Here is a 105054-nt window from a genome sequence, read left to right as displayed (position 1 = left end):
ATGAGTTTAGTTTAGGATAAAGAATGATTGAAAATCTGTGGTCAGTGACGCGGTACTTGTAGATGGCTCTTGTGTGAGTTATGGGCATTGGCTCTTGGCAAGGCAAGCTAGGCACTTGCCATGGGCAGATGACATGGAAAATCACTCTAGTTAAGCATAGATTGTTGTTCCTCTTATCTCCACTCACTAGGCAGAAGGCTGCCCGAGAATATCAAACAAATGAAACCCTCCTTTTGACTTTGGAGCCTTGTTCTCGATCTTGGATGTTAACCTTTTCAGACAATTTGGACCAGGTTCATCAGAAAGGCTCTTTGATAAAAGCCCAAAGGAGGCTCACATTCAGGCTGCACTTCCAGCTTCTCCTCAGAAATTAGAAAGGTCATTTAAAACCCTGAGCTAAAAAGCTCTATGTTGTAACTCATCTACCTTGCACAGACTTAAGCAGCAGGTTTACTCTTACACAGATGGTGGCTCCTTTGACCTCTGTGGGGACGTCTTGTTGATACTTTCATTTTACAGATTGCTGGGTCAGAGACCTCCACTTTCTTAAAAGGCCACAGACACTCATGCTCAGATGTAGTCTAGAAGCCCACCGGTCCCGGTGCCTGGGCTATGTTAATAGAAGAGCCATGATGGAGGGCGGAGGCTGGGAGTTTGTGAGCTGTAAAGGAGCTGGCTCAGCAGGCTGAGAGACCTTTGTTTGCAGATCTTGGTGGCAGTAGCCTTGAACGAGCACTCGGAGGTATGAATCTAATGATCAGCTAGTAGGACTGTCTATCTCGTGTTTTACCAAAGGAAACATGGTTCTTTCCGGTTTTCAAGAAATTAAATTACTTGCTTGACTTCAGGAAGAGGGAACTGAACGGAGCATGTGTTGCACGCAGCACACACAAAAATATCCAACTCCTTTGATCATGGTTCAACAATTTCCAATGACCTTCCTGCCCTGTGCACAGGCTGCTCCCTTCTGCCCTCTCACCTAGTCTGGCTCCATTTCGCACTGAAAATAGTAAGTTGGTCCTAGCCCATTATCGATTTGGGGGCTAAATATTGGCCCATACATCTCTGTACAACAATTAATGTTTTATTTAGGTTAACTAACAAAATAGATCAAGATCAAAAGCCTTCAGGATTTGTTTTTCTCTGGCTAACAGTAAGTATAATGAGTAATTCTTAACAGCTGTTTCTGCTATATTATGGTTCTCTGAGAATTACCCAAATATGTAACATGACGTAAGCTTGATTCCAAGTTTCATTTTCTGTTACGCTCTTAGAGGTCCTATACATTTTATTTCGTACATAATGAAACTGTGTGGTTTACTGTAATCCTCCTAAAAAGTTCGTACTTACTCTTCCAAGCTGTGAGGGTCTGGTGCATACAGTGGCATGCTAACTTTAAAACCAAATATTTTTTTTCATAAGCAAAAATGTTTCTCCCCATACACATGAACTTCCATCTGCAAACAGAGCCGTGCCTGGGCTCCACTCCCCCTTTCAATTATATCACAATAAAAGTTTTGCAGAGCACATGAGGGCCTCGGTAACCTTTCCTGTACCCTGCTGGTTGTTGTGCCTTTGGGGTATCTGTGCTGCTTGGTCTACGTGTGTTTACACAAATACAGACTGCTGATGAAAAACTTTGGTGAAGCACAAAAGTAAACAAGACGGCACTTTGTCTCCACATTGTAGATATTGCAGCAGTGCTGGGAATAAAAAGCAATACGAATAATTTCTGTTTCTAATGTGAGCTAGTAAAAGCCTCCGAACACACGGATTACATCCACTGACTAATGTACAGCTCTTATAAAGACATCTCTGAGCTGAATGATTGCTTCACATTGTAAGATGATGTATTTGACTTCATCAATAATAACTTGTCTTTTCTGTAACTCCTGAAAGCATTCCTCTAAGAATTAATTAATGCTGCCATAAGTCTCGGAAGATGCACATCTGACAACTCCCTCCCATTGCCTTTCTTGTGCCTAGGAAATCTCCCAATACGAGCTTCGTTAGTCCAGTCATTTGCATCCTAGCAATTAAGGACACTCTTCTTGTGTAGCAGACCCACGGTAAGCAGCCCTGCTACGACTTCCCAAAATGAGGCAAAACTGCTTGTTGTCTGTCTTACAGCCCCCAAAGGCTGTCAGGTGGGAGCTTAATGGAAAAGACAATCTCTCAGTTGTGTTAAACTTTCAGTTTCAATGGTCAAAACTCTCTGGAAAAGACTGCATAATGGATGCCTTCTGTAGTGGATTTTTCAATTGTTAAATAAAAAAAAAAACCAACTACTGGTGTATTCTGTGCTTTCATAGGTAATGGAAACAGATACTTGTATGTTAAAATTTTGATACCCAAGGATCTTCATTTCAACAGAATTGGGACACAATCATTTGAAACAGTTATGAGCGTGCACACTTTTGTTATTTCCTGCATTGGCAATCAGGCTCTTAACCTATCTAAAAATTTCAGCAGAAGTCCAGGTACAGAAATAATCCTGAGGAAAGGATGACTGACACAAAAATACTTTGATTAAAACACAGAGAATAAATTGGGTGGCTGCTGCTAATGCTGCCTGTGTCCAACATCAATCTGTCAACTGAACAAAAACATCAGTTCAGGTAATCACTGCTTCAATCTTAAAACACCTATTTATGGCTTAAGATACAGCTTCTGCAGAAGCTACATTCAAAATGTAAAATAGAAATCTATCATGAATGCTGCCCCCATATGATATTGTCAAACTTTCTACTCTACTACAATAGGGCACTTTTTAATTTTCATAATTTTTCCTCTCTGTTTTTACCATTATTTTTTTCTTCCCCAAATAAAAAAGTTATTTCTTCACGAATGCTAGGGTTTAGCCTACATAAATACCTTTCTCATTTTGAATATGGGACTGTTCTTGTTATTTAATTTTTTGCTAGAAATCTCTGCCTAAGCTCCTCCAAGGTAAAGGCAGGCAGAGGGGCTGAGGACGGAGGGGCTGATGGGGCTGTTCATCCTCCCTCTCGCCAAACCAGGAACCGCTGATCCCTTGCTGCAGCCGGGGCAGGGCTTTATCACTGGGCAACTCCCTTTTCAAAGCCATTCGCCTCCCAAAGGAGACCGCTTTGGCTAAGTTTTACATTTATTTGTGTGCACAACTGTTGGCTCCAAGCTTGTGGGAACGCCGTACCCGATAAGGCGCATAACCAATTCCCTTCTGAAAATGTTTTTGTGTTCACACAAAGATGGGTCTTTAGGTAGTTCTTTATCTCACATCCTACCTGACTTGAAGTAAGCGTGTGAAAATGAATCTTTCCTGTCCTCTATTCTAGCAGAAATTTTAGTAAATTGCCAGTGAGCCCTCGCGAGCCCTGTTGAGCAGCAGAGGCACTGGGAAGCCCACGCGGCTGAACGCTGAGCACTCCCAAGCCGTGAGAGCAAAAGGCGTCTGGAGCACTCAGAGCACTTGTGAAGAGAGCAAGGTAAAGGCTATGGTTGAAAGTCCAGGCTTAAAACCCAGTCTCTGTCATAGGTATGTTGATACTGGAACTAGCGTACCTCGTAAATTATATGTCCATCGCGCTGCTTGTCAGAGACTGCAGTGCCCGTTAGTACTTTCTGTGCTGCCCGAACACCAGCCCTTGCTGCAGACTGCTCAAATCCTTCTGTTGACTTTTTTTTCCTCCCTATTTAAAATAGAAACTTTCACTTCTGCTATTTGGCCAGTAGCTTGGGTTGCTTATGAAACTCTGGGACCTTTGTTTGAAAACATACAGCTATCCTGTTCATTTCCTCTAAATATATAGTTTATTCTCCTCAACTGCGCCTGCAGGTCTGCTGCTGCGCCTTCATCCAAACGCCTAGTAACTGTGGGGTTGGTGTGTTTGCTCCAGATTATTGCTGATTTAAAAACAAAAATCCTGCTGTGTGCTTTAAGAGAACCACCGCATACCCTCCACGCCAGGACCTTCATTCCTCCCTCTCGTACACATACTGGCCACTTATGTAGCAGGGGGGAAATCGTAGATCCATTTTTTAGCTGCAAACATTTCTAATATAGTCCAAGTACAAGCATGCATCATAAAATGAGAAACTTTGTGTGTTTGTGTTCGCTTTTAACTAAGCAGGTGGGAATAGCTATGATGCACCTCCAGCCTAGGAATTTCTTTGTGCTGAGAAATACTCAGCCTCTGATGCAAGAGAAGCTTTGTGTCCTGTAAGTTATCTAAACTTTGCATTCTAAGCAGTCAGAGGCTCGATACATTATGGAAGAGCATGCTAGGCAATTAACAGCAAGAACATTCCCTGCAATCATCACCACGGAATTTTATTTTAAACACTTGTTTCTAGAGCTCTCTTCTTTTATTATTTTTTTTAACTAGCTTTAATTTCCCCCCCGTTTTCATACAGGAAATTATTTATTATTATGAAAGGCTCTAGTTTCCACACCAGATGACAATTGTGAGTCCAAGCGGCAGTTTGCCCAGCCCCGCGGAAGCACATGGGTGAAAGGAGGGCTTCCCTGAAGCGGGGCATCGCTCGCTGACTGCGGCTGGATGAAGGCAGCGAGTGTGGGCACAGGGCTGCGTGCGCTGCCTCGGTTGCAGCAGCTCCTTTCAAAACCACCTTTGCTGGCTGCATCGGCCGCTGGGCAGCGTGAAGGTCAGCTCCGTGAGCTGGCCGGCGGCCGCCTGGCCGCCTTTCCCCCCTCCTGCCGCTCGCTTCCGCCGCGGCAGCCCCGACCCGCCGGCAGCCGCGCGGCTCCCCCTGAGGGCGGCAGCGCCCGGGCCGCGCGGCGAGGGGCGTGCCGCCAGGCGGCCGCTAGGTGGCGCTTCCGGCCGCTGCGCTCACTCCTGCGCTCCCCCGCCCCGCCGGGGCGCCCGCGCGACACCGCGAACCCGGGGCGGCGGCGGTCGGGAAGTGCCCCCGCCGCCCCGCCGCCCCGCCCGCTCGTACGCTGTGCTCCTAGGATTTGACTGCCAACGATTTCCATGGCTGTCAGTACGTGGCGGTGCGTAGTTCATCATTTTAGGAACGCTACACGCTGTTTCGCTGTTGGTACAGCGGCGTGTTCGCTCCAGACCCATACGGCCTGATCCTCCACGCAGTTGCACAACTCTTAAGCAAGTAAAATTCCAGTATTGCCATAAAAATGATGCAACAGAACAACACGTCTGACTCTACTCTGTTTCAGTTCAACCGAAAGCAGCGTGCTATTAGACCCAATCAAATAAAGTCTTCAACAAATAAACTTTAACTGCAACTGGAGAAGAAGGTCAGCATTAAAACAAAATACCTTTTTTTATTGAAAACATCAAGTGGAAGTAAGAGATAGTTATAAGAAAGCCACTCAGACGATGTTGCAGTCTTAAAACCAATAATTACTCAAATATTTAACAGAAGAAAGAAATTCCTTTGTATTTTGAATCAAAGAAATAGAAAACACAATCAGTCTGGCAATCTGTATGAGATTAAAATGAATTTAAATGAAATGCCAAATTGCTGAACATAATCTGGAAAAGGTATGAGGAGGAAGCAATGTCAGGGAAGAATCTGTAGGTTACAGAGGGAGAAGTATGAAAAAAAAAGTATAGGTACAGTAGCTTTATGCAGAAGAATTCAGGAAGAAGAGGGTATATTGATACTCTCCTGTGACAAAATGACAGAAAGGATTGAATGCTATAGGAGTGGTGAAATGAAGAAGAAATAAATGAACAAAAAACTATTGGATTTCTGCCAAAGGAGACAATACACTGCAATCAATACGTTTGTTGTAAAACTGTGTTTGTGTAAGTAATAAATAGTGGCTTGAAAAATGGTAGGAGATGATGTGATCACAAGTGGAAACTTAGGAAGTGGAGAGAGTTTACAGAGATTTGGGTCATATTCTGCAAATATTTCCAAAGCTTTTAATTTGTGATGCTAAAAATGGTTTTGTGGTTTATTTGTTTTGGGGGGCTGGTTTGTTTGTTTGGGTTTCTTTACTAATCAATTGCTTGCTGAATAAGCAACAGGTGCAGCAGATCACACATCAGGAACAGCTTATTTAATCAGTGCAGCTTGCTTTAACAGAGTTTTCCTGAGCAAAGCAGCATCTAGTAACTTGTGTGCAATTTCTTCCATTTTTTTGTTTTGGAGGAATCAGGCTGAATTGGAGTAGTGTTCCAGTGACTGAGCAGTAAGAGTACTGAGAACATGTAAGTAACAAGCTGCCCATGTCAAAATGAATGAATGGGTTTTCTTAGGTCAAGAAAGTGCTGTAACTGTTATGTCCTGTTCTTAACAATTTCATCACATACTGTTAGTCATGTGTTATGTGAAAATGTAAACAAATATTTTAAGTGTCTACATACAGTAGATACAGCTCTAACCATCATATGAGGGAAATGGGCAAGAGTTGATAATCATTTTCCAGATAAAGCCTTTGAAACCACCATGTTAAAATAGTAATTTCTTTATGTGACTTTTGCATATTTCTTCCCCCCCCCCCATCAGAATGGTTAACTTGTTAAGTCATCTTTGAGTACTTGTATTTGACTTCAGCAAACTTACCTTCTTGCTGAACCAGGTAACAGGTTGATACCTTAGCACCAATGATGGAATTTATATGTTTAGGAGGTCTCTGCGACATTGTTTTGTCTCCTCTGAAAGCAATTTCAGAAAAAAAATCTCATAGTCTTGAAATAATATGGGGCTATTCTGAATTTTTCTGAATTCAGTGCAATCTATTTTGAACTTTTTTCTTTACCTTTTGCTTTAGAGGTGAATTTCACCATGCACAAAAGACTGCTTACAAGAGCAGTCCATTTCAATAGACCTGAACATACATAATTATTGCTGAAGTTTTAGTTTGACTTTCTTCAAGCTGACTGTATTAGCTTCATGTATTTTCTTTTGGCAGATACAATATTTTGAAGACTATAATTGCACCTACAGCTCTGTGACATACTGGTTACATGTGCCTTGTCTCAGCCCCAGAACAAAGTGGAAGCGAGTGAGTACAGTACAGTAAACATGGACTTTGCAAAACCAGCTTGAACGTACTCATTGTCTTACAAAAGATACTGTACCAAAAATACTAATTAAGTTCTCGTAACCAACATAGATAATGAGGCGTACTGTGAAATTGTAGATAAGCAGATAAATAGCTTTCTTAAGAAGGAAGATGTTTTACTGAAGTGTTCCAAGGTAATGGAATGAATGTAAACATCCAGTGCATCCCTCATAATTTCTGTGTTAACAAGCTTCAAGCTTATGGGTAACAGCATCTGGCCAGGCATTCTCCCGGCCCCTGGGTTAGATTGCTCTCAGGGACACAGATGCTGGATTTTTCATGTTGTTTAAGCCTCAAAAGTTTGGGAAATTTTTTGATGGGACTGTTAAGCGCTTTCCCTTTGACACCCCCCTCCAGAGAAGAAATGCAGGGGCCTATTGCCTGCCTACAGATTAATTTTCCTCAGGTTTCCCTTGTTGCTTAACTGCCCCATCAAGCATAGATATATTGTAAGCTATAGTTTATTTTCCAGTCACCATGTGAGTCAGTGTAGGTGATCGGACACATCTAGATACAGATAAGCACTTCATGTTCTTTCTAAACATCCTACACACAACTGCAAGAGAACAGACATTAGAAAACAACAAACTTTCCAAATCCTGAACTACATTTTTAGATAACCAAAGTTAGATGTGCATTTTCAGATGGAGTCAGCTTTAACAGAGGTTGAGCACAGGTCCTGCCTTGCGCATTATATCGTCCATTTACCTGGTAAGCAATAAGCAGTATGAGAACAGCACTTCTTCCAATACTAGAGTTACAAGGCTATGCTGTCTGTAGGCATAATTCCAATTTTCATACAAAATCTGGCGTGTCGTCAATAACCAAGGAGCATTGAGTAAGTATTTTTCCTGTAATTGAATAGAAGGAGGTTACCTAAGAAGTCCTAGTCTCTCCACCCATTGTTCTAATTATTGTATTACTAAGATATTTGGATTTTTCCATGCTGTTGAAAACTAGGTGCACAGCTGTCTGGAAATCGCACTGAGATTATACCTGTAGATTTCCGGACAGATTTCATCCTGATGCATTTGCCAACATTCTTGCTGTCTGCTCGTCCTCTGTATTCTTATTTCTGTCTATTCTTGGAAAAGGGACTTTTTCGTAATATCCTACTGAGAGGTTATTTAGAGAGATGTTGGTGCTACACTTTCAATTGATAGTGCTGCTTTGAAGCTCACCTGACACTTCCTATTGTAAGGCAGTGTTGTCTTTCAGCTCTCACCGTACCCTAACCCTAATTTGGCTACAACTTCCATGCTAGCTCTCTGACTCTTTCTAGAAAAAAAACACAGTTACTTTTATTATTTTCAGAAACAAACTGGAGAAATGTGCTTGCTTACAGTAAATTCTTGAGGGCTTTTCTTCAGAATACTCCAGCGTTTCAGGCTTTGCAACAAGTGCTTGCGGTTTACCAGTAAAGTAGCCTTCACATGGAGTACAAAGATACATTTGTGATCCCCTGAAAATCTGTCCAAATTGGCTCAGTTGTATGCCTTTGGAAAAATATGCTTGCATGTAGTCACTGCTAGATCTTAAAAGCTAAATTATCTGAAGCCTGCTTTCATTGAGAGGGTTAAGCCTCTTGCAGCTCCGGTGTGGGGCCAGCCTGTAGACGTGCAATTGTAGTAGGTAAATGAGTATGATGAAAGCCACAGGTCAGCAGGGTGACTCAAGAAATGGTTGCTCCAGCTGCTTTTCACTGGCACGTGTAATGGTTTGACTACTTTGGTGGCACATAAATGGACGGAAACATCCAATTTGAGTGAAAACAGAACAAAAATCAAGGGGAAAGCAATTCATGATTATGTAATGGGTGCTATGGGAACGCTCGAGAGGATGAAATCAAGATTTTGGGGACAACTTTCAGTTTTGTGTGTATTTAGTAGCTATTGGAAAGCTTGGTTTTGCAATGCCAGTAATGGTGTTTTCTGTAATCTACAGTTAAACTGCAGAAGCTGAGTTCCCAGTGGTGGAGGGTAGCTGTGATCAAGAGCTGATGAACTGTGTAAATCTGTCCCCTCAGTAGTTTGTAGACAAAAATCTTGCCTCTCCTGTACATTACTCACATTATTGTGGTCATCGCTAGTCCAAATGTTGTGGTTTTTCTATTAATGCAGGGGGCTTTTTGATATTTCTGTGGGTTGGGTGAAACTCCATGAGAACTGATGTCCACGACTGTCACCCTTAGTTTACAAACATCTTAAAAGGAAAGTAAACTCTCTCATAAACCCACGGTGCTGGAACACAAAGAGGCTCCACCCAAAACAAGGGTACATTCAAGGCCAGAGAAGAACATGTGGCTCAAAGGAAAAGCCTACAGAGCTTTGATTAAGTATTGGGTGAGTGGAGGTGTCGAACAGTGAGAAGATACTGTCCTTTGCTGTTCTGGGAAGCAGGACTTTGTAGAGTCTTTGGGAATATGCAGGAGTATCCTGTGTATTCAGTACTGCATTAGAAAGAATTCTTGACTCCAACATTAACTTATCATTGCTAATTTTCCAGGTCAAAACATGCTAACAAACTGTGTTCCTAACAGTTCCAAACCAAGTGGAGAAGTGGTCCTGTAATCCAGTGTTTTAGTTACTCATGGTGCTGTTCTGGTGGAAAAGTCTGGTTAATAAAGATTTCATGTTTCTTAACAGGGTATGGGGTCAAACCCTGGTGCTCTTCTCTGTTCATCTCAGAAATGGCTGCATGTCAATGACAGATAGTTGTTAGGCTGCTTATAAAAAAAAATAAATCTTATAAAAAAAAAAATCTTCAGGAGGAAATATGCTATATTAAGTCCTAATTATTTATTTTCTTGCATATAATTTTCCCTTATTTTTTCTTAGTGCGCTGCTTTTGGCGGGGATAGGGTTAATTTTCTTCATAGTAGCTACTATGGGGCTATGTTTTGGATTTGTGCTGGAAACAGTGTTGATAACACAGGGATGTTTTCGTTACTGCTGAGCAGTGCTCACACAGAGTGAAGGCCTTGTCTGCTTCTCACCCCACCCCACCAGTGAGCAGGCTGGGGGTGCACAAGAAGTTGAGAGGGGACAGCTGACCCCAACTGACCAAAGGGATATTCCATACCATATGATGTCATGCTCAGCATATAAAGCTGGGGGAAGAAGAAGGAAGGGGTGATGACATTCACCGTTATGTGTGATGGAGCCCTGCTTTCCTGGAGATGGCTGAACACCTGCCTGGTGATGGGAAGTAGTGAATGAATTCCTTGTTTTGCTTTGCTTGTGCGCGCACGGCTTTTACTTTCCCTATTAAACTGTCTTTATCTCGAGTTTTCTCACTTTCACCCTTCCAATTCTCTCCCCATCCCACCGGGGGGGGTGAGCAAGCAGCTGTGTGGGGCTTAGTTGCTGGCTGGGGTTAAACCGTGACACTTAGACAGCAGCTATAATTCACACAACTTTCTTTAAATAATTAATCTAAATTCTAAATAGAATTTTATTGTATTTTTTCTATTTTTATCTCATTGTGTGCCTTTGGTACTACAATTTGGAAATACTTCTGAGTATTTCCATTCCTCGGTATTCCCCAAAAAGAAAACACAAGACCCAGGTCAAGTGCACTTTCCTGATCTAGGAATGTGTACATACTAGAGCTGAGATGGAAATACAGCCCTCTCATAATTGCTCATCCCTGGAAAATCATGCTGTTGGTTGGTTGGATATCAATAGCAATCAATGAGCAGCCTATCCAGCCACATGTATGCTCTTGTAAAATAATGCACTGAAGGATGATCTGTTTTAAAATACTTCATTAAATGATGAATCATGAGTGATCTTTTTAAGAGGAAGAAATGAATTCAAGAGAAGAGAAGGCATAAAATCTTATGAAGATTTCTTAGTACAGTCTGGTATGCCTCCCTTGCTATTCCCCAGAGCATGTCCCTCTAAGGCAGGTAACTTCTATAGGGAAGAGTGCAATGCAGAAAGCCAAAAAATCTGCAAGATCCCATTATCCTGTGCTTCCGAAATCTGATCCAAATCAGTTTCACAGCGGCCTTTGTCAGGTGCCAGAGAAATTGTACCATTGAATAAATTAACAAAAGAGTCTTCTTTATTAGTGTTTGCACCAAACAAAGTCCCACCCTAATGTCACAGCAGGCGAATGTTACCTAACAGGCTGTACCACCTTTCAACCATAAACGTACATTGCTTGGCATGGCTTTGGTACAAGCCCCCACTGATCTTTCGGTTGGGCTGTGCTGGCCCAGCGTAGAGACAGGATGGGGACAGGAACGAGAGGCAGAGAGGAGGCAGGCACGGACTTCTGCATCAGCATTGCTGCTACATGTCAGTTGGGGTCTGTATTAAGTGTATACATTTTTAATGCAGCAACACAAAAATTAAAATTTTTTGTACCTTTTGTAAAATTTTAAAGTACCTTAAAATTAAAATGAAAGCAGACATACAATATCAACAATACAGTACCGTCTAAAAGTTTCCAACAGTCATTTTTATCCCTACAAGCTTCTACCCCTGTCTGCATTCTTTATGGGATTTTCTTAACCCTTTCCTGGTGTCTTATTTAATTCCCTTAAGTGCTATTTTTGTTGTTACTATTGATATTGCTGCTCTTAATATACAGTATCTGATTTGTTTCTGGTAAGGTTCCTGTAAGTATTTTGACAGTAGACCTTGTAAACCGAACAGACTATTGGTGAATTTATTAGATCATATCTGAGACAGTGCTTCATAAATTGTCAATCACATACATTGGTTTTGGTTCAGATAGTTCTCCCTTCCCCTCTGTTTTGGTCTCCTGTGGACGTTACATGAAAGGGGAAGAGAAACGGTTCTTTTTTTGCTTGAAGTTCCCCCCTTGGAGGGGGAAACTACCGATCACGCAGACTCTGCATGGCATTACGTCTGCCGGGAAGGCTCAATTACTCCAGTTAAGACACCTATTACCGTATGTCTGCCACACTTAACAAGTAAGACAAGCTGGATTGGGTCAAATAAACTATGGAATAAAGTATACAATAGACAGAATTTCACACTTGCTCTCTTTGCAGCAGCAACATCTGGCTTAGTTCCTAGAAAATGGTCAGGTCGAACTGCTGTCTCCTCAAATGCATTAAAAACAGGAAGCCATGAGAAAGCTGGATCCTCTTTTTCAGCATGAAAATCTTTGGCTATTACCAGCTTTTAGTTTTTACTGGGGAAATCATTCACTGTCAGACTTGAACTGACCCCACGTGGAAAGCACGGCATTTTATTTCTGTTTTTGTTTCTAAGCACTCTAACTGCTAAAAAAGTTGAAATGAGTGTAGAAAGTTCAGGGATGCCCTCACGCGGGGCAGGGAGGCCGGGAGCCAGCCCTATCGGCCCATGCCGAGCTGAGGGCAGTAGCCCTGGCTCGGGCAGATAAACGCCGGTGAGCCCCGCACTGGCCTCTGCTGAAGCGTCTTGCCTCACATCTGTGAGCGGGGCTCTGCCCCGAGCCTCCTTACCCCCGCGGGGAGACAGCGCCGCGCCGCCGGGCCGGGCTTGGGCCCGGCTGAAGGCAAGTAGGAGCGGGCAGCTCGGTCTGCCCTGGCTAGAAGCCGGAGGCTGCAGGGGTTTGTTCCACTCCCGCCAGGGAGGGCGGCTTGCGGGGCGGGAGAAGCCCTCGGGGTAAAGGACGCGGCGGGGGCAGACAGCACCCGGGCCGCCCTCCCGCCCGCCGCCGTGGAGGGCTTCGCCCCGCGGCTGAGGGGCCTGGCCGCGCGCCGCCGCCATCTTGCGGCTGATCCCTCCCATCCGCCGGCCTCCGCCGCGCAGCCCTGCGCCCCCCGCCCGCCCGCGGGCCCTGCACGGCGGGGCAGGGCGCCGGCCCGGGCCTGGCCTCCGGCGCACGGGGCAAGCGGCGGCGGGGGGCGGTGCGCGGCGGAGGCCTCCGCCCCGGGGCCGGCCCCGCCGGGTGCTGAGCCGTCTGCGAGTGCCAGGCTGCCGCTGGAGGGGCGGGCCAGGCCGGGCAGCCCTCCCCTCCTGGGCCTCGGTACCGGCGGCCTCGGCCCTGGAGAGGTTCTCACCTTGGCAGAGTACAAATCCTCTATACGTACCCTTGTGCGGAGGCGCCTACCAAAAGCTAAGTAGGTAAGCTCTCCGCTCCTTCCCCCGACTTCTAGCTTCATTTTCTGATGAGGCAGCTGTCACATAGGACGGTACTGTTATTTTTTTATCTCTCGGGTGTTCCTGAGTGAAAATGCCGTGTGCTGGTAGCTGGGGTGACCATGGAAAGGAGAGCAGTGATGGGCGAGGAAGGGGCAGGCGAGAGGCATGGGTTTTGTTGTGGCTTTCTCACTGTAAGTCAAAGGATGTTTCATCCCTATTTGGGAAGTGGGGTGAGGCACTTCTCAGGGGGTGTCGACAATAGGATATAATCTGTATTTTGGAAAGCGTTTTGCCATTTGCTTCAAAAGTATGTATCTATCTGTTGAGAAGCCCTAAGATGAACCCAACAGAAAATTAAGGGAAGGTATGATTTCCATTCATTTTTCTGGTATTTTGAGCTGTTGGCAACTGTTGCTTCGTTTGGTCTTGTCTGAACACCCGCACTGACAAATTTTGATGTAGCTTTACGTGTTGCTGTTGTGAGCTCTGCCAGTCCTGTGCTCAGGGGAAGACTCCGCTTCGCTGGGCTTCCTGTGCACGCGGCTGCTCCGCTGCCCAGGTGCTTTCTTGTAATGACAGCATAGGAAAAAAACTGAAAAAGGAAGTGTGATCTTGAAGAACAGCTGCTCAGAGACATTTAAGGTCTGATATTTCTTGTTGCATTGTCTGGATTTCAAGCTAGTGGTGGCCCACTTCTGGGGTTAATTGCTGTTACAGTATTATCCTGTATCTGCTTTCTTAGCCCAGTAGAGAGAAAAGTAAAAATTGCAGTTAACTTGCAGGAATAGGAACTGCAGTAATCACTTCTTCTCAATTTTATCATTGTAACTGTCTAATGTTGCTTCCTCTTTGACTTACTGTACAAAATTTTACACGAACACGCATATAGTATGTTCTTATCGGAGCTGAGGATGAGGTGTTAGAGCTGCCATAAGTGGTAACTCTTCCTGCCCCGATTCCACTTTCAGCCTCTTGAATAAAATAATGTGTCATCCTTGGTATGTTTCTACATTGCATTGAAGTAGGAAATGAGGTCACGTTGTGGGATATAATTTATGAACAATGTGCACAGCCTTGCCAGTGTTACCAGAATTATCCTGAGAGTGAGTATCAGCTGAAAGCTTGAGAGTGAGAGACCAGAGAGAAGATGTACTTTGAGGTATCTCTTCTGTTCTCTCATACTGTCTTTGACTTTCGTTAAAAAAGAAGATGAAAGGGATTTTCCTGCTGGAAGAGGAGACGACTTCTCTATTTCGGTACTCAGAGAGGAACCTGATGTTGCTTAACTCACAGCTGTCAGAGAATTGAGTTTCTGGTCTGGTGAATTTTAACACTTTACAAATATTGACAACCTATGAGAGAAGTGGGTAAATATCAGTGCTCCAGTTTGTTTCAAGGGAATTGTAAACTGCACTTGTTCCTTGCGCTCTGTCTATCGTTGGTCTTCATACCAGGCTTTCTCTCATGCTGGCTGCACTGTCCTTTCTTACGAATGCAAGCTGACAGCCTGGCTGCAAGTAGCTACGCTTGACACAGTCGACAGCAGATAAGGCAGCGTTATTCTTAAAAGCTTTTGTCTTCATTGGCCTGCAGTTCCCAACAATGCAGCTGTGTCTGAGTTTTCAAGGATTCAAATCTCGATCCTCAATCCCTGAAGGGATAACCACAAATCATATGTCCCATGGAGTCAAAGCTAAGTGCTTTCCTTTGGGACTGTTACATTTCCTTATTTTAGTGTCATTTCACTAGCTAATTTGTTACATCTACTGTAAGAACAGATGAGTTTCTGTGTAGAATATATAGGGTTTGGGGTTTGCGTCAGATCAGTATCTTTGATTTCATTAAGAACTGTGAATTGAAGACATTTTCGCTCATGTGAGATGCTAGTTTGAGTTAAGCCCCAGGTGTGATAAGGCTGTATGTTAAATCTGCAATTAGTCATTACATAATCTGAACAGCTATGTAAATGCATGTATCTCATAGAGCAGAAGGGGCCAAGAGATGTATTCACTGTGTTAAGCAGCATGCTGTGCAAGAGCTTGCATTTCTGGAAAAGACCCACAGCTCTGCAATAGATAATCTGCGTTAAACGTGAATGCTTTGGGATCTGTGGATCATCTGAAGAGATGTTTCACACTCAAAGCCCTCTGAGCAGTGCCAGTGGCAGCTTTACTGTGATGCTGAAACTTATGTGGTTCACCAAAAATTGGACCTGACTGACTTTACAAGGCCCCTTGTAATGAAGTTCAAGGTGAAGACAGACTGAAGAAAGGCTGCAGAAATGTTTGTGACACTTCACAGAAGACGGTTGTAGGATGTGTGGGTGTATATCCATGTCAATTTTGATCTTGTGAGGAAGATACAGGATTTAGCATGTGCTTCTGACTGATAAAACTAGAGAGTCAGTCTGCTGCATATTTATTGAATTCCTGAATTATAAAATGGAGACAAGGGCACTTCTATATTTTGTAGTGATTTTATGAGGAAAAATAATTTTAATACAGAGGGAAGAGAGGTGTTTAATTGATTTAGGCACAATTTTGGTTTAAAAGTATGGGCTTGTGTAGCTGTATTGATAGACACGCCTGTGAAGGCTTAGTCTGTGCAAGCAAAAAGGCTGGATAGCTCAAACCACTTTTCAGGAGAGAAAGAGAGGACGGAGATGTTATAGTGGTAAAAGTCTATATAACTGTATGTAGACTGTGGCTTTTGTGAGTAAGAATATCAGAAAATAAAGTTTGTCGTTAGCATTGACACGGTGGTAAAAGATACAGCCTTGGATAGGAAGGCACGGGGGATGAGAAGGAATGGCAGAATTTAAGGATAGATACAGCCAAAGTACACGTCCACTACAGATCAAATGTTGCATTTGGTTAAAAAGCTTCACGTTTATCTTATTGCTGAAAAAATACCTCAACAGAGCAGGGAGTAGGTTGAACATGTTGCATTGCCAGGGGCCTTATCTCTATGCAGTGCTGCAACCTTGAAGAATTTGAGGTGGGGCTGCACCAAAAACTTGCTTTTCACCTTGCAGCTAGTGTAGAATGTGGCTGGCTTCTTTCAAAAATTTAGTGTTGGAAATCTGTCTCTGATCTTCTTTTGGACATTTTGCAAATCCCAACAACTTCCTTAAGTTTTGCTAGTAGAAGAAATGGTTTGTTGTCTGCTTTATTTATTGCAAGTTTTTCCATCATTCTGTGGTAGATAATGCTTTGGGCTCCTGGTCCAAATACATCTAGGCAAATGTATCGTCTATAACATAAGAAAAATACAACCTTTAAAGTAAGTCCTACTTGGAATGAGACTCATTTGCCTTGGGAGAAGAGATAGCCAATGCTACTGGACAGATTTGGATGATGCAGCTGCTCAGTCCAGATAAATTACAACAGCATTGTAGGACTGCTTACTAAAAGCCTCAGGCATAAATAAAAGTAATGAGTCAAAGAGTTTATGCTACATTGAATATGTGTATGCTGGATGCCAGGGTGTGAAATAGAGCATACAAGATCTCACCTTTGCTCTTGATTTAGTTGCTTATTTACCTGGCTGTTATGAGTTCTCTGTTCCCTGAGGATAGGATACAAAGAGGCTGGGAAGACTCTTAAACCAGTCATTAATTTGCACAGATCTAGCCATTGTGCTGTACAAAGCACTGGTTTGGGAATTGGGAATCTCAGCTTTGCCACTGATATGTTAAATGGCTTATGGCAAATCAGTCCGCCTTTGCATTAGTTCCTATCGCTACAAAATGGGGTAAATTATCTTGACTTCCTTTCCAGAGTACTTTAGGACTTAGTCACGTCAAAATTTTATATAGAGAGTTAGCTGATGGACTGCACATGTTTCGGAGCTGTATCACCAAAGCCATATCTGTTTCTGGCAAGACCTTATTATTGACCACTGAATATTTGTGTCTCTGATTTGCAGACTTTATGGGTCTACTTGCATATAGAACCTGCTGTGTTACAGTCAGCCCTTTCAAAGGGGATCGCTGGTAACAAGTGAAAATCAAGAGTCACAAGACGTAGCTGTTGTACATAAATACTTAATTTAATGCATACTTAAATGTCACTGTTACTGGCCTAAAGAATTGTATGTAGGAATATGGGTAAGCACTAAGGTGATGAGTTAGATCATTGGCCACTGTGTCATATGTGGATCCCTTGCTAACTGGAAAGTGTATCGTTAGCACATGATACTAAAACATTAGGAGAGGTAAAGTTGCACAAAGCAAGGTACAAGCTTGAAGGGTGATATGATGATTTGATCTCTCAATCTTTCTCAAAGGTAGTGAGGGCCTTGCCAAATGTTTTTGTGCCAGGGTGGAGAAGCTACAATTCTTGGTCAAATTATCTTCCTTGCCTGGCGCTCATGTTCTTGTAAGGGCTATTCCTCTTGTTATTCCGTGATAGATTAAGAGGGCATAAGCTTAAACTGTAAAAGAATACGAAAGCAAGGGATTTTTGATGTGTGGAGAATGAGTCTGTAGAAGGATGTACAAAAAAAGAACTGATAGACTATGAAGATTTTTCCTTGCAACAGAGTTATAGATGAATATGAGTTCAGTAAGTTTGCATTTCCCTCAAATTAGAGGATTTTGTAACCTTTGTCACTCACCTCTAGGAAAACAGATACACGGCACAGAGTAACTTCTTTTTGGGAGAATAGGAGAAGCTCATTGGACTTGAATTGACAGCAGGATATTCACAAAAGAGATCTTGGAGACAGGCTGAAAAGATAGTTTTAACAGAAGAAGATAGGTCTGGATTAGAAAGAGAGATCTATGACTCATCTATTTATAACTGAATAAGTGCTTGTGAAAATACACAGGCAGAAGATGTAGGGGACAAAAGAGGAACAAGGAAGGAGCCCTATAAGCACCCACAGAAATTTAGAGGGATCCTCCCATGTAAATGTTACAGGAACAAGTAGAGATGGGAGGAGAATTAGGAGGAGCTGTAATTACAAAAGATATGGGAAGGGCAAAATTTCCAGAAGATGATGATTATCATAAAAGTGTATGATGGTCACAAAGGATGAAAATGGAACACCAATTGTGAGAGTTTAAGAAGATTTTGGCCTCTCAGGATTTTGGTAAAAGCTGTTTCAGGGGCAGAACCTGGATTAAATAGAATCTAAAGATGGAGGTGAAGGAGGACTCCCGACCACGCGTAAAGCTGAACGTGTGGAAGCAGAGGTGAACAGCAGTAGTTAAAGAGAGGTAAAGGATGGGATTTTAATATTGGGAGTTTAAAGTGTATTTTTATTTTGAAGGAAAAAGAACGAAGTAGGACATGGTTTAAGGAGGACCTGAGATAAGATGTCCTGGGGCGAACAAAAGGAGTTATAAAAGAAAATTAACAATTTGATAGTTGAAAGCAAAGAGTATGTGAGAATTGTAGTTGGGAATTGACAGTGAGCTGAGGAGGTAAGAAAGGTTACAAGCTGCTAACGAGTATGTAAAGAGTCTCATGCTTTCCTGTTAGAGAGTTAACTAGGCTTGTAATGGTAGTCCAGGAAATCAAGGAGTGTAGACTGAGAATTTAGCAATTACTGTTTTCTGAAACAATGACTGGAAAGTGCCGAAGGGCTGTAATTTATTCTAAATTATGCTTAGATCCTAGAGTAATAACAAAAAAAATCCTTCGTATGTCTCCTTTCCTTCCAATAGATTTTTTGCTTTTTGAATGCCCAATCTACATTTAGTTTTAATATCTCAGTGTTACCCTCAAATTTCTTTGGGAAGTTTTAGCCTCTATCAATTGTATTGTTGAATTGTGTGGACTTGTGAGAAGAAGATGTGTGAAGATGATGTGTGTATGGAATGATTTTTCAGCATTCTTCTTTCTCGGAGTTGTTTCTCTGTAGCTACTTATTATTTGTCTCATTATTTATTTCTAATGCACAGGTAAGTGTAAACTCTTCTGTCAGCAAGCCTGATACCATAAATATTCACAAACACAGTTTTGGAAGTTGATAAATAAATGCTTTTTTTATTTTACAGATGAGATCATTTCAAGCTCTTTTTTTGGAAGAGGTGGTCAAAGGAAATGGATAACTATTCAGACTTCAATACAAAGAACCTCTCATCTTCAGCTAATATGTCTATTTCTTTGCCTGGACAAATTGAACTCAATACCACCGGCGGTACTCCTTCTATGTCAATAAGCAGGCTTTTCCCAGCCCTGTTAGAATGCTTTGGAATAATTCTTTGTGGCTACATAGCTGGAAGAGCCAACATTATCACAACAACTCAGGCCAAAGGACTGGGAAATTTTGTGTCCCGTTTTGCACTCCCTGCTCTACTGTTCAAAAACATGGTGGTACTTAACTTTTCTAATGTGAATTGGTCCTTCCTGTACAGTATTTTAGTTGCCAAAGCTGCTGTGTTTTCTTTAGTATGCATTTTAACATTGTTGGTAGCCAGTCCTGAGAACAGATTTAGCAAAGCAGGTTTGTTCCCTATTTTTGCTACACAAAGCAATGACTTTGCACTGGGATATCCAATAGGTAAGTAGTTCCTTATGCTTTCTTCTTTAAAACTATTTTTCAGTATTTTAGACATGTTTGCTTTTATTTTTCCATAATTGGAAATTGACTTCTGAACTGAAGCTATGAGCTATCTAAGCCATTTCTCAAGTCACATTTCTTGATGTCAGACCATGTAAGGGAAGAAAACTGTCAGCTGGTATGAATGAGACAGAATTTAAAACAATCCAACTACTGTTGACTATGTGATCTTGTCATGTTAAAGTAAATCAGATGGGGGGGGGGAGGATTTAAAATATAATTTCAAAATTGGTATAAATTACCTTACACTTACTGCATGTTAAGAATGCCCTTATGAGAAATTGCCAGTGTTTCCCCCAAGACCAAAATTTCTTGCTTTGCAAAGTATGAGCCTGAACCTGTGGCCTCAGAAATAGCTGTAGTGGGTTTTTTACTAATTTGGCATTACCTCTTGGTTTAGCTCAAAGAAAACATCTGTGCATAACGTTGGTGCCGACTGGTTGTGGAGTGTGTGTAAACTTTAAATCTGTTTAGAAGAAACTTCTAATTTTTGTGCTACTTAACATAATTTATGTAGCCAATCATGTTTTGTCCCTTAATCTTTATTCTGTTGTGGCCAGTAGACATGCTTTAGGATATAGTCGTGGAAGAAGTCTGTCTTTTAAAAGCAAGATTGCTGCGTGATTTGTGGTAACTTGCATTTGTGTATCTCAAATCGGAATTTTATGCGGCTGTGGTGCTGTTGTTGGGATGTGTAACTAACCACTAGTCCAGTGGAGCTAAAAAACAAACAAACAAAAATCAAAGAGGCACTCAGAGTATAACTTGTATAGCTGTGTACTCTTCTTCTTGTAAGCCTATATTTTCAATTCCAAGCAATATCAGTTATTAAACTTAATTTTATCCCAATCTGCAAGACTATTATTTTCTTTCTTTTTGCTAAGGAAGATTTTGTTTTTTTCCTTTTTATAGGTTTTCTTAAAAACCTATAAATGTTGTAGGTATGTTAACACGCTTTTAGCCATACATACTGTGATACTTAGGAAGTGATCTGGAGTTGTGGCAGGCTTCTCCCACCTGCTACTGTCTGAATTGCAGTGCTTTTTGCCTGCCTTGGGAGGCTCTTTTGCGCCAATGGAGGTTCCAGTGCTGCCTGTCCGTATGGCTGGTGTGGGAATGCACACTGCAGGTATCAGGATCTTCAAAGTACACCTCGAGTCGAAGGCATTTGGAGAGGATGCCTGGACTGTTTCATTTGTTTGCTGCTCCCTGAAGAGAAAGTACTCTGCCTCTCAAATTCTCTTGAGATCACTCTTATCATCCAACAAGGTTAAGAACAAAAAAAAGAAAGCAAGTTTGTTCTAGCAAAGCAAAAAGCAAGATATTTGATTACCGAATTGAAAATACAGTTACAAAAGAGAAGCTTAAACATGCAATTCCAGATTATACGTAACAACAAGTAGCTCCATATTTTAGATTACTTGAGGAGTTGGCAGTTTTATTCTCCCTATTCCAGGGCAGCATGCTCAAGAGAATCTTGAATCTTTCTTACTCTCTTCAAATTTGCTGGATATGTATAAAATATAGACAAATGCAGTTGCAAACTTTTTCTTCCCTAGATGAAAATACCTTGCTTCCCTCAGTTGTATCTCCTGAGATTTATTCCTCTTGAGAGAAATCAGAAGTGTATCATAAATAAGGCTGTGAGGTTTATGTCTTTGTTTCTTGGTACTGGCTTAAAATGCCAATTAGGGTTTCTCTTTTTTTCTATTTTGAAGTTGTCTGAACATATTTCCATTGTATCCTTCTAGTTAAAATATTCTTTCTACTTTGAATGACTTTCTTGTCAGATTGCACTTTTTTCCAAGTATTTCATGATTTATAAAATATGATTCATATTTCTTCTATGTACAATCCAGCCAAATTCACAAGATTTAGTTTATTAAGAGCTTTACTGGAATACTTCATGCAACAGTAACACTGTAGGTGCTTAAGGGTTGTTAATTTCTCAGAGCTGTTTATTTCCTTTCCTGTCCTTTCCCTTCTCCCATCCCCAAACTTTCACCAGTGTTTGGTTCATGCTGTTAGGTGTGCAAACTTTTTACTGGTAGTGGCTTCTGTGAAGTGTTTGCAGGACTAGGCACCAAAGAATGCCTTGCTTATTTCTTTTTATGTATGATGATAGGTAGTGTTTTGAGCAAAATCTGATCTTTTAATGGAAATATATTTTTAAAGGCCGCTCCAGTTGAAATTTGTAAAGGAAAAAAAATCAGTATTGACAAATCTGTGTATTATAATAACACTATTTAAAAAGGCAGTTTGAACTCTTAAATAGATAATTAATGTCCTGAGTTTTCATCATTCATGTAATTTTTTTTCTTTAATAACCACTGTGCTATTTTTTGCTGTTGAACAAATATTTGCACATAGGGAAATTAAAATATAGATTAAATTTTCAAAGATCACAACTCTGTTTTTCTCTAACCACTGTTATGACAGTTCTACACTACAAACTGATGTTGGTTTGGAGTGAAAAACAACTGGGATAGAGATTTGCTAGTAGACCTCCCGATATAGATAGAATTACTATCATAGAAGGCTTTGTCTGCTTGGTTTTTATTACTCGGTGAGATGATACAACTCTGACAGAACAGCTTCATCTACTCTCCGGTGCTGCATTGTTAAAGCATAGGTGTAGCAGAAGTGTTGTGTGGATGATGGCTCAGTTACCATGACTTCAGTGGTGCTAATTGTATTAAGCATGAACAACTAGTGTGTGATTTATATGTAATTTTGAGCAGCTGGGATGTGGAAAATTGATTTTTTTTAAAAAAGTATAAAAAGTATTTTAATTTTTTGTTATCATCGGCAAGCAGGCACCTTGATTTAAATAAAAAGAAAATTTTTCATCAGAGGTAGAAGTTGTGGATTATTTTCACTGTCTTAATAATTCCTTAAGAGTGATTTCTTATTTTTTCCCACTGACTCAGCAATCTACACTGGTTCCATTTTATGCTACCCAGGAAAATGCATTGTGACTTCATACATCAGTTAAATTACTTATAGGGCTGTATTAAGCATACAGTTTCACTTTGCCAAAAAATAATGATTTATTACATTTTTCATGACAGTAATTTTTATTACGTGTGACTTGAGTTGCATTTGATTGAAATGGGCATTCTGTATAAAAAACATCACTCTAAGGTTTGGGGTTTTAGAAAATTTTGACTTACATAAAAAGTGTCCAGCAAGTTTAAAGTTATTTTATTTATCAGAATATATTTAGTGTTTAAAACTGGCTTGCTAAATGCAGTAACTAACCACAAACTTGGAAGTTCTGTTCAGCAGTTTATTCAGAATTTTAGGACAGGTAGCTCTTGTACACGTACTTTAATCGTGGCTTGTAAGAGGAAAAGCACCTTTAGTGCTTTGTGTTATATATTGGAAACCAACTAACTGCAGATGTCAGTTTATTCAATCTAAAGAGGAGGCTGTTTATAGTAAATGCTGATTTAGCACTTAGTAGATCCTGTCATTCCAGATGCCTAACTAATATGAAAGTAAAAACCTTTTGGATTTTGAAAAACATAGTCACGAGGGAAAACTTTTTCAGAACAAGAAGAGGTTTAGTATACGGGGAAATGGAAATGCCTGCAACAGTTGGCTGCTTAGTGATCTTAAACTTTATTTAGTACTTTAAGAGTGCTAAGTTATCCCATAGAAAGGTCTACTAGGTGTATTTATGCAATAGTGCTTCCTTTTGTTTTTTATATTCTTTGTAGTACGAATAGAATTGCATCTGCATATTAAGATACTTCTGCCTGGGGAAGAATGTGTTTCTCTCTACCTTGGGTAGGAAAAACTAAAATGGAAAGCATCACTTTGCATATTTCTGAAAATTATGGGAAATAATAACATTATAAGGCAAGTAAAAGGTAAATGTTATCTTTCCAAAGAAGTCTGGAAAATTAACATGACATTCTTACACAGATGAACTCTGTATTGTTAACCAGATAAACAGCAGGTAAATTAATTTTGGTAGATTCAATTAATCATTTAATACATATATAGGAAATACAACAGTATAGACCTAGAAATTTTAAAATAAAGTAATTTCACTTGAACTCTTTGTTTATAAAACATATTTAAAATGCAAACATAAAGCAGTGATGAAAATTTAAACGTTATTTTACTGCTTGTGTGAGAAAGTGCTTCATATGCATCATTTCTCCTTTTCCGTTTTTCAATATGGAGTTATGATAGGGAAACCAAAAACATCTGCATTCTGCAGGATTCAAGACCTTGCAGCTTTACAAGTGACTTTCCCACCCTTAATATAGGGTATTATAATTAAAAGAAAACAAAATCCTACATTAAAAATAGTGTTTTGGGTTTTTTTAATTCACCCTAGGATAGAATCTTGTATATCTTTCCAGAGTCTTTTGATGATTTTTGAAGTGCTGTTAGCACAAACTTGAAGTAAGAAGCAGTTCTATCTTGACTCACAAGTGTGTAATAGCAATGAAAACAAATGCTCATGATTTAAAGTTCCTTGAGGGACCAGAAGTACAGAACTCTTGTCCTGAGTAGTCCCAGAAAATGAACTAATAATGAGCTAATAATTATGTGCTAATGTATTTTTTATTTGGTTGTTGCTTTGCTGTGTTTTATGGAATCGGTGTAGAAAGATTACACCTGATACACCCACTGAAAACTGGTTAAATTCCAGAGATGTGAGATTCCCTTAAGATGAGAAGCAACTTATGTCCTGCAAAGGACTCTCATGTTTCTGGGAAGGAAAAGCAATTCAGCGAAAAAACAATTTTTTTCAGCATTTGGGATGACTCAAAGGGCATGTGGGATTGTTATATTATTTTCTTTTTTCCTGAAAATGTTGAATATTCATAGAATCATTAAATAGAGTTGGATAGTTAATCTTTGATCTTTAACGTGTTCATTAGATGACTGTGGCTTAATGGTGATTGGGTGTACTTGTCTTACTACATCATCTTATATCGATTGTAAATGCAGTTACCTCTGAAGGATAATGAAATAATTTTTCTCTAGTTTTCAGACAACAAAACTTAATTTCAATATTAATGTATTTTTGTACTGAAATGTTATCACTCATCACTTTTCATTTCCTGTCTTCTAGTTGAAGCTTTGTATCAAACCACTTACCCAGAATATCTCCAGTACATATACCTAGTGGCTCCAATATCTCTTATGATGCTAAACCCTCTTGGGTTTATCTTCTGTGAAATCCAGAAGTGGAGGGATAATCGCACTGTGTCACACAGCAAAATCAAAATAGTGGGCCTAGCACTCCTTCGAGTTTTGCAGAACCCAATTGTATTCATGGTCTTCATAGGAATTGCCTCAAACTTTATTCTTGGCCAGAAAATTCCTGAGTACCTTGAAAACTTCCTTGACGGACTGGGCAGTTCATTTTCTGGCTCCGCACTTTTTTACCTTGGACTAACTATGGTGGGACAAACAAAAACACTGACAAAGGGTATGTTTGTTGCACTGATCCTTCTCATCACAGCTAAACTGTAAGTTCGATTTATGTACTTTTATAATTTTGTTCTCTAGATGTTTTAAGCTCTCAATATACCGGTCTGATGGCTTTTCTCTCAAAATCATTACAGTGATAGTATGTTTCACTTCCAGTATTTTGGGTGAGTGCTTCCCAAACTCTGATAGTATACAACTGTTAACTTTTAAAAGAAATTTTGCACACCACAAACCTGTTGTCAGGCTCTGCAGAGAACAGAATTCAGGGGTGCTGTGGCTCGTGGACTGCCTGCAGGCTGTCTGTCGTGAATTGGGTGTTTGGGGAATTACTAGCTTAAATTAAAATTTACTAGTTAAATAGTTCGACAAGAGTGAGTTTAAGTATTATTTGATTAGCATTTGTATTTTCTTTGGATTACACGATACATCTCTAAATCAGTTAATTTTCCTTGCTTTGTCTATAAATCTTTGAAACTGCTATATTGGAAGAGCTTAAAAATGGTTGCTTTACACTCTTAAACTGTCTGACTTTTAAGTGTGAATAAATGACAATTTGTATTTAGAACTTATGCCATCATTATCTTCCCTTGAATATATCTCAGTTACTGGTGAACTAAATATTTTATTTGCTACAGAGCTACAATTAACATAATAGAACGATTGTTTGGTGGTTAAGTTTATACTGTAAAATTTGAAGGTGCATTTGCATATCAGTACAACTAACTAGCAGACTTAAAGACCTAGTTTTTAAACCAGCTTAATGACAAATTGTGTAAGAACATGAGAAAAAATGTTTTTTAATGCTACCACTTTGCTTTACTGGTGAGTTTCTGTAATTAGCCTGTGTAAGGCTTACATAGTGAGTCTGTGTGAGATCTGGGGTATTGCTAAAGGCGAACAGAGTAGCATTGATGCAGGGTTTTTTTGCTGACCAAAACTTTCAGAATGGGATACTTAAGCTTGAGCCCTTGTTATATTTCAGACAGCTTGCAGAAAGGTGGTCTAAGTTTCAAAGCTGCTGACTGCTTATAGCTACTATTACTTTAACAGTTGAAAAATGAGGGTCTTTTTTATGTTTTACCTTTCTAAATGTGAGGATTATACAAAGAACATGTCTGCACAATCAGAGAATGTGCTTGTATGCCAGAGTTTGTTGTCATTTTTACCATTTTTTTTGTGTATGGGTTTTTTTGATTTAACTTGTGACACAAAATTTTTAAGCAGCTGGTAAATGTCATGGTAACTGTAAAGGCAATCATTCAAAGTGATGTCAGTATTTTGCTTTTCATAAATAGTATTCAAAGAAGCCTTAAATTTCCTTTTGGTTCATCTTCTGAGTAAAGAAGAGTCTGTGGCTATAGCTTGAGTAATATTTTTTAAAATTACTTTTTTCCCTCTCTTTTCAGACTTATGATGCCATTTCTCTGTAGAGAAATGGTGGAACTCTTGGACAAGAGTGACAGCGTAGTCAACCACACCAGTTTATCAAACTACGCATTTCTTTATGGAGTTTTTCCAGCAGCGCCTGGTGTCGCAATATTTGCAAGTCAATTTAATATGGAAGTAGGAATTGTATGTAGTTAGCTTTTCCCAAACATGTACTAACTTTGAGCTTCAACTTTGTTGATGAAATATTAAACAAATAAGTAGGCTTGATGAATTTGCTTTTCTGTAGTATAGACTCCTTAGATTTACTTGTACTCCCTAGATCTCAAATATAAATTATATTTCAGATTATTAATTAAGCAAAGTACTCTTTCCTGATGTGTCAAGTGTACGATAGTACATGTTCATAAATAAGTCCTCATACTTTTCTTATTCTTGACTCTAGTAGAAAGAACTAGGATAACTTTAAATATAAAGAACTTGTATCTTTGTAGTGGGTTTGTTGTTTTTTTGGTTAGGTTTTTTTTTTTCCAAAGACCTTGTCTTTGAGCTACTGTTTTTGTAGGAAAAAACAGAAATGATGTTACTGACTTCAGTAGGAAGTGTTAGCTTAATGCTGAAAACTTACAGAAGAGCTTATGCTTTAACTGATTCTGTTGTGTTGCCCTTCAGTTAAATCTTATGGTAGAAATGCATTTTACTTTTTTTTTATAGTAGGGGGTATCAATTATCTTTTCAACTTAAAATACAAATTTTTTAACTGTTTCCTTTCTTCCACTTGAAGTGACATTAAAACATTCCTGTTGACTTCCGTTGTTTTTAATGTTATCTTTTTTTGGTTTGTTTAGTTGGGTTTTTTTTAAAGAAAAGAAAGAAAAAAAGGACACTAAAAGTAAACCTTACAAGATAGGATTTTGTGCCCAACAAACTCAGGAAATCTCTTTAAAACAGAGATCTGTAGTATCTGTAGTATGAGTAACAGTTCACACATCCATCACTGTGCAAATTCTAGAAAGCAGAAAAACAATGAGAAACCAAAGTAGAAATCACTTAAATGTAAATATATATGGCTTCTTCTCATGAATTGGTGCATATTAGTATTTGCATAATTACATGTTTTCTTATTTATTTACAGTGTGAATCTTTGCATCCAAAAGTAAATTGTGACATTGTAAATCCACTCCTAGACTGTAGTCATTAGTATATTTGACACCCATGAAAAAGCTTATAAGGATTTGCAGTAGGGGACTCTCTATTCCTACTATTTCAGAAGCTTATTAAAATTTTCAGTTTAACTGTATGTGTAAAATGGGTACTTTCTGGCTCAAATTCTAAATAATTTGTTATAGAAATAACTCAATGATTTGTTAAAGGTCTGTGTATGTTTAATTCAAAGGTATAAGTTTGCCAGTGCTTGTATTTCTGAAAGCAGATTGTTTAGCTTGAGATCTGATTAACTCTGTTCTTGTTTCTGTTGACTCTTTTTGCAGATTACCTCAGGCATGGTGATAAGCACTTTTGTGTCTGCACCTATTATGTATGTTTCTGCATGGCTGTTGACCATTCCATCTATGGACCCCACCCCACTGGCATCTGCACTCCAAAATGTTAGCTTTGACATAAGTATTGTCAGCCTCATTTCTCTGGTAGGTGTTGATGAAGTTATATACAAAAGCACACTGTCATGTCAGGGTAATGTTAGTACATAAGCAGCAAATTGAGTCACGATAAGATGACTCACATTTCCTCGTCGTATCCTGTTGCAGAAGGATGAGGAAGGAGTTAAAAATCTTCTTGATTTAGCAGTGGGTGAGCTGGAAAGCAGCACTGTAGGGAAATATGGGTAAGTGAATTAGAGCACAAGTGCAGGGCTTGAGAGTTTGTTCTTTTCGTGGTGTGTTTGGTTTTGGGTTTGGTTTGTTTTGTTTTGTTTGTGTTTGTTTTTTTTTTTTTAAAAATAACGGTGTGGGGGAGTAACAGTACTAGCTTACACCACAGGGATTAATTACATCAAGCCATGTGACGTGCTTGGATATCACAGTAATGGAGGCTGTGTACAAACTTCAGCTCCGGAAACGTCAGTGAATATTTATTTAATGAAGTATTAATGAGTGTTAATGAAAATGTTTACCTTGTAGGTTTTAATGTAGCTTTATCAAATTCACTTCCTAGCAATTCTGGGTGCACAATTCTTAAAAAATGGGTTGATAATCCAGAAATCGAATGTGAATTGTGTTTTGGCTTTATAGGCACTACGGATGCTTCCTGGAAATATTTCTTGGTGCTTTCTGGAAATATTTCATCATCATGAGAACACAAAGGTGCATTGCTTTTTCTGGCCGTAGTTGCTGAGGCATACGGACTGGCAGCAGATGGTGTGGAGCTGACTACAGTAGTCATGTTGCTAAGAAACTTTTCAAGAAAATTTGTTGTATATTTAATTTCACCATAGTCTGCCAGAATACTCGTCATGTTCTTTTGGGTTTTGTTTTACTCTTAAATTCAATTTTTTCTTGTATGTTACAGATCTGGTCTCTTATTGTTGTTCTTCTGAGTAAGAAATACAAACAGCTTCCTCATATGATTACAACAAATCTACTTGTTGCTCAGGTCAGTAGTAAGAAGAATGGTATTGTGTGAGTGCTGGGGTTTTTTAAAGTCTTACTTTTAACATTTTTACAAGTTTGGTTTCTACAGTGATATCTTTGTAGCCATCTATGGAGGGCAGGGGAATCTAATGTGCGACTTGTCTAAATAATTTCTGTGCCTTAAAATAGACCCTTAAAGAAAATGATGGTTAGTGCTGGTAGTATGGTTTTCAAACAGAGCTATAAGCAATCAGAATGGAGAGTGGCTTCTGAAATATATTTTTAGCATCATAAATTACTGCCTAATACTGTTGAGTGCACTTCTGTATCAATTTGTGCCAATCTGAAGTCAGCAATGCCAGGATCAGCAGCAGTGTGTGTTTGACTCTATGGTGACCTGATTCAAGGAGCTAAATAGAAAAATAATCCCTTGCCGGTTTAGCTCCCTGAAGTGGCTTGCTGAGGGATCAAACAGGTGCCAGTGCTTATGCAAGGAAGGGGTATGGGAATGCATGGCTGGTGGCTAGGGAAGGGCAAAGCCAAATACCTCTGGATTAATTTTAATTGTTATTTAAACTGAGAGAAAACTATAGAGTACATGTTGCTTCTTCCCCTGAAGTCAACTGCACAACTGCTGTTAAATTCAGTGAGAGCAGCCTGTGCTTGTAATGTGTCTGTGTGGTAGTGTTTTCTGAAGTGTTCTGTAGTTTAAAAAAGAAAAAAATAGTAAACTCTCAGGTCTGATCACGGAGTCACATTTGAAAAAAGTCATGTATGAGAGTTGCAGGTGCTTCTTGTCTATAACAGCAAAGTTAGCTTTCATCTTAAAAAAATTTTGAACTACTGTATTACTGTTTCCATAATATTTCAGCCTATCTTTTCAGATTGCTTCAGTACTAAAACTATCATATATGCAGTATCACTGGGTGAAAACTTGTATAATTCTTGGCTGAACAAACATCTGTTGACCTCAGCTTCATGTCCAAATCATTTCAGATAAATGGTTTGTACTTAACAAAAGCTTTACATTTACTTATTATAAGATTATATATTTTTTCTGACTTGCCTTACTCCCAGTTTCTGAGCTATATAATTGCTGTCAAAAAAACCTATCCTGAAAATAGTGACATAACTGTAATACTGAATTTACTGCTGCACTGCCTTACTGCTATGAGAACTATCCAATTCATAAAATCACACTGCAGTGAATCTGGGAGTGGAGTTTTGAAGCTTACTGTAGCTGTATTACACTGTGTTCAGTTTTTCTTGTCATCCTGCTTTCCCAATTTAAATGGTGGCGTCTTACCTTTCTTTCCAGTTTATTGCTTGCATTGGAATGGTGGTATGGAATTTCATTGTTAAAGAGAAAGACATCACCATGCAGATCCTAGTATTTATATTCCTCTACAGCTCACTTTATAGCACCTACCTGTGGACAGGTATGATTTTTCTAGGCAGAACTAGGTACTGTAATAAAAGATTAATGTACTGTAATAATTTTATTATATTCTTCAGAGTAATTGTTCCTTTCACTTGTATGTAGTTCTACAAATACGCATACTTGTAAGCTGTGCCAGGCTGCAGCACTAGCAACACAGGGCTCAGCGTCAGGCACTGCTTCTGCTATTGGAAGCTTATACCTAGGCAGGTCTTGTTTGTCTTTGCTAGATACAGCAGCCTTGGTAGCTTGAAACAAAAGGCAAGAACCTGCTCTTAAGGCAGAAGCGATTACAAATAGAGTGAATGTGAAGGGTTGCCCTTCAGCTAGTCAAAATCTTATTGGTGATTTTTAATTAATTCAGAGTTTAAGATTTTAATTATTCAACATTAAGTAGATTTAAAAAATTTGTGCCTCAGAAAAGTAGGAAATACAGAATGAAGGGAAATACCAAAGTAGCTTTAACATTTCTTTCCCTGGCAAGTATAATTTCTAAAAACAATGTGTGCGTTCTGGAGGTGTAGATGGTTAATGAAGGGATTACTTGAAATAGGCAGATTTGAAAGATGCATCAAGAAGCTTGGAGAACCTTACTTGTATGATTAAAAAAAGAGACTTTGCGTATTCAGGAGACTTTTTATACCGTTCTTGAGTCCAGAAGTCTAAGGGTTTAATTCCTGTGGTGTTTTTGTGGAGTAAGTTGTATTTATGTTTAGCTGAAATAGGTAACTCATGATTAGTATAGCCTAACATAAATACTAGCTTTGCTTCAGCATAGGGAATGTTGCTGAGCTTCTGAGTTATGAATAGAATAGGCAGTTCCAGAAGATACTCCCATATATAGTTATATATGTAAAAATATGTAAAACTTTTTTGTTAAATTTAGCCTTGACCTTATAAAGGACTAGTCAGTTTTTAAAGAAATGTAACAGAATACAACATTATTTGTTGGTTACTTAAGCTTGTCAGTCCAGAACAACTGCTGTTGATACCTTAAGAAATTAGTTACTTGTGTCTTAAATGTTCTTATGACATTTCTTACACGCTTGTGAACCTTTCTAGGCATTTAGAAGTGGATGTTTAATATAAAATGTCCTGGAATTTCTTCAGTGTTTTATTATTAATGTGATTTTTTTAAGATAATACGTGTTTCTATTTTACTTTCTCAGAATACAACTAGAAAAACAATTTTGGACTATTTGAAGGTCTGAGAAGAATATCTTAGTTATTGAACAGGTCACATCATAGAGTTTCTAGACTCTATATTTATCAGTTCCCTTTTTTAATAATAAACAAGGCATTTCTTTTTGTTTCTTTTGGTAGGTTTTCTATCTTTCTCTTTGTTTCTGTTGAGGAAGAGAGAAACAGTAAAGATTCCCATTGGATTTGTTATCATAGCTGGATGGGGGTAAGTTAATTCAGATGTTTCCCTGTAAAATTAGTGGGAGCGTGCTGAATATGTTACTTTGTTTGTATTTTGCTCTTTCAGAGTCCCAACACTTCTGGTGGGAATCTTACTAATTGTTGGTGAACGTAACAACACTAGTATTGACTCTGCCTTTTTCTATGGAAAATATCAGGTATGAACATGTTCTGTCTTCATCACTTCAGGCTTCTGCCGTGTCCAATACATTATTGAGAAATTGCGTTCTCTGTTTGCTTCTTATTTAAGTAGCTTTCAGTCAAAGTACAGGCTACTATAATAACAGTATCATTATAGAATACTTACAGATTGATAAAAAAAATGTATTTCTGTAATGAACTATTAGGAAAACTTGTTTGAACAAGGACCTTTGTGTTTAGGCAGCTATGACTAAGAAAAAGAGGGAGTAGGCTTCCCAAAGGAAAGGCTTAGGAGTGGTAATGAATTGCAGAGCCCTTTTTCTGGTGACTAATTTGTAGTCTTGCTTGATAATTATCTAAAATTATTACCATTCAATAGCTAATTAATGGCTTTTGGTCTGTAATAGATAGGATCTACATTACAAGTGTAGCAGTAACTGCTTGCGCTATGGGAGACTTCTCTGCGCAATCATGGGTTGAAAGTCCCTGAGCCTGAACTACAGTTTTTACCAATAAATAGTTCCTCTTTTCAGAGGATGTAAAGTGCACTAGCATAGATATTTGTTGTGTTTTCCCTCTGTCTTTCTTATGGATAAGGAGGCTATGAGTCTCTCAGGGTTATTCATGTGGCACTTTCACAAGTACTTAAATAGCCTCACAGTGGACTCTGGATATCAGTGGCAGATGACTAGAAGGAAAGGTTAATTAATGGGATGCTCCCCATTGGAGAAAGCATGGAAATTAGAGCCAGAGGGTGACAAGAGCACATACCTCTTTGGAATTAAAAGGTGCCTGAACAGAATTTAAACTGGAGCACTAATGATCCTGAGGGGAAAGATGATGATGGTGAGGGGATGTTTTTGGCTTGCATGGGAAATAGGGGTCCTCACTTAAAAAAAAAAAAAAAAAAAAAAAAAAAAAAAAAATCTGAGTTACTCAGGCAAGGGGAATTAGTCTCGTGTACTGATTGCTCCTTCAATGCCACAAGATGCATTGTAAATGCAAATGTAAATATAGAAAACTCTGTCTTATTCAGATGCATTTGTTAGTATAGGAAAGTACAGAAGTTAGAAAGACAGATATATGCAACTATTTTCCTTTATTTTGTATTTAAGTGTATTTTCTTTGCTCTCTTAACAGATAATTACCACAGCAGTGATCCTGTTCATCAGTATATTGATGTCAGGTGTCTCACTTATGTGCATGAACAGAAATAGGCAAGAGTCAATCTATGAGGTATTGAACCCATATTCACCACGTAGCCAAGTGGAGGAGGTTGAAGTGGAAGGGAGTGAGGGGAGTCGAGTTTCAGCTACTGTGCCTCAGCCTTCTGCAGGATCTTCTGCACAGCCATCTGCAGAAAGAGGTAGGGAAAGTAGATTTGTAGAAGAATAAATGGCTCGGAATACAATAAAATAATGTTCCAAATTCAGTTCTGACCTGGGAAGGACAGTTGTTTACACCTTCAAGTGTTACAGTAGGAGAGAAGAAAATCTAGATATAACTGCCCAAGGATATAGGTTTATGTTTCTAAGGAAAGCTTGATGGTTATCACTGTAAGGGTGGGGGAAGTGGACAGGAAAAAACACATGTGTATGGTTTTTATGTAAGTAGTGGTATCTTGATAAGGATGTGATAAATGCAGTCCACTAGGCGTCTTAGATTGTTTACCCACTAAACGGTCTCTCTGAGAATGAATTATATGCCTGCAGCCTTGCTACTCAATGTGTTTCTAATTCTCCTTGTTTGTATGTTGCCTTTTTGATCACTTGCCGTGTGTTTTCCCTCTAGCTAAAAGTACTTATGTTGCTTCTATGGTGGTAGTACTATGTTAAATATTTCTATATATTAGTAGTGTAAGCCATTAACCCTCTCAGCAATTCGAAAAAATTAAGTCTGCTTTCTCCTTTTGGGTTATTTTTGAGCAAAATAGTTAAAGTTTTATAGAATATAGTATTATACTTGGAAAATAAATTATGGTAATGAAGAAAGCTAACTCTCCTGTTACTGTATGTGCTTAATAGGTTGCTGTTCTTGTCAAACAACAAATGGTGAATTATCCTGTGCTAGAGAGAGCAAAGCAGTGTCAAATGCTGTTGAAAGCAAGGTTCCTCCAATTGAGACAGGTAAAGCAGTAGTGTCTCCTTGTTTTAATACTACAAACTTTTCCACAACATTTATGTGTGTTGTTCTCACAAAGAAACTGTTTGGGCTGTTGTTCTCTCAACTTTCCTAGATAACTTGTATTTCCTATTAAATTCAAGCATTAGACAATATGTTAGGTGTTTGTTCTCTTCTGCCTGATAGTTATTAGTAATCTTTCAGTGCTCAAGGTGGACAATTGTTTTGGGTTGTGTTTTTTTACCACTAAGCTACTTTAACACATCCTTCTGAGCATTTAGACTTTACCTCTCCATCACTGCCTTGTTTGGACACTGAGAAGTTAAATGCATAACCCTACTTTGCCTCAAGTTTTCAACTTAAACACACTTTTCTACATTCTCATATTCACACCTTGCATCTTCTAAAAAGACCTTTGAAGCCTTTGTTGTAATCATGCACAGGTTTTGAAGGAGAAACTTTAGATCTAGAGGAGGAAGCACTTACTGCAGATTAGATCAAATGTCCATGCTGCTGTATTATCCATGTCTAGGGGAGAGAGATGGAGAAAATTGACTAAGGGGGCCTTAGGAGTCACTGAAATAGAAAAAATGGATCTAAGTACTGTTCAGCACCTGATGGAAAACTGCATGCTCAGCCCATTCTCATCATATATCTCTTCCAATAATCAAAGCTAGCTGCAGTGCAACCTTTCTTTTTTTCCTATTTTCTTTTTCTTGTTTTTTTTTGCATCCTTAACAAGGAAGTTCATATCCTTATGTTTGTTTGGACGCAGCATAACTTTCAACAAATCTAAGTGTTTCACACTGAAACATACTTAATTATGTCTCCTCTCACAAAATGCTAGCTTTCCACCTATTGCCAACTATTTTATCTATAAAGTAATTCAGACAAGCAGCATAAGAATGTCTTCCAATGATGGAGGAAGGCCAAGTTTAATTTTCTTACCCTAAAAGATAGAGTAGAAAATACCTTATGATTGAGTGGAAATTTTTTCGACCTACTGAGTGAACACTTCAAAACTATAAATCAGTAAAAGCAAATTGTAATGGATACACTTGTGTAACTTTGGCTGCAATAATTACTAATCCTTCTCCTATCCCATTGAACTGCTATGACAGGTATCTGGTGCAGATACTTAGGCATGTCCTTGCCAGGAAGTTTTTCACTGCCATCTAGAGGAAGATACTCAGAATTCCTTAGACCTCTGTAGCTGGAAGACAAGCAGCCATTCTCTGTGTGTTTGGCTCTTTTGATTGACAGAATTATGACAGTGTTCTGATATACCATGTTAAAAATACAGTCACAGAACTGAAATAAGTACAGTTGATTGTCTGATCTAGAGCTCAACAATGCTGAGATACAGAGTAAAAACATTAAAGCTGGTGGTATATTTGAAATATTTATTCCAGAAATTTATTCTAAGTTTAAAAACTGTTCTGAGAAAATGCTATTTTTTCTTTTTTTCTAGTAGTGTTTTCTAAATGTTAACCACAACTTAAGCTTGCATTAAACCTTTGAAAGAAGAGTTCTGTTGCAAAAAGTTTCCTCATTTCAGGAGCACATGTAAACTACTGTTTCATTTGAGAATAGGTGTCTGAACAGATTATTGTCAAAGCTAATATTAAATATTGCGTGTGTGACTTCAGTACAGATACTTACAAGGTAATTTAACTCAGCAAGTTATATTAACAAGTTTGCTCATGGAGTTCATAACTTAGAAGCCTAATGAAAAATTCTGGTTTGTTTTTCAGCTGATCAGTGTGTGAGTCATTGCAGTGCTCAAACCTGCGTATTGGCTCAGGAAGAACAGCTTCTACAGACCGGAGACAAACAGCTGGCCAGACATGTGCTGCTGTGCTTACTTCTTATTGTTGGCCTGTTTGCTGTAAATATTTTTTCTCCCCATGTTGTTTAACTCATTGAGGTGGAATGATTTTTAGGAAAGCTATGTAGGCAGTCCAGTAAAAATCTTTCAATTCCTCATGTAACAATTCATTAAATAAATTAGAGGCTTTATTTTGTTCCCTTACTGGAAGAGGGTTGTCATAAAATTAATTATTATGACACATCATAAGTTAAAGGCAAGTTAAGATTGATGATGTTAGTGAGCAAGCCACACTGGAGAACCCTAAAGGTAAAAAGAAAATGGAATTACATCATTTGGTAATTAATTCATCACTACTGCCCCTCTTCCCATTTTTGTCAAGAGCTAGTCTTATTCCTGAGACAATAATCAATTAAAAATATAAAGTGAATTCTACTTCTGAAGGAGACTGTACAAAAATTGTTTTCATCTGATCATGCTTATATTTGGTACTTGGATTTCTTTGAGGTGCTTTAGTAATTAAGAATAATGTAAGACTTTTTTTGAAATGGGAAAATGCAGGTTTGTTGCTTTTAGTGGTAGCTTGGAGGCAGTGTATCTAAGTTGGTATTGCCAAGCATCATTACTGACTAGGTCCCACCTGTGAAGGTGGCTGCTCCTGTGTAAAAGTGTGAAATACCGGAATGTAATGCATTAGGGATATAATGTGAATTTTTAACTGTGACGAAGATGAGAAACAACTCTCTCTGAATTAATGCTCAAAGTTGAGCTTCTTGTGGATGACAATTAGGGGGGAAGTATCTTTATTTGAAATGGAAAATACTATGGCACAAATATGTAATATTGCAAAGCAGAACAGTGTGGCACAGCTATCTAGTGTAATAGTTACTACTGTTGCTTTTCAGGTCCTGTTAAATTACAAAATGGAAGTTTTCTTCTCTCAAATTTCCTGTATCAAATACTCCATGCTAATATATTTTTCATATCTTCTATATTTAAGTGGTGTCCCAAATTAGCCTCTATTTTAGTTGTATCTGAATGATTACATAGATAGTATGAAATGAGACCAGTTACATTAAAGAATTAAACTTTACATCCAAAGGGGTTAACTTTGGAGGTTTTTTCCTTCTGTCAGGCACCTAAAATAGCTGAAGTGGTATGGGCTTCAGCTTGCAATCTTAACTATGCAGAAAATATGTAGAAAGCACTGGTCTCAGCTAAACAGGCCTAAAGACAAATACTGCAAATCTGTCTGGGCTAATATTGTCTGTGTTAGATTGAATACTTAAGTATGCTTAAGGCAAGTTCCTTATATAAACATGTAAAGGGGCAGGACCTCTACACTGGTATGTTTTGCATTATTTTGTTTAAAAACAAACAAGCTCTTCCCCTGCTCCCCCCCTCCCCCCCCCCAGCTATTAAGCCTAACTAAAGTGATGTTTTAAGGTGTTTATTCCCTCTTATTTGTCTTTATTTGAACAATTTGTTAAATAAAGACAGTGAAAATTGTGCAAGAATCTGTTAGCATGTGAAGGGTAAGAAAGTGCTTTTGATTTTTAACAGTCAGTTTAGGTTTGTGGTTTTTGTTGTTGTTTTTTTTTCCTTTCTTAACAGAATCTTTCCAGTTGTTTGTGGTGGCTGTTCAACGAAGAGCCTGGAAGGCTATATGTAGAATTGCAGTTCTTCTGTGCTGTGTTTAATTTTGGTCAGGTACTTATCAATGTTTGTTCCGAAAATGACTTTGTTAGTGGGTGTTGCAGCACATGCTGTTACAAGCACTGTAAGTTGAAGTCCTCAAACAATGCTGAAGTCACCAGCTCCTTATGTTGTTTTGCCTTTTTTTCTCAAGCGTTTTCTTTTGCTTTGATAGCTTTCTTATCATAATGCGTGTCTTTTATGTGCATAAGCATGTTTTATGTGCATGAACGCTTTCAAAAGTACAAATGACAACTGAGTGCCAAATGCCTATGGAAACTGAGTAGGATTTTAGCCTTATTTGTACCAGAAAGTTTCACCGGTGTCGCTTCTGTGGAATTACACCAGTGTAACTAAATAGGTGCGAGATGGCTACGTAGATACTATAAGGCTTTTAAGATATTACGTCTTCAATTTCAGTTACAGCACCATTAACTAATAGCTGACAATTACATGTATAATTGTTCCAGCCTATTTCAGTGCAAAATGACACCAGATAGCTTTGTTATTTATGAAGGTGAAAGGAAGGCGGTGTTAATACACATACTAGAGGAATGTTTTACAGATCCATGGTCAGGTGTGCCTACAAGATGCACTGCAGTATCAAGTAATGATACTAGTTTTGATACAAAAGCGGCACAAAAAATGAATTAACTAGAAAGCATTCTAGCATTCAAATTACAAGAAGTCAATTATTTTCTTGACATTAACAAAGACAGATTTAAATAACTGGCTATGTAAGGATACTGATGTTTTAAGTGTCAGATGACACGTCACAGCATCAGGTTTACTGAACAGTTTCTTGAAGAGTTTCTTTGATGGACTGTTATTAATCTGTCTTTTTAAGGCCCAAATGAGAAATCAAAGCAGAAACAAAATGCATTTTGAACAATATCTAGAGAAGAGGGATACTTCTCACCTGTGTTTTGGCAATGAGTTTTTAACGTTTTATTTCTGTTCTTTAGAAACCAAAGTTTTTACTTAATGTTGCTTTTTCTGTATCTTTTCCTGCAGGGCTTCATTTCCTTTGGTATTTTTGGCTTAGATAAGCATTTAATCATTCTACCATTCAAGCGAAGGTAAATAGAATCTTTACACTTACACCTATAAACTTAGTTATTAAAGGTGGTAATTTTTAAAGGGTATTGAGTGTTCAGTGCCATTGCATTCCATTTCCTGTTTTTCTATCTTCCAAATTTCTTTTCTCTCCCAGTTGTGGAGAGTTAATTGCAGTTCATGGTGCATGAGTTTTTGCTGCTGTCCTAATGACACTCCCAAAGACAAAAATCCCACAGGCTCCCTGTAGACAAAATCTTTGGCAAAAGATGGCAAAGTATGTGATTGGATCAGTGAGATGATGGATCTTTAGAAATAATTTCAGCTGATAAATTAAAATTTAGATGCGAATGCTGAACCAGATTCTATCATCACTTTTTAAAATTCCTGTATTCATAACCTCATGCAAGTGCTTTGTGTGGATGGACACTTTGATTGGTACCTCACTGTGGAGGCGTGAGTAACAGAGCCATCTTTAACTTAGAGCTAGCTGGCTGCGGTGTGAATCCAGCAGCTAAAGCTGGCTCCTAACTACTCTCTGTCTTTCCTTCTGCCTGAGCCTAGAATAAAACCTCTCAGTGTTCAAAGGCCATACAAGTTTATTAGGAAGATTGTATATAAAGTATTGGGCACAAAAACAGTAAAACAGTTGTCATAAGCTTCCTATGAGTTCTGTTCTGTTATTTGCAGTTTCCTTAAAAATGCCTCTGGTTGATTTGCTGGTTTTAATTTATTTTCTTTTGCCTTTTTTCTTTTTCTTTTTTTTTTTTTTAAAGACTTGAATTTCTCTGGGGAGGAAGAGAAGCAGCAGGTCATACAGATCCCTCTGTACCTGAGGAAATTAGGATGACCTGTCAACAGTTTGTTCGTTATCATAGAGATCACTGTGTCAAAAACATCGTCAGAGGCAGAAGGTAAGGTTCCTCCTTATATACAAGTTTATTTGCACGGGTCTAAAATAACTTCCCTCTTATATATAAGGTTCCTCACATATAACTTGTTACAAAGGTCATAGCTCACCTTTTGGAAACAATGAAATGCAGTTTAATCTGTCCATGGGCGATTCCTGTTGTGGCATATGTATTCAAACCTCAAGGTGAGGATTAAGAATTTAGCAGTAACAGAGGAATGTTTCTAGTCTCAAACTGAAACATTGAGGTGCAAGTTGTCACATTATCCCATCTTTGTTTTATATAAATTATAAGAAGTTTTATGTCATTAAGGCATGGCCCAGTTTCTGCATTTAGCTGGAGTTCAGGAGAGAAAATCTTTCTGAGGAAATGTATATGGTAATGCCTGTAATAGAGTGTGTGTGTCTATGAGTTTTGTCAAACTTGAGACCCTTCATTTGTTTTGTTTTGAGATTAAGAAGGTGTCAGTATTTATGTGACTGAATGTTTACCAATACATAGCTTTTACAGGAGGTGAAACTATTGCAACTGGTGTCAGTGTATACTCAGAGGCCACTCAATATGTGAGATTATAGTGTTTTTAGGACCTTTACACCTTCTGAGTTCGTACAATTTCTTTTGCTCGTTCCTCATGTGAGGCCTAATCCTCAATTTGTGAGATCAGCAAAGCTTTCAGTTGCAAATTATGATACCCAAATCAAGGATTATGTATTCAGGTATGTGTAAGTGGATGAGAAGAGAAATGCAGACAGAAGTAGCAGGAACAAGAAAAAGATTCTGCCTTTATTTAAATATTTACTGTATGAAATGGAGACATGATGAATTGTTCTAACAGGACGCTTCTACTTTTCTTGTTATGTGAGCTTTTAAGTAGGGACTAGTTTGGTGGGATAGGGTGGTCTTTTAAGGGTCAGATAGCCCGAAACCACTTTCCAAAACTGTTTTTTGACAGCATCATGATTTCATTCAGTCCCCTCAGAAATCAGTAACGTTCCATAAGAAATAAAGTAATGAAGTTACCCATTTAGGAAAAATGAACTATGGCAGCTCAAGGACTTGCTTCTTTCATGCCAGACAGAAAAGATGTATCAGAAAATGTTTGTTTTGAAATAGGACAGGCTTTACAGCTGTGTTTCCTGTGCCTCTGCTGCTATTGTGGTTTCTTGGGCTTTGGGCTGTTCATTTGGTTGGGTTTTGTGGGTTTTTTTAATTGTATATCACCTGAGAATACATCAAAATCTGACACTTATTGCTTCATTGTTTTAATATTATGTTTGTGCGGAACTAGTTTCATGTCTTATTTCTCCTTGTGAGTTAAAAGAAAGCATTTGTCTTCTCATTTTAAATATTCATCTAACTTGATCCTATCCTCTTTGATTTAAACATACTGTAACGGAGATCTTGTGATCATGAATTTTTATTTATATTAATTTTTGCTTCTCTGCTAATAGATATTAACACTTGCTCTGTGTTACTGCTGCTTTAACTTAAAAAAAAAAAAAGAAGTTTTGGTTTTTGCTGTATAGCTGTTAATCATCTTCAGAAACCCTGCACTTGGGTTCCACAGAGCAGATTTTAGATAACCACAAACATTATTGGTGCAGGTGAATTTCTGAAGGGTATTTTTACTGCAACTAGGTAGATGTTGGTGGCATTGCCTCGTAAATATGTAAAAGCAAATTAGTTTAGGCTTGTTGTAAAGGTTTTGTTTATTCTTAGTACTGCCTGTACTGGTAAATATTTAACCGGATATGCAAGTTAAATGGTTTTTGTTTACAATATATGTAAGCAGTTAGTGTCTGTTTAAAGCTGTAGAAAAATTATAAAACGGAATTAAAGTGCAGATTGAGTTCCTGTTGCTGCAGGCATGCTGCACTCAAAGCAGATATTTTGTTGCAGAAATGGTCATGCTAATGATACATGGGAAGTAAATATCCAAGAAACAGAATTACATTGTGTGTGTTTTTAGCAAAATTGCTACTTATGTTCACTGAAGTTTGTTTGCACAAGCCTAAAATAACTTTGTATGTACATTTTGGTTCTCATTGAAGTGCCTGTAGGAAAGGTATTGAACATTGGCATGTCCCTAATATACAAAACTTGCAAATTCTCTTCTAACATGCTCTTAACGATCATGATGTCTTTCCTTGTTTCCTGCTATTTTTCCTTGCCTTTCCCCATCGTGCAGTGGTGATACCAGATTTACAGAACATGTGGGTGAATCATTCCTTTGACATACAGGTGTGGTGCAAAGATCTCCACTGGCATCTTCTTTGGCTGTGACCTGGTGAACTGGCTCATGCAAGTTGGCCTTGCCTCTGACCGTGGTGAAGCTGTGATGTATGGAGACAGACTGATGAAAGGAGGCGTCGTCCAGCATATTACGAATGAATTTGAATTTCGGGATGAATATTTGTACTACCGCTTTATTCCTAAGAGATCAGTTGCAGTTGAGAGCCATTGACCTGAGCTTGTAGGCAGAGGACTGGCAGTTAGGGGTGAATGTGACCATATCCTCTGCCTTCACCACTGAAATTGGAAGTATTTCCGTCTCAGGGCTCTCACAGAATTGTGTTATTCTCTCTTGCAAAGTTAAGAGATGTGGTTCTACTTGTGTCTGTTCTGAAGGAAATGGTAGCAAGTGATATTTAGTGAGCGTTCCAACCAGAATGTAACTAGAACAAAACAAGATGCTCTGGATTTAGAGCATTTTTTCCATTTTGAGCAAAACAAAGAGTAAATTTATATGTGTCACTGTCATATTATAGAGACATTATAACAGCAGCTTTATTGACTGGTGCCACAATGAAAAAAAAAACATGGATGAGAGATATTTTTCATGTTGCTGTATGTTTTCCATATTTTAGTGTGATGAAATATTGATTCCTGTTTATGGTCAGGCTTCCCCCCTAGAAGTAGGATTTCTTCTATCATACCCCAGTTTTTACTACTCTACTCTTGTCTAACACCAGGAACTTTTTCTAGCTGTTCACACCTCAGATCAGGTGGTTTGTTTCTCCCTTAAAGATAAAATCCTCCATTTGTAAAAGTAGAATTGTTGTGGACATGATTCCGATATCAGAGGATTAAAGCCGAGGAAATATTGAGTGGAATAAATAATGGATTTTACAAATTTATCAAATCTTAAAAACATATTAAAATACCCACCGCTCCCCCAAATTAGGAAATAATATAATGGAGTTTCATATAAACAATTGGTTTTGAAGTTTTGCCTTACACTGGTAGTAACAGCTTTGTCAAGAGTAGATTTTTACCTTCTGAAATTAGCCTTTCCAGTTTAATTCAAAAGTACCAGCCTCAAATAAAGATGTTATGGAAGCCTTGGATACCTGTGCAAGTCAAGACGAAAAATTTTATCAAATCATAAAACCTTTTACATGAAATACAATGACTTTTAGATCTATTATATAAAGAATCCTAACTGAATGTCCAAGTTAGGGTTTAGAGTAGGTAAAGATCCTAAAATTTTAGTATTGGTTGCCTAACACAGGTTTCTAATAAGCCTCAGGTATCTCCCTTTGATGTTTAAGTAGTCACTCTAGTGTCATTCAGATTCTTGTGCACTGAAGGCAGAATCTGAGAATCTGTATGTTGAAAAGTATTTTGAAAAGGTTAAAGACAAACTGTAGTATCTGATAGCCATTATGCTGCCCTTTTAAAACTGCAAGAACAGCATTTGTATGTCTGTATAAAAATTTTACATAGTGAGGGAAAGGAACCCAAGTATTTTAAAAAAAAAATAATTATTTGCTCAAACATATGAATAACCCTTTTCATCCTTTTTTTTAAAAAGTCTTTCCCTTCTTTTTTCTCTTTTTTTTTTTTTTTGGTACACAGATGATTATTATAGCTACTTAGGCATCTACTTTGTGTTAAGAATTAAAAGTGATTTTAGCAGCATAAACTACTGTTCAAGAAACAGTTGTTTTATAGTAGCTATAACTCCATGCAAGACTTATACTGGAAAAATAATTCCTTTTGTTGTCAGTCTTATTGCATATCTGCAGTGTGCACAGAAACGTAACTGCATCCTACTGCATATCTATGCTATACAGACTGACATGTTTTAGTGTTTTCCAGCAACAAAATAATTGACATTTGTATTAGGCTGTGGCCACAAAGGAAAACAATAGCATATTTCCATTACAACTGCTGAAGACGGCTACGTCAAATATTTTTAAATAATTAGATAATGTGACTTAAGAGCAGAAGCCGTGAGTATGTCTGGCTTCTAAATGCTGTAACTTGTCAATAAATTGGTTACTTGATTTCAGAGTTCTGAGCTTTGATGTGATGTGGGGTGTGGGAGGGTTATGTGTGCCTGTCGAGATTTACAAATGTGCTTTTCTAAGAGATTTGTTAAAGTAGCTCTTGGGTTTCAAATTTGGTATTTCTTAAATGCACCCTTGATGCTTTTTAAGTAGGCAGAGAACTTGTTAATGGGTGTTCACACAAAGATACCGGTTTTCGTCTAACAGCCTAAACAGATCATAAAATCATAAAATAGTTTGGGTTGGAAGGGACCTTTAAAGGTCATCTAGTCCAACCCCCCTGCCAAGGGCAGGGACATCTTCAACTAGATCAGGTTGCTCAGAGCCCCGTCCAACCTGACCTTGAAGGTTTCCAGGGATGGGGCATCTGCCACCTCTCTGGGCAACCTGTGCCAGTGTTTCACCACCCTCATTGTAAAAAATTTCTTCCTTATATCTAGTCCAAATCTACCCTCTTTTAGTTTAAATCCATTCCCCCTTGTCCTGTTGCAACAGGCCCTGCTAAAAAGTCTGTCCCCATCTTTCTTATAAGCCTCCTTTAAGTACTGAAAGGCTGCAATAAGGTCTTTCCAAAGGCTTCTCTTCTTCAGGCTGAACAACCCCAACTCCCTCAGCCTTTCTTCACAGGAGAGGCGTTCCATCCCCCTGATCATTTTCGTGGCCCTCCTCTGGACCTGCTCCAACAGGTCCATGTCTGTCCTGTGCTGAGGGCTCCAGAGCGGGACGCAGTACTGCAGGTGGGGTCTCACCAGAGCAGAGTAGAGGGGCAGAATCGCCTCCCTCGACCTGCTGGCCATGCTGCTTTTGATGCAGCCCAGGACATGGTTGGCCTTCTGGGCTGCGAGCGCACATTGCTGGCTCATGTCCAGCTTTTCATCCACCAGTACCCTCAAGTGCTTCTCGGCAGGGCTGCTCTCAATCCCTTCAAACCCCAGCCTGTATCGATACTGGGGGTTGCCCCGACCCAGGTGCAGGACCCTGCTCTTGGCCTTGTTGAACCTTATGAAGTTCAACAAGATCTTTAGGAATGTTTCCCATTATCATCTACTTAGCAAATACAGTATTTTTTTTTTTTAAAATCCTTCAAACGTTCAAGAAGTTGATCAGTCAGTTTTACATTCCTATGCGTAGTCATTATTCTTGCACTTGTCTTTCTCATTTTCATCATAAAATCATAAAATCCCTTTTTATAATGGCTCTGCTATTCCCTAGATTTGAACACAACGTATCTATTCTAATTAAGAAATTGCTCAAAATTTCTGCTTAGAGAAGGCTCCCTGTTACAAATTAATGAAGAGAACACCTTTAACTGACAACTGACACCAAATTCCGTTAGATTGACTGTTACAACATTGTGACTGCTGATTCATACCCATTAATTTGATGAGAGTCTATGATGGTTAATAAATAGACTAAAGAAACTATGAATGAAATACAGGGTATGATAATCTATTTTTGAATCACTGGGTACTTCTGGAAGCTAAGAATAGACTTTGAATAGCTTTAGAAAGTTAAATAACTCTTTTATCTGATAAAATATTTGCGTCCACCAAGGAGCACTGGCAAGTTTTAAAATAGTTGACCATTTGATGTATGTCAATAGTTTATCTACTGATGTGTGAATTTTTTGTGGTTAGAAATAGCTTTGCTTTAAAGATGTGGTCAGTGGTGCAGTGAGTTCTTTTATTTTGAAGGTGGATTAGTTTGGAATAAATCTGTTAACTTGGAAGTTACAGTTCCATGAAAACATCCACTGAACAAGTAAGTCCAGGGGAGTCTCTAGTGAAACACTGGATCTTTTTTCTAGCACTAATCTCAAAATAATTGTGCTAATGGACAGGGTGGATATCAAACTTTTAGTTTTCTAGGTAGCAATTTTAGTACTTTTTTTTTTTTAATAATGATTCTCCATAAAGCTCTAGACCTTTTAAAATATGCCTTAAGATGTATTCCTAGGTGAAATACATGCAAAGATTGCCCTCTAGAGGACATTCTGATTTTTTTTTTTTTTTTTTAAATGTATGGTTGTGGGAGGGAGGGTTATTTATTCCTCCTGACCTCATCTTCATTTTCTGTTCTAGGAGGATGAAATCTCAGGGAAGAAAGGTACCAAAATATCCTGTACTCTGTTGCTCATCACTTAATCTATCTCCACACATCACATTGTTTTTACTTTGTATCCTGTAGCACAGAAACTAGAGGAACAGTTGGACTGTATCTGCCTATATTACAACCAGATCAATATGCTTAACCTGGTTAATTGCCACCCCATGATTAAGTGGCCAAGAAGTTCACTTAAAGGGCTGCTCCACCACCTTCACTACTTTCATTCCTGTGTAACTTCACAATGTTTGCATTGTAGCATAAAATTGTTTCTCTTGTTTTGCTATGCTACCTGTAAACTTGACTCATACCTTGGTTTCCAGCACAGTTTTACCTGGCATTTATTGCTGCTTCGAAGTTATCAAAGAGCTAGTGTGGAACAACTGATGATCCAAAACAGGAAATACACACAATTGTCAGATATAGACATCCATGAGGAAAACAGGTAAATACAGCAAAATTCTATTAAATATACCTTCCAGTTCATGACCATCCACTGTACTATTGAACTTCCAAGAAATTTTGTTGGCAACACAGGGACAAAACGTTCACAGTCAACTCAAGCTTACTTTCAGTCTCGCCTGCTACTTAATCTTACTTGCTACTGCCACTTGGTACACATAGGATCACTAGAACTAGAAAGTTCAAGAACCTTTCCTGACCCATTAGTTTCTTGCTATGGATCTGAACATAGTATCCCAAATTAATGTCTACTTTCATTGTAGGGTCAGGAAGAGCAAATTCTGCCAAGCTCTTAATTTTCTTACTCTTTCTGCAAACTTCATTGCAGTATGTATACGCATTTCTTTTGTTTGCCTATACTTACTTTTTTTACCATCTTTAGCATCTGAGATAATTCTAGAAACTGACTAAATATAGAAAAATCATCAAAGAATGGTCTTTCTGTGGTCTGCTCTGTCTTTCTGTGGCGATGCTGTGTCAAGTCACATACCTACTGCACCTCTAATGCCCTATTTCATGTTACATGTTCTCTTCTGAAGGTTTGCAGAAGTGCTGGGTGTTTTTTTTTTTTTCCTTCCAGTCATACTTTTTATCCTGCTTGATCATGTAGTAAAGTCAGAATCTTCTTTCTTCGTTGTTTGCCCGGTTTGTCCCTTACCACAGATAATAAAAGTAGTGTCACATATTGCTCATTACTTTTAAACAGGATCAGGGAGGAAGAGTTTCTGGCAGGGCAAAAAGCTTGATTAAACCAACTCCATAGTCTAGTAATTTTGGCAAGACAAGTCATGGTTAAAAGGCTTTATATGAAGTGAAAAAATTTTGAAAGTCCTTTTAAGTGTCCTGCTGAGTACATGTATATACTTGTGTATCCCAACCTTTTCCTTTCTAGTTGCCTGATTTCAAAAAGTAACAATTCAAGAACATTAAAAAACTCCCACATGATGTTATAAAGTGTATTGCAGAATTAATTTGACAATAATCATATTGTATGTAAACAAGTTAGTTTATTTTTCGGTATCAGGGTAGGGAAAATAGACAGGGAAGTGAAAATTGTGTGGTAACTTGCAGGATGCTTGCACTGTTAAATTCCACATAATCAGATTTCGCAACCAATCATGTAATTTGATTTCAATATACCTTGAACTCTTAGCCTCATTTTAATTGAAGGAGTAGAAGGTTCACATATGAAACATATCTTAGAATGGTTTTATCAAACAACTGAATATCAATCTTACCTGACTTGCGTATCACTTTCCTTTTTGTTCAGTGCAAGTAATAGCTTCTACATTTTAGAAGGTCCTTCAGCATGGCCGTTTTAATTCAGGCAATGTGAAATTCTGCTACGATTATCTTGACTATAAAAGTTACATGTGTGTACACTAGAAGTGAGTTCTCCAAATCTGAGTTCGTGTTCTTCATTCAGAGATGGGGTTGTTGCGCAATTTAGTCAAGTTATTACATTCTAATTGCATCTGTTTGTTGACAAAATCAATCTCTGCTGACAGCTTTATGCCACATACAGACAAAGCCACTGCCTAGCTCTTAAGAGCCTTTTCAGCGTTGTTTCATACAACCAAAAGCTGTTTGGCCTCAATATGAATCCGCGTCTTTAAACCTGTCCATGCTAACTGGTGTACTGAAAATAAGATGTAATCTATATAGCCACTTCATTAGGAAAGTTAATCATAAAACTGAATTTTACCACATTCAAATAGTAGTTTTAGCTATATATTTTGAGTTCTTCTTCTACACACTGTGAAAAAAGGTTAACCACTTGGTTAATGTCAAGACATCCGTTTTGCAGGATTGCTTCCATTTCACTTATCTTCTGTTTCTCCAACTCCTGTATCTCTTTCAGCATCTCCTTACCTTTGCCCTGCAAAGAGAAACGTCTGTATTTCACTAAAAACTATACAGAGTACGCAGTGTTCACCCTAACAAAATTCTGTTCTACTGTCCTTATTTTAACCTCTTAATAGTTTCTAGGGTACAAGTTTGTGTCGGTAGAAGTTAGCACCATGACAGGTTTTCTTAGGTATCTTTCCTAATATCTAGCACTCACTTCATCTCCCTGCATCCTTGTCTGATGGATTGTAAATAAACAAAATTAAAGCTGCTCTAGGTATTTATGCTACCAAAACTTAAATGGGCATATGTCTTATTTTTTAGAAGATGTATCTGTAAATAGGAGAGATGCTACTGTTAAAAGTGAGCAACTACCTCCCTGCTTCACCTTTGTGTCCAGCTATCTTTGTGATCATTTCCTCTCCTGTCCATACCAAGCAATGATAAAAGGCATGCCCTCCGTACTGCCTGAGACCAGGGTCCTGAAGAGTTTTAGTACTCTTATCAGGAGCTGTGTATTTGCCTGCGGCTGCCAGGCATTTCCCCATTATCTGACTAGTGCAGGAGTATGTGTGGCCTGCTGCTCTGCAAGACGAGCAGTACAGATAGATACTTGTCTGGGGCTAGGCCTGGGGGTACAGCAAAGTGCTAGTTGCGATTTTTAGTGTTTGAAACATATGCCTGCCAGATGCCAAGACAATGGGCTTCTGGTGCACCACAATGTTCTTTACAATCCATCAAAGGGCATTAAATGGTATCACATTAACAAAATGTGAGCAAGGAGCTTATATAAACCACCTGCTTGCATTGAAATCTAATTTAATCAACATACCTTGATAGTTTCCATAACTACAGCAGCACTTTCATGTTTTTTATAGAGCTCATGTCTTCGATCTGGCTTATTCTGAAAACGTGGTTGCTTCTTAACTGGATCATTATGACCAAATGTAGGGGAGCTAGTTTTCAATAACTGAGTAATATTGGGCACAAAAATGAAAGGCTTGAATACAGACCTAGAAAGAGAAAATAGAACAGAGATCCTTTACTGATACAGTTTTGTAAAAATTGTTGCTGTATTTTTTCCCCATTCTTCTAATTCCTTTTTAAGAAAGAAGTCTTAAAAAAAAAACAACTCTTAACTGATGTTTACGTCAGTGTCATAACAGTATTTCACTAAGTAGGTTGGTAGATAGCATTAATGTACATAATGTACATTATGTTCCTCCTATTTCTTGATTGTGCTTTTGCAGGGGAAGAAAAAAAAAAGGCAAAGCAAAAAGGAATATAATTAAACAAATTGCAACATTTGTCATTTAGATATTTGCAAATTTTTGTGCTAATTACTTGTTGCTACATCACCTCGCAGGATCTGGAGTTCCGGTAAAGAAGTGAATACACGGCAGATTAGCCTGCTGAGGCAATACAGACACCATGCTTCCAGTTGTCATAAATCCACCTTCCATATTAATGCCACTCTCTTTGTCACGAAGAATTTCCATCATTATTTCAGAAGTGATAGATCCTATTTAAGATACAATACAATTATTTACACACAGTGCTACTTATAATACCAACTAAATGGCATGTTCTCTACAACTGGCTGCTTTTTCCTTTAATAGGCAATGCCAATTTTAGTTTGTCCGTGTTGGCAGGAAAAAAAAATCATCCTAACAGCATATCTTAATATGTAATGCACTTAAAAATATTATTGTTTTCCCCAAAGTATTTATTTCAAAGAGTAGGTGATAATGAGCTATAACATTTATGACTTAGAAAAGGGGGAGGACGACAACACACAATGGTTCCCAGAAACTTAAAATACATATGGCTAGCAAATGGTCGTTCACACAGTAACTTTTCAGATGAAAATTGGTAGCTTGGATTAAAGGCTGAACTTTCTGAGCACTGTGTGGAAGTTAAGATAAATCACTGTAATAGTTATTGGTATTTGTACACAGTTAATACCACAAGGTTGCTTTGCAAATGTAAAAATTGTAACAACTGTGCATGGATTTTGTGTGAAACTTTGAAAATGAAACGCCAAGACTGTCACTTCTTTTTTTTTTTTTTTTTTTTTGTAATTTATTTTAATCATCTGACCTTCCAAAGAACTTAGGCTTCAAGTTGACAATTGAAAGGATGCACTGGAGTAACAACATGTTCTATACTCAGAATCAACAGAAACTACAACAGTACATCCTCAACTACCTATGTGAGGTATAGTGCCAAATGTCTCTAGGAAAATAATTCTTTCTTCTCAGTTAGGTGAAAAAAAGCCCTTTACACATATGCCTTTGCATCTAGTGGTCAAATGATATTGCTGTTCATGTAGCGTACACTGAAGCTTAAATACTGGCATGGTACCACTAGGCAATCCAATACTCTAACAGGGAGCACTTGCAGTAGTTTTCTTTTCAAATTTGGTGTACCAGTTGAGCGTATGCTCATGGCAGAAAAACATCAGTTCATTCACTGTTTTTTTTTTCTACTTGAAGGTATCATGTACCATTTAATCTTTTAGTGTTTCCCTCAGTGAAGCTCTAGCTGCATAAATATTCTTTTTTTTAAACTGCCCTGCTGTTTCCTCTCAAAATAATCACTCTGCTGCCAATTCAGATGTCTCCAATATTATTTTTTTTATACATGATTCAAATTGCCTGTAAGCAGGCACGCAGCACTACATTTTAGCAAGGAACCACTCTTAAGTATTCCCACAGTTGCCTGGGAAACTCAGAGAATTCAAGAAATCAGCGAACTAGATGAATCAAAGAAATTAAAAGAAGCAACAGTCAGTTTGTCAACTGCAAGTTGGCAACTTGTCCAGCAGGAAAGAAGGTATTGCGTATTTTCCACTAGACTTTTTTATTATTTTGTATTCCTGAAATACATTCCCTGTTTTTTGAAATATAAATAATGTTTATTTAGAAATGACCTTCACGTGGTAAGCAGCCTGGAAAAAAACCGTAATGCCAGTGAGTGAAAAAGCTGGGAAGGGTAGATTAAGAAACCAGTGATTTTACTGATGCTGTAAACCAAATAGCTTTTAGTTAGGGCACCTATTTAAAATAAACCTAAACAAACTGAAACCATATGAGGCTGATAACCTGAACACCTAGTGTGATTTTTAAAATGGTTTAGGTAAATGCCTGAAAATGGGGATTTAGAATGAAAACACTGATAGAATCTCAGCATTGTCACCATACAAGTAAATACAGGTATTATGAAAATGCTTTCAGTATTCAGAACCTGCAATTCCCAAAATGAATGCAGGATTTACATGATCACTAGTGCAAGATAGCAAAAGGTGATTCATTCTGACGCATTAACTAAATGCTAAACCTGGTCTGGCAGAGCTCAGCCAAATAAATAAATAAACACAGGGGTGCAATGTAATTTTGGTTCAGATTAATTACTTCAAATGAGCAAGTGAATACAGATGCAGCAAAAACCTGCCAGGTGGGTGCAGTTAAAAGAGAAGTAATAGCTTCTTTCTATAGAGGTCTGAAAAATAAGTGAATAAGTTAGTGATTAGGAGCACCTGCTTAGAATACAGAAAATTACTTTATTCTGCTCTCTGTGTTTTATTAGACTACACAAGGTTAGAGTAGCAGTTGTAGTGAAACTACAAAGATTGAAAAACCAATCTCAAAAAGTAAATGCAAAATATGTTACTGAATGGTGTGCTGTTGTCTTAGGCCTATATGAATGGTACCAGACTGAAGTTGTTCATAAGGTTCTGTTTGTGGCTGTAAACCACTGGGAGTCTAAAACAGTTTAAAAAAACAGCCTCTGTTTTTTTTGTTAGAGGTACAGTAATAATATATGGCCTATCAAAATGTTTCAGAGCTAGGTCTTATGGAGTATTTAGCAATATGGTCATAATGTCACATCTCAGTGTTGTTACTGTAGCTGTGTGTGTTTGATATTTGACCCTTGTTTTAATTTTTCCTCATGAACAAATTGTCAAAAATGAATAGAAGACTTCAAGTTCAGCATTTCTCCTTTAGGCAAAATGTTATTCTAGTAAGTTCCAGTTCACCAAATCATGGAAATGATTGCCCACATCATGTCTAATCATTTATGATTTAATGTAGCTCACTAAATGCTTTGCATATCTTAAAAAAAAAAATTCTCAAAAATGATACCTTTGTGTTTGTTCAGAAGTTTATAGCCTTCACAATATCGGCCTCTGGATGTGGTCATTCTGGCAGTATTTACGTAAGAATATGTGGCAGCGAAATCAAATTCCTTTTCCCCATCCCACCAGCCCTTGCTTTTGGCATATTCCTTCAATTCTGGGTGTTCTCTGTCAATCTTGGTTGTGATAGAGAGCTGGTTGGAAATATTCCGTACACCTCCTGTTTGTAAGGTGAGGAAAGAGTCACTTTAATACATCAAATGCTTTTTCTTGGTATTTTGTTTACAATTAGCTTACAAAAGCAAATTATGCACTGGAGTTTCCTACAAGATCTGTGAGTCCTGTGGTTTAGTTTTGGCCCTCCCTCCCTGGCTGTATGTATCCTTCTGATTGAAATTCCACTGCCACTCCGTTCTGACTTATTTACTTCTATTGCCAACATTGTATTTCAGGTTCTGTCCTGATTATTCCCATCTTTACATTCTTCCTCTTAGGCCTCCAAAGACATAGCTTGTCCTTCTAAGTCCACTGGAGGAATCAGCCACTTCAGGGTGCACTGCACCAATCCTGTCAGTATTACCCTGTCACCAAATGAAATTGTCATCGATTGCCACCATCCTTAAGACCATACATACTGCTGTCATTCTCATGATGACATTCTTGCTGTCCTCTGTTTTCCAAGTGCAGAAGTGGTCGTCTCTGACTCTGAAAAGGCCCCTTGTGACTCAGCTCCTCTGTGAAACTGCTAGCCTCTCCACACTGATGCCCTAGGAAGCAACTCCTGTTGTTTACAGGCACATGTACATACCTGGAGGCTAGTTTGATGCCTTAATGAAATGGTAAATGAAAAGTGGAGACTGCTAATTGTCGTTGCATTTGAAATGTTTAAAGCAAAGAGCATCATCCATACCTTCTACTTTTTCTGCTGCCCAGTATTTTCCTGATGTCTCCAGCACCCATGCTTCCTTTCTGTCAGCTATCAGAAAACTGTTATGGTATGTAAATACCATGTGGCTCTCCATACAGTTTCCTCCCTGTCCATATTTTTCTAGCAAATCAACTATGACGGTAAGAGCCTTTTCAGCTGTGTCCGCTCTCTCGAGTCCAAGCCTAAAACAAAAGGAAGATGTTATTTCTGCAACTGTAAACTTTACTTAAAACTATCCCGTCTGAGGATTCAAATTGAATTGGAATGCTATTTCTGTATGTACCTGATGCTTGTGTGATCTGGTAAGAGAAAGGAGCAAGTCCTTTAAAGGGCTTGTTTGAAGTAGGTCCTGTGTGTCCTCGACATGGGGAAAAACAACCAAATGGAAATACAGAAAAGCAGGTAGAGGGCTCCTAGGAAACGCCTCCAAGTCCCGTGTGGGTATTGGACTGGGGGGGAACAGTACCAGGAAGAATTGACTGATTGCTGTAGGTTAATGAGTGTTACACTGGCACCCAGTAAGGCAGGCAAAAGAAGCTGTCATTATTTACGTGGAGATGCGTGGCTAGGACTGAAACTTAAAAATATGCGTGTAGAAGATGGGGGAAATGGGAAATGAGAACAGACTCTAGAAAAAGGCCCAAACACTAGTTCCTGAAATCCAGCTACGGTCTAGTTAAGAGTCTTGTTTCAGTTTAGTATACACTTTGTAGAGAGAAAACATTTGATGATTTCGTTGACAGATTCTGTTCTAGCACCTGATACCTCTGACGGGCTCCCAGCACCTGGCAGAGATCTAACGCCTGTGCCAAGAAATACTTATTTTTAACCATGGCTAAAACAGCAGAAGAGACAGACGTGTCTTCTGAAAGTGAAAGCACGTATTTCCCCATATAACTCAAAAAGAGTGTTTTTAAATTAAATTCTGAACTCAGTACCATTTACCAAAATAGCCTGTGCAGACCTTACGAGGTCCATGCCGAGAAGAGCTTCATCGCCGCAGATCTCCTCTCTCCCCCACACCGCTTCGTTCCCGATGCACACGCCGTGTTCGTTGGCCCCCATCTCTGCCCCCCAGAGCCAGGAGGGGCGGCTCAGGACCACGGCGTGGGTCTTTTCGACTTGCTCGATTTTGATGTAGGTGCACTGCGAGAGGTCAGAGCACGCAACAAATTATCTTTCACGCCATCGCCTTGGCGAGCATCTCCCCTTGATTAATCGGCCCAATCGCGGGCTAAAAATGCACAGAAAATAGGATGGAAGGGGTTTTTTTGCCGCCTCCCGAAGGGCTCGTCGTGCCCCGCGGCGGGGCCGCCCCCGCGCCCTCACCTCCAGCGCGGCGCCGGGCGGGTGCGCGGCGGCCGGGAAGTGCACGATCTCCTGCACCTCGTCCGCCGGCCGGTCCGAGTTCTTCCCGAAGACGACGCGACCCCCCGCCGCGGCGGGCGGCAGCGCCACGAAGGTGTCGCAGGAGCGGGGCGGCGGCCGGGGGGACATGCTGGCGGTGCGGGGGGCCGCAGCCGCTCCTCGGGGCTCGGCGGCGGCGGGGCGGGGCGGGGCGGGACTGAGTGGCGGCGGCGCAGCGCCCCGCAGGAAGGCCCGCCCGCTGACCCGGAAGGCCCGGCGGAGGCAGCCGGCTGAGGGCCCGAGCCGGGAGCCGGTGGCTCCCTCCCCGCTGCCGCCATGGGGAAGTCGTTCGCCAACTTCATGTGCAAGAAGGATTTTCACCCCGCCTCCAAGTCCAACATCAAAAAGGTGAGGGGGGCGGGGGAGACGGCGGCGGCGGTGGCCCTTGCCGGGCGGCTGGTCTGGGCTGAGGCGCCGCGGCCTCTCAGCCGGCCGGTCGGTCAGGCCGCGTCCGCCGCGCAGTGGGGGAGCCCGGCGGGCGGGGCCGGGGCCGGGGCCGGGGCCGGGCGGTGTCCTGAGCGGGTGATGGACTCCCGGCACCGCAGCGGCGTGAGCAGGGCGGGTCGGCCTTCCTCTGGTGGGACCGGGGTTGGGGCACGGGGGGAGGAAGGGGCAGGAAGAAAAGTTAGGAAATACTTGAAGCTTCAGGTTTACTTGCTCACGGGTGTGTATAACTATCGCCCTTTCCTGGCTCCAGCTTTTCAACACCTGGTTCTCTGGAGAAGTAGTGTCTATTTGACAGTGTACACCGCCCCGGAAAACCCCCATCTGTCACGGTGTGTTCCCAGTATTGCACACCTGCCTTGACCTGCTCCCAGTCTGTCTTTCCCAGAACCGTACCGTTCCAGGCTCCCGAGAGAGCCTGGCTTGGGGCTCTGGTGAGGCGTAGGTGAGGAAGTCGCTGCGGGGAAGACAGCGGCACGCCCGGGGTGGTCCCTGAGCCTGCTTTTTCCTTTGCATTGCTAAATTTTCCCGTTGCTTTTTAGTTCTTAAATGTTGTTTGGAGTTGTAGCCTATCAAAAATGCTGTTTGTGTGAAGTTCATTTGTTGAAATGCTGGATGAAAATAATTTATTTGATGTGATTAGAATGGGAATTTTCCCTTGTTAAATATTTTCAATAGACTAAGCCAGTTAAGTATTTATACATTAATGCGTTTTGTGGTAGGTTTTGTATTTTTTTAAAGTAGAAACTTACTTGTTTTAACTAGGTATGGATGGCAGAACAGAAAATATCATATGATAAGAAGAAACAAGAAGAATTAATGCAACAGTATCTTAAAGAACAGGAATCCTACGATAATAGGTGAGAATTGGCATAAGATCACATACTTCTTCCTGCTGTCTCTTGTTTTCATGGCAGTGAAGGACATCTCATTGTGAGTTATTTGAAATACTGTCTCCCACTGACCGTAGTAGTAGGAGAGGACAGCGACTCATAAATTGGTGTCTAATTAAGCAGCGGTCACAACAACTTCTTTAAAATGGCTTGTGTGTGTCATGTAATTAATTTCAAAATATGTTACGTTGCACAGAACAGCAGGTAACCTTGTATAGCAACATATTTGGATCACACAGAAGTCTGTCCTCCATAATTCTGTGGACACAGAGTTATGTTTCAGTTGTGACTGACACGTATGATTTTTGGTACACAATGGAGCACGCAAAAGTATTGATTGGTCTCTCAGGTTTTTTGATATTCAACTTATGGTACTCAAATTAACAAATGAAAAAAATGCCAGTTATTATCACAATTTCCTGCTGCACTTTTTTTTTTAATACGTAATACCAAAGTGAATATTTTGCGTGTAACACCCCAAACTCTGTCCTTTTTATTTAGATTGCTTATGGGTGATGAGCGTGTGAAGAATGGTCTTAATTTCATGTATGAGGCCCCACCTGGAGCAAAGAAAGGTATTTTGGTTTCCTGATCGTGAGCAGACAGTACTGCAAAGCTAAAAACCCTCTGAAGAAATAAGCATAGTGTCTTTTATTTTAAAATAATGTGTTCATAGTGAGGTAATGCTAGAAGGTACGATTTTTAGTTCTTCCTGTGCAAATATGCAGAGATATATACTATGTAATAATTTTGATCTCATGATATTTTAATTTCTTTCAAACTGAGAATGGTTGGGTTTGGTTTTTTTTAAGCAACAGTACAATGTGAAGGGAAAAACAGATAAAATATCTTTCCTGGCAACAGCAGAAATTCTGTCCTTGACCAAAGGTGTTTCTTTAGCCAATTATGAAGCCATGGGATGAGGAGGACTAGACCTTACCAAGGCAATGACTCGGACAACGCAAACCTGTATTTTGGCCTACTCTCCTTATTAGAAATAGCAAGGTCACTTTTGCTTAAAAGTTCTGGCCAAAATTCAACTTGATGCATGTCAAGTATAGGAAATACCAAAGCAAGAAGTTAATTAGTGGAAGTTTTATAAATAATATATACTGAGAATCTGTAGTCAAAAATGCTGGCTGACCTGACTCTGGTGGGTCTGACTATGGCTGTATTTAGTAGATTCATAAGCGGAAGTTACTAAGTACCTGGTGGATACTCATATCAGTCACTTAATTTTAGCAAAATCTGAATGTAAGTGCAGAACTAAGAAAACATACTCCCTTTAAAAGAAAACACGTTCCCTTTAAAATGCATCTTTCCCATTTGCACAAAAACCCTTGGAAATGCTTGGATGGGCTCATTCTTGTACAGCAAATTTTGCAGTTATTTAACTTTAAAAGCTCTTAAAGTAATCCCTTAAGCTTAGAGAAAATACAATTTAAACTAGTGATTTTTGCTAAAAGAATTTTTTTTTTAAGATTTTAAAATTAAATATTGTTGCTACTTTTGCAAAAAAAGTTTCAAGTTTTTTGTATTTGCATATCAGATCAATATAGTTTTAAAAGATGATTCTGGTTTTACAGTGTTTGTAACCATATACTAGAGGCTGATTATTTATAAGTGTGCTCTATTTAAATAAAGTTACTTTCTGAGTATTTGCACTATTGTATTAGTATAAACCATAAAGTGTTTTGTCTCCAGCTTAGACATCAGCTGCATTTTACATGTATAATTAATGTATCATTTCTTTTCTTTCTATGATTTCTGAAAATTCAAAGAGGAAACTAAAGAGGTATTTCATTACATCATTTCTTTATGTTTTCCTCCTACTTACTTAAAATGTACTTAGAAAAAATTCAAACTTACCGTGTTTTCTGTTTTATAGCAAGAAGGAGAGACTGAGTACAAATTTGAATGGCAAAAAGTCGCCCCTCGAGAAAAGTAAGATGTCTGGATTTAATCCAAGTAATTTTTTTTTCTTTTACTTACCTTTTATAGGCTTTTCTTTTTTTTTCCTTCCCCCTCCCCCCACCCCATTTTATTTTTGAGCAGGTCACTTGTGTAATCCTGTCATGTCCTGGCAGTTAATTAGTAAAACCTGTAAACCTGGAACTATTTCCTTGATCAGCTTAGTTTTTGTTTGAACTTTACATCCATATTTGAAAACACATTAAAACTAATGTTTACCGGAAGTATATCCCTGAAATGGATACACACTTAACAATAAAAGGTAGTTTTGTATATGATGGTTTTTTTAAAAAAAAAAAAAAAATAGTGAATTGAGTATTTGTTTTCTTTTGTGTTTGTGTAACAGATATGCTAAGGATGATATGAATATCAGAGATCAGCCATTTGGTATCCAGGCAAGTTACATAAATTTCACTCTGTGGATGTCTTGGGTATATTTCAAATATTATCTAACTGCAGAACATTCACATGGACTCTCTTAATTTTATCATCTGTTTCTCAGTGAGTTTGAAAGCTTCTCTTATGCCTAATAACATAGAAATTTCTGTAAGTGTTAAGCTGTGTTGTTAACTAAATTATGTCAATTTTTTTTTCCTTTCAGGTGCGGAATGTGAGATGTATTAAATGCCACAAGTGGGGTCATGTAAACACTGATCGCGAATGTCCCTTATTTGGCCTTTCTGGAATTAACGCGAGTTCAGTCTCCAGTGATGGTTCAGGTAGGCAGTGAATGTCTTTAAAGGTGCTGGTTAGAAATTTTGGGGGAACTCATCACATTTAATTTTAAAAGGTTTAAGTTTATCATATTTCAAAGAGTTGATGAAATGGGGAAAATACTTCTTTATTCAAAATGTCAGATCCACAATTTCAAGTTAATTATTTCAAGTGACAGGGACCTAATTTTCTAATTAGTAACACATTTTAAAAAAGATTCCGTAATGACTGTGGCTTTGATTCTGTCTGTGGCAAAAATTCAGAAGCTGCAATGAGATTGTTTATATCGGAATGGCAATATCTGTGTCGCTAAAAAAAATATTAATGGATTATCAAAGACTGTCCCAGTTCAGATTCAGGCAAACTGCTTGGAAAAGCTGGAATATATCAGTATATCTTTGTTAATCACTTGGAAACAAGGAGAGGTTTGGTTTTTTTATATTTTTTTTTTTGTTGTTGCTTCCTGAACTACAATTTTTTTCGTCTGTTAGCTTTCCTATTACTTGAAGTCACGCAGCATTTAGTGTTAGATGAGGTTTAAAGAAGTGGATATAATCATTCAAATTGAATAATTTTTTGCCTACAATATACTTTGTTTTCTGTAAGTTGACTCAAGTTTGTAACCCTTTTAAGATTCTTAAAATTGTGGCATGTTAAAGAAACACCTGGTAACATGGGTGAGTTTCAGACTTGCTGTACTGTGCTTTAAGATCATGTGCCGTGTTGTGTATTCAGTTTTGCAGGGATACCATTACAATTGCACACTTGATAACCTGAGGAAAGACAGAAGAAAACCAGATGTTATCTATTTTATATAGTAGCTCTTAGTTTTATTACATATTTAGCCTACCCACAATCTTGCTTTTCAGAATTAGATCACCTAGATATGTCGTTTCTTTGAGATGAGGCCTGGAAGACTCAAGTTAAAGGAAATAGTGCCTCTTACACTCCTCTGCTTTTAGGCACTGTCTGATGATTATACCATTGTATTAGCCATCCTGTAGTTAATATTCTCAGCCTTTCTATTCGGTAGGTTATAACATTAAATCATTTTCTTGCCTCATTGTTACCTTAGAAGAAATTGTGCTTGGAGCGTTTGGTGGTAGTAGAATTATATTGTGCAGCTCTTACATGTCAGACATGCTTTTGTGCTGCAGAACTCACTTTTCCCCCTCACCAGTTCAAATTATGTGGGTAAATTTTAGGAGTGTTTGGCTGGGAAAGCACACAGTATTTGTACATGCTTGCACAAACTTGAAAATGGACTCCTTGTTATTCATAACGGTGTAATACGGACACTTTGCAGTGTCAGTATAGGACTAACTGCTTGTTCCAAACCTAACAGAACTAACTATCTAGGTGTAGGCAACATTTGACTGCTGTGGGTGTTTCCTAGTCAGAGAGATGTTCTCCGGGTAGCTTTCCAAACTGTCTTTCTAAGACTAAAGAGAGGGATTTAGCACATATGGTGAATTTTGCGTGAAGGAAAGTGCTGTAAAACTACTTAGATGTTCTCAGACTGCGTCAATGCCCTCTCATTTTCAACTCTGGAACTTAGAAGACAGTGTGCTATGCTGAGCGTAGACATTTTTACAGGCTGAGGAAGGATTTCAGGGAGTAGGGGTGGGCGACAGATCAGGGTTTGTATATATAATTTGTAAGACACTGTTCTTGGATTTGAATAGTCAGCTGTAATGATAGTGCTACTTTCTCTTTCTTTCAGGGAAACTAATGTAAAAACACTGTAGGTAATGTTTAAAACAATTTTAAGTTCTTGATTTAATAGCAGATACAAGGCTTATAGGAAGTGGTAATATTGTTAATTAGACCATCAGATAAGGTTGTCTGCTTTTCCTTAATGTCAGGTATACAATCCTTTCATCAACTTTTCTAAAACGTCATCTGATGTAACAACAAGCTAAATTATGCTCCTTTGACGACTTCCAGAAATTCCATGTATGTAAATGAAGCACTACAGTTAACTGAGAAGACAAGTTATTGAATTTACCTATTCTCTTTAGACTCATAATTCATCCACGTGGCGTGTTAAAGCTTACGTCACACATTAAAAAAAAAACAACTTGATTTGTTTTAACTAAACCCTGACACCAGTCTGTGTTGCCTGTAATGTTGTGTCTGTCTGGGAGTAAATAATTATCTTTGCATTGCTGAGAGTTCTACCCAGTGTTGTTACAGTGCTGCAGATCTGCAGTTAGCTCTGTAAAATTAACCTACAGTCAGAGTAAAACAGTGTTTTTACATTTCCTAACAAGACACTGCGACATTAAAAAGACAAATTCTATCATGTTCTGATCAACACTCCCCAACAATATAATCTTGTCTTGACCATTTCTCTTTATTGCTCTTTGTTTCCTCTCATTACTTCTACTTAATGCTTTGTTACTGGCCCTAATGCTGAATCAGTATCCATCTCTAAAAACCTTCTTCTGTTCCTCTGTACAACACATCTCCTCAAGCTCTGCTTCTTCCTGCTTCTCTTTATTAGTAATTGCATGCACTCCTAAGCTGCTTTTATGTCTCTAGACTAATTATTTTCTGATTATTTTATAGTACTGCAAAAATGTCTGTTGCCACACTGTTCTTACTTAGATTGGCTAGAACTGCAGAAAATACTGCTTTGTAAGGGACAGAGACTTTTTATGGTATCATCTTTTTATGAAACTTTTCTGTGTTTCATGAACTGATGATTAGGTTTAAAAAAAACCCCAAAAGCACTTGAATTGCTTCCCAATGTCTCTGAAGAGAACAATGAATAGGGATTTCAAGGATAAGGAGTGATTATTTGTAGTATACAGCAAGTCTGGAATGTGTATTTAATTTATTTGACTGGTTTTTTTTAATAACTAGATGTGTTAAAAAAAAAAAATGTTTGCAACCAGCTCTAAAGAAAGAGTTGAAAAATGTTGGGCTGAATTAGTAAAGCAAATAATACTTTTAAAGGTCAGGAAGTAATTCCATATGTAGAAAGTCATCTTTGAAAGCTTGTTTATAGCTTGTGTGTCAGGAAATTGAAATATAAATATTGTGTCATAAATGAAAGGGTACATCTGAGAAGTACAGATATAATAAGGAATAAAGGTGAAACCAGAATAAAATTTTAGTACAATAGTGAATATACCAGGACTCCAATTAGTTTATGAAATTGATTGTATTAGAAGGACCAAATTTAGGCTATAAATCATTGAAACTTTTTCTTTTAAAAAGAGCAAATCTTTGGAATTTTTTTATAAAGTCTTTGAAAAGAGCTGTCTTACTTTGAAGTGATTTACTTGGTAGCACTTTATTTCCTCTGATTTGTAGTCTTTTCATCCTAATAAAAGATGATCTTGCATCCTTTTCTTGCAAACTGAACTGAGTGATTTTTTTCTAGGCAGTGTGTGGTAGTTACACTACCTAAATTTAGGTTAGGATTCTTTAAACTTTGAAAATAATCTCCCTTGTTAGAGCACACCATGCATCAGCACAGTGTTGGAAGATGCTAGTCCGTGTACTGCAAACCACCCCAGTGAATCTCTAAGCAACCAGTGCTTGGGAACCCTTTGCCTCATGGTTCTAAATCTGATACTCTAAGGATGTTGGCATCACTAATTTCTGCAGAATTAGCTTTTAAGAAATGGTCTGGCTTCCCTGTAGGAGACCTCTAACAGGCCTTGTTCTTCTGAACCTTGTTGTTCTTTTGCTTTAGAGAAGCACACTTAACACACAGGAAAATAGATGACTTTGTTTTGTTCACTGCTGTCTTCATGCATTTATCCAAATTCGTTTCTATCCACAGATCAGTAATGGTAGAAACTTCAGATGCTCTGCTGTAAAGGAGGACTGAAACATATCATGCGTACAAGTTTAGGAACCACAGGAGAAGTTTATTATATAATTAGACTCATGACTGAGTTCCATCATGTAATAACTTCGAAGTCTTTAAAAATCTCTAGTGTAGAAGGGTAACTGCTCTCAGGAACATAACTGAACAGAGTTCATTAACCTGGAAAGGAAACAGGGTGGTTTAGCCCAGGTAGGCAGCTCAGCCCCACCCAGCCGCTCACTCACTCCCCCACAGCAGGGTGGGGGAGAGAATCGGAAGGGTGAAAGTGAGAAAACTCGTGGGTTGAGACAAAGACAGTTTAATAGGTAAAGCAAAAGCAGCGCATGCAAGCAAAGCAAAACAAGAATTCATTCGCTACTTCCCATCGGCAGGCAGGTGTTCAGCCATCTCCAGGAAAGCAGGGTTCCATCACACGTAACGGTTTCTTGGAAAGACAAACTCCAAACGTTCCCCCTTCCTTCTTCTTCCCCCAGCTTTATATGCTGAGCGTGATGTCATATGGTATGGAATATCCCTTTGGTCAGTTGGGGTCAGCTGTCCCAGCTGTGTCCCCTCCCAACTTCTTGTGCACCCCCAGCCTGGGTGGGGTGAGAAGCAGACAAGGCCTTGACTCTGTGTGAGCACTGCTCAGCAGTAACGAAAACATCCCTGTGTTATCAACACTGTTGGTCACAAACCCAAAACATAGCCCCATATAAGCTACTATGAAGAAAACTAACTCTATCCCAGCCAAAACCAGTACAAACAGTCGTAGCTGCAGTATTGCTAACAAATCTTTGTGCATGTATAAAGGATTGGCACTTACCTATGGAGGGACATTTTCATCAGCAAAAGCTTTTGACAGAAAAGGAGGGTAAAAAAATTGTTTTATTAGTATAACCAAATTATTGAGTTAAAAACAGGAAGAGCAGCCTTTCCCCATCCTTCCCTTTCTTCCTCCAGAAGCTGGGCCTTCAAAGGTCTTAGTTGAATGGTGACTTCAATTTAATAAAAGCCCAGGGGGTAATGTATATTTTTTTTAAATGCCCAAATTGGTGAGTTTCAGTAGGATGTAGACTATTTGAACGAAAAAAAGTTTAAGTAATGCATAAGCTGAATTCAAGAGTACTTGATACAACACAAGTTTGTGTTTTGTTCTAATTTTTTCCTGCTTCAGAAAGGGAGCAAAAGAAAATGTCTTATTTCGACTCAGACTATTTTTTCAGCCTCAGAGGAAATGTTTCAGTTAAAATGAATGAAAATGAAACTCCTATGTCTGATTTAGTTGCATTATCTAAAGTTCCTGTTCTGTTTCTCTGTGAGGAAAAAGAAGAGTTATTGATCGCCTACGTACATTTTTTTTCACATCATAAAATAACCACCAATACAGAGTTTTTCTTCCCATAAATTCTATAAGCTCTGATTCTCTTATTTCAGCAGAAGGATACTTGTCTTTGAATCTTATGTGAAGACTGCATTGTAATCTTCCTCTTTGCACATAAACTGATTGGCAATTGCTGTTTTGGATTCAGTGTTGAGCATCTTGTATGCAAAGACTAGTCATGGACTTCAGTTTATTCCGGTGGAACCGCTGCAGGGCAAAAGCATGTCTGTGGCACAGAACTGTGTTCTGTGAGAAAAGACTGCTGTCCTTCAAGATCTGACATACACTGCAGCGCTCCAGCAAACAAAACTGATTACAATTGGTACCTTAGCTTAGGCATGGCGGCTTGGTTATTTTGCTTCTGGGACCATTTTAGTCATCTAGCTGGTAATTCATACCAAAAAAAATAATAATCTTACCATTAAAAAAAGCGCCTATTGAATAATATCTCACCAGTGAATAGAGATTATTTTTGCAATAAGGCAATTTCAGTGGATGTGGTTATCATGGGATAATCACACCCCTGGGGTACAGCCTTGTCTGTAATCTCCCAGCAGTGTAATTATTTCATGATAACTGCACCCCCCGGTGTTGCATTATTTCCATTATGAAATTCTTAGTTTTAGATATAAAGTAACTTACTTTGATCACCAGAAACTGCAAAGTAGTGTTAGAATGTTCCAGCTGTGAGGCTTACAGAGACCAACTTATAAGATTTACTTCTCCTTTACAAAGCTAAATTAAGCAATCAAAATGCTTCTTTGGGCTAAACTGATTTACAGGGTTTTTTACTGATAAAATCCTAACTTTCAAAGTTCAGACAAGATGAAAATATGTGGTTCTGACTTTATGTGCCACTGTCTATATACGCATGTATAAAATACGTAATATATACCAGCAAAAAAACCCAGGTCACTAGCATCTAAAAGTTTGCCTGTTTTTACAATCCTTTTTTATCATTAACCAGCAGCATCTGATGATTTTTTTATGCTTTTCAGTGCTTTTTTTGTGAAGCCTGAAAAGCCTTTGACTTTACTAGAACAGAGACTGGTAGGTTTTCTGCGCAAAATGTTTTGAAGTAATACTGTTATTTCACTTCAAAATTGCCTGCAACTTTCTTGGTCAGGTAAAGTTAGGACAAACTAAATACCTCTTTTTTCTCCACCCCCCTTCCCCCCCCGCCCCCCCCCCCCCCCCCCGCAAGCAATCTGTCTTTTTCAATGAGGGTTGGGGGGTGATTGCTAAAAAACTATGAAAGCTTAAATGCTTACAAGTTTTATCATATGTTTTTAGAACAAATAACCCGCTAGGAATCTATTACTGTCTTATGAAGAAAGGTATTACTATCTTAAGAAATAAGGCTAGTGTCTCAAATGGGAAGGTAATTTTATGAATGGTGTAGTTAGAAGAAGTGGGTTGCCAAGATTAAAAAAAGTTCTTACGCTCTTGACCTATGAAACCTAAGCCTGGAGGGTGCTGGGCATCCTTCTCTGTTATGGACTACTTTGAATGTTTTACAGCCGACTGGCTCCGTATGTGATCTGTCTGGTGAAATTACTGAGAAGAAAGAGAGGACTGTAAAGTGATTAGCGTGTTGTGGAAAATTCAGGCAAATAATGGTAACAATGTAATGGAGCAACATGCATATGTATCCAGTGTCTTAAGGTCTTCGAAGAAGACTCTAGGTATGTCTATGCAAATACAGCCTTCTAAAGACTCATTATCAGCTCCCAGAGTTTGTGCCCTCTCTTTTCATTGCCTGAATGCCCGAAAACTAATTGTGGTTGTGGTTTCCATCAGTCTATCACTTAGTGTGTTCAACCGATCTTTAGCTTTTGGGTGAAATTCCTTTTCATAGTAATCATTGAAATTATCAGTCACATGGAGACAGCAAAAAAGGAAATCTATGTCTATGTTATACTATGTCTATACCTCACTGCATTTTTTCAGTGACAAATACGGTACTTCCCAACAGATAAAAATCTGCATTGTATCAGGAATGCAGGACTTGATTTAAGTGTTTTCTTGAATCTATAATAGCAAAGAAAAGGTATTTCAATATGTTAACTGTGAATATTTGTATAAATGGTCATCTGTAGAAACATACAGAAACCTTCCTTTATGATCTGCAGCTGAGACCTTTGACTGTGAACAGTAGGAGCCTTAACTAAATCTTCACAGTTTAACTGTGACAGTTTAAGAACTGTCACATTTTTGAATAATCCTCCATTTATGTTTTAGAAGCCTCTGTATTTGGTGTGAATGCATAAAATAGAGATTTCTATTAGAAGTCTTGTGCTTGGCATTTAAGCAATAAATATGGATTCCTATAGCAGCTTGATAATGTTAAATGGTTTTTACTACTCAAAAAAAGTAAAACAGGAAACTCGGGATTCTCTGAAACACCCTATGACAAAAGCATGGCAAATTATACTGAAATTTTGGCTAAAGTGTTAAATTCAGTTAAACTGCAGACCCTCTGAAGAAGAGCTAATTAAAAGCCAGAGGTTTTTTATTCATTGCTTTCTCTCAATGCCAACTGCAGCAGTTCCTTTGAAGTGTAAATATGGTCTGAATGCAGTCATCTCTGAAATAGATTAAAAAATTATTAGTAAAAAATGATCAATTCTGAATTAGTGGAGGCAGCATAGATTTGCTACGTTCTTCATGACCAGGATCCTGATCACATAATTTTGATAATAGCTCTTTGTCTTTTAGATAAATAAGTGTCTACTCTTATCTCTGTCACAACTACAATAAAAGTTCACAGACGATACAGTGTGATTAGGCTCAGTCTGTATTTTTTTTCCATTTTTGTTCAATTTCCTTTTAAGCCATATGAAAAAAAAACATATGAAACTCTGTGGAGAGCACAGAAAAAGTATATGGATGTACTGACAAAACTGTCTATGCTAATTTTAAAGTTAGTTTCTCTTTTAAAGCAAAACCTAAAAAGCTTTGTATCATATATCACGCTTTTGCTACCACTCAGAGAAGGCAGCATTTTAAATTCAGAGTGTATTGATCCTTCATGTGATTGTGTGCTAAACTAAAACCCACCAGCAGAATGGTTTTCTAAAACCTAGTTAATGTGAAAGAGCTGTTTGCATATTCCCTGGAGTATTTATTCATTTCTTTTTCAACAGCAGAGCATCGCTTTAGTATCGCTGTTATGTAGAAAGCCAGATTTCAATTTGGAAGAGTTACGGCCTCATGTTGTCCAAGATGCATATAAGAAAGAACGAAGACAACATGCTTTAGGCCTACTTTGTTAACAAAAATTATGGAGTAATAAAGGATAAGCCGTGAAAGTATCTTGTCCTTGATTCATAAATTAATTTTTAAACATGGTAGAGTGAAGTATACTGAGTGTGACGTATACTGACGAATTGATAGCAGATATGCCAGGGTGCTTTGTTTACATTTACGTTCATGCAAATTATCTCTCTATTACCAAGTCAGGAGAATTCTGGTGGTATGATGATGGTGGTATTTTTAGATCAAAATGATTACATCTGTAAACTAAAAGATGTCCCACACCAGAACACATTCTCAGGAAGGGCTTTTACTGTAATTTCCCCTGCCACAGGTAGGAATAGTGGTTATACTATTACTGCTTCTTATCTCTTTGCTTTCTGTATGTATTCCACAATAAAAATCCATTTAAAACTTAATTGATTGCAAAGAATAATTCAGTTTGCTCATCTGCACTGGTGACAGCAGTGAAAGCTTTTATCAAGAACTATGCATCATGAGTAGATAGAAGTAAAACTGCTATTTTTGGTGATACTGGCAATCATAACATTATGGTCTGTCCTTACTGCCACTGAAACTGTTGCAGAAAAAGTGGCATTTAATCACAGTCGTTATGAAAAGAGGTTTTAGCGTACTGTTCTCTAATATTGGATAATTTGAAAAATGTGCTTTAGACTTTTTAATGGAGGCCTGCTAGATGGTGTGTTACAGCTAACATTGTTCTCCTAAGAAGAGTCCTGTGCCCATGCCTCTTGGAGGGAACGTTCTGGCAACAACAGAGTGTAATGTATAATCTGCATTTGTAGCTTCAAGAGAAGTACAGACAGAATCGAAAATTAATTGCAGCTATAGGTTTCTCTTGTTTCTGGGATGGGAGTGGGGGTAGTAATGCAGGGTGAGAGAGCTTGCTGTAAGCTAGGCTTTTAAGTAATTGAAATCCAGAATTATATTTCCCCCCCGGTTGTTTAATAGAAGCAGAACTGATTCTATTAAATTGATCTCAGTTAAGTGTGATAAGAAATTGGAGTGCTCTTTGTTACAAAAAAGCAAATTTACAATATGTTGTTCAAATCCTAGTATGATATCCTTCTGCAATCCAGTATAATTGATGCTCATATAGGCTTCAGAAAAAATCACAACTCTTCTGTTTATTTAATTGTACGCATATTACAGAGATGCACCAACAGCTGTCAAGCAAAGGTTGCACTCATGTTGTACTTTGTGAAGACTAAAATCATTCTTTTCACACTTCAGTGAATGGTTTGAGTTTCCAGATTTTGTGCCCCAACTCTTCGAGTCAACTGAGCTATCTGGATTTTTTCCTTAAACAGTATCTTAAACAGAAGATAACAGAGAGAATTAATGCAGCAAGAACTTCTGTGGGAAGTAAGAAGCAGGAAGAAACTGCAGCCTATTTGCTTGACAACACTATTTCTTGAGAATTATAAACGCCATGAAAAAATATTTTAAAAATCCTTTGGTGGGTCTTTAACTATGGAGCTTCTTTTGTGCAAGCCCTTAATATAATTTTAAGTACCTGTAACTGTAGAAAACTTAACAAGTTGTCAGTTGTCTTAATGCATAAAAATAAGTATGATATCAGCATGCAATTAATTCCACTATATGGTAAAAAGCTTTTCCAAGACTATGAATTAATTTTAAAGCAGATAAATGTTTTAGTTTTAAACAAGTGTCATCTGGAAAAGTTTTAAAGGGTTTTTTCTTTTCTTTTTTTCCCTATCAAAATGTAAATTCCAGAAAATAAGTTTGACAGTCATATTCAAAAATAGCAAGGTACTGTATTTGACTTGTTTCAGAAAGAATAAGAAACAGATGATGAAACATTGTAACTTTGAACTTATTTTTAGTTTGCTGATGGAAGAATGTTGAGAGACTAGTTGTCAGAAGTCGTAGCAATCAGCTATTTTTACAGGATTCCTATATCTAATGTTCTGTCAACTCGTGGCATAGTGTCATCTCTAGATGTTTTCACCTGCTTGAGATCACGCAGGTAGCTTCTTCACAGACTGTCTCACAAGTCCATAAGGAATGTATATATGAGGACATCAGTTTTCATAGTACACAAAGTATTTTTCTATGCCTGATGTGGGAGTGATTTTTTGCAAGTTGATGGGTGCTGTTCAAGAATACTTAGCTAACATCGGTCCCCAAGATTTCAGCCAACTGAAAGCCTCTCAACTCAATCTTACAGTCTGTTTTACAGTTTCTGACTTAATTGGAACTTCACCAGATGAACATACATGGCTATCAGGTATACATAGTATTGTTTTGTCTGAAGATCTTGGAGGGTGATGATATAAGTGTAGTCATAAGCCAAAGACGGGCTGAAAAGATTTCCCTCTTTGGCTTACCAGGCAAACCAAGTTTGATCACGCTGGGCATAGTCATGTCTCCAACAAGCAGGACTCCACAATCAATTCACACCAAACAAAGGCAGAGGCCCTCTACCAGCTGGTATACTGGTGGCTCCAAGATTTAAGCTTTAGCTCCTAAATAAGGAAGCCAAGGACACTTCTGAGAAGTTGAGTTTTTCAAATCTCTGTTAAATGAGGTTCAGTGTTTGGGGTTTCTTTTACAGTTTTTGTCTCCCTTGTTTGTATTAACCAGGAGAAATCCCCTACTTAATTTCGTAGTGTGGAAATGGGAATGCGATTGTTTGCTCATACATTTCGGCGTCTACGTCTTTTAAGACTGTGTGAAGAAGCAGCCCAGAAAGAAGTGTGTTACAAGCCTCAATACTGTCACATAAAATAGCTGTGCCCAGGAATCCTGGAAGACCTCAAACTGTCACTGATATTTCAAAGAAAAGCGTATCTGCTTATCAAAATCATTAAAGTATAAATCAAAAGCAGTCTGTTGAGGCATGGGTGGGAAAAGAAAGTTACCAAGCATTTGATTCCTTTGACTCCAAGCAAAGGAGTTTAATTGTGAGAATAAAAATTTGCTTGATTCTTGCAGAAAGTAGGTAGTAATAGAGGTTTGCTATTAAGCTATGCAGCCATTGTCAAACACAGTGTCTTAATTGAACTTCTCGGCCTGGACTTGTAACTGGATAGAAAACAGTCTCTTTAGACTTGCCAGATCAGATATTGTTTTCTCCCTACTGTGGCCTAGCATTGCTACCTGCACAGAGGTAGCAATGTGGTCTTGCTGTCACTGGGCAGCAGCAGTTTGGTGGCGCCAGCGGTTCAGAAAAAAAGCATGAGCAGGTTCGCCTGTGTCATCCTCTCAAAAATGTTAATGTTTTTTAAACTGCAAAGATCACATGCTGCGAGAGAGTCCTCCGTAATCGACCATAGTGGACAGTGTGCTTGTGTTATGCCTGGCTGGGGTCTGCACACAGAAGGGTTGTGAAATAGGACTGTGTTTTGAGTCTACTTTCATTTATGGGGTTGGTATATTTTCTGAATTTTATTTCCTAATGTTTTCTAAAACCTTTAATTACAGTAAAAATAATATATGTAATAAAGCTTTGTGAAGATTCTTGCATCTCCTCACAAGCTAGGCTGAACCTAAGTTACTGTTTCCCTCACCACAATTAAAGGGAGACCAAACCAGGAATAATTTATTTCATAAACCACTCTCAAGGTTCTGTTGGTGCATTTGATGTTACTTGTATACATCCACAAAACAGGAATAACAGCGATTTGTTAACCGTCCTTGTCATGGTAATACCACATTGCAACTAAAATATTGTAGATGGAGCTATGAATGTCTCCTTGATGTCATTAATAAACAAGGAAACAGAGGTCAAATAAATTTTTTTTAGCCTGTCTTGCTTTCCTTCTAAGCTTACCTGTGTTTTTATTTTTTAAACCTAATGCTAATTTCACCTCTAAAAAGCATATGGAAGCTAACTCAAAAGTTTGCATGCGGCTGTGTGTGGGATCCCAGCTTGAGCAGCCACTCTGACAGGCCTCTTGTTCACTTGTATTGATCTGTGCGTTACAGCACAGCTGACATCCATTGGGCACAAATGCACAAAAATCAATAGCGTTGTGCATTCATTATAAGCTTTTTATGTAAAAGAGGAAATTATTTTGCTTACCTCTTTCCAGCGTTATGCATAAAGAATGCCTGAAAGGTTTGTTTCTAGAAAATAATTTTGAACTGTGCTTTTGAAGGCTGATATGCCTTCATGCCTCTCTGGTCTCATTCTGCCCATAGTCCTCGTATGGAGCCACAAAGTTAGGGCTTCTGTCTTAGTTGTTTTGCAAATCTCCCGTATAGATTTGGACAAGTTGTAGTCTTCTATTTATCTAATCACGCTAATGAGAATAATTAGGTATCGAATACATATCAAAATGTGTGCAATGCTGAGACACTGAAGGGGGAATAGCTAGTTAGGTTACTTCGTTAGGCAGTAGTTCTTACTGCCTTTGAATAACGGGGATTCCAGGCTTCAATCCGGTCACATGTTTTGGTTTCTTTGGTATGGTGAAATCTTCTTTCATGACTCTACACTTTGTCTCCATTCAGCTTCCTCATAAGGAATGAGGTGTACAGGTATATATAATGCATACAAATACAGGGTGTACAAATACCTCATACAGGATATTTGACTGAATTGTATAGCTGGTTTTTGTGGCCTTGTCAAATCAAGATATCAGCTGGTACCAAATTCTGTTGTTAGGTTTCTGTCTAATGTCAGTTTCTGTTCCAGCCAGAGTAGATTTGGGCAAGCGGAGCAAGGTTTTATATTTGAAATAAGCAAAAACGTAGACACTGGAGCCTATATACATTCGTTAACTATCAGTGAGCTTACATTTACGCTGTAACACGTAAAAAGAAAAAACACTTTTGGTAAAATATGGGGGGGCTGGAAATAACCCCCTACTTAAAAAACATGTGAACTCAAGGAAAGACTAAAAGGTATCTCATTAGAAAATTCTTTTGCCCGGCAAAATAAGGAACTCGTGAAAAGAAAGTCAGTAATGCAAGGGCTCCTTAAACCATTTTCAGAGTTTTATCTTCTTCCTTCCAGGTTTACACATAGGCCTGTTTATTTCTGTAAGCAGTGTATTATACAGGAAAACTAAGAAAAAGTTGAAGTTGACTTTTTTTTTTGAGAAAGTGCTATTTTACTTTCCATATATTTTCCGTAGTAAAAATCTCCCTTTCCGTACTTTTCTGTGTTAAAAATTTATGAGTTTTGTCCATCTCCACAACTAAGAAACTCTTTAAAGCCACAAAGCAGGATCAGTATGTTTCGTAAGACTAGTTAATCTTACCATTTACAGTTCAGTTAGTTTACTGAAGTAATAGTAATTGTGTGCTCCATGCTCTATTTTATATTTCTTCTGATTTAGATTTACCTTAGACAGTAGTGCTAATTCATTGACAGTAAGGTTAGTGAATGAACGGGTAGGGAAGTCTGCTGAAAGTGACCTGACAAAACAGTGTATGTTTAAGGTGAAGAAAAAGTACCTAATCAGTCAAGTACATGAGGTTTTGATGATCGCAGGAATTCAATTAAAACAAAAGAGTGAGTTACAGGGTTTATAAATTATGCAGTCAAGTCTGAATGATCCCAAATACATCCCGTATTTTACTGCTTGTTAGATGTTTGCAAAGAAAGATAACGTGCCTAATCCCAAACACCTACTCTAATGCAATATACAGCATATTTTTTAAGCGGATAAAACAGAAATCTCTGAGGAGATAACAGCCTAGAGACCTGGCAGATCTGGGAGTCCCTAGAATAAGTAAAGGCATAGCACATTTTTTCATGTATTTATTTATTTTCTCTATGTATAGTGAGTTTCTAATAATGGCTACTGTTTACATTTAAGTTCAAAAATTTGTGTCATTATGAAAAATGCCTTATTAGTGACATATTAGAAATGCATTTTCCCATTGTTGTAAGGGAGAGGAGGCACCTAAAAGTCTTACTTAATGTGCTTTCTTTAGGTTTCCTGTGCTTTTTTACTGTAATAAAAATATATTACTAGACTTACCTAAATATATTGTTTTCAACATGACAAAGTTACATAAGAGAATCCCCTTGTACTTAAAGAAAAATGCAATTATTTTCTATTCTGAATCTCCAGACTGCTGTTTTAGAAAATCATATCTGATTATTTGCTCAGCAGAAGATTATTGAGTTGATTTAGGTGTGATTTTACTTAACAAAGCTTCAACTGAATTCCTACTGTGGAGTCCAAAAAAGGTAGAGAGATATAAATGATACATTCAAACTGTGATTTTTGTGAACAGGGCCATCAATGCACCCCTCGGAGCTAATAGCGGAGATGAGGAACAGTGGGTTTGCACTGAAACAAAATGTACTGGGGAGAAACTTGACCGCAAATGATCCATCACAGGTAATGATCTTTTTACCAGTAAGCTGAAAATGTCTATAAATCTAAATGTGATTGCTTGTGAATTGCTACTTAATGTTTTCAAATATGCATATCCATAGGAAAGCTGAATAGCTATACCAGTAGAAAAACGTCCAAAAACTTACTGTTTTCCAGCTTTGATTCAGTCAGAATCATAAATTACTTCTTTTAAAACCACATATAATAAATTAGACTAGAAATTGAATTTTTCATAAAGGGCACGGTTAGGGGTTTTGCCACATACTTCTGATGCAATGCTAGCCTTTGGATGAAGTTTGAGGAAGTATACACAAGTAATTACTGCCAGAAATGCTATATCTGAAGATTTTTTTACTTGATTGACTATTGTTACATCTATTATTTCTGGGAGTGAAAATGTTCAATTGTCTTTACTTAGGCTGCACAAGGTACATTTCTAATTGAGGTGCTTTAATAAAAATGTAAAATGAAAAATTCATATACACTCCTAGAGTGAGCCACCATGAAATAACCTTTGTTCATATGGCAGGATAGTCAAACCACTAGTAAAGAGGGGACGACAGCCTTCAGCTGGTCTTGAAATCTTGAGTAAATCAACAATTCATTGTGTCTCTCCACAGATGGATGTACCTTTGCATTTAAAAAAGCTATGTACCCCAGAAAAATGTAGCATATGGGCACTGTTAAATGAATCGCAGAGATATCAGTATGTTTGGTTTATGTTAGGTATGGTGGGGTTTTTTTGGAAGAGCTTTTTAATCTTTATTTCTTCTTCCCCCTCCCGAGTGTGGCTAAAATTAAAAACATCACGGTGGAGAACTGTAGTGTACCAGATGCACATAATTTGAAGAATTCAGGGTCTTCAAAGTACCTATGCTTTGCTGATTGCGTTACTGTATGTAGATTATATGATTACAGTGTTTTGCATTGCTAGAACACTTTATGAACATTTAAAGACTAATAACACAACAGTGAGGTAGATGTGTTAATACCCATTTTCCTAATGACTAAACCGAGACAGAAAAGTAATTTGCTTAAATTACTCTGGGTTCGAGCAGGACTAGCATCTTACCTATTCATCCAAGCATGATAACAATGGAGTGACTTATCCTGAGGAATCATGTGGGCTCCAAAATTGGCTCATTTTTATTAACTATTTCAGAAATGTTTCTTTCCCTAGCAGTGATTTTTTCATATGTTACTAATAACTCCTGTTGTATAACCCCCACATTATAACACCTACTCAGCTTTGAGACAGAACGTGGGGGTTTTTTTCGCTTTGTAGCAGGTTTGCTGCTCTTTCCAAAGAGTCTTAAGCTGACTTAGTAATACAAATATATTTTGCTTGTGCAAAAATAAGGTACATAGAGGCATCACTTTTAATACAGAAATCTGAATGAAGATATTATTTTTATATATAAGAACTTAACATCTTACCACATTTTCCTAGGAATTTGTTGCAAGTGAAGGAGATGATGATCCAGAAGTTGAATTTTTAAAATCACTGTCAACCAAACAAAAACAGAAACTTCTAAGGTAAGTGTGGTACTTAGTGGAGGGGATCTGTATCACCGGTAGTTCTGACTCCATGATTGTCCCTGTAACTCTTCTATGCCATTGAAGAATTTAGCACCGTCAGTACAGAAGAAAATCAGCTTAGTTTAACATACACTTGACCACAAATGGCATTATGCAGCATGGTTTTTCAATCCGGTTGTTTCGTTTTGATCTGGCTGTTCTAATCTAGTTGTGACGCCTTTGCACTGGGGCTCGTTTCCAATTTAACTGGGATACTGAAATAATGATAATTGGCTCACTGAAGATGCTGTCAGTTGCTATTTTAAAATATTATTTTGCACTCCATTGTCTACAGTATCTTCTTTCAGGATTAAAAATTCTATGTTCTTGTTTACTGGTCTACAACTTGGCAAAGTTTGTTACCTTCTCCTGTGCGGCTAAACTGAACCTGATGTTGCACCCCAGGGCCAAGGTTAGCCTAGCTCCACTCTGCTCTCGGATCAGGGGTTATAGTTTGCTGCTGCAGCAGAGGGAGATTCCCATGGTTTTGTAGTTCTAATAAAAAGTTAATGAGGTTTTCATTCTTTTCTTCTGTCCTACTGATTTCATATGTCAGGTGACTTACATTTTTTTTTCTCTGTTAATTTGGAACATTATCTTGAAATTACCTGAAAATGTTTAAAATGAAAAATATTAACTATTGCCTGGTAGATCCCATACAGGTATCACTAGTTAAAACGGCCTTTTAGGTTAAAAGACGTTCTATATATGTGGAGTGGGAGGAGGGGAGAAAGATGAATGGCTAAGCAGGTACATGAGTAGGTAGGTACATATGGTATTCGCATATATAATGAATCATTCTCTGAAAATAGTTGGCATATTTTATGTTCCTTTTAAGTAAGGAATGTGTATGTAGTTCGAGTAATTTAAAACGGTATTTTGTTTGAAATTCTGCAGGCCCAACACAATGAAATTATAATACTTTATATTTTGAAAGTTGAAGTTCAGTAAATATTTGGGTCTTTTAGATTTTACTAGTCTGAAGGGATTTTTTTAATATACTGAAAGTAGCTTCACTATTCAGTCACTAATTTTTTGAGAAGAATAAAGCAAAATAAAAAAAAATAGGTGAAAGCAATCAAATAGCAGTGAATGCACGAGCATGATGGAATATTGTACTTAGGGCTAGAAAATGTAAATTTCTAGTTGTGACAGAAGAGGTTATTGAAAAGATTGGTATTACTTGCCTGGAGAACTCGGAGACATAGGCGTTAGAGTCTCAGTTTCCATCATTAACAGAAAGTGAATGCTAATTGCTTTTTTTCATTTTCAAAATGTCTTCTCAAAATGCACAACCAAAAGCAGCAATGATTTTCCAAAGTCTCCAGAGCAGGCTGACAAGGAAAAACAGCACTACTGAATGTATTTATTCCTCGTTACAAGGCCAAAATTGACATATCTTACTTATCTTTTTTAAAATTAAAGAATTAAAAAAATCATATTCCTCCTGTTCTGGGGGAGCAGCTGTGGATTACAGGAGGATTCTTACTATGGTTAATATCAGGTTAGAAGTTTAAAAATAACACTTTGCTGAAAGAAGAGAGGAATTCAACCTGTTTTTAGGGAAAACTGTTTACTGTATAGGTCATCAGAAGTAGTGAACTTTAAAAGACAATGACTCTGTGATTTACAATATCTTAACACGTCTGATTGCGCTACTCTTCTATTTTGAAAATAAAAGGAAGTTGGATCGTCTGGAGAAGAAAAAGAAAAAGAAAGACAGAAAGAAGAAAAAGCAGCAAAAGAAAAAAAGCAAAAGTAAACACAAGAAACATAAGATGAGATCCTCTTCCTCATCCTCCAGTGAGACTTCAGTAAGCAGCAGTGATAGCGAGACTGACAGCAGAGATAAAGCAGCACAAAAGAAGATGTATTCTAAGAAAAGAAAAAAAGACAAGTTTTCAGAGGCTAGCAGCAGCAGCGATTCAGAAGGAAAGGCAAAGACGAGGAAGGAAAAACTTTATGAAGATCTCTCCAGTAGTCACGGTAACAAGGACAAAGATAGGGAGAAGTACGGGCTTTTAAAGCAAAACAGTTCTGCGGAGAACAACAAACGGAGCTCCTATGAGGGGGAAAGAAAGTCCAAAAGCAGATACCATAGCACCAACAAGAGAGAGACTGAAAGAAAGGAGAGGGATAGTAGAAGCCAAAGCATGGATGAGGGGAGCAGGAGAAGCCCTTGCAGAAGTCACAGCAGTTCCAGGCAAAGGCAAATACGAAAAAGTCCGAGTCAAAGCCCTGGTGAAGAGTGGCACAGGAAAAATGAAACCAGAAGCCCCAGCATAGATGTGCACAGAGAGAAGCAGAAATGTAGAGAGAGGTATGGGGACAAGTGCAGTAAAGTGGAACACAGAGAAAGGAGCAGACGCAGTAGAAGCAGAAGCAGAGAGAGGAAAAAAAACAGATAGTGTAGGGGACAGGTGCAAACAAGAATGTCTCAATTTTTTGAAGAATACCTTTAACAAGGGCTCAGTTATGTATTGGTGTTCATTTTCCAACCTCTGTAAGTAGCATTTCCTACGTAAAGCCAACAGCATCATTTCTATAATGTTGGAATATTTGTACATTAGGTATAAATGTTATGGTATTTTTCTTACTGTATAAATACACTTGTTGGCAAATACCTCTTGTATACATGCAGTAATTCATAGACCTGATTTTAGGGTTTTAAAATCTTTCAGAGCAGTATGTGATATTCTTGGTTTTGTCAATGATGATTTCTGTTTAGATGCAACTGTGAGGGGAAGCAGAGAGTAATTTGGGAAGAGTCCTGGGATATGTTAAATGATAACAAACGTTTGAGATAGTTCTGGATAAAATTACTGCTTCAGATATCAAAACATTGTATTGTAGAGAGTGGGGTTTTTTTTCATACCGAAGCATTTTTTCCTAACATTCCCTGTAAGAGATCAATTTCATGAGTTAAAAAACAGAGAGACATAGTTCACATAAGTGTGTAGCCAACATTTTTTGACCTCCTGGAGTGTACAGCTTGGTCAGGGCTATCTAAACATCTTGAACCCCTGTTGGTATGTGTCAGTACAATGTCAAGTTATTGTTCAATAATCTCTCAAGACATGAAAAGAATATTTACTGCCTCAACTGTTTCAGGTTTTTCATTGTTTGTGGTAGGAAGTTAATGTAAATAGTCATCCTCTTGTTTTCATGGAACAAACTTTTTTTTTTAATGATTGTCAGTCATTTTCTGCACACATCGTTATGAAGATGAACTTCCATAATAAAATACCTTATTCTTTAAAAATAGTAAGAATTGCCTTCTTCTCTAGAGTTCTGAATCCGTGCAAATGCACAAGGCAACGCTTCACAAGGTTTTTATTGCGAAGGGAATGCTTCTCTGCCATTTCAGGGTGGCAGATGGAAGTACATTAGTGGACAGGTGAAAAGGCGTCACCGTGCTCAGTATTCTGGCAAGCAACTTTCTTCCTCTCCTTCTCACAGGACAAATGGGACTTTCTTTTATTACCAGTCCACTTCTACTTCTTAAAACCGTCACTCAAGTTTTTCAATATCACATGGAGTATAATATATGGTGGAAGTGACCTGGCTTATCTTTTAAGCGCATGTGAATGAGTTTGAAAGGGTGAGCCATCAAGGGATGTCACCACCTTCTTTGAAATGCGGTTGCATTAGGTTGCTCCCAGCCTTCCTGCTGAAGTAGCTGGGAGTTAAAGGGCACGCACAATTCGGTACAGTCAGGCCCTATATTAATGCGCATGTGGAAGCTCTGATTTAGAAAGAACAAGAGGAGACTGCCAAAACACCTGTATGAACAATCTAAACAAAAGCTCTTGTGAAGAATTTATTATCCCTCTGTGTAAGAGAGGACAGAGTAATGTGATAGGGGAAAAGGCTTATTCTGGTAGAACATTTTCTTTCATGTTAAGTGCAGCATGTAAGGTACGAGGAATAACCAGTAAGTAAGTACTGGAAGGTGCCTCTACTCCAAAGAAAGGTCTCTTGCTTACGGGTCTGCCTGATTGTTGTGTGTGTGGCACAGGAATCTGCCCACCAGTGTCTTGCCAACTGCAATGCAACTGACTTCTGCCTGAAAAAGGAAGGACAGCTCGACACCTACAGTTCTAGGCATTTTTGTGGGCTCTGCATTTTATTTGTTTGCATGTAGTTGAACTGTATGCTATGTACATCTTGCCTTTTTGCATAAGAGAAGATTGGCAAATGGCATGGGTTTATTGTGACGGATGGCCATTGTGAATGAAAATTAAACTGGAAGAATTGTGACATTTTGGATGTATCTGTCTCAAAGACTACCTGTTGAAGAGCTTTGAAACAGAACACTCATCCTTGCGGCACCTTTCCTGCTTTCGGTGCAGCCCTGACAGCCCCGGGGCAGGCCGGTGCAGCCTGGGAGGAGGAGGGTCACTGCTCCTCGTACTTTCCTCGGGCCGGTTTGTTCCACCTTGCCGGTACGAGGAGCGGCTCTCAGCGTCGGGCAAGGCGGCTGTGGAAGGGAACCCTCGAGCCTGACAGCGTCGCGCCGGGGAGCGGCGGTGGGTTCAAAGCCCGATGAGGAGGAGACGGGCGGGGGTCGCTGGGCGGTGTCCCGCGGCTCGCCCCGCAGGCGCGGCGGGACCGGGGCGGGAGGCCCCGCCCCGCCCTCTGCCCGGCGGGCAGCCCGCCCTGGGACGCCGCCGCCCCGGGCCCTCAGCGCGGCTGCTCGGCAGAGCGCGCCGGGGCCCTGTAGGAGGTGCTGTCGGTTCACGGATGACGGTAAGTGCATCTCTCTCTCTCTCTTTCTTTCCTTAACAGACGCGGAACGGGGTTAACCCTCTGCCGCACGGCGGGGCTGCGCGGCCGGGGACCGGCGCGCCGTCGGGCGGCTCCCTCAGCCTGGCGGGGGGGACGGGGCCCGGCGGCGCAGCGCTCCGCCGGGGCCGGGAGCTGGGGCTCCCCGGGGCCGGAGCCGGAGAAGTTAGGGCCGAGGGAGGGCCGGCGGCTCCCCGCGGGCGGGCGGCTCTAACAACGGCCGCTCTCCCGCCGCGCGGCCCCGGCGGGCCGGGGCAGGGGCTCGGCCGGCGCTGAGGGCGGCGGCGGAGCAGGGCAGGGCAAGGCAGGGCGGGCTCCCGCCCCCTCCGGCTCCGTGGAGCGGCCGTCGGGGCGGCCGGGGGTTCGCCTGGAGGTGGGCGGCGGAGAGCCTCCGTCCGCGGGCGAGGGCGTTCATGGGCCGCCCTTTAGCTCTGCCGCCCCGCGGAACCGGTGGTTTAAAATTAACGCTGAACCGTGCGTTATTACTGTTCCGAAAGTAAATAAACAGGTGACTTCCAGATCAGGTCCCTGCTTGGATCGTTACAATAAATATCCCTGAAGGAAGCTCTCTATTTATGTTGTCATTGATTAATTCTCGCTACCTCATTTGATTTCGATTTAGAACGATTTGATTCTAATTTAATTAGCATGTAATTTGGATGTACATAATTACTGTAATTATGACATTCAGGTAAGGCAGCTTTAGGCTGAAAGGCAATTTCAAATTTTCTAGCAACCTACTTTGTACTAGGAAACGGACAAGGACTTCGCGCCCTGCCATCCAGGTAGCAATTAGCACATCTCGGAAATAGGCACTGCCGCGGGTTTGTGTTAAAACAGCGGCGCGGAGGCGGCGGCGGTGCCTCGCCCGGTGCCCGCTGGCGGGTGCCCCCCGGACGGTCGCAGGCGCGGGGCGGGCCGGCGGAGCCCGGCGGGGAGCGGTGGCCCACCCCGGCGGGGTGCCGGCACCAGTGGTCGAGGGTCCGCCCGCCCTGGCGGGTGACGGCCCCGGCGGAGCTGCAGAGCCGAGCCGGCCACCCCGCCGCGCCGCCGCCTCCCCTCGGCTGGGTGCGCGCTGCCGCCGCGGGCCCGCCCCGCCCCTGCCGTCTCCCGCAGGAGTTGACCCCGGCCGGCCCGCCCGCCCGCTCCCGGGGCCCCCGCCCCCCTCCCGCCGCCGCGGCCTCCCCGCGCTCCCGCCGCCGGCTGCTCGCCGCGGCCCGGCCCGCGCAGCGCCGCCGCCCCCGCGGCGGGCTCCGGCCTCGCCCCCGAGCCTGCGGCGGGCCGCGGGGCGGGCCTCTAGATGGCGCCCGGGAGCCGGCGTGCGGCCCGGCGGGGCAGCGCGGGCACCGCCGCCAGCCCGGGCCTGGGCTTCTCTTCTGTTCAGATGTGTTAAGAATGTTATTCCTTGAGGAAATCTGTAGCTAAATTATTCTCACTTAAAATAAACACTTAGCGCACCAATTACCCGAGGGGCGGGCCGTCTGTGAGGTTCCCTGCATCCGCCTTTCGGAAGGGTGGGAGAGGATCTCGGCGGACAGAGAATGGCTGCGAATAAATTACAGCTCCCGCAGATAAAGTTTCCGTTTGAATTGAAAGACGCAATTAAGAAACTGTCCGGGCACGGGATCGGGTGTTTATATATTATCTCATTAGAACAAAAACATTAATGTTACCTTTTAAGTGTAAACCGAGCCGTTAGGGCTGTAATTGGCCGCGGGGGGCAGGGGACACGCTTCCTGCGGACCGGGGACTCGGCGATCGAATGACATTTACTCGATAATTTCTCCTGGCATTTTACCTTTTCCCGTCCGTTGGTGGTTGCCGTCGCCGGCTGGTCTTTAGCCGCATTTTCACGGGCTCGAGGAGCCGGCGTGACGCTGCTGCCCGCCAGGTGTGGGAATGGGAATGGGAAGCAATTGTTCCAGGGAGCTGTAAACGGGAGCTGGGCTCCGCTCGCGGGCAAGCCCGGGGCGAGCGGGGCCAAGGCGGCGGGGAGCCCGGCTCTCCCTCCTCGCCGGAGCCCGGGAGGGCATCTCGCTCTCTCCCGGTGCTTTCCTGCTCCCGGGTTAGCGTCTTCCCCTTAAAGAGGTGCTGCTGAACTACGGATTCAGAAAGTGCAATCAGATTTATTTTTCGGTTCTCACACCGTCTGTTCTTTAGTTTTTCTTTGTGTAAAAGTTCCCCAGACCATATAATTATCGCCAACATGTACGAAAGAATGGTGTCATTTATTTTTAAAAAGGTGACATGCTTTCTATTTTCCTGGTTAAACGAACCGGCTCTGCGGCCCAGAGCTGCTCCCTTCTTCATTTCTGGGGAGTCTGTAAGTGATGGACGTTTTCTGACCCGAAGGGGCAAAGGCAATGCAAAGAGGTCCTTGATCATTGAGCTGAGAATTGTAACCCCGGCCTGGCAGAAACTGGACCTGGACGGTTTCCTTTGATGTGTTTTATTATAAATCGAAAACAAAGCTGACTTCTGCTCAGCACCCCGCGCGGGTGCATTCCTCCGCAACCCCAACACCACCCGGCAGGGAGGGCAGCCGCGTCCCGCCGCCCGGCGAGCCAGCCCGCTGTTTATTTTACCTCTGCCCGAGCACGTCCCCCTCGCCCGCTCCCCTCCCCTCCCCACCCCTCCTCTCCCCTGCCCGCCGGGAAACCTGCCGGCACCCAGCCGCCGGCGGGGCGGGGGTGGGAGAAAAGGGAACTTGCAGGGATGCTTTCGGCCAGAAAAATTGCGGAGCGGCTCTCGGGGAGGGTGCTGCCGGCAGCCAGATGCGCGGTGCATCTCCCGGAGGCTTCGTCGCCCCTGCCCGCCGAACGGCCCGCCGGGCTCCCGCCGCCGCCCCGGGGCAGAGGCGGTGTCGGCGCTGCCCGGTCGCTTTTGTGCAACAGTGGCGCGGAGGAGGTGGGACGCCGTTATTAGTATTCACGGCAGATGTATTTTTTTTTAACGCAACATCTTTATTCCGGTTGGTGGCCGACAGCAGAATCCGTTTCCCGATGTTATTTGCATTCCCTGTTTTATGGAGGATTAAAATATTTGTATTCCTCCAATCTGCACCGGGCAGACTAAATTAACTTTTTTTTCCTTCCCCCCCCCCCCTTCTTTTTTTAATAACACAATTATCTCATTTAACAATTTGCCTTTAAAAAAATACTGTGGCTGTTAGGTTGGTGGTCAGGAGACAAAGGGAGTGAAAATAATTTTCATTTCAATAATTGCCTTCTGGTCAATTTAACTGTGCCTTATTTTGAAAGAGCCTGTCTAAATGAGATTCCTGTCCCAAATGTGTTCCCAGGCCTTAGCCCAGCCTTTAATTATTCCTGAGTTTTTTTTCTTCAGAATAAGACGCTGCACTGAGTAATCACAAAGAAGTCAGAGAGCATCCTTGAACCTTTTCAATAGCAGAGCCACTGATATTCAAATAACATGCAAGGACCATTTGACTGCATGGGGACATAAGCATTTCCAATTCACTATTTGCATAGATCAACTGTCTTTGAAAAGGAAAGGAGCAGTTGTCTTCCATAACATTAAAAAGCCTAGTTATCAAATCAAGTGCTTAGTTTGGGGCTTTTAAAACGTTTACATTTTATCTCAGGTTGCCCTTTACCGTTTGACATGCAAATTTGGTGCAGTTAATTTGGACAATTAAAAGGATCTTCAAGGGAGCTTTGTCACCGAGAATATTCGGAGTTTTCCCCGTGGACCAGCTGAGATAAAGTTGGCCAGAACAAATGATGTCTAGGAGATTAATTAGATATTTGATAAGACATGAATCCCTAATAAGGGAATACAAGGCACAGGGGGCTGCTGTGTGCTCTAAGTCAAAATTAATAACATTTAACAAGATTTTCATTTAGGCATGAAATGTCTTTTCCGGAGTATTGACTCTAGCGATTTATTCCCCCGAGATCACCTCCCAACCTAGGCAGCCTTGTGGCGCTCAAGGCTTTTTAAGTCAAATAAATCGTTCCTCGGCACAGTTCGGTTTCACTCGATTTTGGGGCCGGTTTCACCAAAGGCGCTTAGGGCCTGGCATGGGTCCTGGCTGCTGTAGCCGGTCTCGGTTTAAATTTGGTTTTAAAATAATAAACCAGAACTAGGGCGGTTTGAAAAGAGCAGCCAGAGCGCTTCAGCGCGCCTGGCTCGGGGGCCGGCTCCTTCCCCTCCCGGCTATCGATGCCTGCCGGATTTTTAATCACGGTCACTGTAAGGAGGACAGGGGAGGGGTGCGAGGGCTCCTAAAAACCTGACCCCTGCGAGGGCTGCGCGGGGAGAAGGAGGGGGCACGAAGAAGAACAAACCCGCGAGTATATTGTTCAGAGTCCTTTAATAATACCAAAATGAAAATATGTCAAGATTTTTTCCATACAGATAAACGCATTTAATTTCTTTAAGAGACCTTAACTTACGTGTGTTTGAGTGAAATGTTAACTCAACATTTTAAATATCTTTTACATATATACTGACTTCCACAAAGTGCATCAGAAATTTAAAATAAGGAAAAAAAAAAAAAAAAGGAACCAAAACCCCCAAAACCTCCCTGAATTTCAGGAATTCACCAATTAAAAAAAAAAAAAAAAAAAAAAGGAAATCCCCTATCAGATCAACATTTACAAGAAAAATAAGCGAACACGATCTGGTTTTCTTTTTTTTCCTTTTTTCTTTTTTGAACCCTATTTATACAGATGTGTATGAGATACAGAGGAACCGCCTCGGACTCGCCGTTTGATTTCTCACCTTACGCCTCTCTTAGGGTGCTTTCCTTCCGACAGAAGGAGAAGAGGGAGAGGAAGCGGAAGAAAGTGTCACTTCGTACCTACGGGGCGGGGGCCGCGCCTCTCCGGCCCCGCCGTCCGTCCGCCCGCCCGCCACCGCTGCGGCCCCGGGCGCCGCCCGCGGCGGGGCGGCTGGCGTCCCTCCGGCCGGCGCGGAGCAGAGTGCGGGCGGCTCCCGGGGAGCCCGCCGGGGCGCGGGGCCGGGCCGGGCGGCGCTGCCCCTAGGAGTCGCCGGGCCCCGCGGTAGGTTCCTTGCCCGGTCCGCGGGCGGCGGCGCCCACCCCCTCGTGCAGGATGAGGTCGGGGGACTCGGAGCGCGGCGTCTCCAGGTTGCTGGCGTCCGTGTCGCTGTCGCTGCCCTTTTTGCCCCCGCCGCCCCCGTTGTGCGTTTTGATGTGTTTGCTCAGGTGGTCGCTGCGCATGAAGCGCTTGTTGCAGACGGGGCAGGCGAAGCGCTTCTCGCCCGTGTGAGTCCGCAGGTGCCGCTGCAGCTCGTCGGAGCGCGTGAAGCGCTTGCCGCAGAAGAGCCAGTTGCAGACGAAGGGCCGCTCGCCCGTGTGCCAGCGCAGGTGCGCCTTCAGGTGCGAGGTCTTGCCGTACACCTTGCCGCAGCCGGGGATGTGGCAGCTGTGCAGCCCCTTGCGCCGCAGGCTGGCCCCCGCCGGCCCCAGCCGCTCGGCCTCCTGGCAGTTGGGGCAGTCGCAGGTGGCGCGGCCCGAGTAGCGGCGGGCGGAGCGGGCCGAGCCGCCCCCGGCGGCGGCGGCGGCGGCGCCCGAGATCATGGCGCTGGCCGCCGCCACCGCCGCGCTGGAGTCCGTGTAGGAGGGCAGCACGGGCTTGAAGCCCTCCTGGGTGAGCAGGTGCTGGCTGGTGGAGAGCAGGTGCGAGGCGGCCGTGGAGCCCAGGCCGGTGGAGCTGAAGGCGGAGTGGGTGAGGGAGCTGAAGTCGGGGTTGTAGGTGCCCAGCTGGGAGTGCAGCGAGGCCTGGGGGGCGCCCGAGTGCAGCGAGCTCTGCAGCCCCCCCGCCGGGTTCTGCACCTCCAGCCAGGAGCCCGGGTTGGTGTGCACGTCCCACCAGGAGGAGGCCGCCCCGTTGGCCACCTCGCCCGCCGAGAGCGTGGAGTGGAAGCCCGACTTGTACCAGGACTCGTAGGGGTGCGCCATGCCCACCCGCGGGTAGAGGCTCTCGGCCGCCGAGCTGTGCACTTTGGAGATGAAGGCCGACTGCCCGCCGGGCTCCTGCGGGGACACGCCCGCCGCCGCCGCCGAGTTGGAGAAGAGGCCGCCGTAGTCGCTGCTGAAGGCCGACGAGGTGGGCGAGGTGGAGGCCAGGCAGAAGGCGCTGTTGGCGGTGCCCGTGCCGCTGGCCAGTCCGCTGGAGCCCCTGCTCGTGGCCACCGTGAAGCCCGACAGGCTGGAGCCCAGGTTGCAGCTGGAGGTGGAGCGTTTCCAGGGGTGGAAGCCCCCTTTGGCGAAGGCGCTGGACTCGGGCAGGGTGGTCAGCGGGCTGGTGTTGCCGATCTTGTTGCAGGTGGCGGCCAGCATGGCCAGGGGAGTCGTTCCAAATCTCGGCTCTTCCTGCGGGAGAGACAAAGCCGGCCCCCGTCAGCCTCACCCCTGCCGCCTCGCCAGGCTCCCGCGGGTACGCGGCGGCGCTGGGGGGAACCGCGGCGCGACGAGCGGCACGGCGGAAAAGTTTTCTCTTGTTTTGGAGGAAGGCTCCAGCTCTGCCCGGCTCGGCTCGACTCGTTTTCCGCCGGGGACCGGCCTCGGCGCCCGAAGGATTTACATCGGAAGCGGATCCCGGCGGAGACGAGGGGCACGCGTGTTCCGCGAGGGCGGCTCGGGACGCCCCGCGCAGCGCCGGGCTGCTCGAGCCTGCCGCCGTTAAACCAGAAATCCCGTGGGAACGAAACGCGGCGTCTCCTCGAGCCGCCGTACAGGAGCGGCGGAAAAACGAGATGGCAGAAAGGCAAGCGGGGCGCGGAGCCTTCCGACCGGCGCCACGCGCAGAGCCGAGCTAGCAGGGATCTTTGGAAATTTACCGCAGCACTTCGAGTTTGAAAGAAAAAAAAAATTAGAAAACAAAACAAAGCACAGGCAGCCCGCCTTCTCTCCGGCCCAGCGAGTTTCCAGACTAACCTCTCTGCGAGCGACCCGGTGGGAGACCCGCAGCGAGATCCCCCGAGGCGGGGGTCGGGATCGCCTCTCGCCCGCGGGTCAGCGCGACTTGCGCGGGGGGCAGCCGCAACGCAGCGGCGGCGCTGGCAGAGGGCAGCGAAGCCGCGGCCGAGCGGCCGCGGGGAAGCGCGCGGCGCCGACTTACCCCGAGGATAGACGTAGCCATAGCACGTCCCTGGGCGGGCGGTGGGGCGGAGGGGACGGCGCTGGCGGTGCGCCCCGCGCTGCCCGGCGGCGCTGAGGACACTCCGGCTCGGCGGGGCTAAACTCTGCCTAAGTGCGGGCAGCGCCCGCTTTGAAGTACCGCTGGCGGCGGCGCTCGCCCAATGAGGGCGCGGGCGGAGCGGGCCGGAGCGGCCCGGCAGCCAATCAGGCTGCGCGGAGGTGCCGGCGCCGGGGCTCGGGGCGCGTGCCAGTCAGCGCGCGGGGAAAAAACTCCCCGCTCCGGACTGCGGCGATTGCACCGCAATTAACTACAAACCCCGGCTGCCCGCCGGGGTGCGACTCCCGCCGACAGAAGCCGGGAGACGTGCGGCCGGGGCGACGCTGCCCCGGCAGCGGCCGGCCGCGGGAGGAGCGGGGAGAGCCGCAGAGGGCAGGGGTCGAGCGCGGGGGTCAGCGCGGGCGGAGGGCTGGTGTCAGGCCGGACGCCGCTCCGCCGCCGCCTGTAAACTGTGCAGGAGGTGTTAGATCCCCCGCTGCTTATCCAGTCACCTGCGGTCCTCGCGTCCAGTAAACCGTACCTGCGCCGCTTTTGTTCAACAGGCCCTTGGCTTCCTTGACAGGCCGTCGGGCAGCTGTCCGTACTGGATACAAATAACCCAACAGCGCCTAATGGCGTTTTATGAAAACACGTTCGTTTTTTGGTTTTGCTTTGCTAAATACTAGCAGTGATTCCGGGCACAACGTATTTCTTACGTTCTTTGCAAAAGGAACCGAGGGGGCTTTTTAGTTATATAAAGCGCCAAAAAATCCAAAGGCAGGGAACCGACAGGCATCCCTCTGCTCTCGTACCGGGGCGGGAGGGGGGACGAGGGGCATATGACATCCTGTCGCTTAAGAGAGAGGATTTTATTTTACAGAGTAATCCCCGGCAAAATACTTTGAAAGTCAAATTCGCAGCCTGCAGCACGTTTTTCAAGCCTCATATACCCCCGTGGAAACAGTGCTGCTAATGGCAGAAGGCTTGCTGGAATAAGCCTCCCCAGCACTTGCCTGTGGCCTCTGCACTGTGCACACTCCACGCGCCCAGTGAGCGACAGAGACTTTACCTGCTCTCTGCATGTGCGAAATGTAAGTCCAGACCTCGGCTCCTCAATGTCTTGCAAGCTAGTCCCTTTGATTTGTAATTATTGGAGGCTGCTTAAGTAATTGGCTAGAACTTGCCCGTACTGTGTCCGCGGAAGATCAATAGGCGTGCAACTTTTCGTCATTGCGATCGTCTCTGTGAGGCTGGGAAGAGGAGGTTTTCCCTCAGCTGCTGCCGTCCCCAGCGCAGCTGGGTACAGTTCTGAACCAGAAATACGAGTGCGTTCAAGCAACGCCGGGTGCTTGCTCTGCATTTGAGTCAATATTTCCTTCTCCTCGGCGCCGCCTCAGCCATCCAGTGTAAAACCTTCCTAGCAGATGCAAAATAGGCATCGCTGAGGAGCAAGATGGAGAAACCGCGAATTTGAGAGGATTTCGCTTTTCTTTACTTGTTTTGACATATTTTTTTCGTGCTTAAATAAGGCGGGCATAGCGTTTTGTGGTACATCGCGTTATGCGATCTGCAGGACGCCTGCCACGCCAGGGCAGGACGTCCCTGGGGATTGTCTTTTATTTAAACGTCTAAGGCTATTTTCAAAGGGCGCTCGCCTTTTTGTCGCCGCGTACTGAACGGAGTCGGGGCGGTAGGAGGAAATACGGCCCTGCGCTTAATTCTTTCCACATTGCCTCGCAGCCAGCGCTGGGGTCCGGGCAGTGCACTGCGAACCCTTCCTCCGAAAGGTCTGCCTGGAGCAGGGCGTACGCGGCGGCTTCACCCGGGGGGGCTGTGGCGCTCGGCGGGTGGAGGCGATTGAAAGGCGGTGGCGGGGGGAGCGACGTAACCCCCGCGGGCGAGGAGAGGAGTCCGACAGGGGCACCCGGGAGCAATCGCCCAACAGGTGACTCCTTCCCTCCTTCCTTCCTCCGGGGGGAACCCGCTCCTTCCCAGGAGCCTGCCGAGGCGGTCGCCAAGTGGCAGCGAGGCGCTTCGGGCCAACCCCGAGGCGGCGGGGGGAGAGGGTCTTTCCCCTCTCCTCGGGGAAAGTCGTAAATAAAACAGGCTGGAAGGCAGATCGAGAGCGTGACGTTCAAAATGTTGCCTCTACATCAGCGAGTAAAGGCATCCGCTGCCCGCCTGCGCTCCCCCGGCAAAGTGGGGTCTCTGTTGTGCCTGGAGGCAGACGGATGGCTCTGCCTGCCTGACATCCCTCTCCTCGCCCCCTTTGTAATGGGAAAAGTAACCAAAACCCGCAGGAAGGAGGCAGGCGGTGGAAAGGCTGAGCGAATGGCGGCGAAAGGGGGAACGCTGCTCAAATCTTTAGGGGGTCAAGTATTTTCTGACAGATTTTTTCATACTCCAAAAATCGAGTTTTTAAACAAAGATCAATGTGTTACGCTAAAGTGTTGAGCTGACTGTTAAAACATTTGGGGGGATAATGACAACGTAACAAAGGCCTGGTTTGGAGTGAATCATCACCCTTTTAAAAGTTAAAGCAATTTTCAGGAGAATAGCTTTCAGCAAATGCTTTACATTATTCAAAACGGCCAAATAATGCTCTATTATAGCGCCTGAATGCTGCCAGTCAGCCCATAAGTGCAATTTGTGCAAAGGCTCGGTGCCTTATCTCCACTTCTTTATAAAGAGGTGAATATAAAACAATTTCTTCCAAACCCAGACAGAGAGCACGAAAATTGCTTCCCTTTCTGCAATCAGGGCAATTTAACTGGAGTGCAATTAGCACTATTAAATGTCGATTCTGCATAAACAAATCTGACTAAGAAGAGAAAGTGGGGTGAGAACCTCATATAAACTGAAACTGATTTTTTAAAATTATGTATCCGGGTCCTTTACAATTGATCCGTGACGTTTTCATCTCGGAATATATTTACATCATAAATACATTACGGTTAAATCAACATAAATCTTTAAAAAAAAAATCTCAATATGAATACTAATAAAGAAGAATAGCCTAATTAAATGCAACAGTTCACTTCCTTTGAACAATATTGTTTCCCATCTTCCCTTTACGCGTGTCTTTTCATCTGTGCAACTACTAAAGTTGCTGTCTTTAGGAGGTAAAGCTGGGAAACAATTCGTTCATTAAAGCTGATTGGGAGGCTCCTGGGTTCATATTCAAGAGCGTCAGATGAAATGGCTCTTCTGTTCCAACAGAGCTCTGGGAAAGAGCTGCCAAATATTTTCCAAATAAATCGATTTAACAGCAGTTAAATGTAAGGTTGCTGTACAATTTCCCCTGAATCCTAGGAGGGGCACGGAGTTTTACACATGGATGTTACGGGTGAGAAAGGGGCAAACCCTTCCAAGTTCCAGAGGAGCAGCCTCATTTTCTGCCAAACAGAAGGGATGTGGGCAGCAAACAGGCAAACTGCTCATCGCTGAGATGATAAATAATTGCGTCCTGCCAGATTTTTTTCTGTTTTTTTTTTTTCTTTTAGCAACAGGACTTCCGTGCGATACGCGCCCCCCCCCCCCCCCCCCCAATTACACTTTTCATTTATGTGATCTAGAAACCACCATCGATTATCAGGGCAACGCAGAGGGGGACCTGGTGATAAATTAGTAACTTCAGTGAAGAAAAGGCTTTCCCACTATTCTGCCCAAGAGTAGCTATTAAAAGGGGGAAGGATATGTAGAGATGGTGTTAAAATACAGACCTTAGTGCCTGTTGAGTCCACTGAATTCTTTCTGCTGTAGAGTTTTTCATTTGTGGGTAAAGATGAAGTGCAGCTTTTGATTAGAAGGAAATCTTTTATAGTTAATAAAAAGGGAATGAGCCCTGGGATCACGTAGATCATGGAAATTGAATGAAAATTATGGCACTCTCCAAGAATTTCTGCTTGAGCTTTCGTGCGATGTTAGCTACCTACTGCACTCCCCGCTCCTCCTGCCCCCCTGCACAGAGCCCCGAGGTGGGGCACCAGGCTGGGCTTTCACCTTTTCCTCGATCTTTAAGGTGACGCTATTTAGGAGTAACGGGGAGACCCATATTACCCCCCGCTTAAAAAATCTGCACGATAGTTTTAGAAATCCTCTCGTCTACTGAGCGCAGTCAAAAACGTGTCTGTGGAACTAGTTCTCTTCCGCTAAATTCATTTGGACCATGTATTTTAAACCTCCCTTGTTCTGTTTATCTCAGCCGAAGACACGTTAACAATTCAAGGGAAGACTAGTGTCAAAGGAAGGAAGGTGGCTGCAGACTGTATGATGATTTTAATTACTACAATTATTGGAAGATTATTCAACAGCATCGTAGATTTGTTTTCTGCCTTGGTAGGAAAGTCTGAGGAACATTGTATGAGGAACATTGCACGAGGATTTTCTCTCTTGGTTCCCATGCTTTCCGGTGCTGTTACGATATATAGGTTAGAGATGACAAGCTCAGGCTGCAGCAAGTTTGAAATTCAGCCAGTGCTAGCGTTCATAAAGCTTTCTTAAAATGAAGGTGTTTCTAAACAGAAGGAGTTTAATTAGTAAACGGTTGGACCCACGCCTATAGAGCGTAAAACCACCTTTTCACGTAAGTCTATTAAAGAAGCTCTGATGACTTGGTAATGAGGTCTGTATTTAAGCAGAGGAGCGGCGGCCACAGCCAGCTCGGCACTGCTCCGCACCAGTCCCGCCCCGGCGGGTCCCTCGCTGCCTGCCCGGCTCCGCGGCCGCCGCGGCTTCTCCCCGCGGGGCCGGCCAGGGCGGAGGTAAGCACCAGCGGCAGCACCGGCGGCAGCACCGGCGGCAGCGGCAGCACCGGCGGCAGCGGCAGCAGCAGCAGCAGCAGCTCGGTGCCGGGGACAGGCGAGCAGGCGTGTGCCTCGCCAGAGCATCCTCACAAGAGAAGAGTCCTGTCCCCGCATTTCTCCTAGTACCCCGCTTCGATACCGTCCCAGCTTTTTATATCACGCTTTTAGCCAGGCGTGACTCAGAATGTTGGTTGTGATTAAGCAAGCTGTCTATCTGCAGATAGAGAGATGTGGGAGCGTAATAGGCAGGATGATTGACATTACAAAGTTCTCTTCGGTCCACAATGACCAATAAATCCCCCTGCAGGTTTTGCCCGTTAATGAATTGCTGGTTTGGAAGAGGAAAATACGCCGGACCCCGCATTCGTATGTTCCCCTCTCCCCCCTCCCCCTGTCCTGGGATTAGGGCGAGGAAAGACTGGGAACCCTTCATTGTGCTCCTTCTGTGTTCTGTAATTACTGGAGCTCAGGCTTAAGGTGAATTTCAGCTCAGATCATGAACCATTTCACGTTCAAATGCAAGCTTGCAGTACTTTCCTAGTGGCAATTAGGAGCCTATTACAAGCCATTAGATTGATCAATGTACCTTAAACAATGTGAATGATTTATATGGCAAAGAAAAAAACCTTCTTACATCCATTGTACTGTTCCAGCGACCAACCTGGCCCTGTGTCTCCATTCATCACAGCTTTAAACAACAAAAGCGATTTATTTAGAAAACTTACATGCAAAGAAACAGGCTCAATTCCTTCGTCTGGAAGGGTATCCGAGCTTTATCTGTCTTTATTGTCAAGAGATGTAGGCTGGAAGAATTCAGGCATATGCGGGGAGGAGGGGAGGGGTGGATTTGCTGGTTTCCAAACAGATTAATTCACCTTGTACCTGAAAGAAGGAAACAAAGAGATTCCTGACTGCTTCCTAAACAAGCCCCTAATCTGCTGTGCATATGCAACGCAAGGAGGAAAGCAGTGGCTTACACGTGTACTTACAAAGTGTTTGGGTAGCTTTTTGTAGTCTTTTAATGACATCGGGGACAAAGAACCAGGAGCCCTGGAAGTTCCAAGGCAGCTATGGAGTGGAGAGCGGGCTGGGACGTGCTAGGTGATGGAGGAAGGGGGTACGCGCAGCCTCCTTCGCCACGGATAATTATTCTAACCATTCCACAACGAAGATATTACAAAGTATCAGCTGCTATCAAAGCCAGAGCAGCCACCCTGTAGGCCTTGGGTCTGTCTGTATTCGTCTCCTTTCAGAAGGCCCAGGGAACCTCTCACACTGGGGAAATTCCTCCCAGTTCCTGGCAGCCCCGCAGTGAGGGGCTGGGAGAGGCTGGTGGCTTGGCGCTTGCCAACGATTTGTTAGGGGTATAGAGATTCAGGTCGGAAGGAATAGGGCCATGCTTCGCCACTCGTTCAATGGACGGCCTCTCTTTCTTGCATTTTCCTTACCTTTTTGCTAACCTTACTCACCTTGCTACTTCGCACTGCAAAATTACTGTCTTCTCTATAGCTGCAAAGTGACTGAATGAATCTTTGGCTTGGTGTTAAACAGTTCTGACATGTTCTGAATTAAAACTACTGAGAAAAAAACCCACATGTTAACTAAGATATTCTTTAAAATGGGACTTTGATGGGACCAGTGTAACTGGTGACAGTGTTTGTTAGAAAAAAAGCCAAAACATTTGTAAGTCTTAGTTCAGCTGGAAATTTATTTTGAGATATCACACGAGGGAGAATGTTATTAATTTAAGATCCCAATTATCATTTGTGTTTCAGTAACAATCTGGTCTACTATTTTCTACATTTGGCCTCTGGAAATCGCTGCAATGCTTGTCAAAAGTCACCATTTTATCATGTCATTTTCTGCGAGGAGGTAAGCACACAGCGCGTCAATATAGGTACAAAGAAAAGAAACGAGGGATGGGTGTCAAGTCCTATCAAGAGATACGACCCTTTTGTTACAAAGTGCGGATACAGCCACTTCAGAATCTGATTTTCCAAGTTGTCCATATGGGATTGAGACTATTCTTTCACTTCTCCAGTTACCAGCTGCTTGCTTTCTTGATAAAAAGGGATTAGTAAAACGCAATGTCTACCATGTAAACCAGATAGATGCAACAGAAATAAGAGCTGTACTCCCTCTTCCCTATAGGAGATCCCGTAACGAGAGGAGGAGTGTTTCTATTGAGTGTGTCACATACTAAACCCGGTTCTTCCCTTTCTTATAGACCCTACGCCATCAAGAGCTTAACCTGTAGAATCAGCAGTGTGTCCTACTTGCCTTAAACTTGTTCTTTCTCATAGAGGAGACGTGAAAGAAGAATAAAAGATGTGGAGGCCTCTTTCAAAGGTTTTGTAGAGATTGTCCGTTTACTCACATTGTGCTTTAAAGTCTTTTTCCTTCTCCAGAGCTTTGTATTTGTCACTTTGGCCAGGAGAATTGGTAGACCAACCTTCTCAGGACAGGTTCTGGCCTTCCTCTACTTTAAGTATCTCGACAGAAACTGTCTACTTGAAAGGTTTTCTGCAAGCCTTAACCCACACACGTATACCCTCGTGTACAAAACCTGCCTATGCTTCCTAACATGCTGCTTCAGGCACTTACATTCCATCTGGGTTGCATTGCCCTTTGATTATCAGTCATCTTATTGTGATCAAGTGAACTTTTACTAATCTCCACATTTATTGTTAAGGTAAATAGATGCTGCTTTTAATCAATATGGAGGGCCACACCAATGTGGTGCAAAGTAACTTAAGTCAACTGTAAAGAGTTCAAGTGTGTATAATTACAGAGGACGTCAACTATTCACTCCAGTTTAATTCAGTATCTCTTTAGAGAGGGACCTCTTCCTTTTCCCCCTTTTCCCTCTCACCTCCTTTGCTCCCCCCCAGCCCCGCAGAGCGGGCAAGAGGAATACAGCGGAGGGCAAGCAAGCAGCAGCCCTGCTGAACTTCAGGCTGCTTAGCGGATTGAAACTGCTCGGTGAATATAAGCATACAAGTACAATATAACACCTTCTTCCAACAAAAAAGATTGATTGCATCTTGGCCTTGGTATTAAATGCGCTATTATTAGAAGAAGCTGAAATAATGCATACAGTCACTTTAAAAGAAAGCAGGTTTCCTTTGCGAACGTACCTATTATTTCAATAGTACTTTAGAACTATTTCAATAGTGGCCAGGTTGTTGCTTACTAAAATACATCTGAATTGAATACGTATATATCAAAGTTTTTTCTTAATTTTAGTTTGAATTATTCCTGAAGTTCTCATTAAATTTACCATTTGTAAAGGACAGATTAAATGAAAATGGCTTTTAGAAAAATAGAGCTGGAAATTATTTTGGCCTTTCTGACCTGGAAGAGGTCATAATTTGCAGCAGCACTAGATACTGGACATGTCTGACATTTTAGGTATTCCCTCACAGTTTCAGACCTTTGTACAGATGAACTCCGTCTGGGACAACCCAGCAGCCAACTTTTTGTTGGCTTAATGTAAATGAGAAGACTACAGCTGTCTTAAGCAATCTAGGCGGACACCACCAATGGAAAATGAAACTCGGGCAAGGGCAATGCTAAGAAAAGAATGTCTATTATCCACAATAATGCTCCTAACATTTTCTAAACAGCTATTACCTGTGTCTGTCCATAATTGTCCTTGTTACAGTAACGGTGCAATCTTTCTTTCAGAACACTTACAGAAATCTCTCTCCACTGACTTTTCCAAATGTAAACAACCTATACAGCATTTTCTAATGTAAAACAAATGTGGTAAGTAGGTCCCACATTAAAGAATCATTTTGACTGGAATGTCTGAAATGCTCAAGGGATTTTTGGGTGGGTTAGAAAATACCACCATTTGCATTCAGTCTCCAAACGCAGTCCCATATATACATGTGAGCATCAGTAGGACCTATGTAGCACATTATTGCTGAATTTGGATGGTCGCAGAGGACAGATAGCTCACTTTCTCTTTTGCAAAGTGATGCAAAATAAGCTGTTGTGGATTTTTGCTATCTAATATTTCTTGTGGCTTTTATTGCACACGAACATAATTTTCAGTGTTGACACTAACAAACATTTGTCTATTTAGGAAACAACATGGCTACAAAAGTCCCAGTTACAGCAAAACAACTAGAAGCCAACATCTACATCTCCCTGCCCCCGTTCGTAATCCTGTTAGATAAACCATGTTAGTTACTCTCATTAGAATGGGACTCTCTATAAACACAGACCGTTAAACACCACAGAGGGATTGAAAGCAGTAAAACAAAATGCAGGTTTCACATTTCTAAAATCTCATCTCTGTATCAAGAAATAGGTTGTTCACAATTCCTATGCAGTACTTATGCAGTGTAACTTGATCCTCCATTATGCAGTTTGGAGGAAATTTAGCAAAGCTCCTAGGTTTGTTCAGCCTGAGACAAGTACCACAAAAATGTGTGCTGTTCGACTGTTTTTTTGTAAACGTGATGGCTGAAAGCACAGGTCCAAAAGGAAGAGGTGGCGGCGTCCTCCAGCTCTTTCATGTTATCACTGTACCTACATCAGTATGTAAAACCAAGTAGCCAGACCTTTCAGCCATTACCCAAGTCGTTATGCACTAGCTTCAACAGAAGCTTTACCTGGGTGAGGACTACATGCTCCTATTGCAAGCAAGATGTTGAAGTTAGTGCACGTAGAAACTTGTGCTCCTTCAGAGAAAATTTTCTGAAAAAGCGTAAAGTGCAAAATACAATTGCAGGCTTTGGAAAGGTATATGGCTGCATTCTGCTCTAACTCCTGAGACTGTTGTGGAATCCTGTTTTCCCAGCAGTTGGGAAGGTGCTGATTCCCAGACCGCAGAGACGCGATACTGTGCTTTTCCGGGGAGTGGCTGTGGTACCCGCAAAGAGACTAGCCACAAGAGTGCAGGAACAAGAAGCAACAAGAGTGCAGGAACACCTCTTTGTGCCAAGGGTGCAGACTGGAAATGCTACAAAATGTGGTTTTATTGCCATGTGAGAGAGGGGCTCAGCCCATATAACGCTGGATGTTCTAGTGATGTGTAAAAATCTGCGGTATCTGGAGTTTCGCCGCTCCAAGACTGAAATTCTACAAACACAAACTATTTGCAGATGTCTTACCTGAGCACGCACACTCACACTTGTGGCTGCGTAAGGAAGAGGGAGGGGATCTCTGTAAATAAACTGCTTAAAAAGAAAACTAAATAGGCAAACTAGCAGCTTGGTAGTTTGATATTCGATTGCCTTTTGTTACAGTATTTTTCAAATAGCTGTTACCATAACGACATAACGTATTTTTCTTTTAATTTTTTCTAGCTGTTTGGAAAAAAAAATATTCTTGCCAGAATTCTTCCATAATAGCTTCCATTAACTGCAGTGACTTCTATTGGGGAGGCCAGTGCTGATGTCTCCTGCTGTCACAAGTCACTCACAAATCTAGCAGATGTTTTGTTTGATAAGGCCAATTTGAGCTTTATAAAACATGTTGTGTCTTTTTTTTCCATCCCCAAAGAGAAATATCATTTAGGATGGGATTCAGAACTGATCATTTGCCAGGAGACAAGGCACTTGATACCTGGCAGCAGAAGGTGTCCCACGCTTGAAAAACTAGACCAGCCCAAACTGTAAAGATTCTCCTTTAACGTAGCGATAGCGTACCAAACACCAAGAGATAGACCTTAGAGACATATATATAACAACAACAAAAAAAAAAAAAAAGGAGAAGGAGGAAGAAAGGAGGTACAAATCCTTTAGGAGGCCAGTATTTTTTTCCCTATTCTATAGTTCATATTTTACTAAACTCCTAAGATGAGAGTGGTTTATCACAATTAAATGAAAGTTACTATAAAAACAATTGGAAAAAGGGAAAGAAAAGGAATCTACTTTAAACATTGAAGCTGCCCCAGAAACACTGGCAATTTTATTTTGAATTCAAGTAATTTGCATGACTAAGAAATAATCACTTTTGCAGGCCCTCCACACACTTGAAAATGGCAAATGTGTCCAGATTATTATATTTAATAATTTGTCTGCTAATACCATCTTGTTTCTGGAATCAGGGACAAAACTATTTATTTTTGCAAGACTTATTTTATAATCAGCTTTTTATAATTTTATAATCAGCTAGAACCATGTTTTAGTGTAAGTTGTTTGATTTTTTTAAGCATTTAACACAGAATAAGAAAAGGTTCCATTAATTACTTCAATGTTGTTATCTGAAATTTCTCAGAGGAGAAGAAAATTTAACTATATGTTATTTCTGTGTTGATTACCTGGATCAAAATGATTAGCAGCTAGCCAGCCAATACTGGCATGCTACTTTTCCAGGGGAGGTGTGCAAGTGTGTACAGCCATATGTATGCATGTGTGCCCATGTTTTCTTTGTCCTAGCTAAAAAGAATATTTTTAAATCTTAAAAAAGCTAAACAATGTGCTTTAATTTCCATACTCTTTTCTGTAAATCTGCATTCACAAGAGTAGTTTAAATTAATTCCAGAGAGGATATTCCAGATTTGCACAAGTGTAAATGGCATTGTAAAACGAAGTGGTTATCTGGTCATAAGGCTTCGGTGAGACTACTGCCATAAGATCGAATCTTCTGTTTAGTTTGTGGAGGTATCAAACATTTCAGTGAACCTGAAAACAGCAGTGTTGAAAAGAGCATCACAAATCCTGTCGCTCTATTTAAAATTCAGAATAGATAGCAATTTTTTCCTGTGTAGTTCAGATTTTTTTTTCTAACGTGTAGCTGAAAATATTTCTGTAAGTAAATTAATTTCCCCCACATTTCAGTGTATTTAAAAGCGTACATGCTTTGATGTATTTCCGCTTTTAAGAATGCTAATTCCACTTTTAAGAATGCAGCAGGTCCAGCATTAAACTGTCTGCTGGAGCATCTCTTTCTGGTTTAGCCACAGAGCTATCTTGGGGTTGATCTAACACTCCTTGATCACACATCACTTGATATAAAAAGGTGAAAGTGGTACTACAGATGCCTGCAATTTGATTGATAATGTTAAGAATGTTCATCTGCACAACTGTCCACTAGATTTTATTTGCTGCAGTGAGGTTACTCGGTCTGAGATCATTTCATACAGGCAACAAATCTGCAGTTTTGAAATCAAGTGACAAGTACTACGTGCTCCTCTTTTATGCTCCATATTGGTTGTATGTGCATGTAAAAATGTTAATGAGATGTATTAAATCTATTAACAAGTAAAATCTCTTGCATTCACACCACTCTGAGAAGAGAAGCTTTAAACAAAAAGAGCTTTCATACCTTGCTCCTGTGTGACCAGTCACTGTAGGTTGCTCTAGGACTCATAACCGAGAGGACTTTTGAAATGGGTCCTATCTGAACTTCAGAGCATGGTCTATAATCTTGCTTAATAATTACATCAACTGTGACAGTTTAATTCAGTGTAGGTATCCAAAACTATTTCTGAAATTAATAATAGGCATGCTTTATAGCTTATGTATGTCAGAAGTTATAAGACAAGTCTCATCACAGAACTTAACTATTTTAACATGACTTTTTAAATAGTCCAACAATTTAAAACAATTACATAACATTTCTTCTTTCTAACTTTTGAAACAAAAAATGTTTCATTGCATTTATAGGGTTGAATATAGTTAAGTGACCTTTACAAAAGGCTTCCTCTTTGAAGTGTTCTCTGAAGAGAGCTTCAAGGCAGCTGAGTGTCTCAGATTGTGATTTTGTAAGGTTTTGATGCTAGAAAATTGTTTAACAAACAGCTCCAAAATATTTAGATTTTGATTAATAACACACAGTGCCGTGGTATTTAAATAATATAAAGTATGAAATCTAACATGTGGCAGAAGAGTATGTGTTCCACATGGTTAGGAGAATAGGAATGGGGGCATACCAATATCTGAGCAGGAGGGAAATAGTTATACAAAGCCAATTAAACTATTCTTTAGGAATATATTAAACTGTTGTCTCTACTTGCGCCAGAACTTCTCCTCTAACTTTGTGGTTGGAAAGGATGCTCCTTCAGCAGCGTAGGGAGTTCTGGTTACCATTGCTTTCTTCAAATGTCCACATTGTGTATGAGTCTGCGGAACCCTGGATCTGGTTAACATTGACTTCCCAGCAGAGAACAGTTTGGGGATATTAGCCAAATTTCTTCGTACAGTAATATATGAATAATACTAAGTAAACTCAGGGAAACTAGTTGTGTATAACCATCTCAAGCAGCAATGCTCACGCTGAAATCAGTCATAGGGCCTCAGAACTTTAGACTGTAGTTCAATTCCTATATAGTTTCACAATCTTCTCAAATATTGAAACTTTACTGATAAAAGACGCTTTACTCTGCCAAAAGAAGTTTTACTCAGTCTAAGGAAGTAAAATACTACTGTATTTGGAGTCTTTCCAATGAAAGGACTTGAACTGACGTGAGGAGATACTGCACTGGCCTACACTCAAAGGTTCATTTAAAAATCCCTCCTCATTTATACCTAATTACTGCTAGATTAGGATCACATCTAATCTCGTAGTAATTATATATTAGCTGTATATATTAGCTCTAGGATGAGATCTGGTGTTTGCATACAAGTATATTTGTTTTATTAAATGAAAAGGAGAAAAGACCTACCCAACTCTGGCGTCATAGGTCTATACTTCGTTTGCATATATACCTTTTAAATTCCAAACCAGAAAAAACTTGTAACTTTAATTTCTCTTTTGGGACAAGTCAAAGGGAAAAAAAAGCCAAAAGCATTGATTTGTTAAAAATCAATTTTTCTATGATGGAAGCAAAATGCAAACTAATTAGCTATTTGCTGTGAATACATTAACATTGTGAATATGCAAGTTGCCATTTAACATGCCAATGCAATGCTGCAAATGTCCAGAGGTAACGCTGTCAGAAGATGAGGTGTACCTGTAATTCTTATTGATTTCAACATTCTTTTTCGTTTATAGTGGCTGGAAGTAGGATGTAGCCACAGAGATACGTACAACGGAAAAGATTCATAACCTGTGTTTGTGAGCAGTTTCACATTTGATCTATCAGTTTGAAGAAAATCCTTCCAAACGCAGTTCTCTATTAGTGATGGGTAGTGGTTACAATATGAATATGCTTTCAGCAGTGCACTACTATCTGAAATGGACATTGACACTAAAGTGATTTTGTCTTCAGATTAACATAGCCGCGACTGTTAAAAATGCAAAGAAAAGAGCTCATTCAGCAAGCCATACTAATTATATCTAGCCTACATTTGCAAATTGTTTAATTGTAAGCATTCCTGGATTGGTATTACTAAATCTCAAGGATTATTTTGCAGTTGTTGGTATCAAAATTAAAAATAGTCGCCATTTAATCTCTTTCTGAAGAGTTGAAGCTAGATGTTGTGAAAACAAAATGTAAATAATAAATAAAAGCCTTACAATTAAATGTCTTGATACCTTATTATCTAATGACTAGAATCTAACTTCAGAATCAATTTCAGAACTTCTTTTTTTAGCGTTCATTCACCCCATCACAGCAATATTATAATAAAGATTTTAATAGAACATTTTTATAAGTAGGAATGTGACAAATTTTTGTGATTCGGGGTTTTGAGACTTTAGATTACCATCTTTAATCTCAGCTAAAAGAAAGAGAGTCTCTCAAGCTTCTTAAGCACAAACACATTTTAGTGAGTATCCCCAAGAAACAGTATTTAGGGCTTTTTAAATTGGGAGATTTTTTTTTTCCAGGTGCTTTCCCTGGGTGAATTCCCGGTCTGTAGATGCACATACCTACCGCAGCTCACAATCTATTGCAATTTCACATTTCAAAATTAAGTAGGCTGGTATTTCTCCAGTCAATAATGCTGAAAGCTACATACTGAAAAAGACCTTAAAGCCTTAAGATATCAAGTATTTTGAAAATGCTTAACTCTTGCAGTCTCCAGGAATTACAGGAATATAAACCTGCAGTACTGAAGTTGCTCACAGAATGCTTTTTACTGGGCTCTTTGTCAGCTACAGGAAGACTCATCAAAGCTTGAGGCGGCCTCGTTGTTGTTATAATTTCTTCTTTCAAGAAGGCTGGTCTCTGAGATACTGGAGCATCAGTTTTTCACCTGATGGGTTGTTGACTTAACGGAGGAAGCTTCACAAGCAAATCCTTCTTACGGTGTGTGATTTACAGAGCTGGCTCTAGGCAAGTTCAAGTTAAGCTATTTGTATACATGTCGCTTTGGACATGTCTTGTTTTGTGAGCAATTAAAAAAATAGGTCATGTTTTGTACTCTGGAGATACTGCTGTTTGTGGTTCTCCCAAAATTTAAACGTTTTGCCTCAGACCACTTCAGGAAGCTTGCAGGGTAAATGGAGTCCCCTGCTGAGCAGCTAATAGGGGAACAGCGCACTTTCAGGAAAAGTGTGACTAATAGCAGGGGATTACTACAAATCTCCTGGTCTGATGTACACCCTGGTTTAAATGTTACGGGAGTGGCTTCAGTATCCTGCAGCTTCTGCATCCCACTTGTAGCTGCATATTTATAAATTTATTGAAGGCTGAAATTTTTAAAGAGGAGTTATCAGCTCGCCTTAGAGATAGAAAAATCGAAAATTAAATAATTGGTTTACCTTACTTCCCTCCTTCAAAATGCTACATGTTCTTATGATTTTCAAGTCAAAGGCACAACTTTGGGGCATTTTTGAGTTCTGTGATGGTTGAACATTGAGTGCATACATATTTATTCGACCTTAAGTAGAGAAAAGAAGTAAAACTACTTTTGAAACTATTTTATAAACAATCTCAGTGCATGGCATATAATATTATGTTGTGTACTAGATAATATTGATATGAAATTGACCTCTGAAATAAGAAAAAAAAAACAGAAAATATTTATTTTGTAAATTTAATGATTACATTTGTTCATGGCATACTCTTAGACATAGCATCTCCCAGACAGTGTTTGTGATTCACAGGCTGCTGGGGACCTTTGGGTTGTTTCTAAAGGAATCTGTGAAAAATGGCTGAGAAACCAAATTCATCCACAGAACATCACCTGTAATTGTGCAATTAATGGCTTTAACTCATCTTGCAGTTTCCTGAAACACTAGAGAAGCTTTCTAGATTTTCTTTTCTAAGCCTGAGGGTGCCAAAGAGTCCTCCAGCTTTGGCTGTTTCCCAAAAGCCCTTGCTTGGGTGTTTCTAAAACAGCTTGATGTTTCTCAGCTGGGCAGAAGGCATTCAAGCAAGTGCTAAGTGTAATGAGGCTAGATAAGAGGCCAGTTCAGGTTTTTAATTGCCTTATTCCTCTCCTAGCTTTGAGAAGTGGACACTGCATCATGACTGCTCTGTCATTCTTACTTCCAGGTACAGACTGGGCAGATGGCTGAGATTTGTATATGATCTGTACAATGTGGTGTTTTGTTTTTTTTTTTTACCGAGAGCTTTACCAAATCTGGTTATTAAAGATATTTTTGTGGCTAGCACAGCTGATGATCTGACAGCAGATATAACTTCAGCTTCAATGCTGCGGAGGTCATCTGGTTCCTCATGTTATCACAGCAGCGAGATGAATACTGGCACTAGTGACCATCATCTCTTTCCTGACTGAATGCTGTTCTTAGGCATTTTGTGCTTGACAGTACACCTCTTCAGAGAAGTGGGAATCTTAAGCTCAAAAGAATCCTGGTATTTCAGTCCCATCTAATTCCAGTGATACAGCAAGTGCTGAACAAAAAACCCGAGAAATTACAGAAGAAATAATGGGAGAAACTTGAGATCACCTTTGGCCTGAATCAAGAGGAGTTCTTACTCTGCCTTGCAGATAGATGATCTGCAAATCTTGCTGCTGCTGTTGCTAATCCCCTTGAATATATGACCCATGAGATTGAAAGTGAGTTGATAGATCTTCTGTGTTGCCACACACCAGCAGCTCCAAAATACGCAGAAGATACAGGCAGAATATCATCACCAGTTTCCTACAAGAAATGTTGTGAGTTGGTAAGTGCATTGAGATTTGCATTGGGGTGGACCTTCAATGACTTGAAATTTTTCTTGATTGTTGAATGCCTTTAAAAGTAGCCTGTGTTCCTGCTGGGATCGTGCAGAAAGCATTAGCCAACATGAAAAGTATCACGGATAATTGCTGTGAAAATGGTTGACTTCATCTAAGATTCACCTGTGAAGTCATCTGGATTTCCAGTTTTATCCAGTGAAATAAGCAATGAACGTGTGAGCTCCTGTTTTTATTCTAAACTATAGTGGCTATTGAGGCAAAATTCTTGATCGCTTATTTTCTTCATTTTTATCTGCAATTTTTTATACTGTGAGCCTTTTTCTCTTCTGTGTATTTTAATTACTGTTTCACTTTGAAAACAAGACATGGCTTTGCTTGGCTCTTTGCGTAACAAAATCAAGACTTTCATCGTGAAGTTTCATCCCTGAGTGTGCTGAGTTAGAGAAAACAGCTTAGATACATTTGAGACCTTTTATAACTTTTTGGCTGAAATATGTATTGAGATTGATAGGGATAGTGGTCAAATACTAGTTTTGCCAGTACTTCTCTGAAACAAAGAATGATTAGGATTGAAACGTGCAGATTCCGACTGTGCAAGTGTGTTTCCAATCTAAGGGTTAAGAAAAGAGGGGCAATCATTCAAGTTATTATTCAATGATGGACTGAAACTTGCATCTGAGAAGCGACTTCATAACTTCTCCCAGCTAAAATGAAAAGAGAAATACACTTACCTGGAAGATAAAAAATAGTAATATTGCTCTCAACCATCTACTTAGGAAAATTGGGTACAAATTGACATAAATTGGGTATTGAAGCAGAGGTACCACTAAAACTGTGACTGATTCTATTAAGTCTTCTCCCACTTTGTGCTGCAAAACAATTTCTATTTTCTCGTTAGAATGGTTGGACATAGCCCTGTCAGTGACTCTGTAGATTTGTTTTCCAGGGGTTGTAAATGTTTCAGATGTGTC

At 40.7% G+C, this 105054-nt stretch overlaps 4 protein-coding genes and 1 long non-coding RNA gene across 17 annotated transcripts; 3 read left to right on the top strand and 2 right to left on the bottom strand.

The window, feature by feature from the left end:
* Positions 1–6123: 6123 nt before the first annotated feature.
* On the top strand, positions 6124–10147 carry LOC142083912 (uncharacterized). The gene is made up of 3 exons (XR_012674184.1): positions 6124–6182; positions 6887–6979; positions 9545–10147. It is a non-coding gene; the product is annotated as an uncharacterized LOC142083912 (long non-coding RNA).
* A 2310-nt stretch (positions 10148–12457) lies between these two features.
* On the top strand, positions 12458–47432 carry GPR155 (G protein-coupled receptor 155). 8 transcript variants are annotated; one of them, XM_075153267.1, is made up of 17 exons: positions 12887–13128; positions 13255–13337; positions 19151–19656; positions 24812–25211; positions 26580–26745; positions 28050–28205; positions 29086–29169; positions 30466–30586; positions 31909–31993; positions 32075–32165; positions 33289–33514; positions 34173–34274; positions 36024–36157; positions 37712–37807; positions 38807–38871; positions 39625–39762; positions 42001–44055. In XM_075153267.1, the coding sequence occupies exons 3-17, from the start codon at positions 19197–19199 to the stop codon at positions 42221–42223; spliced, it is 2547 nt and encodes an 848-aa protein (XP_075009368.1). In that variant the 5' UTR covers positions 12887–13128; positions 13255–13337; positions 19151–19196; the 3' UTR covers positions 42224–44055. The 8 variants fall into 8 exon arrangements, with proteins under 8 accessions (XP_075009370.1, XP_075009373.1, XP_075009372.1 ...); XM_075153266.1 differs by having other exon boundaries at positions 13233–13337; XM_075153269.1 differs by lacking the exons at positions 12887–13128; positions 13255–13337 and adding an exon at positions 12458–12560.
* Positions 47433–47603: 171 nt separating this feature from the next.
* Positions 47604–55087, bottom strand: SCRN3 (secernin 3). Of its 3 annotated transcripts, none has more exons than XM_075153279.1 (7): positions 54860–55085; positions 54495–54676; positions 53513–53712; positions 52610–52822; positions 49824–49986; positions 49297–49477; positions 47604–48495 (listed from the first exon to the last, which is right to left on the bottom strand). In XM_075153279.1, exons 1-7 carry the CDS (start codon positions 55025–55027, stop codon positions 48340–48342), a joined length of 1263 nt encoding a protein of 420 aa, XP_075009380.1. In that variant the 5' UTR covers positions 55028–55085; the 3' UTR covers positions 47604–48339. The 3 variants fall into 3 exon arrangements, with proteins under 3 accessions (XP_075009380.1, XP_075009383.1, XP_075009381.1); XM_075153282.1 differs by having other exon boundaries at positions 54495–54764; positions 54860–55075; XM_075153280.1 differs by lacking the exon at positions 52610–52822 and having other exon boundaries at positions 54860–55087.
* Positions 55088–55123: 36 nt separating this feature from the next.
* Positions 55124–78602, top strand: CIRSR (corepressor of RBPJ and splicing regulator). 4 transcript variants are annotated; one of them, XM_075153276.1, is made up of 11 exons: positions 55179–55285; positions 55635–55713; positions 56147–56241; positions 56776–56849; positions 58056–58069; positions 58163–58218; positions 58592–58640; positions 58847–58964; positions 73659–73765; positions 75213–75298; positions 77022–78602. In XM_075153276.1, exons 3-11 carry the CDS (start codon positions 56153–56155, stop codon positions 77746–77748), a joined length of 1320 nt encoding a protein of 439 aa, XP_075009377.1. In that variant the 5' UTR covers positions 55179–55285; positions 55635–55713; positions 56147–56152; the 3' UTR covers positions 77749–78602. The 4 variants fall into 4 exon arrangements, with proteins under 4 accessions (XP_075009375.1, XP_075009379.1, XP_075009377.1 ...); XM_075153274.1 differs by lacking the exon at positions 55635–55713 and having other exon boundaries at positions 55124–55285; XM_075153277.1 differs by lacking the exons at positions 55179–55285; positions 55635–55713 and adding an exon at positions 55727–55826.
* Positions 78603–83091: 4489 nt separating this feature from the next.
* SP9 (Sp9 transcription factor) lies at positions 83092–87255 on the bottom strand. The gene is made up of 2 exons (XM_075153262.1): positions 87235–87255; positions 83092–86486 (listed from the first exon to the last, which is right to left on the bottom strand). Exons 1-2 carry the CDS (start codon positions 87253–87255, stop codon positions 85131–85133), a joined length of 1377 nt encoding a protein of 458 aa, XP_075009363.1. The 3' UTR covers positions 83092–85130.
* Between the last annotated feature and the right edge of the window lie 17799 nt (positions 87256–105054).

The sequence above is a fragment of the Calonectris borealis genome, chromosome 6, assembly GCF_964195595.1.
Source record: "Calonectris borealis chromosome 6, bCalBor7.hap1.2, whole genome shotgun sequence".
Lineage (NCBI taxonomy): Eukaryota > Metazoa > Chordata > Aves > Procellariiformes > Procellariidae > Calonectris > Calonectris borealis.
This window is presented reverse-complemented; position numbering and strand designations above follow the sequence as displayed.

Bases quoted from the DNA above. Each gene is read 5' to 3' on its own strand.
- SCRN3 (XM_075153279.1), bottom strand. From the start codon at position 55,027: ATGTCCCCCCGGCCGCCGCCCCGCTCCTGCGACACCTTCGTGGCGCTG. The intron at 49,987-52,609 runs GTATCATTTTTG...TATCTTAAATAG, and splicing joins ACTTCTGAACAAACACAAAG to GATCTATCACTTCTGAAATA. The intron at 49,478-49,823 runs GTGATGTAGCAA...TTCTCTTTCTAG, and splicing joins GGAACTCCAGATCCTGCGAG to GTCTGTATTCAAGCCTTTCA.
- SP9 (XM_075153262.1), bottom strand. From the start codon at position 87,255: ATGGCTACGTCTATCCTCGGG. The intron at 86,487-87,234 runs GTAAGTCGGCGC...TCTCTCCCGCAG, and splicing joins TGGCTACGTCTATCCTCGGG to GAAGAGCCGAGATTTGGAAC.
- CIRSR (XM_075153274.1), top strand. From the start codon at position 55,214: ATGGGGAAGTCGTTCGCCAACTTCATGTGCAAGAAGGATTTTCACCCC. The intron at 58,219-58,591 runs GTAAGATGTCTG...TTTGTGTAACAG, and splicing joins AAAGTCGCCCCTCGAGAAAA to ATATGCTAAGGATGATATGA. The intron at 58,965-73,658 runs GTAGGCAGTGAA...TTTTGTGAACAG, and splicing joins AGTCTCCAGTGATGGTTCAG to GGCCATCAATGCACCCCTCG.
- GPR155 (XM_075153269.1), top strand. From the start codon at position 19,197: ATGGATAACTATTCAGACTTCAATACAAAGAACCTCTCATCTTCAGCT. The intron at 29,170-30,465 runs GTCAGTAGTAAG...CTTTCTTTCCAG, and splicing joins CAAATCTACTTGTTGCTCAG to TTTATTGCTTGCATTGGAAT. The intron at 37,808-38,806 runs GTACTTATCAAT...CTTTTCCTGCAG, and splicing joins CTGTGTTTAATTTTGGTCAG to GGCTTCATTTCCTTTGGTAT.